The sequence below is a fragment of the Oryza glaberrima genome, chromosome 1 (genome assembly GCF_000147395.1).
Source record: "Oryza glaberrima chromosome 1, OglaRS2, whole genome shotgun sequence".
In the NCBI taxonomy this organism is placed as follows: domain Eukaryota; kingdom Viridiplantae; phylum Streptophyta; class Magnoliopsida; order Poales; family Poaceae; genus Oryza; species Oryza glaberrima.
In genome coordinates this window covers 7,979,982-8,091,859 of record NC_068326.1, presented here as the reverse complement: position 1 = coordinate 8,091,859, position 111,878 = coordinate 7,979,982, and the positions used below count along the sequence as shown (strand labels likewise).

At 40.9% G+C, this 111,878-nt stretch overlaps 10 protein-coding genes, 2 long non-coding RNA genes and 1 pseudogene across 17 annotated transcripts; 5 read left to right on the top strand and 8 right to left on the bottom strand.

Annotated features, from left to right (window-relative positions):
- Window positions 1–5,422: 5,422 nt before the first annotated feature.
- On the bottom strand, window positions 5,423–7,093 carry LOC127760651 (uncharacterized; annotated as a pseudogene).
- Window positions 7,094–10,042: 2,949 nt separating this feature from the next.
- On the bottom strand, window positions 10,043–15,697 carry LOC127760757 (protein CASPARIAN STRIP INTEGRITY FACTOR 1-like). The gene is made up of 4 exons (XM_052285056.1): window positions 15,562–15,697; window positions 12,566–12,836; window positions 12,271–12,314; window positions 10,043–10,408 (listed from the first exon to the last, which is right to left on the bottom strand). The coding sequence occupies exons 2-4, from the start codon at window positions 12,642–12,644 to the stop codon at window positions 10,247–10,249; spliced, it is 285 nt and encodes a 94-aa protein (XP_052141016.1). The 5' UTR covers window positions 12,645–12,836; window positions 15,562–15,697; the 3' UTR covers window positions 10,043–10,246.
- A 4,357-nt stretch (window positions 15,698–20,054) lies between these two features.
- On the bottom strand, window positions 20,055–24,159 carry LOC127754341 (transcription factor Pur-alpha 1). The gene is made up of 5 exons (XM_052279844.1): window positions 23,729–24,159; window positions 23,582–23,629; window positions 20,879–21,031; window positions 20,552–20,794; window positions 20,055–20,465 (listed from the first exon to the last, which is right to left on the bottom strand). Exons 1-5 carry the CDS (start codon window positions 24,056–24,058, stop codon window positions 20,313–20,315), a joined length of 927 nt encoding a protein of 308 aa, XP_052135804.1. The 5' UTR covers window positions 24,059–24,159; the 3' UTR covers window positions 20,055–20,312.
- A 3,781-nt stretch (window positions 24,160–27,940) lies between these two features.
- LOC127760386 (putative disease resistance protein RGA1) lies at window positions 27,941–32,300 on the bottom strand. The gene has a single exon (XM_052284636.1). It carries the CDS (start codon window positions 32,245–32,247, stop codon window positions 28,339–28,341), a length of 3,909 nt encoding a protein of 1,302 aa, XP_052140596.1. The 5' UTR covers window positions 32,248–32,300; the 3' UTR covers window positions 27,941–28,338.
- Window positions 32,301–36,017: 3,717 nt separating this feature from the next.
- Window positions 36,018–37,290, top strand: LOC127759935 (uncharacterized). The gene has a single exon (XM_052284148.1). It carries the CDS (start codon window positions 36,018–36,020, stop codon window positions 36,873–36,875), a length of 858 nt encoding a protein of 285 aa, XP_052140108.1. The 3' UTR covers window positions 36,876–37,290.
- Window positions 37,291–38,525: 1,235 nt separating this feature from the next.
- On the bottom strand, window positions 38,526–42,086 carry LOC127775870 (uncharacterized). 3 transcript variants are annotated; one of them, XR_008018054.1, is made up of 4 exons: window positions 41,985–42,086; window positions 41,599–41,824; window positions 39,715–41,493; window positions 38,526–39,599 (listed from the first exon to the last, which is right to left on the bottom strand). It is a non-coding gene; the product is annotated as an uncharacterized LOC127775870 (long non-coding RNA). The 3 variants fall into 3 exon arrangements; XR_008018055.1 differs by having other exon boundaries at window positions 38,526–40,406; window positions 40,554–41,493; XR_008018053.1 differs by having other exon boundaries at window positions 38,529–39,831; window positions 40,232–41,493.
- On the top strand, window positions 42,084–47,895 carry LOC127775839 (kinesin-like protein KIN-14B). Of its 3 annotated transcripts, none has more exons than XM_052302148.1 (11): window positions 42,084–42,317; window positions 42,397–42,480; window positions 42,599–42,763; window positions 42,882–42,988; window positions 43,122–43,300; window positions 44,268–44,429; window positions 44,651–44,866; window positions 44,973–45,010; window positions 45,124–45,251; window positions 45,591–46,668; window positions 47,543–47,895. In XM_052302148.1, the coding sequence occupies exons 1-11, from the start codon at window positions 42,098–42,100 to the stop codon at window positions 47,656–47,658; spliced, it is 2,493 nt and encodes an 830-aa protein (XP_052158108.1). In that variant the 5' UTR covers window positions 42,084–42,097; the 3' UTR covers window positions 47,659–47,895. The 3 variants fall into 3 exon arrangements, with proteins under 3 accessions (XP_052158108.1, XP_052158115.1, XP_052158123.1); XM_052302155.1 differs by having other exon boundaries at window positions 42,190–42,317; window positions 42,429–42,480; XM_052302163.1 differs by having other exon boundaries at window positions 42,204–42,317; window positions 42,432–42,480.
- Window positions 47,886–53,680, bottom strand: LOC127775859 (pentatricopeptide repeat-containing protein At5g56310-like). Its single transcript, XM_052302173.1, has 3 exons — window positions 53,318–53,680; window positions 48,222–52,651; window positions 47,886–48,030 (listed from the first exon to the last, which is right to left on the bottom strand). The coding sequence occupies exon 2, from the start codon at window positions 50,246–50,248 to the stop codon at window positions 48,737–48,739; it is 1,512 nt and encodes a 503-aa protein (XP_052158133.1). The 5' UTR covers window positions 50,249–52,651; window positions 53,318–53,680; the 3' UTR covers window positions 47,886–48,030; window positions 48,222–48,736.
- Window positions 53,681–61,260: 7,580 nt separating this feature from the next.
- Window positions 61,261–66,125, bottom strand: LOC127759807 (mediator-associated protein 2-like). Its single transcript, XM_052284033.1, has 6 exons — window positions 65,776–66,125; window positions 63,976–64,081; window positions 63,805–63,889; window positions 63,075–63,158; window positions 62,717–62,821; window positions 61,261–62,169 (listed from the first exon to the last, which is right to left on the bottom strand). The coding sequence occupies exons 1-6, from the start codon at window positions 65,781–65,783 to the stop codon at window positions 61,892–61,894; spliced, it is 666 nt and encodes a 221-aa protein (XP_052139993.1). The 5' UTR covers window positions 65,784–66,125; the 3' UTR covers window positions 61,261–61,891.
- A 7,085-nt stretch (window positions 66,126–73,210) lies between these two features.
- Window positions 73,211–80,571, top strand: LOC127761599 (uncharacterized). The gene is made up of 16 exons (XM_052285913.1): window positions 73,211–73,630; window positions 75,305–75,350; window positions 75,457–75,620; window positions 75,709–75,826; window positions 75,970–76,052; window positions 76,142–76,201; window positions 76,467–76,697; window positions 77,222–77,318; window positions 77,475–77,525; window positions 77,603–77,683; window positions 78,207–78,278; window positions 78,389–78,451; window positions 78,807–78,953; window positions 79,496–79,553; window positions 79,671–79,723; window positions 80,160–80,571. The coding sequence occupies exons 1-16, from the start codon at window positions 73,530–73,532 to the stop codon at window positions 80,241–80,243; spliced, it is 1,509 nt and encodes a 502-aa protein (XP_052141873.1). The 5' UTR covers window positions 73,211–73,529; the 3' UTR covers window positions 80,244–80,571.
- Window positions 80,572–81,250: 679 nt separating this feature from the next.
- LOC127761591 (serine/threonine-protein kinase RUNKEL) lies at window positions 81,251–89,371 on the top strand. The gene is made up of 10 exons (XM_052285904.1): window positions 81,251–81,591; window positions 81,732–81,821; window positions 82,634–82,686; window positions 82,877–82,952; window positions 83,551–83,612; window positions 83,691–83,769; window positions 83,847–83,906; window positions 84,000–85,583; window positions 86,560–87,429; window positions 87,641–89,371. The coding sequence occupies exons 1-10, from the start codon at window positions 81,544–81,546 to the stop codon at window positions 88,757–88,759; spliced, it is 4,041 nt and encodes a 1,346-aa protein (XP_052141864.1). The 5' UTR covers window positions 81,251–81,543; the 3' UTR covers window positions 88,760–89,371.
- Window positions 89,372–91,605: 2,234 nt separating this feature from the next.
- LOC127760069 (uncharacterized) lies at window positions 91,606–92,292 on the top strand. Its single transcript, XR_008015043.1, has 2 exons — window positions 91,606–91,942; window positions 92,094–92,292. It is a non-coding gene; the product is annotated as an uncharacterized LOC127760069 (long non-coding RNA).
- Window positions 92,293–93,778: 1,486 nt separating this feature from the next.
- On the bottom strand, window positions 93,779–98,342 carry LOC127784169 (probable serine/threonine-protein kinase PBL7). 2 transcript variants are annotated; one of them, XM_052311366.1, is made up of 5 exons: window positions 97,997–98,342; window positions 97,112–97,320; window positions 96,677–96,866; window positions 95,325–95,716; window positions 93,779–94,725 (listed from the first exon to the last, which is right to left on the bottom strand). In XM_052311366.1, the coding sequence occupies exons 1-5, from the start codon at window positions 98,082–98,084 to the stop codon at window positions 94,237–94,239; spliced, it is 1,368 nt and encodes a 455-aa protein (XP_052167326.1). In that variant the 5' UTR covers window positions 98,085–98,342; the 3' UTR covers window positions 93,779–94,236. The 2 variants fall into 2 exon arrangements, with proteins under 2 accessions (XP_052167326.1, XP_052167331.1); XM_052311371.1 differs by having other exon boundaries at window positions 97,112–97,389; window positions 97,997–98,341.
- Between the last annotated feature and the right edge of the window lie 13,536 nt (window positions 98,343–111,878).

The window sequence follows — 111,878 nt, the reverse complement described above, 5'->3', positions numbered from 1 at the left end:
GGAGTTACATAACATAACATTACATCAGCATACCTAAACATTACGTGTCGAAGTCCGACATTACATCAGCATACCTAAACACACTAGGTGCCTTAGTCTGACGTTACATCACGAGACCTAAAGACATCACATGCCGAAGTCTGACATTACACGACGAAACATAAACACATCGATAAGTTCGAAACAAATTACAAGCAAAGCCACATGCCAACATAGAACATAAGAACTACACCACGTAGCCAGACGTGGCACGACGACGCCTAGGATATGGTCGAGTGGAGGTAGTGCCTTCACCCGTAGGGCGAGCTCCATCTGCTGCTGATCCTGATAGTCCTGCCTCCGCCGCACTTGGTTTCTCCTTGTCTTTAGGACAATGCTTGTAGGTGTGCCCACGTTCATCGCATTTGCTGCAACGCTTCACCCTGCCAGCCTCCGACTCATCCATATCGTTGCGGATGCGACGAGTCCTCCTCCTTCCAGCCTTGCCTCGGAGCTTCGATGGGTCAGGAATATTGAGTACTTCATCGTTAGTCTCTGTGAACTCCCCAGCTATGCCGAACCCATAAATCTCGCCGCTCCATGTATGATATATTGCTTGCTTACTGAAGTACTGTGACACATATACTGCATCTGGTATGCCACACTCCGCTGCGGCAGCAATGACATGGGTGCATGGCCTGTGGAGCAGCTTCGGCTTTGCACAAGAGCAATGACATGTGCCATCGGCTTTGAGAACACACTCCTGCTTCACTCTCTTGCGGTAGATAACCCTGCCTGCCTTATCTTGACATAGTATCTCAAACCTGTGTTGTTGGGTACCTTGCACTAGAGCTCGATGTTTCATGGCCTTTTTACGCAACTCCTCTAGCTTTTTCTGCATGAAAGTTCCAAAGAAAATGCTGTTGTTCGGCATAGAGGGAAGAACTGCCTGGAACCGATCCCTAAAATACCTGCATGTCCCATGTAAAATGAACTCCACTATGCCAACTAGTGGCAGTCCACGAACACCGCGCATCACCCAATTGTAAACTTCTGCCAAATTTGTTGTCATTATTCCATATCTTGCACCACTTGTGTCATACGCCTTGGCCCATTTCTCTTTTGGTTCATGCAGAATCCACTGAGAAAATTTCCAAATCTCCAATCCAGTTCTTCTAACCAATGTTGGACTATCCATTGGGAGAGGTCCAAGAGCTTCAGGAGGGTCAGCAACGGCGGTCGATGGAGCCGCTGCACGCTGATCACTGCATTTGGCTGTCAACTCATCTAATCTCTTCCAAAGCTTATTGAATTTTTTCTCCTGGTTCTGATTGCATAGCCTCTTGAACATGTTCATGAGCTCCTTGTTCTTGAATTGCTTGAAGAAATTAGCTCCCATATGACGCATGCACCACCTACTCTGTACATCGTCCCAAACACCAGGGTATCCTCATTCCATACTCCTAAACTGCAACTCTTCTATCGCTCGCAGAATGCCAGCGTGCCTATCATGTATCAGGCACACATTTGGCCTCATACCAACAACTTTTGTTTTAACTAATTTCAGGAACCAGTACCAGCTGTCGGTATTCTCACTCTCAACAAAAGCAAATGCCAAGGGCAATACCTGATTGTTCCCATCTACCCCTATTGCTGTTAGTATCTGGCCCCGATACTTTCCTATCAAGAATGTCCCATCAATGCAGAGAACATGACGATAGTTCACGAATGCCATCTTGCATGCATGTAGAGCTAAGAACGCCCTTTGCAGCACACTCTTGCCAGGATGTTCAATTGAGGGGAATTTCTTCACTTCGTAAGAGCTCCTAGGGTTTCTTTCCTCGATAACACCAAGTAGGCGTGGCAAATTGTCATACGAGGCTTCGTAAGTTCCAAATCTCATCTCTATTATTTTCTGTTTGGCCCTCCAGGCCTTGGCATAGCTAATAGTATACTTGTATGTCTCTTCGATGTGTCGGATTATTGACCTTGGTTCATATGTGAGATTATCGATGACATGCGCATACATCTCAGATGCAACAAATGCACATGTAATGTTCTTGTGGTATTTCTAAACACCAGGTAGAAAACATGTATGCTTGGTAACGACTGACACTGTCCAATAATCCTTCCATTTCCCCTTATACGCGTGCACTCTCCAGGGACAACCATCTTTTTCCTTAACACACCGAACTTCATATTGTGACCGGTTGGACTTGGCAACCCAAAACTCTCTATGAAGTGACACTGCAAAATGTTTTACCGCTTTCTTCATATCTTCTGCTCTACTATAAATCGCTCCCTGAATAACCTCATTTTCTTTGTACTCCCATCTCACACTATCCTCTTCAGAGACAACCATCCCAGAAAAATCCTCACTAGCCCATTCTGCTGGATTAATATCCGTCTCATCATCTGACGAGTCACCTTCCTCTACACGCTCGTTGTCAGAATCCTCCCTCTCCATTTCATCCACAATGGCACCGACAGTCTCCCCCTCGTCGGCCACTCCACCTGGTTGAATGCCCACTGGAGCTACTACGCCCCCGTCCTCTCGTGCGTTGACCTCCTCCACAGAAGTCTCATTTACTTCAGCACTTGGTCCCTTGCCATCATCCATGTTCATCTGCACACCTGGATCCTTCGGGTGAACAAACGGAACCATAGCTAGAGGCCACCCACGTTGCAATGCATTTTCCACATACCATCTCCACACTCGAGAGTTTTGAACTGGCATTAGTTCCCAATAAAAACCCTCAGTTGCCCGACTTACTATAACATTGATTGTTATGTCACTTGTCTGTGGATCAACTCTCAAGCCCCTCATTAACCATCCTTTTATAGAAGGTACACTGCTCCAGCCGGTCTATCAATTCCCCTTTCTGATACAATAAAATCTGACAGATCTACCCCAGTTGGCCCGTAATGGATGTTTCCTGGTCCATGGTAAACTTGGAATATTTGTTTATTCGACATATCTGTCAACGAAATAACTAGATCATATTACTCTTTCATGCTGAAGCAATCTACAACGTAATATCTTCTTGTGTATGCCAATGCAACGGTAATGTATTGATTCCAAACTAGCAGATCTTCGTAGTTACCGATATCTACAATACGCACTTCTAGATTAGTACAACTAAAACCCTAAAAATATAATGCATTTATTCAAACAAAGTTTTAAAAAAATACACACTAGTTAACTCAATAGTCACATATAGGATCTATGAATATTACCTGAAATCGGCGTCTGAATCCGGCAGGGCTTCGCCCCTTCTTCTCTTCTCCTCCCCTTTCTTCTTTTTTTTTCACTGGATTTAAGGGGGAGGAATGAGGGCTGGGGCCTGGGCGGCAGGCCTTTTATAGGCAGCGAGGCCTACCGCCCGGCCAGAGGGCGGCAAGGGGCCGCCTGCAAAATGGCCGGCCCCGACTAGCTTTTTTGCATTCGGGCCCCTTGCCACCCCACCAGAGGGCGGCAAGGGCTTTCCTGCAAAAAAACCCTCCCTCCGTCACCGCCTGTCCCTCCCCCGTTTGCCACGTCAGCTTGCCGCCCCAGAGATGGGCGGCAGGGTCTATTTTTGTAATTTTTTTTTGGCCAATAGATTATTTCTGTAAATATTTTTTTAAAAAAATCTAAAAACGAAAAAAATTCTATGGGGGGATGTTGGTCGAGCCGTGGGCTTTGGGTTTGAGGCCCGTGGGCCACTGGCCCTCTCTTGGAGTGGACTCGTGGGCTTTGTGTTTGCGTATCGGCCCGTGTCTTCGTTGATGACAGGATGTGAGTCTATCAGTCGCTGAAATAATTGCGAGAACTACAACGTGTCGCATCATATAGTACGTTTGTTTTCTTATGGAACGGAAAAAGTATGTGAGCCCATGAGTTTAAATATATGATTTGAACCAGAATAAGCGATATTCATCTCAAAGAACCTAACTAACCGAGGTATTACGAGCACATGTGCTAAATATATTATGATTTAAAAACTGAATGGGTAGATTCTAATCACAAGGAAGCTACCTAAGGTATGCTTCTATTGTAAAATTTTGAAGGTAGATAGTGTATTTTACTCTCATAATCAACTTGACTAATCCAAAAGAATTGAACATAAAACATTTTTTTTTGGTGTAAAGACTCTATCGGGTTCCTTTGGCTTTCTCCTAGAAGCTAGGTACTACCTCCATATTTTAATGTATGACGCCGTTGACTTTTTGCTTAACGTTTGACCATTCGTCTTATTCAAAATTCTGTGTAATTATTATTTATTTTATTATGACTTGATTCGTCATCAAATATTTTTTAAGCATGACATAAATATTTTCATATTTGCAAAAAAAAATTGAATAAAACGAATTGTCAAACGTTGGTCGAAAAGTCAACGGCGTCATACATTAAAATACGGAGGGAGTAATATATTTGCCTGTTGTTAAAAAAACATTTTTTCCACGGAACAACACATTGGACGGCGCAAGTAATAAAAACCTAAAGCCAACACTAAGGGCCTCTTTGATTCATAGGATAGGAAAAACACAGGGATAGAAAAAACACAGGAATTGAAGTAGTAGGTTTCTCAAATACTACAGGAATTAGCAAACACAGGAAAGACAATAGGAGTCCTTTGATAGTGCCATGGGAAAAACAAAGGAAAGTTCACAAAGAGGTCACACCTCTTGCTATTTTTCCTATGAAATGTGAAGCATAGGAATACAATCCTATGGAAAGTTTCCTTTCTTTCCTATGAATCAAAGGGATATGTAGGAAAAAATCCATAGGAATTTGAATCCTATGAAAATCCTTTGCCAATCCTTTGAATCAAAGGGGCCCTAAAGGTGGTTGATAGCTCGTCACTGGATCAGAGCTGCATGTCCTTTACAACAGTTGTGCATAGCAACCAAAGCACTGCAACTTTAATCTGAAATATTTTTGAGCTATTTTCCCAATATAGTAATGTTCTGCAGCAAGGGCTATTTGATTCCGCAGTTTACAAATTATGTACGTGCTTATACTAGAAATTATAAATGAGAAAGCTATGATAATGATAAAGCATTGTTGGATTGTGCATGTCAGTCCGCCCTGGGATCTTCTTGAAGACTACTCACATCTGCTCGGTTTATGACATCGCCTGGTGAATTATGACCGAAATATTTCAACCACCGATGGCTACATGGTATAAGATTTTCTACTCTCCTAGATTTGTGATATCGCAATTGCATAAATGGATAACACAACGCTTACAATACAGTAGCTAGACAGTTGCATTGCATGCACATGTTCGATGATGCTGCAAGATTCTTGCTTAATACTCGCCAAATGATTATCTTAAGAAAAATGACACGTAAAAATGAAGCTATTTCCATGAGAAATAAATATGAAAAATCAACCAAAATTTGAATTTAAGTGGTAGAAAAATGGAAAGCTTCTCACCAGTTGATGGTGGATATAAGGCTATTCTTTCCACTGCCTTTTCCAAAATCCCTTTCTCCTTGTTGACCCACTCCTCAAAACTAATCTTGGTGGTTGAGAACCAATTAAAAAAATGCCTTTTCAAAAATGGTCTATGAATCCTTCATGCTAGCTAGAACTTGTGTCAAGTCTGGGTTCTCTCAAACTTTTATGACGGTGCTTAGAGCTCCTATCTACTACCTTTGTCCCATTATAAGTGCAACAATAATTTTCCGTGCCTAACTTTGATCGTCCGTCTTATTTGAAATTTTTTTATAATTAATATTTTTATTATTATGAGATGATAAAACATGAGTAGTACTTTATGCGTGACTAATGTTTTTAATTTTTTTTCAAAAAATTTTCAAATAAGACGAACGATGAAATTTGTGCATGGAAAATCACGGTTGCACTTAAAATGTGATGGAGGGAGTATATCAATATCTGTAATAACACTCTTGGACACCTTGTTCTTAATCTTTGAATCCTGCTTACCATATAGATTTGTGAAATATTTCTCACCATGGGTGCGTATAGGACACGGAGGATCATATTTCTCACTTTCTACAGATATTCCATCCAAACAGCTTGCATGGTAGGAATGACCACAGAATAAAACAGCAACAATTGCCAGCTCATGAGCATTCCATGTAGATTGCTCCTTTAATTGCTTTGAACATAGCTTGCATACCTCCTCCTGGCCAGGGGCAAGAGAAGTGGAATGTGGAGCATTTGATCTTGTTCTATTAGTGGTAACATGGCCAAGGAGATCATTGTCAACCGACCACCTCTCTCTTTAAGTTGAAGCCATTGATTCAGAAAATCCTCTGAGATGACTCACCATGTGATCCTCCTGCAATGATATCCTTGCTGTAGACAGAAGGCATGGAGCTCAATGGCCTTCCTTCTTCCAAATAACTCTCATTGAATGACTTGAAAGAGAGGACTTTATTGTCCAAATTTTGCCTACATAGTTGATGACCTGGTGATTGATGTGCTTTCGTCGTTGAATTTTCATCGACGTTAAGAGAACGACTTCTAGAGGATGAAGGATCTGCACTTGTTAGTAGGGGTGGTGTTGAAGGAAGGGACTCTGACATCTTTATGCCTGAAGCAACGATTACAACACTTGGTGATTTGAGAGAACTCGCCTATGAAAGATAATGATTAGTGAAGGAAAGGAAATGAAGTTTAGAAGAAACAGTATTGATTTTACATAGCATTTCAAATATAGATGCGCTAATTTGGAAGATTTAACCCAAAAAAAATGAATACTTTTTTTTTTCCTGAAACAACCAAAAATGAACACTGCATACCTCAATGGTCGAAGTACTTGATGTAGATTGAACTGCTGAAAACATGGAGAAGATATTAGTGGGAAAGTTGTTTGTCTCTTTAGGCTGTGTTCTTTGTTCAATGTTCCCAACCCCTCTCCCTCGTGTTCCGCGCGCACGCTTTTCAAACTACTAAATGGTGCGTTTTTTTTAAAAAGTTTATATATATACGAAAGTTGCTAAAAAAATCACATTAATTCATTTTTTTAAAAAAATTAACTAATACTTAATTAATCATGCGCTAATAGACCGATCCGTTTTACTTTAGTGAAGTAAGGATTCTAATATGCAACAGAAATACACAGGTTGCTACCCATGATAAACATGGAGAAGATATAAGTGTGAAAGTTGTTTTGTCTCTTTTGTGAAGTTATATGTGCACTTTAGTGCAAGGTACGTACATGAACTTTATGATTTTGCACACATCAAAACTAGGAAAAAAGAATGGTTGTCATATCAAGTTAAGAGAATTACTACAACAGACATAAATGAACAAATTAAAAATGGTGCCACTCCATTATTAAACTGTGCAAAAATTATAGAGTATAAATAATCACAAATATACATAAAAGTTAATCTGATGAAAGATACACGCGAAGGTTAAGTGTATCTTGTAGCCATGTTAAGATAAGTATGTCACCTTAAGTTCGTGTGTTAAAATTCACGAGGTTCTGAACATAAGGACACCTTCATGTTAAAGTTAAAGTAATTCATCTCCAAAGGCGTGTCAACTACTTTACCTATATACACAAACCACTGAAATTAAGACAGATAAAAAAGATGCTTGCATATTATTTACGTGGGAAAATAGTCTAACTGAAGTGGGGTAAACTATGTGCAGGAAGGCATTTCTAGGTCAAGATATTCCAAAGTATCACTCAAAAGAGAACTTATTCCTCACGCACAACACATGAGCATCTCATTATTTTTGACCCAAATCATTTGGGTCCCGCCTTTTCAAATATCTCCTTTTTTTTTCTTGACTGAAATGACATCTTAATGAAACGTAGACAACACGTCAACATAAAATACTATAGATCCATGTGCCATGTAGACGTAACATAGGATAAAACCACTTAGGGAGGTAAATTGATCTGGTTTTAGCAGTTGAGGAATGCTCCATATACGGATTTGTGGTTGAAGGACGTAAATTAAACTAGGCTTAATATTGAGGGGGGTGTAATATGAACTTTTTCCGCGGATGGTTCGTTCACGGTACTTCGGCCGTTTTGGGAGCAAATTGGCCCATAAAAACCGAAATCTCTGCATGAGGTTCTAGTGAATATTTGACCGGATGGAGTCGTGGAGTATATGTACAGTTTATACTAGCTCATTTAAAATTGTTTTAAATTACAGCTGTGTATTTTTTTTATAATTTTTGTTTTTCTCTTAAAGTAAAAAGTAGCGTTTTTCTCTAAATCGATAAATTACTTTGTAGGGGTGCAATTGTGATGCCCAACAAGGTCGGGTTCTCACGCCCATCGAGCGCTTACACCTAGCTGGGGAGTGAGTACAGTCTTACCCTCTTCACACCACAATAATTAGCCGATCGATCGAATATCGAATAACGTCATTACGATATGCTATGGTAATTTCTAGCCATCCAAAATGAGAGCAAAAGCAGTCCTTTTTTCAGCTTTACTACAATTAATAGTACAAAATAGATGTTGCGCCATGTGCAGAGGCGGAGCTAGAACGAAATGGAGGGGGCGCCACTTGTTTAATTTACTCTGCTTTATATCAAGTTTAAGCTAATGCGGGTGTCTAAATTTGTATCGAGGGGGTGCACATATGGTGAAAATAGGTTAGGTATAACTACAAATTTTTCTTAACCGGGTTTCTAGGTACCCCTCAATACTCTACCTCCGCCCCTGCCATGTGAAGCCCCGCAAATAATTAGCGAATAAAGAAAAAAGAAGAGAGAAAGAAAAAAGAGAAAAGCAGAGCAGCAGCAGCAGCAAACAGCAATGCAGCATGCAGCCCAGCCCAGCCCAGCTAGCCGGCGGCCCAGCAGAACAGTAGCACCAGCAGCCCAGCAGCAGGCAGAGCAATAGCAGGAGCAGCAGCCCTGCACAGTACCAGCGTGGTACTGTAGCATCGCGTTACTGTAGCAATTTAGTTCCTCACTAGTCAGCTAGAGCAGCACCAGCTTGTAAGGATAAAAGCGACGATGCAAAACGCAAGAGAGTTATAGATGCGGTCCAGCTGAATGAGATGGATCCAATATTGTTTTTTTTGGTCTGTGTGCTACACACCGCTTTAATTATAAATACATGTTGTAAATGGACATATGTCTTTTTGTCGACTTGTTATTTAAAAGATATGAGAGATTTTAGGGCTCTTAAGATGTACTTTTGTTTTTATGTATGAGGAGGTACCAAATTTACACTATATTTTTTTATCCCGATACATACCTCTTCCTTAAGGTCTGTAATATCACTTAAAAAGTAGTTAGTGTTTTACGAATACATGCACCCCTTTTACTTTGAAGGAGACTAGAAAACAATATACCGTTGCAACGGAATAGCTGACATCTACATGATATCATAGGTATCGGATTGGATACCTTCTATTCCAAACATGAAACCACGTTAATACCGTGCTAACATCATGATGATGTTAGCATTATACCGTAGGTATCGGATCTGTTACCTTCGGTACTAAACATATTACTCCGTAGGTATCAGAATTGGCATTTAGTTATCATGTGGACGTCAGCATGGTACCATAGGTATCAGATATGGTACCTCTAAGTACTGTGGACTTCAGCATGGTACCGTAGGTATGTACCGGAACTGGCATCTTATCATAAGTGTCAGATTTGGTACATCTCGTACCAGACATGATACCCCGTACGTACCAGATCTGGTGCTTAGGTACCATGATGATATCATCATGACACCAGTTATTCCATTGGAACGGTATTAGGTAATACCGTTTTGTAGTATTTCTATTTTACTTTCTACACACTAATTAAGTTCAGCCAAATCCAGCCAACAGCCAACGCCCAACAGTACCGATCATAGTAACATATATCTCCTAATTCCAACTTCCGAATAATCCCAAAACAAATAGCATGCACACATGATACTGATGTACCTCATACATACATACATACATACATACATACATACATATACATATATATATATATATATATATATATATATATATATATATATATATATATATATATATATATATATATATATATATATATATATCCACATGTACGTACAACTAATGAGATACACATATGAATAATAACATTCCATGACAAACCATGAAGTTTATTCGACAAAACATATGTATATATATGGCCGGCCCAAAGTAGTATATTATATGTAGCAAACTAATTAACATATCGAAATATATCTCGATGAAGAGGCAATTTAATGACCACATATATATATGCAAGACATATATATTGATCACATATTTGCATGCATGGATTATGGATATGAGATGCATGCATGCAGCTATATATATATAGTTAGTTAGGTATTTCCTTGGCGTGAGGCTTAGCCATGGTTGGGGGAGAGTCGTAGTTCCCGTAGTCGTTCGTCTTCACCTGCCTCAGAATTCTCTCGTGGACCATCGCCAGCATTTCGTCGTCTTCCTGCCCTTGATGCATGGATTCATCATCAGACGTCTCCTGCATTAATTTCCATGCATACATGCATGCACGCACACATTGAATTAGCTATCAAATATAGATTAAGACATTAACAGGACAGTAATTTAATTAATTTTCTTATAACTCATATATATATATTGATATTCTTCTTTCTATGTAAATGTAATTACTATTAGTTAGGGTTATATCAATTTAATTTATATGTATGGTAATGCAAAAATGCATTTGTGTGCATATGAAAGCATGTATATTTTGTTTTCCTTGACAATGCCTGTACTCACTGAACATTAATCATCATGCCAATCATGGGCACATGCAATTTGCCTATATTACGTTCATACAGATTTCTACAGCAACACGTGGGATATTAATTACTAAGTAGTTAATTAATTAATTTAACAGTAGGAATCATTTTATCCCAAGTTTAACATGTGTACCACTTTACAATAAATCATTTAAACATGGAAAATGGTAGGCCTTAAACTAAAAATTTGCATGATAGAGTGCATTGGAACATTATCTTAGAAAAAGTGCATTGGAACATTTTGCAAATAGTAGTACTACTCAGGTTGACACAGCAATATATATAACTGGTTCACTTTAATTAAGTGAGCTATTTCAGGGTGTATATATGTACTCCTAAAGTTCGAATTAATATGACCCCTAACTAGATATATCTATGAACGAACGGTTCGACCTAATTAATCCACATAACATATTGTATAGCTCTAATACCCACGCACTTCTTGGTCTAATCACCTTGAGCGATCCACATGCAAGTTTCTTTGATATCAGGCCTTATATATACTACGAACCAATGCAAAATGTTTGCCTATCTTGTTAGTGACAAACATAGTCAGTAATAACATCTATATTGAGATTATATGCACTCATCATATCTATCGACAGCTAGGCTATATATATTTTTCCAATAGCTGCTGGTAATTAAATGCATGTAAGGTTAATTTCCATAACATCTCTTTTTGAAGAAGTAATTTATATAGGCCATCAAGGGGATGTAAAGCCCTGTACTGAATTCACCGTGTATATGGTTGTACTTAAAAATAAGACTAGTAGTGTATAGGCACTTTGGTTTGCCGGGACCCAGCAGTATGTTCTTTTTACTTGATGCTTTAGACACATCGGCATATAGTATAAGTTTCCAAATGCACATATTTTATAATTACTTTCTTTAATTATATTTTTTTTCAAAATATAACTGGATGCATATGAAACTGTGTTTCCTTAATTTTCATAACAAATCTACTCATTTATCAATCATTTTCAGATATCGAACTATAATACACTTGTATCCTCTAAGGATTTACGAATTCATGGTTTGACTGCACGCATTTTAGAATGAGAACAAAGGGAGTAGTATATATTATATACATTTGTGGGGGTATATTTGTATGTGAATATTACCCTATATGGAAGTAGACCTAGCTGTATGACAATTGACATGACAGCAAAGACTTGTTTTGAATGAGGTGTAGTTTCTAACTTGTAAAACAAAACTAATTGTCCTATCAGGATTAATCCATCGCACATGAATATAATGGTCAAACAAAACCTGTACGTTCTCTCGGTTGGAAAAATAATGCATATTGTACTTAGTCAACGTGTGCTGCATGTTCTATAGCCGTATGCATGCATATGCTTCTGAAATCAAGGTCAGATAGGTTCTGAAGGCACGTAAGAATCAAAGCCTTAATGGTATATTCAGCAAATTTTCCGGTCGCTTCAGTGCAATGGAAGACTAACAATATACAACTTTGTTTCTTTAGATAATAACAATAAAACTTTGTTAGATTTATAGATCATGCATCGTAATTTTGTTAGATATATTAATTAATAGAAATATAAAGTCATAGACATACCATTGATTGCACTTGATGCTTGTTGATCAACATCTTCCTCCCTCCTGCGTCAAAAAAACCCCAGAAAATCACTAAAAGAAACTGAAATCGGCAAACACGCAAAATTTTTTTTTTTTGCAGTTTCTTCTTGCATATACTAACAATCAAAATAACATGAAAAGTAACAAGATCTGAACATATATTAACCTAGCTAGCCAGCTAGATGATCGGTGTTATATAGCTTCTGTTGAAGTAAAGGCCGGGTTATATATCCATTATCTTTAAAAAGAAAAAAAAAGCTAGATAGATGGTTAACCTGCTGCCATGGAGGTCAGGAGGAGCAAAGCGAAGACGACGACGAGGAGGAGGAAGCTAGACCTCTTGACGGCTCCCATGGCGTGGCCACCAGAGAGCAAGGTCACCTATAGGTTTCCTCCTCTTGAAGATCGAGAGATCTCAGGAGAAGGAGACGAAGCAGCAGCAGCAGCAGATGTGGCTGGAGATGAGGAGTAGGGAGAGAGAGAGAGAGACTGCCTTTCCTTTCCTTGGTTTGGACACAAAGGAACCAACCTGCAGATGTGAGTTGTCTGCAGCAACAACAAAGAAGCAGAGCCAGAGAATTGCTGCAAATTGTTAGTACTATTATTTAATTCTTCTTCCAATATTCTCTTCTTTCTATCTCTCCTTCTCTTGTTCAGAGATGGAATGATATGAGATGAGATGATATGATATGCATGATGGGGATGTGTGAATCTCAGTAGTGGAGTCCCTGCTTGCCTAGTGCAGGTTTGCCTGGTGTTTATTTATTTTTAATTATCAAAAGCTAGGCAGGATTAAAGGGAATGGTCAGTGCTTTGCATTGGCCTATGGAATTCTTTTTTTTCTTCTTCAGAGCTGGCCCTGTCATCATTAGGCTTGCTGGTGTGGTGCAGCATGTTTAGCTTAATTAGCTAGCCCCATAAGCCAAAGCAACTAATACTGTGGCTTGTACGGCTACATGCATGCATGCAGGTATAGTAGTCCCCCCCATAATTGAATAGTTAATCTAAGCTGATATACTAATCTGCTGTCTAGCTTGGAGTGTAATCATGGCATGCTGTATTTTAGAAAAAAGGGAAAATGCCCTGCAAGCAATGTAATTGTGGCTAGTGGTTGCTCATCACATCATATATTCTTGTCATATCATTCTTGTGTGTGCAGGTGGGTGCAAATTACAACAAGAGATTACGATTAATATAGTGAAATAAATCTGTTAGAAATTAAATAATTTTGTGTCTATGGTTGTAATATGGTTGGACAAGAGTGGCCATTGTTCAGAGATCTCTGTAAGGGTGTTTGATGGCCATATAGTACATGGGGCAGACATGCATGCAACATGGTGAGCATCAAAACTCAAAAGTTTACTTGACTGTTAGCTACCTTGAGGTAGAAACTATGATGAGCTATGAGGGGGGTTCGAAGTAAAGCCTGACTAATCACTTTTCAGGCATGCAAGGGCATGGAATTATGGTATCTCTAATTCAGTTACATTTTTTTTTCACAGCATACTTTTCCAGCTACTTTTAGTCATAGTTCAGCATAGTTTATTTTTGGAGTGCACACAATTATATGCAAATATGACAGTGTTAAGAAAAAAAAATTCAGCTATAGCTAGTTAGGGGTCAACATTATGGGCAATGAAATAAAGTATTTAAAACAAAAAGACGACTTTACATAAATTAAAACAAGGTGATCAAAGGAGGGTGGCCGCCTTGTTAGTGGGGAACTGCTTTTCCAGCTTGGGAATATTGTGTTTCTCTAGCTAAGTTAGGAATAGTGTTGAAAGGACAATTGGAGCTAACACTAGTGGAGAATAAAGACACCATGCATCATGGCTGAACCTTTCCTTTTTGAAGATGATAAAAGTATATACTAGTAGTAGTCTGTCTAGGTTTAATACACACATCTCTATCCTATCTCTGATCGAACTGCAGATGATATGATGCAGATGCAGGCCAATTTGCTTTAAAGCTGAATGTTGCTAACTTCCTCTCTGAATCTCTGATCAGTATGATATTTCAGAAAGCTTGCAATTGCTGTCACAGTTCTATACTTTTGGCATACTTAATTACCATGAGGATTGCTCATGATAAGTATAAAATTAATGTTGGTAATTTGTTGTAATATAATGTTGGTACAGATGCATTTCATTTGCGCAAGTGCTTGCTTGAGAAATGGGGAAACCAATCTGGCTAGTCTCACACATATGGTGTATATGTTTATTCAATTGATTGGTACTAAGTACGATTCAGATGATGAAAGGATTTGAAATTCAGTCGACTTGTGGATGATGACCTGTCAGGTTTCAGATAAATTACATTTTTCAGTATGGTTCGTTATGGACAAACAGAATAATAATGTTGTCGTTCTTTGGACGGCAAGGTTACCCATGCGCGTTTTTATCTTGTTAATTTTCTTCTCTTTCTTGGTTGCCTCCAACGAAATAGTCATAGCAGAACTTCTGCAGATTGGATTAATTTGAATCGTCGGTGTGGCTGACCCCTCTCTGAATCCAAATTAAACGAGCAAATTAAGGAAAAACCTGACAGAAAAAATCCAAGTGTTTGTTCTGACGGTGGGAAGGCCATGATGGAGCTATACACTAGTGGTGGCCAGTGGGCACTAGTGCTTGGTACATATGTTGGGACAAGGTGTGCCTGTACGCTACTACGAAAACAATTTTCGCAGGTGACCAAAACAAGTTTTCATAGATGGCCGGAAACTTAGGGACTGATTTAATATATGTATAAAAGAATTTAGGATGTGTTTTGGATAATGGGATATAAAGGGTGGGATTAGGAAATGGAAATGAATGGAAGATTGGGATGAAATGAGATGAGATGAATGTATGACTAAGGTTAAAAGTTATACTTTCGAGGGTGGGATAACATCTCCCTAACCCATTTTCCAAACATACCCATAGGTGAGTGATAAGGTTGACATTGTTGCAATATGAATAGAAAAACAACGAAAAAGGACTATGGGTCGGAACAAATGTTAAATATTCATGGTGTTGTACATATATAGACAAACATATTTTTCCATATATCGCCATTACCAACATTGAATATGGAAAAATGAACAAAAAAAAATGGTGTGGGGGGGGGGGGGGGGGGGCAGACATATATATGAGCAAGCATGCACCAGAAAACATGTATAATCCAAATACTTCTACAACAAAACAACATCAGGAAAAACTTTCAGGAAAATTAAAGAAAGCAGTTTCAGGAACAAGAAAATGCATACAGTAATAACGGTGAGAAGAATACATACATATGTATCGTCAGCTTGATCAGAACATCAGATCTTATTGATCTCCAGGCGGCGGCTGCTCAAGACGACATTAAGGCCTCTGACAGACACACTGAACTGCTCGATCTCGGCAAAATTTAGCAGTTATATATTAGAAGGATAATAAACTCGATCGATCAGACATGGTATATATATGGGCAGCACTAACATATATATCGCTGGGCATGCAGATAAGTACGCATATGGATCGTGAGAGCAAAAGTAGGGTTCGAAAACATTCGACATCATCGCAAAGAAAGGACGGCCACAGCAGCTGATCATAAACTGCACAAGAAACGGAGAGACGACGACACTTGTGCTGTTGTGCATGCACGCACTGTCGGACCATTTCCGCTAGGACGTGATTAATTTCATTTTTTTCCTTTTCTTTTTTTCATTTTTTTTGCATATATAGAAGACACATCTGCGAGTTTGTCTCTAACGCACGATTAAGGAAACGAAGTCAGTGACAAATCTTCGACCCCCCTGAATTTATGTTAAAAGCAAATTTGTTATTTGTTTGTACGTACGTAATGTTGATGTGGGTGGATATCAACATTTTAATTAACTTTAGGCAGATAAAGTCATCCATTCACGACTCTCTGTAAGACTCTTTTGGTTTATATCCTCCACACAATATTTCTCATATCTTTGGGAATTGGCTAGTGAGTAATGATAAAAGAAAAAAAAAACTTATTCTTGTAGGAGCATCCGCTATATATAGGGCTCTATGGTTGAGTAGAAATAATATGGTTTTGACAAATCTCCGTCTGTATCTTATATGCAGGTCCTTTTCAGGGTAATGTATTGGCTCCTATCTTGGGCTCAACTATAAAGGTGTGATGAGGACAGCAAGCTAATAAAATATGCATTTTGACTACTTGCGACAACGGTTATGTAGTTTTTTGCCAACTTTGGTTGAAAATTCACTAATAGGATTCAATAATCAATAGGTCTTTGTTTTGTGTGGATATTTATTAGCTTGTGTTTTCTTTAGCCTTCCTGGTGTGTTTTTTTAAGGCTTGTTTTTATGTGCTAGTTTGTGTGAATTTGTGTAATAATTGGTTGTAGCTCCTTGAGCAAAGGCTATGATTTCGTTCCATTATATAAAAAAGAAAATTCTTGTGAGCATCCGCATTGTGCTCCAAAACAAGGTAGTAACAACAAATGCAACCCTTACATTAGGTACTTTATATGTTTCACATTATAAGACGTTTTGATTTTTTTTCCTATTTAACTAAATATATAGAAAAATAATAATATTTACAACACAAAATTAGTTTCATTAAAACTAACATTTAATATATTTTGATAATATGTTTGTTTTGTGTCAAAAATATTGCAAATTTTTCTATAAACTAGGGAAAAAGTCAAAATGACTTGTAATATGAAAAAGAGGGAGTAGTAAACATCGTGGAAGTAATAAACAACTGCTACCCGGCAATAACACTATAACCTGATAGTAAGAAATTAAAAAACATTATTTTTCTCATCTATGTGTTCATTCTCTCCGAATTTCTGTCTCCATTGAACACTGTTAAATCTTTTATGTTCATGGGACCTACCTTATTATTAACTCATATATATTGTGAAAGTTTTGATAACAAAGACCTATTTTTACTAGGTCCAACCTTACTTACCAAGCACTAATTATACAAAGGACTAAATAAGCCATGTGAAATGTCTTTTTTTTTTCTTGACGAAATCACATCTCTTGTGCCGCATACTTTTTTTTACGAACGCAGTGATTCTACATTTCTACGTTGATTGGCTATGGGTGTCTGGGTTGAATTGTTTATTTCCATAGAATAGTTTGAAATTTGGCGTGCGCTATGCTATTCGTTGCTACCTATTGTTTTAAACATATTACCCATTAACTTTTTCTTAATTCGTTTCACTATTTTTTTAAAAAAAGAATCTGTGAAAACAGATAAACAAATATATAAGACACACTTAAAATATTTTTTAATTAACATATTTAGTGCTACTCTTTTCACTTTATTTAACTAACTAAATAAAGTTAGTGAAAGTTTTTTTCTTAAAAAATCAATGATGTCATATATTTATATTTAAATATGACATGAGTACGTTGTAATTTGCCCAACCAAAGACTACTTTCCACATAGAAACTTTGCATAATGGTATTACAAAAATAAATATTGAATAGTCTCATCTTTTATTAAAAAACAACATCTCAAACTACCATTCCAATTTCTCCTAGCCAAATTATCTTTTGTTAAAACAACCCCTTCAAGTAAGTACCACATAAAAACTTTAATCTTGAGAGGCATATTAAGTTTTCAAATGTTCTTATTCCTCTCAATGTAACCATTGTTAATTAAAGCTAAATACATAGAACAAACATAGAATTGACCATTTTGATGAAGATTCCATCGGAATATATCACTTTCCTTTGTCAAATGGATATGCACAATTGAAGCACACAAATTATGCTAATTAATCAGATTCTGACCTACTAAAACTCTCGTAAAAGAAACATTTAGTGGAACAGTACTCATGACATATGCAATCGAAAAGTTTCTCTTTCTAACTATTGAATACAAAGACGGATACCTATCCTTAAAGGAGTAATTTACTAGCCATTTATCCTCCCAAAATCTGACTTGCTCACCATTATTAACAGTCCAGGAACCCAGATTTAAAAAAGTATTCTTAACTTTTATGAGGCCTGACAAAAAAAGAAAATCCCATGTTTCTTCTGAACTTGATTTATTGTTTGATTATTAAGGTATTTTCTTTTTAATAAGTCTTGTCAAACGCCTTGCTCATTTATCAATTTAGACAACCATTTACTCAATAAACATTGGTTTTGGATTCTGAATTCCAAGTCCACCCTGATCTTTCAGTTGACAAATAATATCCCATATTGCAAGTCTATACTTTTTTTAATGATCACCGTCTTGTTAAAAGAAACAAGATCTATAATAATAATCAATTTTTTTAAAGAACTCTTTTTGGATCTCAAGAAAAATATGATTTCTCCAAGTATAGGCTAGTAAACTTGATCTAGAATAAAGCCTCAACCATGTTGTCCGAGTTTACACCACCTTTAACTAGCAAAAAGCGGTTAAAATACAACGATATTGGAAGGCGGTTGGTGTAGTGGATTGATGAGGAGACATCGTTTTGGATAGTGGAGGAGTGACATGGCGGAGGATCGATGTACTTCTAACAAACATACGTACATACGAACGTGGGTGGTAGAGGACGTCGGCCGACGGCCGTGGAATATTGGAACGGTGGAAGCATCATATACGATCGATGGCTTCCAGGTTGGTTGGTTGGTGAGGTCGCATCGCAACGCAACGCAACGATCGCCTGGGCCAGCGCTGGCGTTAGCCGGCCTGGCCGGAGACCCCACCAGATCATCGAACACCGGCCTCGTCGTCGGGTCGATCGGTTGGAACGTACGGTCCTTGAAGAAGCAGACGATCGATGGGGGATGGCGTACGGAGACCGTCGTCTTCCTCCTCGCTCCGTTCGCAGCGCCGAGGACGGGACAGCCTGTGTCCTTTGCGGCGGCGGCGGCGAGTCGGCGATGGCGTCCAGTCCAGCTTGCGCCCCTGAGGGCTGAGGCCCCGATCGACCTCAGCCTGTGCGCCATGGCGAGGGGGCGGAGCGCGAATTGCTAGCTGGGCCGCCACTCCCGCACACCCCGAGACGCTGCGACGCCTGTGGCAAGGCGTCGAGAAAGCCGTCGGCGTCACGGGCGACATTCTTGATCCTGTGGACGGACGGAGCCAGTCGACGCCGGCGCGCGACGCGGATGGTGGCGAACTCAGGCCCAATGGGCCTGAAGAGCACGCCCCAGGAGCCGAGGTTGGGCCCAGCAGCTGCCTCACGATGCTCGAGGCTAGCCCCCCTCAGTCATCGCTCGCTCGCTCTCGTCAATTTCTCGTGCATCACCAAATACTAATACACAAATAGAAAATTATGTTTATCGACTTAGCATTTGATTTGACACCATTATATTTGCTTAATGACCCGAAGACAAGTTACTGATGACATTATATAGCATCTGTTAACACTTGACAGGATAGTACAACGGAAATAAACAAAAGAAAAGAAACAAGTGCACATTTTTTCCTTTTTTGCTGTAAACAAAAGAAAAGAAACATGTGCACATTTTCCTGCTTTGCTTGCGTTACATGATAAGACCAAAATATTATTACCTCCGATTTGCCTGATCAGGCATAAATTATGAAAAATAAAAAAAGAAGAGGGTACTTTTAGATATGTCACAGATACAAAGAACCCTCAGGTAACCACAGCATGAAACTAAATATATCCTCTCTCATCAGCACACGACATTTTGTTCGTGCAGAAGGGGCATTGCATAAAAAAAAATTTACCCTCATTGAGTGATATGCAAGCCTAAGAGCAATAGTAATAGTAAGTTAGTAACAGTACTAAATGCAATGCAGAAATGGAGAGCTAGCTCAACCAGGAAGATATGATGCACGCTAACAACGCTAATCACCAGCTTATACCACCCCCACGAACAATATACTGCTTATTATTCCTCGACAAGAAAAGTCCCAAACAAATCAATCCTCACCACTGAATTCAGAAAAAAAAGAAAGAAAGAAAAAAGAGAAATAACATTATTATCCCCACCAATACTGCGTGATCTGCACAGCCACACACCACATAACAAACCTAGAGGAGGCATAACAGCAGTAACGGCCATGGTCGAGCACCTCAAAGCTAAATCATCTCTGACTGGACTCCACTGTGCGCACGTTCGCGCCCGTCATCCCTTCCAGCCTGTCCTTCATTATATCTACAAAGTGGCCAACCATTTCATGGAATTGCTTCAACCCGGAGAGTGGCAAGATTATCGACGAACGATCAGCTCCAGCAACCTGCAGTTTGACAGGTCGTAAGAACAAAGCCCTTGCGTTCTTACAGGTTTGAGATAGCACGAAGTTACGGACAAATAAGAGGATACCTCAGAAATCCTCAGGTAATGACCCCTGTTGTTGCTTCCAAGGTCAAAGAAGAACCTCTTTTGATCTGCCCTTATGACCTTAGACATGCCCATGCCACTAATTTCTTCCTGAGGAGGCAAATCAACCAGGCGTTCAACATCTACCTCTGGTCCAGAAGCAGATTGACTTCCATGTCCAGCTATAAATCCAGCACCAACATCATCAGAAAGTCCAGGAAGGCGCTCTGGAGGTTCCAAGTGTTGCTGCCAAATACAATGGCAAGAATTTAATGATGATGTCATCTGAGACTTCATGAATATGTCAAAAAAAGGTATAGTTTCTTGTACCTGATTAGGATGGTTTGGTAGAACATAAAGTCGGGAAGCCTCATTGTTTATTTCCAACAATACATTCCTGAATGCTTCCCAACCTTCTTCACCAGAACTACCAGCCGGAACAATGATTGTACTACGGTTTCTGTTGACAGATGCCTCTGATACCTGAAGAAAAAAGTTGGATGATAAAATATAAATAGTTATGTCAAGATTGATCAAAGTATGTGTAGTTTTCTGAAATTATTCTTAATTAAAATTCGCCTAGGTGACCCTTGACCATTGAATGTAGCAACCAACTTACCAACAGCACTTAGCATATACGTATTAATTTAGCACGCGATGCTTAATTGGGAATTGTTTAATCACAGCCATGACAGGTTTTTAATGCATGGAGTTTGATATATAAATAAAGAGTACATGGAAATTAATTGTGGATAAAGAAAGAAGAAACAAATTACAAAAACTAATGTCGTTTCCGACTACATTACAATAATTTTAATCTGGAGACTATAATATTTGCTCCTACAGAGTATCTCAACATGATATTTGCTTCCACATGATAACTTCCCAAACACAAAATGAGTAAGAGACCTACAATACATTTTATTGCACAACAATACAATCTGTCGGTTTAGGGCTACTTTCTGGAGGCAATGCATTATATACACACATAATCTTCTAATTAAGAGTTTATCCATGTAAAATGTTTAGATTTTTAAATCAGAAACAATTCAGATTGAGATTTCAAGACCCATGATGGCATGATATTTATGTGCAAATTATTTTCCCCTTTTTTCTGCGAAGATAATATCCTTTTTTCCTACTGATTGCACCCTTTGGAGTCATTTATCTGATTTCATATTTTTAGTCCAATTTTACATTATTAGACCATAAAAAGGATACATTCAGTTCCTCAAATATATTGCTCAAATTAGCCATCATGATTAAGACTATAACTGACAATACAGGAATTTGAAAATTTCCATACAAGGAAAAACATCATCCTGAGTAACTAGAAACAAATCGACAACCTAATCATGCAATTCACATACAACATAGAGTTGCTGTAATATATTCAGATTAAACAGTCAAACCAACAGAATAGCACGTAGCTCAGTTGGCAAAGAGCTGATGAGCGATCCTGCCAACCTGTGTTCGAGCCCTGCTTGGCGCAGGTGCCCACCACCTCCTCAAAATTAATTTCCAGGGAGGAATTTGTTGCTTCTTTCTTAACCCTTGGTACGAACACAGTCAAAGCAATATGAACATTGATCAATCATGTTTTTATTTCTCCCACTTTTGAACCACAAGTGCCAACCTGGATAATTATAATGACTAGTTCAACACTCTAAAGATGTCAACGTCATATGAAAGCCATAGCTCATTAATTACAGGACACTGACTGTCATCAACAAAAGATCAGGCAATCAATGAAATTTGAAAAGTGTTAAATGCAGAATGTTCAAGGGAATGCAACTGCAGTTTGTCAACATAACCACAAAAACAAAAACTAATCTGCAGCTGCTTGCATTTCTATCTAGTCCAGACCAATTATATATACTACTATCTCCTGTCAAAAAGTACTTGACTTTTGACTTTTCTCGCAGTTTTCAAGGTGTGAATTTAACCACAATTTTATATAAAAAAACAACGTTTTGAAAAGCAGTAAGCAGTTTCGTGCGGTTACCCCACCTTATAGCACTTATGCAGCATAACCAGCCGCTTATGCAGTATAATCGGCTGCTTATGCGGATGAAGTGGTACAAGGTTAGAGTACCTGTTCCTTGTAAGCAGCCTTGTAGACATTTTTTTCAAAAACATTGTACAAAACGTTTATACAGTCTAATAGTTTTATGTGATTATCATTATGAATATAACATTTTAATGTTTTTTTCCAAATAAATATTTTAAAAGCCATTGATAGTCAAAGCTTTAAAAGTTTGACCAAATCTTGTCCAAAATGTCAAGTTTTGCTGGCCTAGCAAAGAAATGTCATTTTTTTTATGACTGGAGTGGAGGGAGTAGTCATTAGTGAGGACATGAACTATTTATGACCAGAGGGAGTAGTCATTAATGGAAAAGAGCAAAACCCATAACACCATATTCGCAATTACTACTACCAAGCAAAAATTGGTTCTTTTAAAGAACAGAATCCTCTACACGATGGAATGATGACATGACAAGCAAGCATGATATGCTATTTTCACCCAGTTGGCACTAGCTTCATCAGTGGCTGGCGGTAACAACCAGATAAAAGTGAGACTGCCAGATCAGGGAAAATAGAACTCTGAGCAAGACAGAATTACTAAAGTGGAAAGTCCCATTTTGGTTCTCCATCTTCGCACTCTGTTCCTCCCTAAAAAAACCTTATTCAAAACCCCAAGCACCTCCCAAGGTGACACTACCATGTGGGTCTAGCCATCTAGGCTCCGCATATCAATGACAGAGAAAATCGAGAGGCTTGTACCAATTCTTACTGAGCGTGCCTTTTTAGGACATTGAAACAGAGGACCCTTTTCTGATCATACAAAAAAGCTGGAGCCAAACTTTTCCCTTGCTAAATTCACACGCCTAATTTCCTATTCTAGGTAGTCAGTTCCACTTCTCAACCTCGCAACACAAATTCGGCAATTTTTTCCTCATTAAACGCAAACAAATTCAGGAATTTCACTGGTATAAAAACACACAAGAGACAATGTTCCGTCAGTCACCTACCTTGAGGAAGCGGCCTCTCTTGTTCTCCCCAATATCGAAGTAGAACACCTGCGCGCGAGCGTGCCGCGACCAAAATCAGCAAACATAGACAGCGCCAAAAAAAAAAAAGAAAGAAAAAAATCAGCGGGCGGCGGAATCAATCGCGACCTTGGTGTCGAGGCGGAGCTCCTTGCTGAAGGCGTCGCGCTCGTCGGTGCGGATGTAGTAGTCGAAGAGGTCGAGGAACCAGGCGACGCCGGCGACGGGGACGATGATGGTGGAGCGCGTGGCGGACGTCTTCTCGGAGATCTTCAGGTACCTCCCCCTCGGGTTCTCCTTCAGATCGAAGTAGAACAGCTTGTGCTCGAACTGCAGCGTCTTGCTGACGAGCTCCACGTCGCCCCCAACGCCGCCTCCCCCTCCTCCTCCTCCCCCTCCCGCGACACCGGGCCCCGCCATGACGCCCCCGCCTCCTCCTCCTCCCCCGCCGCCGTCCATCGCCGCCGCCGCCGCCGCCGCGAGCTAGGGTTTTGAGCTAGGGTTTGGGTTTAAACTCGCTCTCAAACTCGAGTCGTCGAGTCGAGGAGAGGTGGGGATGTGAGGTTGGGAATTGGGATTAGATCTCGCGAGGTGGAGAGGGGGTGTGGGGGTTTACCCTTTTGGGGATTCCTCCACGTCACTGACGGGTGGGGCCGGGGTCAGGTGGGGCCCGGGGTTCGGTGGGCGGGGGTAGGGAATCGGTGGGCGGGGGGAAGGGGGGGTGCTGACCGTGTGCGGGGGGTGGTGGCGTGGCGGGATGTGATTGGTGGGGCGAAGGACGCTGATATGACCGGAAAGGGTAAGGTTTTTGTACTGGTACGTGTGCTGCTACAGTTGCGGTTTGGGGGTAGAAATTGTTTGGACAATGACAATCGTGCTATTACTGGAGTATAGTCCCTTTGTAAATTTCAGTTTACGTAGGATACGAGTAAATGGTTTGGACAATAACTGTCGTGTTGTTACCAAGCATACTCCCTTAGCAAATTATAATTTGTGTAGACTATAAGTAAATGATTTGAACAATAAATGTTATGTCGTTACTAAGGTACTCCCTCCGTTTCATAATATAAGGGATTTTGGAGGGATATGAGTATACGACACATCCTATGACAACGAATCTAGATAAACTCCTAACCAGATTCGTCGTCTTAGAATATGTCACATCCCTCCAAAATTCCTTATATTATGGGACGGGGGGAGTATACTATTCCGTCCCCCAAGAAATAAACCTAAGAAATAGATTTTTTTTTAACGACTCGCACCAGACAGTGCGAAGTTTATATTGATAAGTAGGAAAAAATTATAAGATTACAACACTGGGAGGTCGTAATTAGGAAAACAAAGAAAATTATACCACCACCCACGCACCAACAGCACCAACACACAGACCCTGGAGAAGACTAGCACCGAACCGGCCGCCACTAAGCCAACAAAGGATGTGCAACCGAGATTGTCCAAAACTCAACCCTAACAACTAACACAGAAGCCTACTCTATCCATGTCTTTGGGATTGAGTGGGAGAGGGTGAGAGAGAAGAATGGAACTGCTCTCCCCCCTAGGCCCTCCAACATGGCCAACTTGCATAAGCTAAGGCGCCAATATAAGAGAACAAGAATCTAGAGCAAGTTTGCAACGATTGTTTGGGAGGTTTCGACAAGGGAGCTGCTTAGACGATGTCTCTAGGGAGATAATGACAAAAGCACCGCTGCCGCCGTCCGTCAAGGTCTTCAAAGAGAACAGTGACTAGGTTTTCACCCGGTAGCCCCACAAGAGAGGATGGGATAGCACGACAACACCCTCAAGAGGGAGTGACGCTCTGAACGCAATCGTTGCCAGCTCGACCAAGGCCGGACTAGGTTTTCGCCCACCGTCTGCCGCTTGCCAATCCACCGCTGACACATCAATGCTCCACTGTTGTCTAACCTCCGCGGACATGTGGGCACCGCTGCACCGACGCCCCACGCCGGCTATCCTCCGCGTGTCGCCACCCTCGTCGCGTCGTGCTGGCCTTCGCTACAGACTGCACCTCGCACCGCGCTGACCTTTGCTGCCGGCCGCGCCTCCTCGCCGTTGTCGGCCGCACATCCCACCCGACTGCAGCTGTTGTCGTTGTCGCCGTTGTCCGTCGTTGTCGCGAGCTCTGCCGCTGCCGCTGGGGCCAACTATGCGCAGCACCTCTTCGCGTCGGCCGCGCCACCCAGTCACAGTTGTGCCTCTCGTCGGCCAGCCACCGCCGCCACGAGGTCCGCCATGGCCACCTCCTCCACTAGCCACCTCACACCTTCGCCGGCCGATGCCGACACGCCTCCTCGCGTGTGCCTCCATTGGCCATCGGTCCTCTTCGCCCGCCAGCCGCAGCCTTCGGCCCGTCGCGCCTCCCGCCTCCACCGGGCTGCTGTTGCAGCGAGCACCACCGCTGTCGGGGTCGACCATTCCTGCCACCAGGGGTGGGGGAGGGGGCGCAGATCCACGCCCTAGGGGGAGCGGATCCGCATTTTGCGTGGACGTATCCGTCGCCCCGCCCCGTCAACCGCCACGGCCACCGCCTCTCAACCGGCGCGCCCCGCTTCGCCTCCCACACCAAGGAGGAGCTCCACCGTCGGCTTGCTCTCCCCGCCGCCGCCTTCTCGGCCGGTTGCGCGGTTTTCGGCGGTGAGCTCCAGCGGTGGCTAGGCGGCTAGTGGGGAGGGAAGGTGGCGGCGCGAGCAGCTAGGGTTTTGCCCCCCGAGCCGCTTGCGTGAGAGCGGCACGAGGACGAGTTTGGTTGTTGTCCTCCCTAAGACTGGATATGATATATTATAATACAATGAATTTAGATAGGAGCCTGTCTAAATACGTTGTACTATGATATATCACATCCAGTGTTAAGTTTGTTTTTTTTTTGGACGGAGGGAGTACTCCCTTAGCAAATTCTAGCTTGTGTAAAGTACGAGTAAATGGTTTGGATAATGATTGCCGTACCGTTACTAGAGTATACTCCCTTAGCAATTTCTTATTATTCCATTGTCATAATAAACCTTATTATTAGTTATTAATAAAGTGAAAGATCGGCAATGTCAAAAATGTCAAATTTTAATAATGTCAAAAATGTAAATGTAGTGTTTGGTTTGATTTCTTACCCATTGCTGGTGTGTTTTGTTAGTGGAAGATTCCGAAATTACCAAATTTTGGTAGAGTTTGGTAAGATCACAATGGTAAAATCTTGTTTAATTTGTTAACGTACTAAAATTTGATATTGCCAAAAATCGACAAGGTTTGTTTTGGCATTGAAGTGAACAAGCTCTCAATATAGTATATAAAATATATTCTCCTGTTCTAAAATATAGTAAATTTCTAAAACATTCTAAATTTAGCCTAAAACGTAGTAGTAACAGCTTCGCTACATATTTTCTTATCTCAACGAGTATAGATTCTTTAGAGCAAGTTTAATATCATCTACTCATCATCACAAAGTTCGTGTGTTTCATTCCACTCCAAGCTCCTGAGAGTACTAGATTTGCGCGAAAGCCAAATTACGGAGCTCCCTCAATCGGTTGGTAAAAATGAAACATTTGATATTTCTACAAACGCTAAGGGTACAATTGTATAAAGAAAACATATCCTATCCACACACAAGCCTTCGCATACACATACCGTGCACACCAACTAACAAATATCAAAAAAATATAGAAAATTTTTATATATATACTTTGGTAGTATTATATTTCTATGTAAAGTTTTACCTTCAAATTCATTATACATATGAAGAAAAAAACAAAATTCTGATAGATTTATACTCTTAAAACTATCAGAATTTTTATACTTTTTACAGCTAAAATATAATAAATTTGAGGATAAGACTTTATATATAAAATATGAAAAGTAAATATATAAATTTTTTTTCTATTTTTTTAATATTTATTAGTTGGCATGTATACGAAAAGCTTGTATGTATAGAGTATGTTCCCCTTAATAAAATGTGAAATGGTTGAAAGTCCGCCATTCGCTTGTAGGGCTGGAAATCGACCAGAGACGAGGCTGTGTATCATAACCCAGGCACAAAAAAAAAAATCATGTCTGACTAAGCTCCAGGCTGTGTTAGGCGGTAAGGGATGGGGGCTAATTCCTCCCAAACGAAAAACGGAGCGGTCCATTAGCGCATGATTAATTAAGTATTAGATTTTTTTTTTGAAAAATCGATCAATATGTTTTTTTAAGCAACTTTTGTATAGATTTTTTTTTTCAAAAAAACATACCATTTAACAGTTTGAAAAGCGTGTGTGTAGAAAAAGAATAATGTGGGTCGCAACTTTAGGTGCCGAAGGCAGACTTAGTGCCTGAATTTTGTACACAACTTGTCCATTCTCTCAAGGCGGCCGACTCCAGTTACATTGTTAAGGGTCAAGTGATGGCCAGTTACATACTTACATATTGTCAATTGTGCACTCATTGAACCACCACAAAAAAAATTGCACACTAATTACATTTCCAATCTTTCCCTGCATATTTTTTTACTATAGTTCTCACTCCTACAGAGCTACAGACACTGACAATCAACTCCTGTCTATATAGACATAAAAATTAGAATAAAATATCTGTTCATTGACTATAATCTCCGACTCACTAGATAAACCATTCAAGGACAATGCATGATGGGAACAAATTGAGTAGAGGATAACTTCAGCATAATCAGATGAACTTGCAACTCACCAGGACTTTTTTTTTGTTTAATTGATCAACAGAAGTTGCATAGTTATCTGTCACGAGATTACGATGTTTGGGATATGACAGATCTTGAACCAATCCTTGCCTGTATCTTTCCTGCAGTTTTCGTTCAACTCAGAGCTACAGGCAGTGACAGTTAACTCCTCCAGAGCAGTCAAATGTTGCAAACCTTTTGGGATCGAGACCAACTTTGGGCAGCAACTTATTTGAAGAGATTCAAGTGCTACAAGATCACCAATCCATTCTGGAAGCGCGTCCAATTCAGTGCAATTGCTGATCTTCAGCTTTCGCAGAGTGGTAAGGTACCTGATGGGTTCTGCAAGAACACGTAGCATTTCGCAGTATTCGATGGTTAGTTCCTCAAGTTTTGGCCTGTGCTGCAACAATTTCCACTCACTGGATGATACATCGGACTTTCTGATCCACAATCTCCTCAGAAGTGATGCGGATGTGGAAGATGATGATCCAAACATCTTCCTGACTGACAATATCTCGCTGCTGTCGGAGATTGACAAATCTGTTATAGCATCTGGAAGGCATGGTTTCGGCCTGAGCTTTGGGCATCCTGTTGCGGTTACAGTTTTAAGAACAGGAAACATGGATCCTTCTGGCTGAGTAGCTCTGTCATCTGTCGCTGCTGAAGTTGGCCAGGTCTCTAGGTTAGGCATGTCTTCAAAATGGAGTTCCTTCAGTGATTGGTACAGCACACATTTCTGTCTTTTCACAAGAATTTCAGAGCTCATGCTATGGACACCGGCCATGTATCGGAGATGAAGCGATTGGAGATAAGGGATGTGTCCGAGGGGTGGTAGGCAGCTACAGTTAGGAATGTTGCTTAAATCTAATGAGACAAGATTTGGGAGCCATGATTCCATGCTCTTCATCATCCAACTGGGAAATCTAGTGCCCATGTAACCATCTATTTCAAGGACCTCAAGATTTTCGGGTGGCACAAGAACTTCAAGAAATGTTTCAACATTTTCAAAATCATCCACAGAACAAGGAATGGTCCACAACAAGGTCAACTTGCTTAGTTTTTTCTTATTTCTCCAGTTTGCTCTTTTGGCAGCTGTTGTCAGATCCATCTTGTGTGACCAACATTCAATCCTGAGCTCACCAGTTAGATTGTTTAGATCTTTCAGCTCCGTGATACTGCTATGCTTGTCACCTATCATGAGTAAGGACAATGTTTCAAGTTTAGTCCATCGCCCAAATCCATTAGGTAGTTGTTTTAAAGATCGACATTGGTCATTTCTTAAATGTTTCAGATTGGTGATCCTTGTCATGCCATCAGGTAACTTAGCTAGGTTTTCACAGCCAACAAAGTTCAAACTCTCTAACATCATGAGGTTGGTTATAGACTCAGGCAGCTTACGTAGACTCCAGCACTGGAACAAGATCAGGGTCTTCAAACTATGAAGATTGCCAATTGATTCAGGCAATTCCTCTAGACCAAGATTCCATGAGAGATCTAAAGTCTGCAAGTTTGGGAGATGACTAGTTGATACAGGCAATGCCAAACTGCTTGCATGGTGTGATAAAATGAGTATCTGAAGTTCATGAAGACCACCAATGGATCCTGGTAACTCTGACAGACTACTACAGTGAGACAGATCCAGAATATGCAAGCTCTTAATGCGACCTATTGAGGTTGGGATTGATTCAAGATCAGTGCATTGTGATAAATTCAGGTGCAACAAATTTGAAAGGTTACCAATATTTTTGGGCAGTGCTTGGAGAACACCACATCGTGAAAGGTTCAAGAAATGTAAATTTTGCAGGCTGCATATAGTGTCAGGTAGAATTTCAAGGTTGCCACATCCTTTCAAGTTCAGCAAATGCAAACTTTGGAGTGTACCAATAGAGCTAGGTAATGTCACAAGGAAACTGCAAAGGGACAAGTTAAGATCTTGTAGGTTTTGAAGATGTCCTATAGAATCTGGCAAGCTATGGAAGTTGCAAGCTGAAAGATTCAAGATTTCTAGGTTCTCAAGGGCACATACTGACATGGGCAGCACATTGAGATTTATGCAATTGTATAAATGAAGAGTTTGCAAATTGTGGAGACTACTGATGCAATTGGGCAGAGTACTGATAAGGGATGAAGAAAGGTCCAAGTATCTCAAATGCTTCAATTTACCAACCGATTGAGGGAGCTCCATAATTTGGCTGCCGCGCAAATCTAGTACTCTCAAGAACCCGGAGTGAAGAAATAAATTAATGTCAAGACTACGGCCCCAGGAATGAAACGCACGGACTTTGCGAAGCATGCTCCAAAGAACATCGGTCGACCCCATATCATCATGCAATGATGCATAGCGGCAAGCTTCTGTCCTCCCATTGACTCGCTTAGCACTTATGATCTGAACTTCATCCCCCGCAACAGACTGAGCAAGGTCATGCACCAAGTCGTGAATTTTGTACTTAACTCTTCCATCAACCTCTAATCCTTTCTTTGACAAATCCTGTTGGTCTACCTCTTGAAGGAATGACATCCACAACAAGTGCTCAAAACAGTCGTCCGCTTTATCAGAAACCGGCTGGCAACCATACTTTGAGGGTTCAACAAAGCCAAGAGCAACCCATTGCTGAATAAGCTTACCCTTGTCAATCTCATGGTTTCGAGGAAACACCGAGCAATACGCGAAGCATTGCTTCAGAACGGGTGGCATTTGATCATAGCTGAGTTTGAGAGATGGCAAGATGGTCTCCTCCTTATCCAGCTGCCAAATCTCACTGTCCCTGACAGCAATCCATGATTCCTCATTCCTCTTGAACCTCAGCATGCTCCCAAGGGCCTTCGCCGCCAGCGGCACGCCGCCGCATTTGGGGACAATCTCCTTCCCTATCCTGACCAATTTTGGGTACAATTCCTCATCTGCTTCCTCAAAGGCCTTCCTCTTGAACAGCTCCCAGCAATCCTCATCAGAGAGGCTCTTGAGCATCAATGGCGGCACGGTGCCCACCATCATGCCGATCCTCCGGCTCCGCGTCGTCACGATGATCTTGCTGCCCCGCTTGCCGCCCCTGAGGAGCAGCCTCAGCCGCTCCCACTCGTCGTGGCTCTCGCTCCACACGTCGTCGAGGACCAGCAGGTACTTGTTCCCCGTGAACGCCATGGACAAGAAGCGCGCGATGGCCTCCAGGTTGGTGGTGGTGGTGGTGGCGAGGTCGCACCACTCGCTGGGCGCGGCGACGATGGGGTGCACGGCCTGGACCAGCGTGGCGAGGCTGAAGCCGGCGGACATGGAGACCCAGATCCGGGGGTCGAACACCTCGTCGTTGGCCCTCCGGTCGTTGAACGCCAGCTGCGCCAGCGTCGTCTTGCCGAGGCCGCCGATGCCGACGATGGGGATGACGGAGACGCCGTCGTCGTCGTCGTCGTCGTCGTCGCCCGCCGCGTCGAGGACCAGCCTCATGAGCCTCTCCTTGTCCGCGCTCCTCCCCACCGTCTTGGCCTCGTCGACCATGGAGATGGTCTCGCGCATGGGTGGGACGGAGGGGAGCTGCCGCGACGCGGGCGGGCGGGCGTCGGGGCTCAGGGAGAACCTGTCCTTGGATGCGGCGACGGCGCCCAGCTCGCGCCTGAGGGACCTCAGCCTGTGCGCCATGGCGAACGAGCGCGGCGTGAGGCCGCCGCACACGGAGCAGTCGCCCCCGCCCTCGCCGCGGCGGAGGTCGGTGTGGCAGGCGTCGAGGAAGTCGTCGATGTCGTGGGCGACGTCCCTGAGCCTGCGGAGCCAGTCGCGGACGGCGGCGTCGCCGCCGGCGCCGCCGCGCGCCTCGGCGTCGGCGAGCACGGCGCGGATGGTGGCGAACTGGGCCTCCATGGCCGCGAGGTCCGCCCTGAAGGTACAGAGGAGCGCGAGCTCGTCCCAGACGGAGGAGCCGAACTTGGTCAGCACCTGCCTCACGATGGTCGAGGCGAGAGCACCCTCCGCCATGGCTGCGCGCTAGAGTGTCTCTCTCTCACAACTCGCTCAAATCACAATGCATTGGAAAGTCAAATTGGGTGGACGAAGCTAACGCTGTGGAGTAGCTAATAATCATGAGATATTTAACTATTCATTGCGGGAATGGCTGCCTAATTCCATCTCTCTAAATAATACTCCTACTCTTTTTCTTCCTAAACTTCCCTGGAAATAATATAATACCTCCGTCCCATCCCTTTGAGTTTTTCTTAATGTTTGATTATTTGTCTTATTAAAAAAATAGAACAATTATTTATTTTGTTTGTGATTTGCTTTATTATCAAACATACTTTAAGTATAACTTATCATGTTTTATATTTGCACTAATTTTTCAAGCAAAACGAATGGTTAAACGTTGCAAACAAAAAAAATCAAAACATCTATTATAGGATGGAGGTAGTACTCGATAACTCGTTTTGAATTTTTTTCCATGTCTTAGTACCTTTTAAATTTAACTAACTTTATATGAAAAAGTAGCAATGTTTTTTTAACATAAGACAAACATAACATCAAAATATATCTAATGGTACATTTAGTGAGGTTAATTTGGTGATGCATATGTTGTTATATTTTTTTCATAAACTTAATAAAACTTAAAGAATTTAACGACTTATAATATAACGAAACGAGGAGAGAGTACTGCTCCTACTCTACATACAAAATAGGAAGTGCTTTTATAAATATATACATCGTTTTTTTTCTTAAGAAATGCATTGGTTTTTAATTATATGGAAGATTCGATGGAGATGGAGACCGGCCACAAATGATTTGGCTCACTAAACTGCTATTGAAAGATAACTAATTATATGGAAGACTCGACGGAGATGGAGACCGGCCATAACTCATTTGGCTCACTAAACTGCTATTGAAAGATAACTCACGGCCGGGCGAGCAATGATTCATTGTGTCGACGTTTGATGTCTCGACTACGGTATTTGAATAGTATGGGGATCGTTGGTGCTAGGATATACGCGAGACTGAGGTTAAAAAAATGGAGACAGGGATTTTTATATAGGTTCGGGCCCCTGAGTTATCAGGTAATAACTCTATATCCTGTTGGCCGAAGCCGGTATTGCTCTTATTCACCATAATCACACCAGTACAATATGTGGGTAGCCTATTTAACTGTTGTTGACATGTCGGTCTGAAGGTCTGACTCGTAGTCGACAACAGGGTAGTCTTCCTCCTCGAATCCGTGCTCGGCGAGATCAGAGATAGCGCTTTCGTATCTCCTGACGGTATCCGGAGACACCGTAGGGGAATAGCCATGCTTATCCCTGAAATCGATATCCGGCGGCGTGTCTTGGCGTATGTAGGCTTGTATGTTGTGGCTTCTGGTGGGCGTGTGTTGATTGTCATGGGTGTCTTCCATGGTCGTTCTCCCCTCTCCTCCTAGGGGGTCTTGTATTTATACCCATAGGTGTCCTCTTGTCCAAGTAGAACTAGAGAAACCAATATGGATACAATCCGAGTAGTCCTTGTCGTTTCCATGTAGAACTCTGGTTGTCTTTCCTTATTCGGAACTCCCTTCTATATCCGTAGGTTGTTTCCGTATAGGACATAGTATGTGGTGGGTCCTACCGAGATTTAGTCAACTACTATTAGGTATGTGGTATCCATAACCATGACACATTGGTATACCACATCACCGGAGCTTTCGCTTATTGGTTCCAATTTTTTAAGTGTAGTCAACTACTCCTTAAGTATGTAATAATGCAACTAACGTGACAGTACAGTCATCCAAAAAATAATGAAAAAAATAGTGGGATTCATCTGTCGGTTCCCTTTCTTTATTTCTTTCTTTCTTAAACCTCATTTCCCTTCCATCTCTCTTTCTCTACCCCTAAGGCCCCAACAGGAGAGGGAGGAGGTGGCAGGCGGCCAACTAACTAGAGGAGAAAGAGGGCGGTGGTGGACCTCGGGCGTGAAAGGCGTAGTACGACCTCCGAACAGATGTGGCGGAGGCACCGCGGCCATCTCCTGGCCTTCAGCTCTAAGCTCTTCGATCGGGCAACCACCTCTCAAACGGCGGCACGACCAACAAGCGAGGGCGAGTAAGGGAACAACGACGACGATGGGGAGCTAGATGCCAAGAGGCATTCTGCGAGCCCATTCACCATCAAATGCATTCTTCGTCGATGTGGCATTGGTATGTTTTCCTTGTGGTCAATGGTCGATCTTGCTGAGAAGATGTCCATTGGCTCAACATATGTTGGAATGATCTTAAACATGTCCGTCATGGTCAGGAACGCGACCACAGCTTGGTTGCTGCCACCATTGACGTTGAGTGCAGCCATCAAACACTTGGCGTGCGTCTCTTTGGAACAGTCCGTGGTATCGATGCAGGGTGTGCGGGCCTTGTCCTCACCATATCCCAGCTCCAAGGTGACCGTAGGAATAGGTACCTTATTGGTGTGGCTTGAGCTCGCTGCCATGCGTGCACAACCATCATTGAAGCTTGCCGTCGAGCACTTGGTTGGCATCATAGGCAGCGATGTCTTGGGTGTTGGAGGATGCCGCCTTAAGGTCAGTGGTGGCTGCCTTGGTGGCATCCGCTGTCTCCTAGGAAAGCCTTCCCCCTTAGAGCTTCGATATCTTCAAACTTCTCTAATGCCCGATCAAGCTTATCCTCCATCTTGCACCTGGCATCTATCCATTCCTCAAGAAACAGCCTTAGTGCTTCATCCCTGAATATTTTCTCCTCTTTCATCACAGGCATAACATCTTCCTTGTACACTTCGAACGGGCATGACATTCAATCAAACATGTGGTGAGCGCTGCTCTGAAGAACAGTACTACTCCCCATGCCTAATCCTTTCTCCCTCGCACTGTTCTTCCATGCTAAGACACCACGAATCCAACAGCCAGATTATTAGCAACCTTCTTCACTCAAAACAAGCAGTAGCAACTAGCAAGACATACAAGCTTCTGATTGTAGAAAGTATAAACCCTCTTCACTCAACAAGTAGCAGCAAAGAGACACAAGCTCCTGTTTGGTACCGAGAAAATTAAGGAAGACGAAGGAGTGGCTCAAAGTGTACTAAACTTGGTAGGAAGAAGGGGAAGGAGAGAGAGAGATCGACAAGGGTCCATTGCCGGTTCGGTCGACCTGTTCGATTACCTGGAAGTGCAACATGTTTTTTTTTTTCTTTTGTCTCTCTCCCTTCAGCTTGCTTGGGCTGATATTTAGGTGAGCTATTGAATTGGCCCCATAGTGCAGCTTACTTGGGCCCTAACATGTATATGATGTCACAACTCGAATTGAGATCATACACACCTGTGAACGACGGGTGGATGATTTTTTTTCCAGAGAAGGGTTTTTCTTTTTATCATGCCTCTACATCCAACCAAATATATATAGTATTTTTAAATCATGAACTTAGCTTTCAAACAACCCAATCTAAAATTCGCTTTTATAAAGATTTGAATTCAGTAGCTTGGGTGCTAACGACCGGTGGATGACATTCGACCGAATATATCATACGTAGGCACATGAGACGTACGTTCCTCTCATGTGATCCCAATTGCTGCGCCACCTCCACCTCCACATCACATTCACTCGACTCATGCGTCGACGCCGCACGATCCCCATCCCGTTTTAAACCCTATCACGAGCGCCCGCGCCAACCTCCTCCGATCCACGTACACGCGTACACGCCTAATTAAGCTTATATACTTTTCTCCAACCAAACCTGACATGGCGTCGATCGATCCCCTCTTCTATCTCGATTAGTGTCTACACCATGCGGCGCCGCAGCGGCATACGCAGCTTCTGCCACGGCGTCGACTCCACGTCGACCACGATGCAGCGCCGGCTGGTCGGCGCCGACGCGGCGTCGTCGTCTTTCCTCACCGTGCCGACGTCGACGGCGTCGTCCGTGGGCGTCGCCGAGAGCGAGGCGGCGGCGGCGGTGACGCTGGAGCAGATGATCCTGCAGCTTGACCTCGAGGAGGCGGCGGCGAGGAAGGCCCAGCAGCAGCAGCAGCCGCGGCGCGCGTCGTGCGTGAACAGCTCGGACGGGCGCGTGCTCCGGTCGGCGAGGGACGCGCTCAGCCAGTACCCGCGCTTCTCCCTCGACGGCGGCCGCGACGCCATGTACCGCGCCTCCTTCAGCGACCACCACCACTACTACTACCACGACGCCGCCCTCGCCTCCTCCTCCTCCGGCCACCGGAGATCGCCGCCGCCGTGCCGCGGGATGCCGCCGACGGTGGCCGGCGAGAGCGTGGTGTGGTGCAAGCCCGGCGTGGTGGCCAAGCTCATGGGCCTGGACGCTGTGCCGGTGCCGGTCAGGGGAGGAGGGCAACGGAGGGGCGGCGCCGCCGCCACCGCCGGCGGGAGGAGGAAGGCGAGCGGGGCACCGCCGCTGGCCTCGGTGATCGCCGGCGGCGGCGGAAGGAAGCGGAGGGGGAGGAGGACGGGGAGAGAGGAGGAGGAGGAGGAGCTCGAGAAGGAGAGGCTCTTCATGGCGCTGCATGGCTATGACGTGGCAGTGGCCCGCGCGTGCCACGCTGGCGCCCTTCACCCCAGCGTGGCCCCCAACGTCAGTGGGATGGGCAGGGGTGCGGAAGATGGCTGGGGATTTCGACTTCCTCACTGAAATTAATTTGATAATGATAATAATAATAAAATAATGGTTATTATTTTTATGTAGTATATATATATATATAGCAAGTTGTTATAGACACATATTTCCTACAGTATATCCTAATTCTCACATGAATTTTCATGTAAAATCGTCAACATTACTAGCGAATAGCTCTATATTTTCAAAAGAGCTAAAACGATGGTATGTACTGCTGGGTTTTGCTTCTCAGTTTATGGTCTGTTTTTTTTAGGAAAAAAATATATTTATAACTTAGCTTACGTATCTGTAAACTTATGAGTTGTTACTCTGTTTATAAATGTTTGATTCCCCTGCATGTCTTGTTCACATTGTGTTCGTGCAGCTAAACTAGCTAATTTTTCTAGATGTTTTAGTGATATTTGTTAATTGGTGTACATGAATACATGGTGTATACCCATAAGTAGGGGTGGATGTCGAGCTAGCTCGGCTCGGCTCGGTATGGCTCGTTAGCGGCTCGTTATCCAACCTAGCTCGGCTCGGCTCGTCAACAAGCTCGAGCCAGCTCGTTAAGCTCGCGAGCTAGGGGCAAGAGACGTAGCCGGCGAGCACGGGGAGGAGGGGAGGAGCTTGACGGTGGAGGAAAAGAGCTCGAGCTCGCCGCTGACCATAGGGAGGAGCTCGACGGTGGAGGGGATGAACTCGACACAACTCCGCCGGCACTTGGAGGAGACGAGCTCGAGCTCGCCGGCGGCGTCGGGCGCTAGGGGCAGGCGCCGGCAGCAGCGGGCGCTGGATCGCTGGGGGAGAGGTGGAGATCGGCGGCGGTGGGCGCTCGATCTCCCGGCGGCGGCGGGCGTTGGGGGATAGGCGGAGACCGGCGGCGGCGGGCGCTCGATCTCCCATCGGCGGCGGGCGCTGGCGGGGGAGAGGAGGAGACCGGCGACGGCGGGCGCTGGTGGGGGAGAGGCAGAGACCGCCGGCGGCGGGCATTCGATCTCCCGGCGGCGGCAGCGGCGGCTGGGAGAGAGGCGGAGCGGCGGCGGCTGGGGGAGAGGCAGAGCGGCGGCGGCGGCTGAGGAGAGTGGGGAATTGAGTGAAGAGTGAGGACTAGGGTTTGCAGTGTCTTGGGCTTGGGCCTTTTTGTTGTATTGGGCTTTTGGGCTATGATGGAGTCCTAGCTCGTTAAGGCTCGCGAGCCAGCTCGAGCTGGCTCGTTATCTCTAACCAGCTCGGCTCGTTAGAAAATTCAAACGAGCCGAGCCGAGCCGAGCGAGCTAACGAGTCACGAGCTTTCTGGCCACCCCTACCCGTGACGGCTTATGTGTCCAAGTTAACTAGCTCATATATGTTTGCGGTTTGCACTAATATGCAGTCATTGATATAGCTGACAAGCTAAAAGTCCAAGATTAACTTGCCCTGCCATTTTTTATTAGACGACCCTGTTCCTCTATTAGTACCAACATTTAACGAGGTTAAAGTGCATAATTACTCCTTTTATGGCTAAGAGTCCAGATGAATATTTTTCACCTGGCAGTCCAGATGCATAACCATTTCTTCTTGAGCAATGAACGTGCTAAAACTTCATTATCTTCGTCACCTAAACTGCATCGCTTAATTCATTCCGTCATTAACTTTACCCAAAAGTGTCAATAATCAATTAATGGATCAAGACAGAATAATCTTAAACTTTATGAATCAATAATCAATTGTTGCTGACATGAAGGCTCTCAACAGCATATGTTGTTTATTCTAGTGCCGGTGCCTGTAACTCTCAACATATATGCGTGCACCTACCTTTGGCCCGTCGTCGTTGGCTTAAATATTCCTATTAAGATGAGATATAGATCCTGCAGATACACTGGTGATTAATGAAGTTAACTAATTAAGGTGGTTGACAGAAAGATGAAAGCTTGTCAGCTAGCTAGCATATATAGATGAAACTTTCTAATCGCTAATCACCTTGTCGGTGAGAAAACAGAGATATACTCTTTAGGCCTTCTAGAATCTAGAGGCTGGGACTGGGATATATTCATAAGGGTCTAGCCCATTTTTGCGGTTGGGATAAAGGGAGTAAATTTCTTTTTAGAAAAAAAAGGAATTTTTTATTGGTCTCGGACAATAATATTAAGTGATAGAACTATACTGACAAAACTCCTGGATAAAGGGTGTAAATACATTTCAATGCGGATTGATCAGTCCTTGCAGCTTCCGTGGCTGGCTGTTTGTTTGAACCTATTTGTTCTCATCTTGTTGGCCTCTATATATTCTCATCAAAGTTCTAAAAATGTGGGTCGTGCTACATTCATGAAGCAGTTATTACTTGTTGGTTAGGCTGTTTTGCATACTCCTGTGGGTCTCTTATCATGCATTATACTCCCATCTTATCATTCATGAAGTATTACATTATTGTCAAGTGGCCACTGGCTAGTGTAACTAATGTCTTGATCCCATCTCATCTTTTGAGTAGTACTTCCTCTAACTACGATAATCTATTACATCTCCTAATTCTTGAATCAAACGGGAAATTTCTATTACTACTGCTGTATTACATTTTGACCTTCCTTTAATGATTTTACAGTTTGTGATTCTAATTGAAAAGGTGTAGTGCTTCTATACCACATTGACATTGACTATTTCCTTTTCTTCTACCAGTACTTGCTTTGCTCTCTGTAACTTTGTTTCTAATATTTTTCTAACTTACCTTCCACTCCTGAAATGGCCATCAACTGATGAACATCTCCACGCCTTCTCCTTTTGCTTAAAAGGAAGAAAAAAAGGAGAAGAAATATGTTACTCTTAGGCTTTACTCACCTGAGCTCAAAAGATGCTTTGCCAGCGAGAGAAAATGCAAGCAGGGAGATTGCAGCTATACATAGGGGGAGCAGTGTGTACTCATGATCATCCAATTCTTATGGCCCATAGGCAATAGCTCCTCCATATCTTATCTGCCCAGATCAATAAAAAGATCCTCTTATCATCTTTCTGTGCTCTGGAAAGAGGGAATTTGATCAGGCATATCACTGAGAAATCTTCACATATATAAACAATACAAATGTATCAAATGCATACTCTTTAACAGCTGAGATTTTTATAACGAATAGAGCTAATCTTTTTCTATAAGGTAAATATAAATTTCAAATACAGTGGCCTTTGTTGTCAAACGAAAAGAAGAGAATATTCAGTGTTCCTTGTTGGATTTGAACGCCTATAGTTTTTTCCGTTCAAAAAAAAATAGACATTCACTTCTCCTTTTCATTGGACAGCAAAGAGTACAGCAAGATCCATTACTTGCTAACTAAAATAGGGACAGGCAATATCCCTACAAAAGGCCAATTGGTCCCTGGTTTTATTAGTCCACAGTTTGTCACTGCCTCACTGGTGAAACTTACCTGTTGAGACCCACTTATCAATACAATCATGTACCCCCTTGCTTGAATGCCACACTGGACTGTCTTGTGAATAACAAATGCATTTCTGGAATAAATTTTATTTTATCCGCAGGCTTCTAATTACACATAAAAATGTTGTAGCTTGTAAGATAACCTTAGCAACTTCAGTTCTACCCTACAACCATTGAAGTCACTGTTAAATGCACAAATGGTTGCACTGTCGAAAGTAAAAGAGTCCACTTGAGATGTATGTGTACCACACCGAATAAAAAAGGATCAGGCAACAGATACAGACTTTAACATACATTTATCATGAAAATACCTGGATATCTGCAAAGATTGAAGGGATCATCTCATGAACGAATCAGTACAACAGAATGTACAAGCACTACTTGCCCTGCTGACCTCACCATGCTCAGATAAAGAAATATTACGAGCCCAAAATTGACGGGGAACAGTGTCCGTCAGTAAGAAACCACTGAAAAAATAGCAAGGCATTTTGTTTTGAGCGATGATCACAAGATTGATTAGAATCCAGCATTTTTCAGGCTACAGTCCCACCTGTTGCTTCACTGAAAAGCTCAGCATGGCACATGGTAGGTGAGCCTTTTCTTATGACAGCAGAACGAGAATGGTTTTCATTAGCCAAGCACCGCATCCACCCATTAAACGTTGTCGCCATGTGCCACGGAATATAATCTATCATTAGCTCTGCCATTCAATAATCCATACTTAATTACCATCACCACTCCCACCCTGCTTCACTCTGTGTCCCTGTGACAGACAAAAAAAAAAAACACTGAGGGAGTTACAGCTGTTGTGGTTCTGACTGATCTCGAGCTCCCTTGACCAAAGAATCCCAAGCAATGGAGAAGCATATGCTGCTTTGCTTTGTCAGCTTCCTTGGGTATGTACATATGGCACAGCTGAAACAGCAAGCTCCATTCCATAGCTAGGTGTCCCAAGGTCTATTTGATCTGCAGTTATAAGGACAGTTTTGGAGGTAGCAGCTACGGCAGATTGTACTGTCAAGATTCCAAATGATGAAACAAACAGGAGGTACTTGCATATTCTGATCTAGAATCTCTCTCACTGGGTGTGTCGGTTGGGCACTCTTCACCCTTGATGGTGACATGCTGATGGATATATGGAGCAGAAAAACTGCCTTGAAGGTGAAAAGAAGAGCTAGCTGAGGACTCTGAGGTATCGCAAAGTTTCTTCTCTTCCAATGCTCTCAAGCCTTATTTCACACTTCAATTACCCTGCAAGAACAAGCAACGATTATTTCCTTTATCTTGTTTCATGATCGTTTCTGTTTTATCTAACCTAGGAAATGCAGTGGTTGGAGGCCTTGAAGTAGAACTGACCTTTTCTTGAGAGGTGATAGAGACCTTGGAACCCCAAGAAGGATTTAAGCAATGTATGCGTTCTCAAGAGGCAGCTCCCACACCCAGCATTCTCCTTGCTCTTGCAGTCCGTAGACATTTGACCGAGTATGGAAGTGAAACCTGTGCAGGTACGAGCTGCAAATATCTCCTTATCCTTATAGATATAGTCTTCATGTTGTTCTTTCTATATCCTTCTCAAGTCTAACTGCCACAAAAACACTTCGTCAGGTATTGATTAGAAAACCGTAGCAAAAGCCTTGGTTGTCAACTACATGTGGTCAGAATAGGCATGCTGAAATCGCCCAGTCTGCTGATTCATGCCTGACTTCAACAAAACACCATTTTATTTTATTTTTCTGACTGACCTTATAATCTCATTCCGCAATGGCAGGTGGAATCACCAGCAGAGAAGCAAATAGGATCAGTAGGATAGAGATCAGCGGCACTGGTTCTTGGCAACAACTGGTGTACTATATACATGGATGTGCAACCCGCAAGAACCATGCGGAATCTCCCAGATACACTGTCATCCCTCATGGGGTTCAACAAGCACCTCACGCCTAGTTGGATTGAATCAGTGTCTCACATCATTGATGGGTTGTCACCTACCAAGCCACAAATGAAAGTAATGGTTGAGAAGGATGAAAATATCAGTGATGACAATACAGAATCAGAGGCTAAAGTTCAAAAAATTCAAGGTATGCACTTCTAATCTTGCCCTCAAAAGCTCTAAACGCTTCTGGGAATTTCTCAACTTTTGTTTGCTTATTACTACAGATGAACTGGTTTCACTGAATGCTCAACTAAAGCAGATAACACTGCAGAGGAGAGAGGCACTAAATAACTACTTGGATTTGAAAGGTTTGAGCTTTGTTCCTGAATTTTCTGTCTGCGAAAATTCGTTTATCTTTGGTTTTGTAAGCTTCAACAAAGACAACAGATGCCACTACATGTTGATTGACATGTCTTTATCCCACAGGAAATATAAGGGTGTTTTGCCGTATAAGGCCTTTTCATCATGAAGAAAGTTACAGTTCAAGAAATCTGTTCACTCTGGATGAGAGCAATGTTTTTCTGAAAGTTGCTGAAACCAAGAGAAAACAATACAAGTTTGATAAGGTTTTCAATCAATTCTCAACACAAGGTATTGAATCATACCAATACTTAATAAAAGTGGAACAAATTATTTGAATGCATATCAAGTTACAATGGTATTTTCCGAAGTTGGACCAGTGAACAAATTATTTGGTATGTTTTTCCAGGTGATGTATTTTCCGAAGTTGAACCAGTGATAAAATCTGCTTTAGATGGCTACAATGTTTGCATATTTGCCTACGGTCAAACAGGTAGTGGAAAAACTTATACAATGGTAAGATTTTCCCTATTGATCACTTTTATTCCCATCATCCCCTCCATGCACAAAAGGATAAATGAAAAGTATAAACACACCAAACCGACTGAATTCAAATGTTTTACTTACAGTCCATTACCATATGAATTAGGAAGGCAAGCCTACAAATTTGGGTGTCATACCACGTGGGATTCAAACACTGTTCAACCAAGCTTCAGAATGCAACAATAGGTTTCTGTTCACTTTCAGTATGCTTGAGATATATATGGGGAACATACGAGATCTACTAGCCCCAAGAAGCAAGACTAATGGGCTTAAGAATGTACCAAGGTAATTTTCTAAATTTGTTCAGAGAAAAATACTTTTTGCAAAACAAATAATGATAAAGATAGAAAAAGAAAAGGAAATTAAAGTATCTCAGGTATGTCAGTTCTGAATAAAATGAAAATTGGAGCCAGTTCCTGACTATGATGCAGTCATGCAGCCACAGCAATGAACCACGAACAAGTGTCAATTACGTGTCTCTTGAAAAATGTTGAATCCCAAGACACTAAAAATGTATTCCGGATATGGTCCAATATAGTTCATGAATGAGCTAACAAACAAGATTCTAATATAGTTTGATGCATTATTTGACTTAGTTGTGCTCTTGTTTTACACCTAATGTTACCAAAGCTTGTACTATTAACTTGACAATATTTTGCAATTTCGGATTTCCTTGTGCCTGCCATTGATATGACTTATGAGGCTGTCAGGGTCACTGTTCATATGTAAGCAGGGTATGCCACAATGTTCATATGCAAGCATCCATTCCTAATTACAAAGAGGAAAAGGAGGAAAAAGAAAAAGGTGTACCATATTATTGACTTCAAGTAACAGGGTTTCCTGTACTTCATCAGGATATATCTCATAAGTCATATCAGCTGAAAATGTTGAAAATAATAGTTTTTTCCTGTAAATATGGATAGTCTGGGAAAATGCCACAATCATGCAGTATAATTTTTGTCCCTATACTGCATATAGGTGTGACACAAACAACAAACGAAATGAATATGGTCTATCATTTTGTAGAACCCAATATTGAAGGTTTACCCCTTTCAAGGATCTAAATTAAAAGATAGCCCTTTAATCTCAAAAAAAGGGAAAGAAGATCCAGCAATCATTAACTTGTGAATTGCTTGTGTTGTCCCTGAACTTTAGAATAATACAGGTTTAATTCGCTTTTATATATCCGTGCACATTTATAAACTTTGCATTTATTGAATTAAACTATTATTTATTGTTTATGTGCATCCAGCCTCTCCATTAAATCAGACCCTGATGGTGGCATTGAGATTGAAGATCTGGTGGCAGTTACTGTGAATAGTTTTCAAGAAGTGAAAAGATTGTATGAAATGGGGACCCGTCTTAGATCAACAGCTTCCACTATGGCAAATTCTACTTCAAGCAGATCTCACTGGTAAATTTTTATTTTATTGAAGAAAAGATTTCTTATATATATCTATACAATTAGAATATCAACTATGATTGCACCTGACTGAAAGAGGATTCAATCAAAAGTTAGAGAGCAAATGTTCACAGAAACATCTTGAGTGAATAAAATGGTTGTTTTTAAATTGAGAACCATGGAATAATCACTTTCCTGAAACTCTGTACTTTATTTGTTCATTTATGCAACAGTTTGATTCGCATCTCATTGACTTCCTTGAATGCAACTGAGAGAAGAAAAGCAACAAGTAAATTGTGGATGATTGATCTAGGTGGGAGTGAAAGACTTGTAAAGACAAAAGCAACTGGGAAAAGGCTCAAGGAAGGGAAAGCCATAAATTTGTCGTTGTCAGCCCTAGGCGATGTGATTGACGCACTACAGACTAAAAAACCCCATGTCCCTTACAGGTAAATGAAACTCATAATGCACAAGTGTATGGAAATTGGTACATGGCTGCCATTTCATCAGAAAAATATGACAAAACACTAACATGTCGCCCTTCCAAATTTGCAGAAATAGTAAGCTTACACAAGTACTGAGAGATTCTCTAGGTAAAGTAGTTCATCAGTAACTATTTCAAAAGGGATAACAACATATGTAGTTGAATTATTTTACACATATTTTTACAGCTTACCTTGACATATTCATGTTTAATTGTTGACAGGATGTGAATCCAAAACATTGATGCTTGTCCATATCAGCCCAGATGAGGGTGATTTGTGTGAGACAATTTGCACCTTGGGTTTTGCAACAAGAGTGAGAAGTATTCGCCTGGAAAGTGAAGAACCACCAGTAAGATTTTGCTCTTACCATTATGATGAGTGTATATGCAATAACTACCAGATGGCTATTTTATTCATTTATTCATTAAAAATAGCATAAACCAAACATTAATTAAGGTAATAAGACAGTTAATGCTCTCACATTTCAATTTGCAAAGGGACAACTTCAAAAACAAGATCATTTTTATGAAAAAGTTGAGCTCTGTGTGATCAGCCAAAATTAAAGAATGCTCGGTTTGTATTTTTACAAAACATGATATTTGCATTCATGCACACATAAAAATAAACTTTTATGTGAATTTTTATTAAGTCGACTAATGACTACACAACATGTTTTGATCTCAAACAGGAGATGAAAGCAAGGAAGGAAACATTATTAATAGATTTTGGACAGAAGGTCAATGATTTGGAACATGAATGTGAAGATATTAGAAGAAAAATTAAGAATCTCGAGGAGAGTATGGAGCACTTGACAGGACCTCAGCCAACTATTTACTCTAATTTTGACATGTCACATCTATCCAGTGAAGAACTGAAAACAGATGTATCAAGTAATGTGAGGAATTCAAAGAATCGCAGAGAAGCCTCTTCCAGGTTACCAAGGTTCATGAAGCCAACTGCTTCTAGCCAGCACAGGATAGGCTTAAATAATCGCACTCCCATTATTAACAGGCTAAAACCACCAGTACCACCAAGGAGGCGGCCTTCCTCAGTTTATGCTGAGTCTGTAATGGTCCCAGTAAATGCTGCCCCTTGGCAATCAGAATGCAGCTCCGAATGCAGTATGTCCTTAACAAGTGACATGAATTGGACACCAAGCATACGAGATGGAACTGAATGTAGCCAGGATGCATCAGAATACGAGATTAAACAGGTGATTTTCTCAGAACATGAGAAATCATCGCATGATCAAGTGACCTGCTACACAGATTATCCACTTGCGGAATCTAGAGATATACAGATTAAAATCGAAGAGAAGGGAATTGTAGACATTGACAATTGGCTCCACCAACAAATCGTTGAGAAGACTAGCACATTTCGAAGCAAAATGGTGCTTGATATTCCCGGAGTAACTGAAGCTGAAATCCATGTTTCTAGTATTCCTTCACCAACTACTATGGCATGCACTAAAGAAGATAGCCAGGTAAAGGATGAAGTAATGGGCCTAACCCTTCAATCCTCAACAGACTATGTCGAGGATATAAAGCAAAGCAAGACTGATAATCAATTCACAGCAAAAGAATTATGCACTCCACCATTTAAAGAATTTTGCAGCAACAATGAAGTGAAGGGACATAAAAACGAACATCCTGTGTACCATGGGAGACCCAGAAGGTCACTACAGGAAGAACTGGAAAATTGCACGCTAGAGAAGCCAAACATGGACTCAAAATCTCACAGGTCACATGATGATAAACACAAAACAGGTAATGTGCTGTCTTACACCGGAGAATGAGCATCTACGAGAATTTAAATTTTCCTGGAAAAAAGCCACTATGCATCCCAGTATCATCTGGATTTATTGAAGTTGCTCCTAAATTTGAAGCCACGGTAAGAGAATGCTTAGCAACAAAACATTTTAGAATATGCATATATAGATGCAGAAAAGTTCATGACACCAGAATTGCACATGGAACAACATGAATAAATTGTATCCACATAAATCTAGTTTACTTGGCAAACAACCACAAATGATCCAAATACTTAGAATCACATTTTTGCAATATCTAAGACAGAAAACTCCATCATGGTGTTCAGCCTTTCTGAAAAGTTACTCTTTGGTGTATATTAGACCCAAAAAAACTCCACAAATCAGCCATGTAGCAGACATTGTGAAACAGCATGTTTATGCATGAAAGAGAACCTTAAAATGTAGGTAGACCTTGCAATTTACTGTAATTGTTGTTAGATATAGGTAGTAAATGTAAAATCTACAGGAAATCTTTCCAAAAAAATAATTAAATAACGATTTTTCTGTAGAATTTATTCCTAGAGCGAAAATAGAATAAATATTGAAAGTAAACTTCAGTAGATAAATTTTTGAGAGAAAAAACTTCATTACATAGAAACTGAAGTTTCTAAATTGACTTCCACAATGACATGAATATCTGTAATTTTTAGCTAAATATCTCAGTAAAGCATGTCATGCAAAATTTCTCTGTTTTGGTACTATCATTTTGAACAGAATGCACAACTAGCATACAAATACTATCATTTATCCACTTGGGATTTCCGCCTGTCTACAATCTACACATAGTTCTTGTTCAATAAGCTATATTACCGGTTTATCCTTCACTGCAGGGAAGTTCACAAAGTTCTTTCAAGCTCTTCAAACAGCATGGATTGGTGCTCTTCTAGCACTGGGAACTGTAAGCATTGGATTAGAGCATGGCTTCTTTCAGAGTTTGACACTCTAAAGTACCTAGAATCTCATCACTTTGAGATATAGTATTGAATTTTAAGAGAAACTACTACAGGAAGTAATGCTCTCGGTGTATATTGTACCATGAGCACACAATGAAATATGTCCAGCCAGTACCACAATTGCAGGTGAACTGTTGATTGATGCTAAAAGAGCTCCTTTGATTTCTGATGAATTCTTTCAGAAAGCCGAAAAAATTGGGGTATTTGAGTAAGAATGAAGGAATGATCATACAAGAAAATTGGCATCATTCAATCATACAGTAACTGTTAGTTTGTTACAGTAATTAGTATTGCACTGCCCTAACTCTGACAAAGAATTGTTTTATAGTTCTAAAGCATTTCAGCTTATTTGCCTCTGTACACACCTAAAATAAGTTAAGTGTCTCAGTAAAGCAGCAACTTAAATCAGAATGCTAGAGTATTTGTTTGAGATAAGTTGAAAAGGGAATGGCCTATCTATTCTACATACATTGCTAAAGGAGAAGTCTGATGAAACAACCGGTCGGTCAATATCAAGAAAAGAAAAAAAAAACTTCTGTTTAGATGTTGCCCGTACCTTTAACTGAAGAAGAAAGGCTTGGCCAACTTTTATCCTATAAGAAGACTAAATCTCACATCAAACAACTAGTCAATCAAGAATCTACTCTTGAGTTTCAACCTTGTGCTGTTGTGCATGCGATGAGTTGGCGAAAAACTACTCCTTTAAAACATTCTCTAAATTATCAGCTATGTTCACTTATCACACAAGGCAAATATGTTTCTTTCTGAGTGTACCAAAGTATGTTGTCCTCCTTCAATACAAACAAGTGCTTCGTAGAATATGAGCATAATCATTGGAATCTGTTTTACCATCAAGGCATTAAGGCATAGTGATCACTTTTGTTTTGCTGGAAACAATGATTCAGTATGAAGCATTGCATCAGGTATCTTCTGTATCAGTCTGAGTCTGACTGGAAGGATGGGGTTTAACCTCTAGGAGAACTTGTAAACCATGCCATCAATCTTTACAAAACTTCAATTGTGCACACTTGGCATGTGATGGAACAATGCTCACACTAGATGATGTTCATCTCACCCTTCTTCAACATCATGCAAACTTTCAGGGAGCAGCGCAATATGACCGACGGATTTTATGTTACTGTTAATTGCACATAGAACTTCACGTATCTTATGCAAGGAAGGATGAGAGCCATCTCTGGAAGTGAACTCATGAACCATGCCATCAACATCAATAGAACTTGCCCCTGGCACATTTCTTAATCCTCTATCTCTCATTGATATTCGAAGTTCTCTCACAGCATCCCACCTCTCCTGTTCTGCGTATATATTAGATAGGAGAATATAATTCCCACTGTTGTGAGGTTCGAGCTCAATTAGATGCAACAAGGCTTGTTCTCCAAGCTCCGTATCACCGTGAGTACGAGCAGCAGCAAGAAGAGCTCCCCATATTGCTGCATTTGCCTTGAAAGGCATATCCTGAACTAAACCACGAGCTTCCATCAAACAACCTGCACGGCCAAGTAGATCAATCATGCACCCGTAGTGCTCAACTCGTGGCTTAATCTTGTACTGAGACACCATAGTTTTGAAGTACCAGCGGCCCAAATCAGTCAGTCCAACATGGCTACATACCGATAGGACTGCAAGAAAAGTGATATCATTTGGTGACACATTCTCTTTCTCCATCCGGCGAAATAACTCCACAGCTTCCGAACCAAGGCCGTGCAATGCAAATCCAGCAATCATCGTTGTCCAAGTGACAATACTCTTCTGCTCCATGCCCTCAAACACTTCCAACGCTTTCTTAACACTCCCACATTTGACGTACATGTCGATGATCGCATTCATCAGCGGTATCTCCTGGCATAAACCCCGTCGCAGCACAAACCTGTGCACCCACTCTCCCAAATCAACCACACCAAGATCTCCACACGCCGAGAGCACCGACAGCAACGCCACCCCATCCGGTTCGATCCCCTCCACCTGCATCCTCCGAAACACCTCGATCGCCTCCTCCGGTTGCTTCATCTGCGCGTAGGCCCCGATCACCATCGTCCACGACACCACGTTCCTCCCCGGCATAACATCGAACATCTCGCGCGCACGGGCCAGGTCCCCGGACTTCACGTATCCATCGATCATGACGTTCCATGAAACGACGTCCGCGGAGGCGGCCGTCTCGTCGAACACCCTCCGCGCGGAGGCGACGCTCCCGCAGGAGCAGTACGCCTGGACGAGGCTGGCCGAGGCGTGCGGGTCGGCGGCGTGGCCCGCGCGGACGAGCAGGGAATGCAGCTGCGCGGCGAGCCCTCCCCCGCCCCGGCCGCGGAGCCGCGCGGCGGCCCTGAGGGACACGGAGGGGTGGACGCGGCGGACGAGCGCGGCCGCGTGGTCGCGGAGCGGGAGGCGGAGGGAGGCGAGGAGGAGCGCGGAGGCGACGCGCGCGTGGCGGTGGCCGCCGCGGGGGAGGAGGTAGGCGTGGGCCTGGAGGAGGTGGCGCGGGGAGGCGAGGCGCGGGAGCAGGGAGAGCACCCGGTGGAGATCCGGGGACAGAGATGGCGGCGGCGGCGACGGCGGCGGCATGCGCGCCGCGGTGGCCGGCGGCGGTGGGCGGTTGGGTTCGATGGAGCTCGTGCGATCGTGGGGGCGCGCGGTTTCACGCGCTTCCCTTTCTTCTCGCTGTTTGGGCCTATGGGCTTCAGAAAGATCAACGCGGTATTGGGCTGTAAGCCTGTTGTGAGTACAGTGTTGGGCTGAATGGTTGATGTGCCGAGATCTGTTTCGGCACGGGCTCGTACATAGATTAGGCCCAATTGGGAGGTAGGAGTAGTTTTTTTTTTCAGAAAATGATTTAATTCGTTTAGTACGGTACCGCCTCCTTTTCAAAATGTATGATGCCGTTGACTTTTTTCACAATGTTTGGCTATTCGCCTTATTCAAAAGTTTAATGTAAATATTGAAAAGTATAAGTTAAGGTTATATTTTATTCGATGATAAAACAAGTCATCACAAAATAAATGATATTTATATAAATTTTTTGAATAAGACGAATGCTTAAACGTTATGTGAAAAGTCAACGGCGTCATACATTTTAAAATTGAGTGGTATTTTTTAATATAATATAATAGCACTCAGTAATTCTCTTACATGGAAAATGAAGGAATAGTTTTAATTTAATTATAAACAATGGTTTCAACCGATACCTTTGATATTTGCCAGAATTTTTTTTTTATTTACAGTGGACTCTCCTGTAGCAGAAATAATTTGCTCCCTCCATTCTAAAATCAATCAATTTTTATTTATTTCATGTATAAAAGTAGATTTATTTTGGGGCGAGAGAGTATATGTTTTATTTGAAGTGATCGTAACTACAATTGTGCAATATAACTTTTTTTTGTATTGTCATTTTCTAGGTTTTTTTTATAATGGAACCAACCTGCTTATGTTCAAGTGGTAGACTTGGGCTAATTATTAGTGATAAGCATTGAATTCGTCGATAGCTAGATGTATGTGATCTTCCCAAGGTGTTTAAAATATGTCTGTCTAGTTTTCTTGTAGGTGTGTATGCACGCGCTTGTTTACAGAGGATGTCTAGTTTTGTTATAGGTATGTGTGCGCGCTTGTTTATAGAGGATGAGTGTGCCGTGTACGCGTGTGCGAGCGCCTCTGTTTTACTATATTTCTTGAGGAAAAAAAAAGGGAAATTGCAATATCCGAAAAATGCTATGGGCTTGGCTGCTCGATGAATCGGTGTGCCAATGCCCAAAGACTCCAATGCCGAAGAGCCAATGCAGCGCACCGTTTGTTCCATAGGGTTCAGGAGGCTGCTGCTCATGGATATCGCTGAAGTGTACGGCGCCAATTTACGCCACTCGTATCGTACACCGTCGTATACCGGTATATATACGATCGATCGTACGTACGTGCGCATCGCCGTCTGTGGCCGTACGATCGACGTCGGCGGCGGCGAACGAAAGCGACCGAACAAATTAAGAGAGAAGATAGATATGAATATGCATGAGTAGTGGTTTTGCAGAGAGAAATAAAGGGAAAAAAAAAGGAAATGAAAGAATCAAAAGAGATGAGATAGAGGTCGCAAGAGTTGTTGCCGGCCTTTGCTGGAAACGGCCCAGTTGATCAAAAGAGCTTTTTTTTTAAGAGAGTACAAACACATGCGCTTCTAAGGTTGGGTTGATATATCTTGACACTGATAAAGTCACAACCCATCGTCAGCGGATATGTCATACTGAAACAATAATTAGTCATAAAAACGAGCATTAATTTAAACCCAAGTATACTAGTTTCACCACAATAAGTTGTGTTATGTGTGCATGACTCTTATCATGCCTCCCTATCCTAAAAAAAACCAACTCCTTTTATAAATTTAGACATAGGTTATGTTTAGATTTATGTTACAAATTTTTTTAAAAAAAAAAGAGTAGAGTTTAAATTACATTGTCCACCAATATTGCTTATAAGCGTGTTTCAATGCAACTTTAATTTCAGAAAAAAAATGGAAATTTTCATTATCATTTTGTTACAAAAAGGATTGTACTCCGGATTTCATATTAACATATATGAACATTTCAAGAATCTCTTCCAATGCATGCATACATCTAAAAACGGTTTTCTAGCCTCGAGCCAGCGACGGACACACCATAGGATTTTTCGGCTTTTTGCAAAACACCCAAATAGTTTTGCAAAACACCCATCATATCACAGTGTGTATATATTTAATTTATTTGGGTAAAAAGGAAGATGGACATAAAAGAAGGAATATCTAGGCACAAATCTTATTTATTGTAGAAAAAATCTTAATTAATTAAGATCACATTCCATTAATATCCTACTAGTATTTAAGTTTGTACCCTTTATGCAAAAATTTTCTGCATCCGCCACTGTGGCTGAGCATGATTTTGTATCACAATCTCGATGGCCTATGATCCAGGCAGTGCGCGCAAACCGCGGCATAGTGCAATTTGCAACCTGCAACTTGCAAATTAATTTCATGATCAACGTGTATACTGAATACATACACAGGATAAGTGATCAGCTGTCAGTTTCAGAGAAGCAAATGGTTCTAGGAGCTACTACTGTAACCTCATCATCAAGGACTGGACGTATACGTGCTCGATCGCCGCGCACAGATCGATCGATTGTTCAGATAAGATCGACGAGAGAGACACAAACACAACGTACGTCACACGTAGCATCGCGCGTATCTTATCTTTGAATTGACCTGAATTGAATTTGGAAGGCCCTGAGCCGGCAGACTAAAGATACATATCTCCAAATTAATACTACAAAAGACAAAGCCAAGCCAGCCAAGCAGAGATGTACTACGACTAGCTACAGATGGTTAATTAATTGGTTCGTCAATGTTCATCTATACGCTAACTAATCGCTGCATATACTGTTCCCTCTGTCTCTAGAAGTCCAATGCTAAAGGTAAATATGAACGCACATACATCCAGATTCATTTCTAGAATAGATTAGACTTTTTTATAGAGGAGGTAGTACTTATCAAATTGAAGTTAAATTATAGAAGAACATGATTACTAATTAACATGATACAGTACGCTCGATCTGAAATACGCATGAATGGCAGCAAATTATAACTAATTAAGCTAACTGATCATCAAATTAACTTACACTGCGATTAGGCTTGCAAAATTGCATTGGATTTGGCCAAGAACAAGAGCTAATTAACAAAGCTGAAGCGCTCGCCTTCGATCGTCGTCGTCGTCGTCGCCACAGGCCGGCCTTACATGAGGAGCAGGGGCCAAGATGTAGCCAAGAACAACTTGCCAATTGATGGATGGATCCATGGCCAGCTAGCTTAGCTTCATAGATAGATCGATCGATCGGCAAGTCATCCTTGGCTGCACCATGGCCTCCGATCCCAATGTCAGGCCGCCGGCGATTCCCGGCTAGCTGCTTAATTTCATCTTTGGCAATTAACCATAGCTGGCACAGCGAATAATGAGAGGAGGAAGAAGAAGAAGGAGAAGGAGAATAATGATGAGTTCAGATAGCAATACAGCACGCACTGATGGCCCTTATATAGACTAGACTACGCGTGCTCTGATCCTTCCTTCTGATTCTTAAATGGGATTAATTAAAACGAGCAATTTAATTAACACGATAATTAAGGTGTGCAGTGAGGTTGGTGCCGAATTTTGAGCAGGGACAGGTCCTGGAATGATCTGGGCTTGTGTGGGGGCCAATGGAGAACATAGTTCGCAATGATCGATCGATCGATCAGCACATGCAGATGCAGTGCATGCAGGATCTTCTGCTATAAAAGGTACAACTGAGCCTACTGTGCATCGTCAGCGAATCACTGCGTGCTTTGATTTTTCAGGGTTTCGGGTCTAGTAACTCGGGGATTACACATGTATATCCAGCTGGCACCCCTCCATGCTGTTTCTTTCTCTCTCTTTTTCGGTTTTTTCCACCTTTTTTTCAGATTTTTTTTTAATTCTTTAGCACACATGTTTTCAAATCTCGAGTCGAAAGTTTTTCAAATCTGATTGAAAGTTTTCAAATCTGAGTTGAAAATTTTCAAATTTTGTCTTACAAATTTAAATTTCAAGTTAAAAATTTTCAAAGTTTGAGTTGAAAATTCTCAAAATTTGACTTCGAATATTAAATCTTGAGTCGAAAGTTTTAAAATTTAACTTGAAAGTTCAAATTTTGAGTTGAAAATTTTAATAAAATGAGTTTAGAGTTTTAAATTTTGAGTTGAAAGTTTTAAATTTTATGTATGGCTTTTAGTTTTTTGATAGAAAGTTTTATATTTGAAATGAAAGTTTCTTTCATATATAGATTTCTTTTCAATCTGTTATAAAAAATATCCCAAAAAAGAAAAATATTTTCTTAATTACTGTCATTATCTTTAACTAACAGAGTTAGTTAGGTTAACTTCGGAAACGCGCGCCAGCTAGCTTTTCCGCAATAACTCAACCATGTTCAAAGAAATTCTAACAAAAAATTAATGTTTCGATGAATTTTATCCAATTTTGCTGGTTTTGCCATGATAACAGGGCTTACCACATGAATCGCAACTCTCCCTAAATTGTAAGGGCAATTCATTGGTTTACGATTTCGGCCGAACATTCATAAATAGGGGTTCTTCTAAACACGTGTTTGTGATCATCAGGACATATTCTAGAGTAGAAGTTTGGTATATTCTTTTGGGTTGCGTTATTTAAGGTTGGACTGGGAGCTACTTTCTCGTTTACCGTGAACAAACTTCCTAAGATTAATAGTATAGCCCACTACTAGCTCTAATTCATCTATAACCAATCCAATAGCCAATTCATACCATAGTTACTTACTATAGTACTAATATATGGTCCCACCTATCATACACATATTGTGTTTTAGAGTCCACGCTGCAACTGGCTACAGATCTGTAGCCTTCTGCTATTCGCTCTTATCTTTTTATGTTATTAAAATATGTTTACAGCTAGCTAATAGCCTACTAATGTACAATAGCAGGCTATTAGCCAGCTATAAATATATTTTAATGAGATAAAGTATGAGAGAGGAGCAGCGGGCTACATATCTGTAGCCAACTGCAGCACGGACTCCAACATGCAATGTGTATGACAGGTGGGACCATATATTAATAGTATAGTAAGCAACTATTGTATGAATTGGCTATTAGATTGATTATAGGTGAGGCTATACTATTGAACTTGCTCTAACGAAACCATCTTTGATCGGTTGCCCAAAATCCACAATAATCCCGGTTTGAATAGGAACCGGGACTAAAGAATATCTTTAGTCCCGGTTAAAAGACCTGACGCCACTTTTTGTTACCAACCGGGACTAAAAATGATCTTTAGTCTCAGTTTAAAAGAAGGCAGGCTATGTCAGACCCCTCCACTATCCTTAGTCCTGGTTGGTGTTACCAACCGAGACTAAAGATCTATTGGTAAACAACCAGGACAAAAAATCAGCGAAACTGCCCGTGCGCATGCCCCGCCTCATCCTTCCTGCTCCCAACCTTATCTCTTCTCTCTTCTCCTCCTTCTCACCCCTCATTCCTTTTATCTCTTCTCCTCCTTCCCCATCTCCTCCTCCTCCTCCTCTCCTCTCACTCCTCTCCTCCCCCTCATTCTCTCCCTCCCCTCCGGCTCCCCTCTGGCGGGCCGCGGCTTATGGCATGCGGCAGGAGGCGACGGCGGTCACCCCTCCACCGGATCCAGGAGGGGAGACGGCCGGGCGGCGGCGGTGGAGGCCAGCGCAGAGGGCTGTCCCTGGCGGCGGCAAGCACGAAGGGCGGCGGCCGACTGCAAGGCGGCGGTGGCCCGATGCAAGACGGCGCTCGACCGAGTGGCGGCCGGGCGGAAGCGACCGGCGAGTGTGATTTTTTTAAAAATTTTGTGAATTATTTGTAGTGAATGATTTGTATATTTTGTTTGAGATTTTTTTTTTTGATTTGGGGATGATTTTGTGATTGATTTGTGGATTGTGAATGTGTATGTATTGTGGATGATTTGTGTGGATTTAGGTGGGGGAATAGATACAAGCATAAAAAAACAATAAAAGAAAAGAAAAAAAACCGGGACGTGGCCCATATCTATCTTAAGTCGATGTATTTTTAGTCCCGGTTATTTTATCCGGTACTAAAGATACCCATCTTTAGTCCTGGATTCGTACTCTCGGTTACAAAACCGGAAGTACATGGGGTTACAAACTAGGGGTAAAGACCATTTCTCCACTAGTGTAAATTGCTCGTGTAAAAACTTTGTATACATAAGTTTTTTGTAAATAAAATTATATTAACTTTAAGTTTAAATTAATTAATATATATGGTAATAACTCATCTCGTTTCACTGAGCAGATTTGCCTAAACACCACTTAGAACTCAGTCTTATACATTATACTCTACTCCAACAGTCGAGACATAGCTTTAATACACTAAAAAAAGTTTAAGCACCAATGTTTTCTTATTTCTCTTCTCCTTTGTGTCTGCAAATTTACCTTCTTATACCCGGAAAAATTCACTACTACCTCCATCCCATATTACTTGTCGCTTCAAGTTTTTTTAATGTTTGATCATTCGTCTTAATTAAAAAATTATTATTTATTTTATTTGTAACTTGTTTTATTATCAAATATACTTTAAGTACTTATCTTTTTTATATTTACATTAATTTTGTGAATAAAACCGAATGGTTAAATATTGTAAGAAAAAGTTGAAGCGACGAGTAACATGAAACGGAGGCATTAGTAGTGATTGTACATGCACTCAAGAATGGCCTCATATAGACTGCCTCTGATGGATTATTGCCTTTTCTGGTTTAGACAAATCTGGCCGAAACCAAAAGGAGCACGGATGTGACTGCAATCATGCAAGCCATCTCGATCGGTGGTCGTGCCATGTTCTCAACTCAATCATGTGCTTACACCGTACTCCCTCTCTCTTATAAAATATAAAAGATTTTAACTCTACGAGATACTCCATCCGTCTTAAAATATAATTATATTTAGTTATAAATCTAGGTAACTGTGTGTCTATATTTATAGCTAAAAGTTACTATATTTTATGACGAAGGTAATATATTTTAGGACTGTGAATTTGAATATGCTCTCTATTCATATTAGTAATACTACTCCCTCCATCCTATAATATAAGGGATTTTGATTTTTTTTTCTTGCACTGTTTGACCATTCGTCTTACTAAAAAAAATTAAAATTATTATTTTATTTTGTTTGTGACTTACTTTATTATCCAAAGTATTTTAAGCACAACTTTTTATTTTTATATTTGCACAAATTTTTTAAATAAGATAAGTGGACAAACAGTGCAAGCAAAAAAGTCAAAATCCCTTATATTATGAAACGGAGGAAGTATAAAATATCACATCCAATTAAAAATACCTTTAAATACCACTACAAATCAAATTTTGTAACAATTATATAACAAATCGTGCTCCAATGAACGAACCAACCGGATAGCCAAGCTATCCAGCTAGCAAAAAACCCACAAATTTTAAACAATCATTGGAGTTTATCACCGCATCATCGTCCTAGCTCGGCCTTGTCCCAGGCCGAGCCAAGGATTTCAGTCCCCCATCATTGCCCCCGTCACCAGCTTAGAGGTGGGAGGGCGGCGGCAGTGATGGCAAGGGGGAAGATGGAGAGAGCCGGAGATAGCCGAGAGGTGTTGCCATATAGGGCCAAGGAAATTTGGAAGATAGAGAGGGAGGTTAAGCACATGATAAATATAGGCCTTATTTAGATTCAAAAATTTTCGGCCAAAAACGACACATCAAATGTTTAGACACATGCATGGAGTATTAAATGTGGGAAAAAATCAATTCAACAATTTGCATGTAAATTGCGAGACGAATCTTTTGAGCATAATTACACCATGATTTGACAATATGATACTACAATAAACATTTGTTAATACCGGATTAATTAGGCTTAATAAATTCGTCTCGCAATTCACAGGCGGAATCTGTAATTTGTTTTGTTATTAGTCTACATTTAATACTTTAAATGTGTGTCCGTATACTTCAAAAACTTTACACCCAAAAAACTAAACGGAATCTTTTTAATAGCTCACCAAATGTAAATAGCAGAGAGTAAGACTGTTAGAGATGTTTTAATGTTACTACCTCCGTCCCAAAATATAGTAAATTTTAGCTATGAATCTAGGCACACAGATGTCTATATTTATAGCTAAAAATACTTACATTTTAGGACGGAGGGAGTACATGTTCAACTCAGATATTCTCATACCTCTTGGTCTTGTTTTGAACTGATACACTCAACAACACCTCAACTTATAAATACTCGTCTTATAAAATGACAATAGCTCAACATATTGATCCAGAAAAGCAAAAAGGGTAATTAAGTACTACATACGGTTCGAGACCACTGTACTAAAACCGGAAGCCGGAACTGCTGTTGGCCCTCTGCACAAATGGATGTTTTATGGAGAAGTGGAGAAGAGTTGCCCAAACTGAATGAGAGAGTTTGTGACTGAGTTTTTGTTGTTTCGTTGCTGACTTTCAGTGATGCTGGCCATATTTCCGTTCCTGACCTGAGCACTGCTTTCCACTTATTTAGCTGAAAGCTGTCTGAAAGCTGTGGTACGATCGAAGTAGGTTTCAGGCGAGTTTAGTTCCAAACTTTTTCTTCAAACTTTTTACTTTTTATTTTCCTACACACAAACTTCTAATTTTTCCGTCACGTCGTTTCAATTTCAACCAAACTCAATTTTAGCGTGAACTAAACACACCAGTTTCTTTCAAATCAAATTTAGTCCAATATGATACAAGCTCTTTTAGTTCATATTTTTTTATTTAAACTTTCAACTTTTCCATTACATCAAAACTTTCCTACACACAAACTTCTAACTTTTTTCTTCAAACTTTCAATTTTAGTCGAACTTTCCTACACACAAACTTCTAACTTTTTTCTTCAAACTTTCAATTTTAGTCGAACTTCTAATTTTAACGTGTAACTAAACACACCCCAATATAAGACACCCCAATATAAGGAATTTGGACAAATTGTTATCTTTGACGTCATGTTTTTCAATGTTTCACTGGTTTTTGTGAAGGATCAGAGTTTTTCAATGTTTCACTGGTTTTTGTCAAGGATCAGAGTTTTTCAATGTTTCACTGGTTTTTGTCAAGGATCAGACCACAACGAAAGTCACATGGTTAAAATCTTCGCGTCGTCACTACGTCATACTAATATTTACTCTCCAGTTTGTTCCCTGAGAGCCTGAGTGACATCATACTTGCCTCTTTTTTTGGTTGCATCTGGATAATTTTTCGGACAACTGTCAAAACTCATTAAATTCCATGAGCCCTGTTTGTCAACAGCAAAATAATAATAATAATAATAATAATAATAATAATAATAATAATAAAAATAAATTTTAAAGAAAAACTGCCGCTGAATCGACTACGCCAAGAGGATCTCGAAACGAAATAAACAAAGAAGGCAAAAAGAAAAAACGGAGGTGAAATAAAAAAAATTCGAAAATGTGCGGCGAATCACGCGAGAAGCGAGCAGGGCGAAGAAGCGCCCGCCTGCTGGTAGGAAGCGTGGATAGCCGGCGGAGGTTTAGCTCTCGCACACCAAGGTTAGGCACCCGGGTATTCAGGATCAAGAACCCGGGGACTCTTTACATGTGCGTTGTTGTAAAAAAAAAATTCAAATTCAAATCCAAATTCATAGCGCAACCATTGCTCGGTTCAGAGAAGAAAAACGGGAAACAGTTGAATCGAGACGACGCAAGAAAGCAGCAAGCAACGCATCAAGTCAAATGAAAATATATTGGATTAAACACTTATGGTTGGGAAGAACACCTATCAGGATCACAGACCGAATCCAAATCCGGAGGAGGAGGGGCCTTGAGCGCCGCAACGAAAAGCGAAGGTGAAGACGGCATGAAAGGTGAGAGCTATTGGTAGGGTTTGGGTGGGGATTTATAGAGGGAGGAATCAACGACAGCCGTCCGATCGAGTTCTTGGGCTGTTTTACGGCGATCGTACGGTGTCCGTCTCTTCCACGGGCGGTCCAGCTGTTGCGAGGGTTTCGCAAGGGCCCAAAGCCCAAGCCCATGGGAATCGCATTTGGTCCCTTATCTAAGATAAGTTTAAATCGTACCCTCTCTTAACCTTAGTTTGTTCACTTTGCTATCATTTTCAAACTTACCAAGTTTTGGTATTGCCAAATTTTGATAAGATTGCTAAGGGCCTGTTCACTTTGATGCAAAAAAAACCTTACCAAATTTTGGCAGAATTTCTTATATAGTTACCAAAATTTAGCTGCAAACTAAATGTAGCCACTTTTTTAGCAACTTTACTAAAACTTGATAAGGTTGAAAATGGCATCAAAGTGAACAGGCCTTAAAATTTTGGCAAGGTTGCCAAATTTTGGCAAGATTTTATATGTACTTACTAAAATTTGGCAACAAACTAAATATAGCCACTTTTTTTTGGTAACTTTGCCCAAAAAAGATAATATTGAAAATGGTAGCAAAGTGAACAAACCCTTGAAACCTGTTACAATGCAATATCTCATCTCTAAAAGGCTAAAACCAGTTCCAGGACGGTTTGGATTTCCAAAATCCAAATGCCTCACATTCTCACTTGGTAAGGTTGAAAATGGCATCAAAGTGAACATGCCCTAAAATTTTGGTAAGGTTGCCAAATTTTGGCAAGATTTTATATGTACTTACTAAAATTTAGCAACAAACTAAATATAGCCACTTTTTTGGGTAACTTTACCCAAAAAAGATAATATTGAAAATGGTAGCAAAGTGAACAAACCCTTGAAACCTGTTACAATGCAATATCTCATCTCCTAAAAGGCTAAAACCAGTTCCAGGACGGTTTGGATTTCCAAAATCCAAATGCCTCACATTCTCTGGAGAGACGCATGCACAGTTTCACACACACCTTATTAGGCATACCTCTAAGCTCTGAAACCGGTATCTTTCGGTGCTATAAAACCAAAAACGTTAACTTTCAATGCTATATAACCAATTTTCCCAAATTTATAAGCCTGAAAATTTGCATTGGTTTAAAACTTCAAGTTTTATGAAAAGAAACAAAATAATTCATCTAAATGCCATCATAGCTCTCTAGCTTCAATAAATCTTGGATTTTAAATTGTGCCATGACCTTGGTCCTTGGTTTTGGTCACCCATACGGTATCTCAAATGCACTACAATTATATAATGCTTATACGACATACTGAAACTACAATTATATACGAAAATGCACTTTTGAATATTGGTCTACACGTACAAATTACGATTGGACCAACAAAATGGCCCAATCCTCAGCTCGTGTGATTGCACAGTTTCTTCTTTCTACGCACATTTTCTTAGCTGAGCTAGGACCAAAGATACTACTCCCTCCGTTTCATAATGTAAGTCATTCTAGCATTACCACATTTATATTGATGTTAATGAATCTATCAATAAATAGATTCATTAACATCAATATGAATGTGAGTAATGCTAAAATGACTAACATTGTGAAACGGATGGAGTAGTAAAATAGCGTCGTTTCAGCATTTCTTCAAAAAAAAAAAAAAAGGTGCTATGGCACTCGAGCCTCATCGCAAAAATGCAACTGAGCCAAACAAAATGCGCCTTTCTTGCAAAGCTCCGGGGGGTGCTGACAGTTCAGGGAAAATTAACCTCTCTTCTCCTGACCCCCTGAGCTACGATGATACTGCTTACTCGGCGATCCTAACCTTCTTGTTCTTCTTCTTGGATTTCTCCACAGGCGTCTGAGGAACCTCCGAGGTCGTGCCGCTGTCGCCACCACGAACCTGGGATCCTTCGGCCGACTTGCCCGATACATTCGAGTGCCCCAAACTGCTCTCATCCTCTCTCTTCTGATTGTGCTTGTGCGCGGGCTCGGCACTCTGTTGGCCCAGCGATTGCGCTGAGCCTTGGCTGCTGCGGTTCTTCGACCCGCTAGTGAACCGAGACCTCGTCTTCTTTGAAGAACCTGGAAGACCGGACAAATTCAGATCAGTGAGAGCAACTACTGTTTACCAAAGTGTTCTGTTTATGATAGAAAAAGAGAAAACACTTCAGCTGTTGGCTGGAAACCTTTATTAATTGAAAGTGCATACCTTAACCAACAGAAATAGAAACTACAGAGATGAGCTTAGTATTTCTCTCTCAGAACAGTTCTTCCATCTTATAATACAAGAGCATGCATTGCATCATTGGCATGAGTCTTCAATAATATATATCAGGAATTTGGCTAATGTCAACTTTCAATGGTGCCCAAAAATCTTAAGACAAATAGTATGTTCATCACCTCATTACTGTCAATGTGAAAAGATTGAACAGTAATATGCACTTACAAAGTTAAATCTGGTGATACTGGATTTCTAGTTAAAACAGGAGGCTAAACCTACACAAGTCTAAGTTATTGACTAGTTCAACTGGAATGGCATATCATGCTTGTCAAGTCTATATAATACATTCACCATAGACAGCAGAAGAGTGGCATCATTATAAAAAGATGCCTGAGAAAATGTACTCACCTGCAGATTTCTTACTGCTAGGAGTGAGACTCCCCAAACCTGGCTTCTCCAGTTCTTCAGGGTCAGGATAACGAACTAAGCTAACTCGACGTGCAATCTTCCCAACTGGAATTTTTTTAGGATTAAAAGAACAATATGCATACAGTAAGTTAAAAGAACAATATTAGCTGCCTCTCAGGAAAGGAAGAAATGTTAGATGTGTTCTACCGATTGTGCTATCAAGCACGACCAAAATCACAAAATCAAATAGGTCAACAAACAGCTCAATTTAACAAGACCGATAACAAGTAAAAACAACATCCATGCAAAATAGTAAAATACTGCAGAAATAAACTGCAAAGTTGGTATTTCAGCATACCAGCTTTTGCTTCTGGTCCGGATGGAAGGAAAACAGTTGCATCTGGTTGCTGAGCAGCAAAGCTGACAAGATCATAAGACTTCCCTGCCAAATTAAGTATAACAAGTACAGCTCAAACTTTTGGGAGAACTTTAAAATTTAAATTGTTATTGCCACAATAATTTAAAAGCGACGAACTGACGATCTTAACCAATAAAAAGAAGTTAGAAAACCTAGTAGCCTACTGCTAGTAGTCTTACTGATGAATGTTATCATTCTAGCTTCAAATCACGGATTATTATACGAGGAAGCTGAGAGCAGATTTCACTTCACCAATCAAACTTCTGAACATACACTAAACATAAAAACTTCTATATGTAAACTAAATTATAGCACCTTAATTCCATTTCTATTGAAAAATAATAATAAGTATAAGTTTGTTCATTTGTTGCCTAAAGATCTGCAAAACACTACTAGCCATCAATGAACCAGCATTGACTTCATCTTCATACAAAAATGAGAGGCAAGCTTGACCATAGAAATGGAAGCAGTTCCATTGATAGGATTAACATTGTTTGGGATTAGTAATGAGAAGTCTAGGTGCCCACTTTGGGAAAAACTAATCAATAAGGTCAAAGTGTGATTGCATGAGCAAATACAGGTTGCATCCAATCCGACTGTACAGAAAGCTGAAAAACCTTCAAAAGACATAATCGATCAGGTGCAACATAGTTCATCGAATATATCTTACCCGAGGAACTCTCCAAACTGCTCAATTTTCCATCACGGTGCAACTTAAGAGTAAGTTCTTGACCATGAAAATCAGACGCATCTAACTGCATGCAACACAGAAAAACGTTAAATTCGAGATCCCTTGTGCAGCATGCCACCTGGCACATAATGAAAATAATATCCGCATAACCTGATTTAGAGGCCACTGTATTAGCCAAAGTTCCGTTGACTCTGTTTGTGATATGTCAAGCATAGCCTCTTCGCTGTTCTCCTCAAATGCTGGTCCAGGCTCATAGCTACAATGGTTGGTTGCAGCAAAGTTAAAAATAAATTACAGACAATGCAAAAACTTACCAACAAGTGTATAATTGAAACAAAATGAGCTACTGAATTCAATCCAAAAAACCACAACTATAATTTTCCAACCTCTCTTATCTCATATTTGAGGCATAACTGTTAATCTGTTGTTCAGAGAGGAATCAGAACTACCAAATCCACAAATTCGATATACCATTAAAAGTTGCAAATCCACCTAATAAGTTTCGTTCTGAACAGACATTGCATAGCTTTACTGTAGATAAATGCAATGCTCAAACAAAAGCATTCCTGCTTATAAAATTGTTGTTCAGATGTGGCTTTGACTATCACCCTGCCGGGCATTTAGTCCAAAGGCAACTATTTTGATTCCTCTAAATGAATGGCCTAGTTTATCCCCAAATATCCACATCCTACAGGAAATCAAGGTAATCGACTATCTATATTGGGAGGAAATGAAGGCCTTTGGCTCCTAAGATGAACCAACAACAAGGAATGGTCGAGGTTGATTATACTGGACCATGCGATGATCCGTTCACCATCTCCACCACCAAACGAAGCCCCATCAGCTTCTCCAGCGATCCAAGTGCCCAACGTGCTAACAAGAAGAGCAATTGCTACCACCACCTCACACACACCAATAAACAGTGGAGCAAGGTGATGCTACAAGGGTGGCTGCGGATCTCAGGCGAGGGAGGAGGAGGAGGAGGCTACTTCGACGCAGCAGCGGCGCGAGTCGTAACCCTAAAACCTTTGAATATTATTTCATTTTATTCCTTATTCTTTTGGGCTGCCTCTGTTGCTTCATGGGCCACAGTTTCTAATGAGGCTGTACGGAGCCACAAGTGACAAATCTCATAAGACCAAAACACTGGTCTCATGAGAAACTGGGTGTCTTAACTGTTCATTCGGCTTACAATCTGGCAAAATCAGCAGTCTTCTTTGCTGCCAGAGTGCCAGTGAGAGAGGCCCCCCTTCAGGAATGGATGAGAGTAGGAAGACGTGGAAAGTCCTATGGAAAATCAATTCCCCTGGGAAGATGAAGATCAATCTATGGAGGGCCATGCACGACTGCCTGCCAACAAGTTTTCAACTCCACGTTCGATATATTCCGGCAACAGATGGACATGTCTTCTGCAACAGAGACGACCCAATCAAACACGTTCTCCTGTTGTGCCCCTTCGCAACTGCTGTGTGGGACGAAGTGAGATCGACTTTCCCGATTAGTTAATGCAGGGACAAACTAACAAGTATGAGACAATGGATTTCAGATTTCATGAAGAGGAGATAGTGCCTCCAAAACACAGTGTTAGCAGTCACCCTTTGGCACATTTGGGAGGCGAGGAGCGAGTCAAGAACAAGTCCTCCTCCTTGAATCCGCGTAGAGTGGAACAGAAGACAGTGGCATATGTCAACATGATTGTGCAGCACTGCTACAAGGTGACGATCTGTCCGAAAAGACTAACCGCTAAATGTCTTAGCCCGCTATTTAAAACACTGCTGCCCAGGCAATTTTCCTCATCAATGTCATTCGAGATGTAATTCTTGGAGTGTATCCGGGATGTCCTCTGTACAGATGCTACTTACTTAATCAATGAAGTGCCATGGTTCATCTCAAAATAAGCACGATACTGCTACACCGCGTCAGAAAATGAGAAAAAAAAAACGAACAAACCTCCTCATCGTGGTCGGCGAGGCGACGTTTTTCTTTTTCTGAGGAGCGGTGTCGCCGGAGAGCCGGAGAAGGATCAGAGGTGGAGAGGCGAGGCGACTCGAAGCCGAGTCGGCGAGGGCACCGGGCACCGGCCACCGCCCGCGCCGCGCCGCTGCGCCGAGAGCAACAGCGAGCCCGCGAAGATGAGCTGGCGACGGCGAGCAGCGGCTGGACTCCGGAATCCGGGTCAGGGAGGCGTGCGGCGGCGAAGGCCACGAGGTGGCGTGGCGCCGGCGTGCAGCGGTGACGGCGACGGCCAACGGCGCGCTTGTGTGTGGTGGCGGCTGGGGATTGGGAGAGAGGGAGTGAGAAGGTAGCAACGTGGGGACTTAGGTTTTCTTAAGTGGGCCAAGCCCATCGCAACTTGCAAATGGGCTAGGCAGCTTACGTAGGTGGGAAAAAGTACACTGAAGGTCCCTCAACTTGTCATCGGGATAAAAAAAATCCTCGAATCGCAAAGCCAGATATACAAAACCGGTCACCCGAGCTCCTTTGGTGTTTACGACCAAGGTTTTGGTCTACGTGGTGGCTGAGTCAACGTGAGACCCATGTGGACCCCACATGTCAGTTGGTCACGTCATCACCCTCTCCCCTCCTCTCCCTTTCTCCTCCCTCTCTCTCTCTCACTCTTCTATTATCTTCTCTGGGCGACTGGGCGAGCACGGCTGCGGAGAGGCGGCGCCGACGAGTCCGCATCGCTCAGCCTTGTCGGCGGCGGCGGCTCCGGGCACGAGAGAGGAGGACGCGGGCCTCGTCGTCGGCATTGTCGGCGAGGGTGGCCTCTCCGGCGGCGGCAGTGGCGGGTAGGGGGGCTCCTCCTGCTGCGACGGCGTGGGAGAGGCCGGCGCGAGGGCGCGGAGGGAGGAGGCGGATAGGCCAGCGGCGAGGGCGTATGAGGAGGAAGGCGCCATCCGCGGTTTGCTGTTGCTTCCTCTTCACCGTTGTCGAGCTCGTCGTCCTCGCGGTCGTCTGCGTCCCTGCCGCGCTCTGCCGCCGCACCGTCCGAGGTGGCCGCCGCCATCGCATCTGCTCCGCGAAGCAGAAGGAGATGGGCGAGTTCCTCGCCCTGGACGTCGCCTCCCCGAGGTCGCTGGCCGCTGCGGCCGCCAAGGCCAGGAAGGTGGAGGTCGAGTTCCCGGTCACGCCCATGGCCGAACACCTCGGGGAGGAGGAGGCGGCGCGACGGAAGTTGGGACTACAGGCGGCGCTGCACTGGGTGGCACGCTTGCTCTCCGGCGTCGGGGAAGACGCCCGGCCCGCCACCGATCTCCGCGTGCTGTTCTTCGTCCTCGCTTGCCCACTCTCCCCCGTGCCCATCCTCCCCCGCTTTCCTCGCCATGTACGTTCTTGATCATGTTCTCTGCCTCGTAAACTCTCCTCAATTCTTTCCATCCCATTCCAACGAAGGGGGAAGAAATCAAGATAGCCGGAAACACACAACTGAGGGGAACAAAATCAAAGAAAGAAAGGGTCAAAACTTTTATCCCGAAAGCGACGAGACGACTCGCCTCCGCCCTCTCAGTCGAGGAATCTGGTGCGGCGCAGAACGGCGTTGCAGACGCGGCGGAGGTTGCGGCCCTTGAGCATCTTCCCGGCGCCCTCCAGCACTGAGCTGTGCGCCGCGGCGCGCCGCGCGACGACCTCGTGCGGCGAGACGACCATGGCGGCGTCCCCGTCCTCGCCGCCGACGGAGGACTGTGCCGCCCACCTCTCCCTCCTCCTCGTCGTCGCCGCCGCCGCCTTCCGAAGGTATCCTCACGTGCGGTTGGCGATGCTACATGAGCTCGCCATCGGTGACAACCTCACCATTCCGCTTCGCTGCGCCTGCCCCTCGCTGCCGCAAGTCGCCGTGGTGGTGGCCGCGGCGCTCGACATGGCCTGCCCAAGAGGAGAGAAGTGAGAGAGGGAGAGAGAGAAGGAAGGGAGAGAGATGACGTGGACACCTGACATGTGGGGTCCACGTGGGTCCCATGCTGACTCAACCGCCACGTAGACCAAAACCGAAGTCAAAACCACCAAAGAACCTTAGGTGACCGGTTTTGTATAGTTAAAGGACCCTGCATATCTGGTCTTGCGGTTCGAGGATGTTTTTTATCCCCATAACAAGTTGAGGACCCTTCGGTATACTTTTTCCACGTAGGTGTGTAATGGGTCAGGGCCCATAGAACGTTTTTCACAACTTATCTCAGCTCTTAAATGTTTGGAAAACGTACACTAGAGATCCTTTAACTACAAAAACAGATATAATCCACCCCCAACTTATAAAACCAGTGCAAACAAGGTCTCTCGGCAGCATTGTTCCTGGTTTTGATTGGCATAGCATCTATGTGGCTCCTTTGACTATGTCTTTATCTCATGTGTTATTAATGTGGCGCGTACATGGTAATTTGATAAAAAAAAATTGTGAGACGCATGTGTTAGTTATACTAGAAAATGATTAAAAAAATGATGGCCCCATGTGAGACTCACATGTCATCTTCATTCTCTCCTCCCTCCTCTCTCCTTCCTCTCTTCTCGTCACACAACATCGGCACGCTCGTCGTCGGCTTATTCCACGATTAAGCCAAACGATGTGGCCGTAAATGTCCAAACCGCCTTTACATTCATAACGACATGCATATTAGGGAAAGACCTAATATCAAATAACTAGAAGGGGTGAAGCTTCGAACTCAGATCATTTAGCCCACCACATTGTGGAGCTAGCCGAAAACCCCCTGGACGTTTCTCCGCCTTTACATTTATCATTAAAAATATAAAGAAAGACAAAAGGATCGACCCAACCCCAACGTTATTGTATCCGTGCTGTCTTTATTTTTTTTTCATTTGTTTTATTTTTCTTTATTTTCTTCTTTGTTCTTTTATTTTAAAAAATAATGGTATATCTAAGGGTAGATTGGACATTTAACGGCTTGCTGATGTGGCTTGCTAATGTATTGTTTCCTGTGGGTTCAAGGACTAGCCGTGTGACAATTTTTTAAAAATGTTATGGACTAGATTGGCCTCAAAACAGGGACTGTTTGGACTATTCTCCTTTGCAAATTATACTTTCCATTGTCCATTGTGCAGGTTCGAGGAAATTGCTTTCAGCTTCAACGGTGGCAAAGATTCAACTGTAAACACCTTTACATTTCCTTCTACCTATTGTTTCAATTATTTAGCATATATAGTTAGTTCCAAATTCCAACCAACAAGATGACAACGTTTTGGTGAGAATCACCTTACCGTTTGGGGAGATTAAAATTTTAAGAAGCAACCAGTAAGAATCCAGCTAGTGAGAATTTGGAAAAGTTAGGTTTTTCAGTTTTTGGCTTGTCATTTTCTAGAATAGGAATCTAAGTGAGAATATGAACTGTTTAAAAGAGCTTAAGATTTTGAGAGAAGTCGTGGAGGTTAAAAGTTCCTCAAATATGGCCATAGAAGCCTTCCCAAAGAAGAAGCCTACCAAAGCAATTTTTAGGCACTAGAAACGGCGATCCGAATGCGGTGAGTCCCTTGATTGATTCTTTTGCAGTAGTGCAATTTGAGGTTGGTCAAGAACAATTCCCCTGTCTGTCCTTCTCTCATGAGGGTGAATCCATTCCTGAATTGGTCTTACAGGATTGTCTCCTGATCATGCGAGTCAATCGGACTTCCATTCTCTTTTCAGAGGAGCCAATTCTAATGCTTTGCTGTGACAATGATGTACTGCACGGTCAAGTACTGCAGCCTTTTATGATTTTCAATAGTCACACCTTTTTGGTAGATGTTAGGTTTCTTGTCTCCTGTGGGACATAGGGCTGTGTTTAGTTCACATCAAAATTGGAAGTTTGGTTGAAATTGGAACGATGTGACGGAAAAGTTAAAAGTTTGTGTGTAGGAAAGTTTTGATGTGATAGAAAAATTGGAAGTTTGAAGAATTATTTTGGAACTAAACATATCGATAGTGTAATTTATCACATAAAATTAATAAGTACGAGTAGTAGTAACCTAACAAGATTCTACTCCTAGCTGTTCCCTTCTGACCTTCAGCTCATTTTTCTACTCTTTCATGTAAACCTTCAAATGGATGATGCATTTCATTTGCCCTTGATATGATTCCAGGTACACTTCTATTTGGCAGCGTACTCCCTCCGTTCCAAAAGAATATAATCTATCCCCTCCCGTGTCTAGATTCGTTGTACTAGAAGGGGTCACATCCCCTCTTAAATTACCTTTTTTTGGGACGGAGGGAGTACGTCCCAAATGCACAGCTAAGTGATAGACCAGGCATGTTTATAGGTCAGGTCTCATGTGACGGCGACTAAAAAATTTCAGCAATATTCACTTAGAGGGTGTTTAGATTCAGGGGTATAAAGTTTTGGCGTGTCACATCAGGTATTATATAGAGTGTCGCACAGGGTGTTCGGGTACTAATAAAAAAACTAATTACAAAATCCATCAGTAAACCGCGAGACAAATTTATTAAGCCTAATTAATCTATCATTAGCAAATGTTTACTGTAGCACCATATTATCAACTCATGGAGCAATTAGGCTTAAAAGATTCGTCTCGCAAATTAGTCGCAAACTGTGCAATTAGTTATTTTTTAGCACATATTTAATACTTCATGCAGGTGTTCAAACGTTCGATGTGACATGGTGAAATTTTTTTTGGGTGGGATCTAAACAGGGCCTTAGCGCTTAAGTGTGGCTGGGATTTTGATCGTTTCATCTTTTGGCAAGCTTGAAAAAAATATATGGCAAATCTAGACAACCTTATTAGTACATAGCTAAACAACCCCTTAAACTGGCATACATGCTACTCCCTCTATCCTAAAATATAAGAACCTAAGATTAGATGTGATATTTCCTAATACTACGAATCTAGACACTGGTCTTAGGTTTTTTATATTTTGAGACAGAGGGAGTATCTCAAATGGAACGCATTAAAGGGCTAGCAGAGCAAAGAAAGTTAACAGAAAAGAGGAAGGTAATATACTGCAAACAATTAATCAGCAGTACTACCTCCGTCCCACAAAAAATAGTTTAGGATTGGATGTGACATATTCTAATACGGTATATACACATTCGTAGTACTAGATTGTGTCACATATAGTACTATGTTAGTTTTTTATGGGATGGAGAGAGTACTGATGAACCACGACAGCAATAGATGAGTCGATGAAGTTTACTCTAGTACAGTACATTTCAACTGGGAGATTTAGGGCCCCTTTAAATCAAAGGATTTATGTAGAAATTTCATAGGATTCAAATCCTAATGGAAAATTTCCTATTTAGCCATTTGATCCAAAGGATTGAAACTTTCCAAATCCTATGAAATTCCTATGGAATGACACATTGTATGTGGATTTCGGAGGAAACTTAGCAAAAGGTTTAACCTCTTGAAAAAATTCCTTTGAGTTTATCTCTCATCCGATTCCTGTGTTTTTCCTGTGGTCCAATCAAACGATCATTCCTGTATTTTTCCTGTATTTTGCAATCCTCTGTTTTATACTTCAATTTATGTTAGAATCCTGTGTTTTTCCTATTCCTCTATTTTTTCAGCCCTGCGATTCAAAAGGGCCATTAAGGGGGGAAATTGCGGCCAAAGTGTTCTTGCGTCAAATTCATATTTGACACAAAATTGACAGTACATATATTCATTCACCGATACTTCTCTATGAGTATCAATGCTCACATAATCTTGTCGAGAACTTGTACCTGTATAGTTGTAAAAGATGAGAATATGCTTTCTTTCAGAAAAATATTGTCGAGTAATTGTTCCTATATCATTGTAAAAGATGAGAATATGCTTTTTTAAGAAAAATCTTGTCGAGAACTTGCACCTATATAATTGTAAAAGATGAGAATATGCAATTTTTTTCAGAAAGAAGAACAATATTTGGAGGGAGAGCCTTCGCTCCAAACATTTTTTAAGAAGAAATATGAATATGTTAAAGATTAAACATGAGATCTCAGAGTTAAAACCACACACCTTATACGACTGCACTGTCAAACACATCTCAATTTGTTTTTTTCCTTTACTTAGTATGAACCGATGTGAGATTGTTTGGGTAGCATCTCTTTCAACTTTGGCTTGCGTTCTCCAAGACGATATTTTAATTCCAAATAAAATCCAGTATACTACTGCATTAACGAATGGTATGGTCACTAAAGTCGAGTAACGAACTCTCTCTCACGCTTGTGTTCAATTCAGCCACGCCACAGCACAACGCTGGTCCATTTGTACATTGCGAGAATCGCTTGTTTATTTGTGGACGTTGTTGCTCGTTGGCTAGCTACATGGGTCGCCATTGCGAATGTGCATGCCCATCCAAAAATCCATCCAACATCTACCTAATCTGCAGACTGGTAAGGAGTACGTGTAAAAGCAGTAACCTACCCAAGGCTAGTTCAAACCGTCGTCCTTTTATACGCCAATTTAAAGAAATGGCATGCACTCGATTGTATATATCCCTCTATCCCATAAAAAAAACCAATCCTAACAGTAAATATGGATATATGTATATTCAAATTCATAGGTAGAATTTATTTTTTTTGGACGGTATAATGAATACATCAAGTTTTTTTTTATGTATATATAAATTCAGGATTTCCCCCGAAAAAAGGGGCGATAGAAATCCATTTGTCGAAAAGACCTTGATTAAACCATACAAGCGTGGTTGATTCTACTTTCTCAATGCTCGTTATTATTTATGCTACATATTTGTCATCGATGACTATTCTATCAACAATTAAGTCTTTAGTAGATATGTAATAGTATAAACAACTATATATGAGCCTCACTTATTTGAATAAAAATAGTAAACAGATGGATAAGAGAAGGTTCAGATGGAAAGAGACCCTCCAACGTGAAATAGAGAGATGTGGTCATGGATATTGAAGCTTTCTGTTTCATAAAAAACCACTTACATACAGGGGCGGATCAAATTGGGGGTACTCAATTACACAATTACACAGTTTTTTCAACCTCCAGCCATCTAGTAACCTTTAGTTTATTATTTATGGTGAAAAAATTGAAGGGGTGCTTCGGGGGTATCCATGGGTCTTTTGGGAAGGGGGGACTCCCCCTGCACCCACGTTGGATCCGCCCCTGCTTACATGTATTATATCCGTCCCATAAAAACTAAGATGTAATATATTCTAATACTATAAATACATATATATCTACTCTGTCTCGAAAAAAGAAAATCCAGTTACGAAATCTGAAGAATTTTTTTTATAGAGGAAGTACGATAGAATGATCCTATATCTTGTACAGAGAGAGTAGTTACCAGAGGATTTCCAGTGCAGAGTTGCAGACCACCACGTCAGCAGCGTGCCGGGTCCACTTACCCGAACGCGCGCGAGATGAGAAGAACATCGGAAGAGTGGGAGAAGGAGAAGAGAACGATAGAAAAGAGGAGTTGAGGAACGAAGGAGTATTATCATCATCGAAACGAAAGCGAAGCGGAAAAAAGATCCCAACGCAGAAACAGCATCCGCAAACGTGCCCCCGTCTATCCACTCCCCTTCCCTTCCCTTCCCTTTGTGGAGGCCAAGCCAAGCCTCCCCTCTCCCTCCCCTCCTCCGCTCCTCCTACGCAGCGCCGCGGCGGCGGCGGTAGAAGGCGGCGGAGCTCTCCACCCTCCCCCTCCGCCGCGGCGGCGGCCGCGTTCCTCTGCGGTGGAGAGGCCCCCCTGGTCCTCTCCGGCGGCGGGCTGATCTCTCCGGAGGAGGGAGGAGTAAGGTGTGGGGATGGAGATCGACCGGGCGGTGCGGGGGAGCAGCGACCGCCGCCTGCGGACCAAGTACGACAACGCCGTCTACGTCGTGCAGCGAGCCTTCGCGCTCTACCCGTACGCGCCCCCCCCCTCCTCCCCTCCCCTCTCACTAGATTCGTGTGGTAGCGGTGATGGTGGTGGTGGTGGTGTCTTAGCTCGATGATGATCAACGCGAGATTTGTTGGGTTGCTGCTTTCCGCGATCGGGTCGGGTTTGGTTTGGCGCGTGCCCTGTAACGAGTGGGTTGGTTTGGCTGGTTCATCCAGCTCGGATGGATTTGGGGATACATGTGGTAATCACAGATTGGAGAGAGGAATATCGACTTGGGGGTTTAGATCCCAAACTGCAGGTCGCTGCAGCTGTTTAATCCCGATATGCATTCTATATTTGTGTGTCCTTACCAACAGAAAATTCATCCCTATTTGCCTGTTCGATTTCTTAATCCCCTTTGTGCAATGGTGTATGCTGTTATAGTTTCTGAACATCAATTAGTAGCAATTTTTTAGGACGGTCTAGACTATTTGGATTGGCTGCCGCAACAATCGTCTAGTCTCGATCGATTGGATTTCGGCTGGATTCCTCTGTCGAACTGTATTTTCAGTTGATTCGGACCACGGATTAAAGTACCTGTGTCTTGAATGCTGTCCTGACACAACGGGAGTAGGTACATTGTTTTCGTTGTTGGCTAGTCAGGTTGTATCGGCTGTTCTTATGCCAGTTCTGATGAGCTAAATATTTATACATCCATTTTGTGAGTTGTACACTGTTTCCTTTTTTAGTCAACACTTAACTTAAAATCGAGTTTCTTTGGATGAGAAAGGAGATTCTAAATCAAACTACATCCATACAGGGAATGAAAATCCATGATGCTTGTTTGTCACGTCATCTTAAACCAGGGAAAGGTCCATCCAGTGTTTCCACGTTTCCTTTGCAGAGGAATACATCTGCAAATTTTGAGCTAAATAATCTGAGTCTGTGATGAAAGTATGTGCCTACATGCTTTAAAGTAGCTTCCAAAATTACATGCATCGATTCATAAACTTTAAATTTTAGTTTCAGTTTCTATATCTCAAGCGGCTCAGAATATGTAATTCGAGTGAAAATGCAACACTGCCTACCAATTTCTTGAGGATGTCGAGTGTTTGAAATCACATAGTTGGAGTCAAATTTTTACCTTTTCTCCTAACTATAATATTAGGCACATTTATCATGCCAACTGGGTTGTGTGACTGCTATGTTTTTAGCTTGTAAGTATGATGGTGTACATGTTCTGATCCAAATCTTCATGCTGTTCCAATGCAGAGTATATTTTGGTGAGGTCATAATGACATTTCTGTAGGACACTAAAGATTTTTTCAGTGAATGATGAATTATAATTCTAATCATGCAAACTTCTTGAATAACTGGAATGTGGGATGTCCAGTTGTGTTGAACATGATATAAGTAATGGCTGGTGGGGAGTTTAAATATCATTGCAGTGCACGGGGACTTAGTCTTCTTTGAAAACTTCAACCAGTTATACCTGGATTATGTGAATAAGGCACAAGGCAGATGTTCCCAAAATGCATATTGACAGTTCTTTTTGGCACCCTATCCTTTAATTTCCCTATTTAGTTTTTTTAAATGGTTCTGCACTTGTCCAGGATGGATATTCAATAGAGGGTGGGGTTGGTTTGAATGCTCTCATTTTATATATACATTGAATACAGGAACATCCTAAATCTCATTCTCAGAAATTTCATTTTCCAGGTTTGAGGAAGTTGCCTTCAGCTTTAATGGTGGGAAGGATTCAACAGTAATATCTTTATAATCTCTCTTGCTTGTCATTTTTCTTCTGTATGTTAAGTGACGGTTTTTTCTATTAGCAAGTTTAACAAGATATGAATATTATATATCAATAGGTTCTGTTGCATTTACTTCGGGCTGGCTACTACCTCCACAAATCAAGCTCTGATGGTGAAGTCGAAATGAATACTATCCAAAACTGTCCTGTGCGCACCATCTATTTTGAGAGCCCTTGTGCTTTCCCTGAAATCAACTCATTCACTTATGAAACTGTCTCGACGTAAGAAATCACTAAGATTCGTTGTCTTTGTTTATTTGCTAACCTTGAGAAGTTAAATGAAATATTCTTTGTCCTCCGTTCTCCGCAGTTATGGTTTGCCACTGGAAACTATCCACTCGGATTTTAAGTCTGGCCTAGAAGGCCTATTGAAAGAGAGGCCTACTAAAGCAATTTTTATTGGTACTAGAATTGGCGATCCAAATGCAGTAATTTTCTTGTTCCCTTGTTTAGTTGCTCTTCAAATCTCGATAGACTTGTTATGTCCAATCCTCATGCCCATAGACCTTTCACTTATTGATGTCCCTAGACTCCCGATAAACCTATTACTTACTACAGTTTGGGATTATAGGTTGGTCAAGAGCAGTTCTCGCCTAGTTCACCTGGCTGGCCTCCTTTCATGAGGGTCAATCCTATATTGGACTGGTCATACAGGTTTTCCTCCTGATCATGTAAATCAATCAAAAGGTGCCTCCTAGTCTGCTAATATTCATGTGCTAAGGAACACTATACTTCTGCCTCAGGGATGTTTGGTCTTTCCTGTTGACCTGTAAGGTGAAATACTGCAGCCTCTATGATCAAGGGTAGGTTTCCTTTTCATGTTCATAATCCAAAATTTTAATGGTCTGTATGCATAACTTCTGTTGAATGTTTAGTGTATCAATACCAATGGGGTCAAAAAATGTCGTTTATCATGTTGTTTCTTTAAATAAATTTATAGAAAATGGCTTGTGGAACATCAGCTATGTAAAGTTACCTTGTAATTTAAGCCACTTGAGAGTACTATATAGATTTCCATATAAACTTTCTAGTTTATCTTACAATGTCATGTACTTGTGTTGTTTCTAGGTATACTTCCATTGGAAGCATATATGATACTGTTCCCAATGCGCTTCTTAGTGATTCAACAACTGGGAAAAGTTTTAGGCCAGCATACATGTTATCAGATGGAAGGCTTGAAAGAGCTGGCAGAACAAAGAAGAATATTAGTTCTGTTTCAAGCAATGGTACAAACAGTACTGAGGTGGAACAGACGATCTCACGCTCAGCGTCGATCATTGTAGTTGGTGACGAAATATTGTGAGTAATCTTTCCAATTTGCCTCTACAGATATAATTCTGTCATTCCAAGGTTCTTGCAGTTCCAACAGCCTTTTCTTTGGCAGTACTGGCACACTGGCCTCTCTCTCTCTCTCTCTCTGAAATTTATGGTACATTTACACTAATTTAGTTTATTTTTTGGCATTGCCTTTTGGATAAATGCAACAAGTATATTTTATCAGTAGTTTGGACACTGAAGAGCAAATGCGATCAGCTGTATTTATACCTCTCCCGCTATTTGATACAGTAGAAACATCTTCATTTCTAGGGGGGAAAATGATAGTGGAATGAGTTTCATTGACTCATTTGTCTGTGTTCAGAATCATTAAAAGTCAATTCAAAGTGCAACCAGGCATTCCAAAGCTCAAAATATAAGGATTTTTCTTTACTACTGTTGGAGAATTTGGTGTTGCCGTGCTGATACTCTGGTTTATTGTTTTTTGTGTAAATGATTCATTGACAGTTGTTTTATACAATTATTGATACACGTGCGTGGTATTTCAGGTTCGGCACAGTTGAGGATAAGCTAGGTGCAGGCTTGTGCAAGAAGCTTCATGCAATTGGCTGGCGAGTTTCTCATGTAGCAGTTGTTTCCAATGAAGTAAGATAAGTTAAATGAATCGAAATAGTTGTATGTCCTATAGGCTCCATGTGGGAGCTTGCAGCCTACTTGCAACTGCAGTGAACTATGCAATCTACTTGCCAACTTTGCCAGTTTTCTGGCACATAATATCTAACAGAAATTATTGTTATGCAGATTGATTCTGTTGCTGAAGAAGTTGAACGTTGCAAATCTACAGATGACATGGTTAGCTTATCGACCTTTTCATTTTATGAAGTTTTTGGATTAATAATGTGTGTGATGATATTCACATTGTATTTCAGGTGTTTCTTGTTGGAGGACTTGGGCCTTTACATTCAGACATTTCGCTGGCTGGCGTTGCAAAAGCATTTGGAGTTCGTCTGGTGCGTTCATTGAAACTTTTCGCTGTAGGATTTGTTATAGTAGGTTCCCAGCCTAATTGTTAGTCATGATCACCTTTATCCTTCTGCTCTAGTTCTGCTGTGCCTCTACTTTGTGCTGAGCTTCTGCTCTTCAGTGTTCCTTTATTCTAAAATCATCTTGCTTCTAGTGATACAAGTAATTCAGCAATGTCTTATTAGAGTGGTCATTCATGTTTGTCTTTGTATAAAATCATTGTTCCTAGTATTGTTTTGTGCATTTGCTGCATTTCTTATTTCAGATGACAAATAGAAAGCTTGTTGCTCTATTGGTTGCAGTTTCACATGAAAATATTCTTATGACAGCCCTTTGAAATATAGAAAGTCCTCAGTGTGCATAGCTTTCAGCTCTCTTGCTGGTTCTGTTGGAAAAATGTGCATAGCCTTGAACTGTTGTCATACACTAAATGGTTGCTTCATGAATTTGACTGAACAAATCACAAATGCCATTTACTGTTATCAACATGTTTAATTTGAATTTTCATAGGCTCCTGATGAAGAGTTTGAAGAATACCTTAGTCAACTGATAGGAGACAATTACACTGGTGATCGAAATGAGGTAATCTGGTTCGCATATACAATTAAATTCTTGAATATCTAGTGCTGTGCATGTTTATTCTAGCATAGTGCAAGCTGCAGTATTATCATTTAACTCCACATCTCTTTCAGATGGCTTTGTTGCCAGAAGGTATTACGGAATTATTGCATCACAAAATGCTACCGTTGCCGTTGGTACGTTATGTTGTTTTAATGCATTTCTTTGAATTACTTCTGAAATACATATTTGGTGAACATATTTTTGGCTTTACAAGGGGTGTAATTTCTCCAAAGTTAGCATGTGCCAATGATATAATCTGATGTAGTAACAAGGTCCATGCACATTTATTAAGTCGCATACCAAAATCCCTTATATTTCGGGACAGAGGTATTAACATATATCCAAAGTTTAGTAAGTATGCCTGAATGAAAAGTCTGACATCCAATTAGGAAGTGATGGAAATGCCTACTGTAAACTATGAAAAGAGAGTTGGAAATTGCTTCCTTTTTTTTTTTCATTTGTCTTATAGATAACTCGTTTCTTATGCAGATCAAATGCAAAAATGTGGTCATTCTCGCTGCAACTAATGTGGATGAGCTTGAAACGGAGTGGGGTTGTCTTCTAGACACACAAGAGAGCGGCTTAGTGATGGCTAAATCTTTTGTGTCAAAGCATCTCTGCACGTCGCTATTAGATGTATGTCTCTTCGACTCAGTCAGAATTTGCTTTGTTTTTATTCTATTTGTGTTATCAGAATCAGTTCCTTCATATTTTATCCCTGTCAGTTCCAAAATAGATCATTATAGTATGTTTGGTCTTAAATAATTTCACTTATCAATCATTAAAATAGAACAATGTAAATGACCTCTATTGATGTACTATCTCAATAATCTTGATTTTGACCAAACGCTATGCCTCGCGATTGTTTCTTTGTGTAGCTGTTTTATATTTCACTATTTGTCTTTACCTTCCTTCAATCCTAGATGTTACTTTCCTGGCAACTATTGGATAAATATTGCACACTTGTTAATTCCATTTTTACGTTTAGTATCCACCTTATCCATTAATTCTCAAAAAGAAAAAAAAATACTTCTTGGAAAATCCTGTAGGGAATTTTCTCACTTCTTGGAGAAAAATTTCTCCAATTAACTAGCAAGTTAATTGGAACTTTTACTTTTGGAGAAGTACTTCATTATGTATCTCAGTATCTGATAAACTTTTACTGTGTTCTTTTTCAGGTTAAAATTGCCCCAGTGGTTGCAAAACTATGCATAGATTTTTCTGATGTATACATAGGTATGATTTGATGCTCCCAATATTTTTCTTTGTGGGAAATGATTTTACAAAATTTCTGGTGCTTTATATATTCTTTCCGACTAATCTGATCTGGTGGTTAATGTTTTTGACGTGCAGGTTGTTATCGGATCTCAAGATCTGGGCCTTTGGTTGTGAGTTTTCTTGGGAAGGTATGTGCTCGATCTCTTTGTAGCAGACTCCATTTATTCCGCAGAACAGCATACTAGCATGTAAAACTTTTGTCTTTACGAGTTCTTTGGAAATAACATAAGAGAAGTTATGTACTTTTTAGCACCCTTGTTTTAATCAAAGCAAAGACAATTGTTAACCACCAACAACTAATTTGCATATAGATGTAAGCTTGTCCTGTTTGTGCACTAATGGGACAACTTAGTTTCTAGCTAATCTATGCTATGATGTGACACTACTTAGTACAACGAATCCGGATATGCTCTTGTCCAGATTCATTGTACTAGGTAATGTTACATCCTGCCTTAGGTTGATTTATTTTGGGATGGAGGGAGTATGCATTTCCAGTATGTAGTACTACATCTAATTCCCCAGAGCAGTAGTTTTACAGAGTTCATTTATTTACCTTAATTTCAGGACAATCAGAGGGTAGAAGCAGCTGCCGAGAAGCTGACGAATAGCTTTGAAGGGCAATTCTCCCAAGTTGACAGTTGCAAATAAGCTTTCTGAGTACACACTTCGATAGTCTTCCCGTGTTCTTCCTGCTGGAAGTTCTGAAATTGTGCAGGGCTAATGACGCGATACGGTGCTCGGATGGCTTGATCCAATGGCCGGAATCTGGACTCTGGAGCTCCACATATTATTTAGGAAAGGAAACATAGAAATTTTGTCCTAGAAATTTAGAAGTGAATTACTGAATCAACAGCAGAGGTGCTCTAGCATGAAGCTGATATAGAATGGCGGCTTTCCACGCCCGATATTTTGACCGGGCTAAGGGCTCGTAATATTCTTTTGGAATTAAATTCAAATTAGATTATAATTTATAGCCTCCAGTCCTCCATAGTTCAATAATTTAATCATGGTTTTTTTTACGATAAGCACGTTCAAATCAGGGAAGATGTGGAAGATTTTGGGCTTGTTTGGCTTAGTACCGTACCAAAATTTAAGCAAATTTTGATACTACTAATGTTTTGGTAGGGTAGTATTAAAGGTGAATGTGTTTGCATTGATGTTAATTGGGAGACAATTTATATATTACTGTGAATAGAGGTCTAGAATTATACCAATTTAAGCATGGGCATTACTAATCATTTGGCTTTAAATCAAACTAACACATTTACTATTTAAGCTACATATGGGCACATTTTGACATTAATCCAAACAGGCCCTTATAGTATCAACAATAGATTACGTATAATCTCTCCTTTAAATTATACCTTTAAAATTTGTTTTTGGTTTAATAAGCTGAAAATAGGGAATAAAAAAACTAATCTATCCAAGAGAGCTTAAATTTTATCTTAAAAAACTATAAATGGGTACATCTGTCACATTAGGTTTAGACCAAATCCACATAATTGTCACATAATCATAACCATATGGGACTATTCTTTTGCTAAAAAAACACTTTCTTGGTAGATGGTTCCATCGCTGTTGCGTTCAAAAAAGGCAAAGAAATCTTGTAGCCGTTGCACTCTACTATACTTGTCCACCGAGTCGCAAGACGGGGACTTCGTATTAATATGGAGAAAAGCGAAGGATCCATCCCAAAAAAAAGCACAACCCGAAGACGAAAAAAAAAAAGTTTGAAAAAACTACGCCGAAACGGAACGCCCCAAAACTCCAAAACTAGCCGATCGAGCGCCAATCTCAAATCTAAATCCCGCTCTCTCTCTCTCTCTCTCCCCCCATTCCTCCGCCTCAAATCGCAAACCCTAGCCGTCGCCGTCGACGAGAGGTCGACGAGAAGAGGAGGAGGAGAAGCTGCTGCTAGTGCTGGTGGTGGTGGTGGTGGTGCTCCGCCATGAACAACTTCCACGTCTACGAGGCCATCGGCCGCGGCAAGCACTCGGTAACCCCCCTCTCCGCCTTCCTCTCCTCGTCTTCCCTGTGTACCCCGCGCCTCGGATCCGCTCGGATTGGGTGCAGATGGGTGAGATTTCTGAATTGTTTTTGGTGTTTTTTTTTTTTTTGGGTGCGGTGGTCCGGAAGACGGTGTACAAGGGGCGGAAGAAGAAGAGCATCGAGTACTTCGCCGTCAAGAGCGTCGACAAGTCGCAGCGGTCCAAGGTCCTCAATGAGGTGAGCGCGGCGCCGTCGTCTCCCTGCTCTTTCATCAGTAGTAGCTGGTAGGCATGCGCCGCCGCGATTTTTTGGGGGGGATATTTTGAATCGGAGGGCTTGGCTCCTGGCGGGCCTGGTTAATTTGGTCCGTGAAATGGTTCTTGTAGTGATTTGATTTGCGCGCGCCAATGGATTTCCCGGAAGCAAATCGTGATATGATATCCAAGATTGATTTGATAGTTTCGGTGACTGTTTTAGACTGTGTGGATGCCGTGGTTTTCGTTAACAGCTGTTTTCTGGGCATGCATTCCTGCTTCTGCAGAGTGCAGAGTTTCCTTGTAAGCTGATGTTGTTTCAATGGGCAGAATGTATACATTGTTCGTTATATAGTAATCTTGGTGTACTAGTGGATTGCTTTTTATTTCATGGGAAAAAGCACTTTACATGCTTAAGCTGGGATGCTGTTTAGATTTTGATTTCCTGATAATTGTGCGAAACAGTCTTTCTTATAGCCATTTCTAGAGAAGATGAAATGAGGCAAGACAAGTTACATTTGGTGCGCTGTCAAATGTTGTGTTATTTGGTCAGGAATGTACCTTTTTTTTTGTTTACGTACGTGTGTACTTATTGGATGTCTCTTTGAGCAAAGTGCTTAAGAGAAGATCAGTAGTTTAGGTAATATTTTTCTGGATAGAAGATGAGCACATGTTCTAGTCTTCGATTAAAAAAAAAATCTTTTAGCTAGCATGGTAAGAAAAATAGTTAATGAGCCTGAGGAATGATGATGTCTGCTTACTCCACTAATAGTACTTTTGAACTTTTCTTTGCAGGTCCGAATGCTTCATTCCTTAGATCATCCGAATGTTCTGAAATTTTACTCATGGTACGTTTCTAGGGGACTATTGTTGACCTATTTATTCATGTTGGCAGATCTTGCGGTGCAATAATGGCAAGCAGTTCACTTTTTAGAACAATAATGACATGTATAGTCTGGCAGTTTGGTTGCAATCATCGTTATTGTTCCCTTAACATTCTACTACAAACCATACTTATGCCTGTACCTGTTGTACCAGGTACGAAACCTCAGCTCATTTTTGGTTAATACTGGAGTACTGCGTTGGTGGAGACCTAAAGGGCTTGCTTGAGCAGGTATCTTGCTTGTCAGTTTAAGCAGCATTCCATTTTCTAGTTCAAAGCATTCTGTCTGCTGTTTACTTGTATAATAGCACACGTTTGTATTTGATTTGCATTTGCTTCATTTACAAGTATTTCTCTCTCTCTCTCTCTGCATGCTGAGATGTCTTTTGTTTGCTCCTTAAGAAATAAAAAAAGAAAACCATATGTTCATTATTTTTTAGCTTATAGCTGGTACTCCTTCCATCCCAAAATATAACAACTTCTTCACCTACACTCTCTTCTTAACCAATCACAACCTTCCCCATTTAATTTCTCTATTTACTTTCTCTTCTCATTTCTCAACCAATCACAACATCCCCTCCCCCCACCCCCCAATCTTCATTTGGGTTTAACCCTAAAACTTCTTATATTTTGGGATGGAGGTAGTAGAATGGAAGGAAAATTCATTGTCAAACTGACAGGTTAAAAACTTTTGCTTTGGCTGTCTATTTATGTACATGTTGTCACATTTAAGTATGCTCTAATATTTAGTATTTTGTATCCAAATTTTTAGTATTTTGTGTTAGTATATTTGCATATGAACATTTTACATTTCTTCAATGACCTGCAGGATAAGAAGCTGCCTGAAAATTCTATACATGACCTGGCTTATGATCTCGTGAAAGCTCTTCAGTAAAGTTTCTTTCCTTGTTTATTATTTCTACTGTATGATGTGTGAAATCTTATTTGTCAAAACAATTTGGACTTTAGGTTCTTGCATTCACAAGGAATTATATACTGTGATCTGAAACCATCAAATGTTTTACTTGATGAATCTGGGTGCATGAAGGTACTTACTGGATCAAATAATTCATACAGTGAGGCAATAGCTTGTAACTAACGATATACATTTCTTTAATTTTCTAGCTGTGCGATTTTGGATTAGCAAGGCGTTTGAAAGACATAGAGAAGACCAATCCTGGAGATGTGAGCTTCCATTTTCCTTTTGTATCTCATTTCATTTCCTTGTGTTTCCATCTACATTTGATTATTTTCCCAGCTTAATTTCTCCTTGTGTAGGTGCCGCAACCTTTGAAGGGGACTCCATGTTATATGGCTCCTGAGTTGTTCCAAGAGGGAGGAGTGCATTCATACGCTTCAGATTTCTGGGCACTTGGTTGTGTATTGTATGAATGCTATTCAGGAAGGCCCCCTTTTGTGGCTAATGAATTTACCCAGCTAGTCAAATCTATAATTTCAGATCCTACACCACCTTTGCCTGATAACCCATCAAGATCCTTTCAAAATCTGATCAATTGCTTACTCATGAAAGATCCTGCTGAAAGATTACAGTGGTCTGAACTATGCGAGCATCACTTTTGGAGGAGCAGAATGTCAATTATTCCTTTACCTCCTCAGCCTGCCTTTGACAACATGGTTGACCTTTCTGCTACACCATATTTAGTTGAGAGAAATGGTGATAAACCTTCTAGACAGTCCACACCACCCAAGCCCCGTGATGGCCTACGGAAGAAGGACGAAAATTCTGCTAAGGTGTTCACCCCTGTTAAGAATGTGCTAAGTGGTAAGAAAAACAATGCAAAACCTTCCTGTAAGGCTGATGGGTTGAAGGGTGTAAATATCCTCAGGATGTCTCGTGTAGCTAAGAGGAATTTGCAGAGAGAGAAAGACAAGGAGAACTACAGGCGACACCCTACAGAAGCTTCTGAGAATGATACTGAAGTTAAGATTGAAAACAATGATATGGAACTTGATTTTGGTGAAAATCCAGAAGGTGATGCGCCTGATGACAATGATGGATCAGACAATCCTGGATCCGCAGAAGATGAAAAACTTTCCACTCAAGGCACTGATGGTAATGAAGAGAACTGCATGAGTAATCAGATGGATATGCTCACAGATGAAGGCCCAGTTAAGGCTGAAACCATGATAAAAACTGAGCAGAATTGTTCAGAAAATCTTGATGTGGTGGCCACTCCACCAAGTATTTGTATGAGGAAAGCACAACGAGCAAAGACAACTTCAGGTGCCGCAGCTGGTTCTGAGCCATCCGACATCTCTGCAGCATTCTGGCATCCAACAGATCTTGCTGTTAAACCAGTTATGCCTGGTAGGAAAGGAGATAAAGCTGTAGAGACAGTCCCTATGCTTCCGTTTGAAGCTCTTCCTGCTGTTGATTATATTAAGTTGCCACGGGAACAAATGAATGCATTCAATAGTCAGATACTTCAGAGTTTAAGTGGTACTTTTCAGGTTTCTGAGAAACAGAATATCATCAAATACCTGGAGATGTTAAGCATCAATTCTGATGCTGCAAATATAATCACAAATGGTCCAATTATGCTGTTGCTTATAAAAATGCTCCGTCTGTCAAAAACTTCAGTATTGCGTGTCCAAATTGCTTCACTTATGGGATTGTTGATACGCTACTCCACTATCCTTGATATAGAGCTGGCAAGTTCAGGGATTTTTAATGCACTATCAGATGGTCTAAGGGACAAGCATGATAAGCTCCGGAGATTCTGTATGGCAACACTAGGAGAATTACTGTTCTACATTTCTACTCAATCTGATCAAGATACCAAAGAAATCAATGCCCAAGAATCCCCTTTGAAGGATAACAGGGCCACAGCTTCTTGGCAGGTCAGAAACTCAAAATGATGAGTATGTTATGTCTGCATGCTTAGTAATTTATCTGCATGTTGTTGGGTCATATGCTTAGGCTATCTTATATAGTAACCTGCAGTTAGAAGATCAATGGCAAGTTACTGGTGCTAGAAATATCTAAGAGCTTTTACTGATTCAATCTGATTCCTGCATGGAACGTAGGTGCCTTGCTCACTTATGTGTGACGCTTGTTGGGAAGTGTTCTTGGTGGGAAGGGTCATTTGACCCTTTCTTTGTAAATATTTCTCTCTTCTCAATGGAATGACGCTTAGTTCTGCGTTTTAGAAAAAAAAAAAGAATTGGAAGCTTCTTTCAGTTGAAAGTATATAGTGCATTATTGAATTTTCACATAACCACATAATCACACTGCCCACCTTCATAACTATTACTATAATATATGGACTAAATTATGTTTATATACATGCTCTTTTCTTTGATTTTGTGTCTATGCACATGTTTATTGTTAGTCAAACCTGTATGATTTTACAGAAAACCACATACCAATCCTGTTCAATGGCTAACCTAATCAGGAGTGATTCAAATTACATCTATCCTTTAGTTTTAGTGATTGTATGTCCATGAATTGAGGGTGGATCTCTTTGTCAATTTCTGTTTCTGCAACTTGATAACCTTGCTCTCGCATATAGGTTGAACTTTCCTCTCCAAATGGCCTGATCAACTTAAGGGACATAATTCCATACCAATTTTCTTTCAAGTGTTTTAACCTGCTTTCCTTTTAATGGCTATATTCTTGTATTTGTGGAACCATATATAGGTGAGCTATGTAATAGTGTTAATGAATTAATGAGACCTTTACTTTCATATCTTACTGGTCAAGTAGTATATATATCATATATATGTACATACATGTGAGGAATCCTTTTCTCTTGATTCACAACTATGACATTAATTTTTGTGTTTTATTAATGATTTTACTTTGCAAGTTGTGCAGGTTCCAAGTTCTGTAATTGCTCTGGTGTCATCAATCTTGCGTAAAGGTGAAGATGATCTAGCCCAGCTTTATGCTTTACGAACCATTGATAACATCTGTAGCCAAGGGACAGATTGGACTTCACGTTTCGCTTCCCAAGATGTAATCAGTCACCTGTGCTACATCTATAGAGCAACTGGTAAGCAGGAGAATACAAGACTTATCGCAGGATCTTGTTTGGCACGCTTAGCTCGCTTCAGCTCATCTTGTATTCATTTAATACTGGAGAGGCTGGCCTTCAAGGATATCGCATGCACACTCATTAAAGGCAATTCACGTGAGCAGCAGATCAGTTTGAATCTTCTGAATTCAGCACTAGTTAACAGCCAAATCATACCAACCATGAACCGCTACATTCAGTCGTTAACAGAAGAGAAGCAGTTGGTTCCTGGACTCATCTCTCTTATTGAACAGGGAACTGATGTTCTGCGTGGCAAAACTCTTCTATTTGTTGCTCTTCTTTGCAAGAACAGTCGAAGATGGCTTCCTCATTTCTTTTGCAATGCAAAACTACTATCAGCAGTTGATAGATTGGGAAAGGAGAAGGAAGGCTTCATTCATCAATGCACAGAAGCATTTGTGCAGTTGGTTGCTTCATTGGTCCCAGGCGTCCTTGACACTGTCTCTAGTGATATACAACAGGTTATGGGAGGCAAGCGTCATGGAGCTGCTACTGCTTTAACTGGACGAGCTCATCCAAAGAGCATAATTCATTTGTTTCCTGTTATCCTTCATCTTCTTGGGAGTGTTTCATTCAATCACAGAGTTGTGACGAGCCATGTATTGCTTCAGTTGGCAAATCTTATGAAAATTTTGGAAGCACCATTTCAGGTATGATCTAAGAACTTCACGCACGGTTATGCCATGATGAAAAAACATGACGACCACATTCATTTTGTAACTGCACTTAAGTGTCAAATCAATCCCATCCTTTGTTTTGATGCTGCGCTGTAGCTCTTGCCTTAACAGTTTTGCATTACTACTGTATTTTTTAACATATCTTGACCTTATCTGATTATTTACGTGTATCTTATACATCCAGGCTCGGGATGATTTTCAAATGACACTATTGAGGGTTCTGGAGGCAGCCACGGAGGAGCCTTCTGTTATACTTAATGAGCACAAAATATTCACAAGTCGAATCCTTCCAAGCTTATCCGTCTTGTACAAGGGCAATAAAGATGGTGATGCCAGATTCCTATGTTTAAAGATACTGTCCGATGTGATGATTGTGATCTTCAGTGACTCTTCATTGACGTCTAATGAGCAAACAGTATCTGACCTGGAAAAGATCTCTCAGAAGTATTTTCTCCCCATGTATCCATCATTTGCAGAGGATGAAGATCCAATACCTATATATGCCCAGAAACTTCTGGTAATGCTGATGGAGCATGATTATGTTAAGGTTTCTGATATTCTCAATGAAGCAACAGTATCCCGGTGCTTTGAATTTTTGCTAGGAGATTTGTCTAATGCAAATGTAAGTAATGTCAAGCTTTGCTTTGCACTGGCATCTGCTCCCGATATGGACACCGACATTCTTTCTCAGCTTCAAGTTGTCAGAAGAATAGGGAACCTGCTGGAGTTTGTGACTGCAAAAGATATGGATGATTTTCTTGAACCAACCTTGGAACTTTGCAGAGCATTCATTATCCGTGGCATCGGCAGCGACAAATTTGTGGCCCTTTCCAAAGAGCCTGCACTCCTTGTTGATAGTGCCTTCAGCATGAGCATTGCTGTCGATCAACAATCATGCGTCATGGATATATGCGACTTTGGTGGCAACATGGGCATTTTCCTTGACCTAGTTGGAAGTTCAGATCCACATATAAGCGATTTGGCATCAGACTGCTTGGTGCTGTTACTCAAAGCAGCACCTCGGGAGGCTACGGTGGGCTTGCTGACCAATCTTCCTAAACTGAGTGTTGTTCTGGACCTGCTGAAGCATGGCACCTGCCTAAGGCTGACTCGCCTGCTGTATTGCCTGGCCTTCTCCTGCAGGCAATATCTAGCGCACGGAATGATCGTGTCGATATCTTTGTCAGCCTTGATGCGAGTAGAAGCACTCGTGTCGACATTCAAGGGTTCACATGATGGCCGCCTTGCTGACGCCGCCTCATATTTGGGCGCTGAACTGCAGCGTTTACCTCGCTGTGGTTGAGCCGAAGTTTGGTCAGGTGCTGGCTTGGTTGGCATTGTGCAAGTGATGTTCATAGCGATCATAAGAGAGGGCTTTTGGCCTTGTGTTTCTTCACCGTTTCTTGCACCAAGCTATGATCATGGGTTCTCACCATCCGATGCCCCCTTACATGCCACGAAGTGATGACTGATGAACCATCCGATTGGCTGTGTGATCATTTATCTATATGCAACGTGGAGCTACTGTTCTTTCAGTATACCATTTCTGGCCAAATCTGGAGAGGCAGCTGGTGGCCAAAACCCTTCCTGTATTTCCCCTGTGCCAATATTGGTTGGCGTTTCATCGGTTTTCAGTTTTTCACCATGTAATGCTGTAGAGTTTCATAGCCCTTAAAATCATGTATATTTGTACACTCCCTTTTACTTTACCAAGCAACGGGGTGGAAATTTATTGTTATGAATGCCTGTAAAGCTCTTTGATTCTGTGAACCAACAGGACTATATTGGAGCCTGGCGCTATCAACCTAGCTGCCACTGTCTAATGGTCCCTTTTGGAGTACTAGATAATTCCAGTGTTCTCGGTTAGGAAAATCTACGGTGATTATATGATCATTACTGGCCAACTTTTCTCTTGTGAGTTTTGATCATACCATTTTTTCAGATATGCTATTTGACGTACATGATTCCTCTTTCTATAACACGACAATAATAATGTTCTAAGAACATAGCTAATGCATTTTTCCCGTCATCTCCCTTATCACGTTTGTGTAAAAGTTACGAATAACAAAGTTAAGACAACAAAGATCAGACAAGAAGTTGGCTTTCATGTTTGAACCCTGTCCACCTCTTTTTGCCGTTCTGCATACGTGTGGTGTGTGGAGCAGCAGAAGACGGCGACTCTGAAATCTGACCATATAATGCATCTTCCAGGTCTTTATTATATATGTGTCCTATATATCTCAAGATCAAAGATGACGAGAGTACAGTTGAATTGATCTCGTCTCCATCCCCAGAATATAACTTTTTGACATAGGCAGGTCTTTTCTCCCTCATTTGCACTGCATCTTCCACACATTTGTTTGTTTCCACAATTCGACTGATTTTTTTTCTTCTTCACAAAACTGGTCCTTGAGAATGACCTGACCTGTGGTTACAAGAGTTGAATAGAATCAACTGAGAGCGACTTGTGGTAGAAAATATTTGTATTTTTAGTTGATTTAGTTTGAACTGGAGTGACAAATGGCCATTAAGAAAGATGAATAAAATCTAGGGAGAGCTTCTTTGTCCACGGTAGTTCAGTAACCGTGCCTAGTGAAATTTCGTCCACAATTTGACTCATAAATTAAGCCAGTGAAGTCCAGGCCGTGTATTTGGTATACAAACGTTGAGCCTTAATTTGGACTGATCACTTGACCAATCGTCCATTAACCACAGATTCTTATTGTATTATATCAGCAAAAGCTTCCAACTTTACGCAGCGCGGGCGTTGGATCACGCATGTCCATTAAATTAGTTTGTTAATCACGATTAATTAGCTATTTTTTTCACGAACGCGCAAAATGATTGCGCGTCTATATATTAGAATAAAAAGAGTTTTAGTTACACACCACAATCAACCAGACTGACTTATGCTAGAGGAAGGAAGAAAAAGCAAAAGAAGAAAAAACTGAAGCTTAGAGAAACTACGACGGCTAAAAACAGACTCCAAGCAACGCGAAGGGGCTAAGCCACGCTAGACTCCCAACAAATCCCCAAAAATGGCGACGCCAGCTAAAGACCACATATGGCCCTCCGCATGGACGGACTTCAGAACCACTAGGACCGAAGAGAGAACCACTGGGACGATTAATTAGCTATGGTAGGGATCGATCAAGATCAAACGCAGGGTATATGTTTGTTCAAGCGTGCTTTGCACCATATATTTTTGTAATTACAACTCGATCTCATGTCATCTTTTTTTAGATGATTTTTCTTTTTTACATTTTTTATGATGTCAACGGTGTGACATAATGAGGATTGTATACGCACATGCCACCGGATTTAATTTCTTCAAGCCGTTGTTGCAACTTGCCTATGTGCTATGAAATTTGTGATAATAATAATCGTACCACACCAACCTTTTTCTCCATAATAATACATGATAATTAATTAGCTACGTCCTTGTCAAATTGCTAGGGGAGTGATTTTTCTTGGCGATTTCATGTGATCCATGAATACAAAAGAACAGTTATTTAGACAGGTGTAAATAAATAAAAGAGACGTGTGGTCCATGAGACTGACAAGTTACAAGTGGAAAGATCCACAAGAAATTTATTTTCTCCATTTCTCTAAATTTAATAAACACCTGGAAAGATTTCCTCTCCAATTTTTTTTTTTTTAAAAACAGCTGGAAGTATGTTTAGATTTGTCTCGAATCAAACACCAATCAACTTTTTTTTCTTGATGACTATACTTGTACTTGTTATGTTCGGTGAACTGGCCTCTATCAAGAGTGATTTTGTCCATACACACACTAAAAAAAAACTCTTTCAAAGTATAAACTACCAACTACATATAATCTCCAATGAAATCTTCCCACTATCTAGGTTTGATATGTCAATGAACAGTTCCCACAATTCAGCCCGGAATTGAAATACCACCAAACTCGAGCAAAAACCAACCAAAACGCCGTACCATTTCGTCACACGGTTAGACCACAACCACTACGTGATCACACACCATAAAATACACTAACCACGCATCACCTAACTGCAAAAAACGTGTTTTACTTTTGCTAATCACATAATTTTATTGCTAATCGAGATTACCAATTTAGTTAAAACTAACTGGACTTGGTTCTGGAAGTTGACCCAGAAAGAGAGACAGAAAGCATCCATTCTCTCACACACACCTCGATAAGTCGATATAAATAGAGTAAGATGATTAGTGTAGAGAGAGATCATTATTAGCATTCGATCTGCTTCTTCGCCATCGAAGTAATTAATCAAATCGGAGGAGATCATTAGCAAATTATCAGCTTGGCTTCATGGGGAAGGTGTGCCTTCTCGTCATCGACGAGAACCTCTTCAATGGCATCCTCCTCGTCGCCATCGTCGTCATCATGTTCATGCTGCTCGCCGGCGGCGGCGCGCCGCCGCCGCGCCGCCGCGGCTTCTGCGTGTACTGACTGACCGGCCGGCGAGTGAAACCATGAACAACACTGCAGGTGCAGGTCGAGCTTGATTTCTAAGCTTTTAGTTCTTGTGTTTTTTTTTCTCCTTTTTTTTTCTTTTTCTTTTGTCCGTGCGATGAAGCTAGCTCGTGATTTCTTCTTCTTCATGTTTTCGGGAGTAATTAATTAACGTGTTCTTGTGTAGAAATATATGTGAAGGATTTTCTGTTTGATCAGGGCATGTCTTGGAGGACTTTGCAGTTCATAAAAGTTGAGTTGTTGGTGGCAAGTGGCAACGGTGGTCTCTCTGTAGAATTGTTGTGTAATTTGTATCAATATATATTGTATATAGTAACAACGGATATTTATTTGAGATTCATTGCATCTTACAGGCTTATGGGTTAGTTACTTTGTATTGATTTCTTTGAATAATAGTGGTTTATGTGACCCAACTGTTAACGATAAAATTTGATTTTTTACATCAACACCAACATAAACCACTTCTCCTTCTGTACCAAAATATAAACAATTTTAAATGAATGTGACACATCTACTGTGAATCTGGATAAATTTTATATCTATATCCGTAGTACTAGAATATGTCACATTTATCCGAAATCTTTTATAATTTGGGATGGATGGAGTATTATTGAATAACAGTTGTTTGTGTGATCTCCTAGAAGTAATACACGGTTCATGTGTTATTTTTTATGAGCGGTTTTCTCTTGGTGCATAACGGTATAATGCATTTTGATGTGTTCCATAGAGCTGCTAGCTCTACAATGATCGTTTGGTGAAAAAGGTTTTGTCATTTGATGAGTTTATAGCAAGTTTTCGTTCAAAAGAAAAAGAGAAGTTTCATAGCTAAGTCCGACCACAGATTTCCACGTCGTTTTCACGAGCGAGCAATTGATTAAATTAATTAATGGGAAAATTTGAACCATGCCACATAAATTTTGTAAAATTTGATTAATTCGTGTAGTTTGACACTACCTCCATTTCTAAATATTTGATACCATTAACTTTTTAACACATGTTTGACTGCTCATCTTATTTTATTTTTTTTATAAAATATGTAAAACTATATGTATGCATATAAGTATATTTAACAATAAATCAAATGATAGGAAAATAATTAATAATTACTTAAATTTTTTGAATAAGACAAACGGTCAAACATATTTAAAAAAGTCAACGGCGTCAAATACTCCCTCCGTATTTTAATGTATGACGCCATTGACTTTTCAACCAACGTTTAACCATTCGTTTTATTTAAAATTTTTGTGCAAATATAAAAATATTTATGTCGTGCTTAAAGAATATTTGATAACGAATCAAGTCACAATAAAATAAATGATAATTACATAAATTTTTTGAATAAGACGAACGGTCAAACGTTAGAAAAAAAGTCAACGGCGTCATTAGAATATAGAGTATAATGTAATGACAGATTAAGCAAATTAAGAATCGTCCACTGCTCCGTCGTCAATCCACATGCGAAAAACCAGTGTTTTTACAGCGATTCCCTGACTGATTCACAGCCTCTGCTGGTTACACCTACCTTTTTTTTTCCTTTACTTTAATAGCTAAATGGTTTTGTGATAATTATTGGAGGCTACAAACAAATTCATTGACTATTATAAAGTTGAAAAAAATGATTTAAAACAGTTTGTAAAGGAATTTGTTTATAGAAAGTTTTTGCATGACAAGGATGAATAGCAACAGCTCTGAAACAAACACTGCAGAGGAACAGATCTCCTTCCACACTGCATGCCTGTTATGCAAAGCATCACCATTCAGCATCTCTCCTCATCTCTTTGTTTTTTTTTCACAAATCTATCACACATTTACCTGTGCTGCATGATGAGAACAGAGAATTGCAAGGGAGAGTTAACACCAAGAATCATCTGAAAAATGTATAAGCTGTAGCACTTATGGTACCAGCTCATGTACATGGATTCACAAGAGACATCCAACTACAGAAAAGAAATATATGTATGCTCTGCATCTGCCACTTCTGTTATGAGGGGGTTATTTACATGTACATATCCCCTCCTGCGACTTTAACCTATAGAAGCTAAATTATCTATATGATGAGAAATAAGAATCCATGTATGTAGTGAAACAAGTCTGGATGTAAATTTAGTAGACTTCACCGGTGAAATCTCCCAAGCGCTCACTCTGGTGTAGGTCCACAGAAGAACTCACTGATCATTATTATTCGCTATCGTCTTCTAACAGTTATTATTCGGTCCGCGGTTTCTTCAAAACGTATGCAATCTGTGGCATACCTTGTCAATTCTGTTCCTATGATCAAATGAAGCTAGCAGCGAGAAGCTTTTCGTTGATTACCGCATTTTGCTCGTCTTCTCTTGACGTCTCCAAGCCTCGACCCATACATTTGCCTCTGCAAGCGCACGCTCTCTATCAGCGCCGTTCGGGGTAACTCTGCCCCTTCCCAGTCGATGCGAACTGCTCCGGCAATTCTCCTTGACTTCTTGTACCATGTGATCCGTCCCGGCAAGCGGTGGCATATGAACTCCATGTTGACTGGGCAAGGAAGTGTCTTGGTTAATCTGATTATCCAGCACTCTTGGTACAGAAGGGCCAGGCAGGGTATGGCGAGCAGCAGTGTTCTGACTTTCATGTGTTTGTGATGCTAAATAAGAGAGAGCAACAGCAACCTCCCTAATGGAAGGGCGGTTCTTCGCTTTCTCCTGCAGACACATTGCTGCAATAGCCAAAGCCTGGAACAGACCCCTTTTCGGGAAGTGGCCGTGTAATGAGGGGTCCGCCATCTTTGGAAATTTCCTTTGGTCTTTGAACAATGGACGAGCCTGCAGACAAATAGAACATTTAACATTAAAAACATAATAGTATTCAAGGGATCAAATGATGAAAAAGGGACAGATCCAATTTAGTAGGACACCCAATAAGTTAGATGAACGGTCATTTAACTGCTACTGAGAGGGTATGTTAAGAAACAGATAAGATTCATTTCCTAGAACGAGGAAACTCCTGGACACACAAGATTGAGACATTTACTTCCTGTTCCATAGGCATTAGGATGCATACAGGGAGGTTAATTAATAATATAATTTACTTTGTTCTCAGAACATAGCTCACACTATATATTTGAAAAGGTGTACATAGCACCAGTACCCCCACCCTTGCACCGTTAATTAAATGTTACTAACTTCGACCAAATACCATTTTTGATCCTTATCCACACAGCACAATGTTGTTAATGATAGCTGTAGTATAAAAATTAATCACAGAAGAAAATGTATTGTAGCATTTTCTATAATTCCAGTACGCCATTATTGTTTCAATGTTGCCCTTTAAACAATACATCTTTTATCCTCATTTTGTTTTTCTTTGTGAAAATATGATCATTGTGACCTTTCGTAACATTCTGGTATTGATAGAAACATACCCATGCAACCAAGTCTTGTTCATCAGGTGGCCGATTGCTGTCAAGCGCTCTTCGTCCAGTAATTAGCTCAAGAAAGACCACACCAAAACTATAAATGTCAGATTTGATCGTAAGCTTTCCAGTAGAGAGGTACTCAGGAGCACAATAACCATGTGTCCCCATGACACGAGTTGTCACATGAGTCTTATCACCAACAGGACCAAGTTTAGCAAGTCCAAAGTCAGACAACTTTGCATTATACCCTTCGCCAAGAAGAATGTTTGACGGTTTAATATCCCGGTAAATAACTGCTGGAATGGCCTCATCATGCAGATACTCCAAACCAGCAGCTGCATCAGCAGCAATCTTCATCCGTGTTGTCCAATCTAGTGGTTCTTGGCCGGGTCTGAGATCTGTAAAAAGCATCGGCAGCAAATTTTTAACAGGGTATCCAGTAATAATACTTAAGGAAATTAAGTAGCTTACTGGAATGTAAAGAACAATTTTAATTCTTTTTGAACCATGTGGTCTAGTGGTAGAAACGGACATGAAGGGTGATAAACAGCGACATGCTGAATCTATCTCTTTATTATTGAATATACACTGCAGGGTCCTCTCGTCAAACCAAAAAAAAGAAGTGGTTATGGATGGTTATGAAAAGTTATGCCCTCGAATCCTCACTGAATTCTAGACAGATCTGCCTAAAGTTGAACATTCCATGCTAGCTTTAGCTTTTGATCAGATGCATAAGACAATGGAAACAAAACTAATCTGGATCCTAGACAGGTCTACCAAAATACTGGATAATAATTTTCAATGCCAAAAACAATAGCACCTTCATCATACATAATAAAAAGGTCAAATGATGTTTTAGCAAGGCATAGTAATAGCCATTTGAAGGTAAAAGGTTGAGATGTTTATCATTTAAAGGAATTACTTCAAGCCATCTTCAGATACAACAGATTATAATAGAAATTCAAATTTAGAAAATATGATGGATGGAACATTGAAGAAAACCAATTGTTTTCTTTGCCAAGATAGAATGCAGAAAACACACTTCGAATTCAGGGAAATCCAAAAGTACAGAAGTTGTGAACTCTTTCTATATTGAAGTTATTATGTACTATCAGCTACTGATCTTTAAAATGCTGAAAGAGGTGCCAAATTATCAGCTCTTTATTTTTTTTATTTCTTCTCACCTAGAAGACAGTTCTTTTCACCATGTTCAAGTGGTTAGATGTGCTTTAAATCACGATGATGTAACAATGAAAAATATAAAATGTTTTCTAACACAACTACAGATTCTTAGGGAACTTTCAGGTTTTTCTAGGAGCTAACAGAGGATATTATACAATTTCCAATAAAATACTAACCGTGAAGGCGGTCTTCTAGTGATCCCAATGGCATATATTCATAAATAAGCAGGCGCTGATCTCCATCCACACAGTAACCAAACAACTTGACTAAATTAGGATGATGCAAGAGACTGAGCATGAGAACCTCCACAAGGAATTCTCTGTTTCCCTGAAGCCCATTTAGATCAAGCTGTTTAACTGCAACAACCTGTGATGCAGCAAATGCTGGAACCAAATTAGAAATTTATACAAAGGGTATATAGCATAACAATACTTTCTGTTAACATCAATAGTCTAAGCATTCCCATCAATTTTGACCAAAGGAACAGTTTCTTTTATCAATATCACAAAGTATTCAAAGTAGTGTTGTTGAAAAAGCTTGTTTCATGCTCGCGGCATAGCTTGGGACTCGAAGTGCATAAGGAGTTGAGTGCTTGAGTAGAAAATACAAACCTGTCTATCATTGAGAAATGCTTTATACACACTGCCGAATCCTCCTCGGCCCAAAAGGCACTCCGTGCTGAAGTTGTTGGTAGCATCAGCAAGCTCGCGCAAAGTGAAGATCGTTGCTTCACCATGCCCCTTATTTTGCCGAATTCCAACCATATCTATCGACCCTTCAGTCTTCAGTGGGCAACTCTCTGACGACTTTGAATATTCCACTGTTATTGAGAAATTTCAAGGGAAGAAAAGAACACGTCCACTGTTAATGAAGATAGACTCGATACATCCTGAAAGAGAAACAGAATTGGAAATCGAAAACAAGAATAGTAGAAAATTAGCGATTTTCTTCGAGTCCACCCAGACTGTTTCCTTTTCTACCACAGTGTTCGTCTTCTTCATAATTTTAATTCCGCTTAAACTAATTCATGTTCTTTCTATCCTCTTCTCCCGGTGAAATTACGCACTCCAAAGTCCAAACTTACAAACAAACTTCTAATTTTGGATCCTCTCGTGTGACTTCAGATGAATTGCACAAATAATTGCTCCCACCACAAACCAAAAGGGGAAATGAGCAAACAATTGAAAAATCCTGATGGTTGACTACAATAAGTCTAGTATCTAAATAAAAAATTAAATTAATGTACAACCCCAGCCTGAATCATCCCGAACCCAACAGCACAATCATTAAGATCAATAGATCACAAATAACTCGATTCTTTTCTCCTTCCACTGCATGAAAGAAAAGCCCCTCTTATACCTGAGAGCATATTTAGCTCCACAAGAACTGCTACAAGTGACACTAACCAATCAGCACCAAACATTTCTACTCCAATTTTTAAGCAAGATTGCAAGAACATAAGAACGAATTCCAACAAAAAGAATAATTAAATCCACCTGAGCTGACTCTCTGGCCGCTTCTTGGTTCCTCATCCTCATCTCTCACCTCTTGAGGACATGGGAACAAGCACGCCAAGAAGCCCATCGCATAAATCAGGCTCAAAAAGCTCCACTAAAGACGGATCAAAAAGACAGAAAATCTCCGACTTTTAGCCGCCCCAGCAGGAGATTTCACTCCGCATAGGGGCATCGAAGGTCGCAGCAACCATCAAGAGGAGAACAAAAAATCGATTTTTTTGTTAGGACAGTCAAGGAGGAGGAGGAGAACAAAGAAGAAGCTGAAGGAGGATGGATAGGAATGGGGTGGTGGATTGCGGCCAAACCAAAAAGTCTCCACCCGCAATAGAATTGAAAAAAGAAATCAAAGAGTGGCCAAAAGGAAAAGAAAAAACAGTGGGGATCAGACAAAGTCAGGATCGATGGGGATGTTGGGAGAAAATTATTAGTACAGTACCTGGTTAATTGAGAATTAAATTAGGGGTCTAATTTAATTCAGGTGAGAATTGCATTCACATCCCTGGATAAACTGGTTATTTCTAATTTTGACTGAACCTCTTGGAGGCCACTCTTGATCTTACAAACTTGACTAGCTAACAACCTGTTTTGGTTGGGCCTGTGCCTATGTGTGGTTTATGGACATGACAAAAAAGTAGGGTGAGGCAGAAATAAAGCCACATGGCTTAATCACTTAAAAAGCAATGAAGCGTCCACATTTTGAATCAATTGATAAAGTATTGGTGAAGCTAGAGAAATCTCGCATGCTAGCGATAGGTTGTTTGTCTTCTACAAACTGGTAGAAAGGAAAGTGTTTCTCCGATCTAAGATGTACGATAATACATCGAGACAAAAACACGCAACATCTATGTATGAGCGGATAAACGTTGATATATCGAAAAATATATGTATATTTCATAAAATTTGAGAATCATCTCACTTTACAATTTCGTCATTTTATCCCATATAAACTAAAGACCCCTTTCGCCATCATTGGTCTATCTGAATTCATTTGGATGTGTACCCTTTCGTCTATTTTAAAGATGCAGATATCACTGAACTTACTTTCCAGGGGCAAACCGGAATTTAAGAGTTTCTCGTGTGCATAAATGTGCGGTCGTTCCCATCAGTGCCGTAATTACCATTTTCTAGAACGATTTCACATCACGCATGGTCTCAAAAGCTTATTTGGTCAAAGTGTATGATTTGTTTTTCTAATCAGAGATGAAGAAAAAAGAGAGGGTGATTTGTCCGATAGACGACTAAATTTACCAATGACGCTGACACGTCAAGGTGATAACAAAGTAACATGATGGAGATTAAGGGATAATCTGAGACTGAGCAATCCATCTCAATATACGATTGACCAAACAAAGTAACAAACCATCATGAGTTCATGACCTACTTTTTTTCTAATATAACTAACTACTCTCTCCGTCCTCTAATATAAGGGATTTTAACATTTTACTTACTCTGTTTGACCATTCATCTTATTTAAAAAAAATTAAAATTATTATTTATTTTATTTGTGACTTATTTTGTTATCCAAAGTACTTTAAGCACAACTTTTCGTTTTTTATATTTGCACAAATTTTTTGAATAAGATGGGTGGTCAAACGTTATAAGAAAATAGTGAATGTCCCTTATATTAGGGGACGGAGGTAGTATTTAACTGGAGACTAATATCACCTAATACAATATGAACGGATAGTTGTAATTTTGTTACAAAGATAATAGAAAATATATTATAATACTGTCTAAAATAAATTAAAATTCATGTTGTGCAATGTGTTATCAATCCTCTTGCACAACATGAATTTGCTTGTTTTATACGTAGCTATGTAATTAGCTTGTTTTCTAATGATAAAAAGTTCAACTAAGTTTTAAGATTAACAAGAGGTGGGGTGACAAATTCACTAATACCTTCTCTTTTAATGAGTATAGATTGTGCCGGAATGTTTCCTTTACTAGACAAACACTGGTAAACCATTTTGAAATTAGTTAAGCTCTATTCTACTGCCAAGGTAAAATTAGAATATATTGGCCGCCCGGTTTGAAGTATCGAAGTTTTTGTCTCGGTCATACGAGATTGTACTGTCTTTAACGAGGTTTATGTTGGGCGAAAAAATATGTCTCAAGTAAGATAAATTCCCAAATTAAACGAATTTAACACTCCCGTATATGAAAAGATATAAAGTAATTTGATATGGTAAAATTATCCAAATTACACACTTTGGAAGACAATATAATAAAGAGTAAATTACACATTACACCACTAAAGTGTATCTTATTTCACTTTGCACCAGGTTTAATATATACTCACTTTACACCAGAGTATATTGAAATAACTCTCACTTTGCACTTTACACTAGGTGTTGTATCATAAATCTTGTAAAATATGATTAAAAATTATTAAATAAACTTTTTAATTTAGACTATGTTTGATGAGGATTCATTGAAAAAATTTATGAAATGTCATGAAAATCCTATATATTTGATGATGTAGTTAAGTGAAACCTAAATCAGTGAACCCTGGTGTAAAGTAAAAATATGTGTTAAACTTAGTGCAAAGTGAAACAATGTACACTTTATCATGCGTAAAGCGCAATTTTTATTTACTTTCCACTTTGACCACCTTTTAATATGGAATAGATATAAATAAACTCTTATAAAATCTTAAAATTTATCGTACGAATCTGATGTAAAGAAAGGGAATCGAAATTTTTTTTTTCTTACAAGTCACGACCGTGCCAACGGAGCCGTTAATCAATAAGATCCGTGACGATGAGTCGATGAAGCACGAACAACAACAACAAGTTGCTGTGTCCCTTAGAACAATATCATACTACCTCCGCTTCAAAATATTCGACACCGTTAACTTTTTAGCACATCTTTAACCGTTCGTCTTTTAAAAAAATTTGTGAAATATGTAAAACTATATGTGTACATGAAAATATATTTAACAATAAATCAAATGATATGAAAAGAATAAATAATTACTTAAATTTTTTTTAATAAGACGAATGATCAGCCAAATATTTTGAAATGGAGGGAGTACTCCATACCACTGATGATCATCACGTCTCGATTCACCGAGGCACGACGATAGCCAACGATATCCATTTGCTCTCGACGAGAGTGAGCATCTAGCTCGCTAGCAGCCGGCAAAATCAACGGCGGCGGCGGCGGCGGCGGCGGCGGCGGCGGAGCTAGCAGACGACGAGCATAAGCAGCTGCGGCTGCGGCTGCGGAAGAGGGTGGCATATGGTGTGGCTTCTGCTCTCTCCACCGTCGCCAATGCAAACCACCAACATGAGGAGGAGGATGAACAGAAGGGGGGATTTTATAAGGGTTTTGATTGATGGCGGGAGTCTCAGATCGAACCAATCATTCATCGAAATCTATCTCGATCCCCAACAAACTCGCGAATAATCCTACCGACCTCCGCGGAATTAACCCCTTTTAATTTGCGCGCGGCCGCGGCGTCTTAAACTTAGCCCATTACAAACTCCAATTCATCTAATAGCCAATTTATACAATAGTTGCTTACTATACTATTAATATATGGTCCCACATGTTATACACACACTGTGTCTTAGAGTCCGTGCTGCAACTGGCTACAGATCTGTAACCCGCTGCTCCTCTCTCATCTTTTATCTTATTAAAATATATTTATAGCTGGCTAATAGCCTGCTATTGTACCTGCTCTTATCCCTTGCATGGATGACGGACGAGCAGTCAATCACCCTTCATGCGAAAAAGCTAATCGTTCCCCCTCACTCCGGGGGTGTCTCCCCGGTCATCTCCGGAAGGGAGGGGGCGGCGCCTCGGATCAGAATCCTCTACACTTGAAGAAGTCAAGTGACTTTATTATTAACATGTGGTCCCAAAGACACCATGCATTTGATTGCAGAGGATCTCAATCTGTTGCCTCCTTGCAGATAGCTTTTTTTCATTTCTAGTTTATTTTTGGTTTCTTTTTCTTTTTTTTTAATATGTGCATCACTATCTCTATCTCTATCTCTATCTCTACTACTTAAAAAATTAAAAAGGTTTCCGAGGTTTCCGTCGTCAATCTAAATTTATTTTAAAAAAGAGCGAAAAAAAGAAGCATGATTGTATGGTAAAAAGGGAAGAAAAAAACGAAAAAAAAAGTCTGATTCCCTCCCCGAGTAGTGCGCACGATTTTTTTTTTTCCAATTCCTCCCAGATCGCTCCACAATTTCCAATCCTCTTCCTAGATTAGTTTAGGCCCATATCACGTTTAGCCCCACTACGCTCAGATCAAGCTCACTCAGCTCAGATCTTAATCCGAACATCACAAGAACACTGAACACCCCATATTACATCCAAGCCGAACACCACAAGAACGTTACATACATTCTATCATATATATATATATATATATATATATACACACACACACACACACACACACACACACACACACACACACACACAACCAAAATATGTAGTCAGCGGCGTGCATCGTCTTTCCTGAGAACGTCTCCATCGATCCCGGTTATGTTGAGGACCACCTGCTCATCGTTCTCACTGGCGGCGGCGGTACCTCGCCACATACCGCTCTAAGTTACTGGTGGCAAGGTCGACGGCGTCGAACCGCACCTCCCGGACCTTGCGGTGGAGGCGGGAGCGGACACCATCACCCGTGCGGTACTGCTTGGGAGGTCTAGGCAGCTGCGCCACGCTGGCGCCCACGACGATCGCCTCCTCGTCGTGCTCTTCTACGTCTACCACCTCCTCCATGCATGACTGCTGTCGCCGCTGTTGCAATTGCCGCGCGCGCCTCTTGAGGAGGAGCAGCTGCAGAGAGATAGTAGTACTACCTCGTACTGGTACGACACTTGATAAGGTAGCAGTAAATTAGCGTGAACTACATGATGGGGGGATTTTTTTTTTTTTTTGAGAATTATACAATACAACGCAGACACTCACAACATATGCGCACTCACCCCTATGAATGCACGCACGCAAACGCTACCCCTATGAGCATCTTTGAATACTGGGTCGGCAAATCCATCCTGGAGATTAACGAAGTCACCATAGGCGCCTCGCTGTCGACGAGTACATCGCCTACCACTGAAAGCACAAAGCCGTTAAATCCTGAAAAATTTGCTCCCATGTGAAGTTGAACCCAAGACCTATGGTGTTACTGAGACTCTTGTAACCACCAGGCTATAGGCCCTTTCGCACGTGATAGGGGGATTTAGTCCAAGCATCTGTGGTGGGGTCTATTTAAGATTTGAGGAGCGGATGTCGTTAGTCTGTATTTTTTATAAATCATTTAGCAGTTTAAAAAAGTATGTAAACGAAAACTGAGATAAAATTTGTCTTAATTAGATTAGAAAAGAACGAGACGTTAATTGATGCATTGCATATAAACTTCAACCTTAACCTAACCTTATCTCTCCTGTACACAGTACACTAGTTCGTCCGTTTCACGGATGTTTTGCCCTGTATGCTTCACTCCACATCACTCTCGCTACAAAAGACCATTCCGGGGGAGCTTGTGTCAGCTGCAGCTTTTCCCAAAAGCTGCTTCTGTTAGAAGCTGCTCCAAACAGTCTACAGCTTTTGAGAATCTGTAGTTACATATTCTGAAGAATGAACTAAGAAGCCAGAAACTGGAAAAGCTGGGTTTCAGAGTTTTTCCATATTCTCAGAAACTGGCTACCAAATAACTGCTTCTTAGAATCTAAAACTAGATCAAACAAGCCCTCCATATCTCGCGGCTTGACAAGAAGCATGCCAACTGATCAGCCATGTGTACTACTCGATGCCTTTGCTTCCCAAGCTCTCTTTGTCGCGTCGTCCATCAGAGTTTTGTGATCGAGTCTGGAGATATAAGGTGAGCTGATTTGTTTTAATTTGGACATCAGGGTTATTTTTTTTCTCTCGAAGCAACATTTATGGACTTCAAGATTAATAGTAAAAGAGTGAAAATGTTGTATAGAAGATTAGAAGTATTTTCCTTGACAAACCAACGGTGTAATCCACGGATGCCATCAGTATGTATTAGTAGTCAAAGTATTTGAATTAGTATACTTTGTTACGAGATATGTATATGTTTAAATAATGTAAAAATGACGTAGAGATAATGATTTGATATTACTTGCATATTGAGTTCTAGAAATACAATAAAATTGTAAATGATATATTATGTTTACATGATATTTAAAATATTGTAGATAATAATTGCTAGTGGGTTTATGTGGTACACTTGCATGTTAAACTTTAAGAGTCAATAAATATCAACTTTATAGTATTATATGATTCATGCAACTAGCTTGGGGCTATATGAAGAGTATAGTCAGCGAGGAACATTATCGGCCTTATAAATCGACCACCTGGAAACCACTTGATAAAATTAATTAAGCTCATACTCTCTCTGTTCTACGAGATAAAATATTTTACTCTTCTATTTTATCCTAAAATATAAGATATTTTATTCCTCAATTTCTAACTTTTCTACTATTTATTCCCTATCTACTAACTTTTGTAGTTATATTCCTATAACTATCACTTTTGTATCACGACTTTGCTACTTAATTTTGGAAAAAGAAAAGGTTTAATCCCTTGTGTTGTTATGGGATGGATGAAGTAAATTCAATTGTTTGATAAATTTTGATCAAATTTGATTGGCAGCCAGTTAGTTATGGAGGTTATGGATGAAACTGCTAGGCAACAATGGGTCATTTTGGATCAATGCTAAAACGTGTCATACCAATTGTTTTGGTAGTTTGAGCAGTAAATACGATGGTTTGGTTTGAAGCCAAATGATGGGTAATGCACATGCTCAGTTTGAAACAATTCTAGAACTTTCTTTGCTATTATATAAATTTTGGCTTCCAATTAATATCAATTCGAACAAATTCATTTATAATACTCTAGAGTTATTTTGGTGGGCTACTAAACCAAACAAACTTTATATATATAGGGAATAATTAACTATTTGCCGCTCTTACAAGTGATAATTAAGGATTTGCCACTAGGCACACATGTCATAGATTGCGAGTGGTAAATCCTTAATTGCCACATTTCAAAGTGGCAAAAAGTTAAATACCCCGATATATAGCGTTGTGTTGATTTTTAAGACTCTACTGAGGATCAATGAGGCTTCCCTTGAAGCATATGATTTTTTGGAAAAACTTAGGAGGAGCTAAAATATTTCCTGCCAAAATCTTATAAGATTCATGCGTTCCAAGGAGCCCTAAATTTGGCCATGGAAACACATGAATTATCAAACAAAAAAAGGTAACAGTATTTGCTCAAGAGAAAGATATAACACATATTGGCGTGAAGTGAGTATAACTTAATTGGTTAGTTTCTTCGTGGTGGAATCTATCCACCCGGGTTTTTATAGGGATAGGTGACTTCGTGAATCTTAAGATATACTGATACAATCTTCAAAGGTGCTCAAAGGGATAGAGTGATTGCGTGCACATTTATATGAGCATCTGTTGTTTTAAAAAAATGCAACACCACCTAGTCAACCCTTTGCTAAGGTGTGGCCAAGATCTATTGTTCACACCTTAGGCAAGGTAAGGGGAAAAAATAAATATGGCGAGTAGAGTCTGTGGCTAGGTAAGAAGAAAAAATATAAGGTGGTGTTTAGATACAGGGACTTAATTTTAGTCTCTATATTTAGACACTAATTTAAAGTATTAAATATAGACTACTTACAAAACTAATTACATAAATGAAAGCTAATTTGCAAGACAAATTTTTTAAGCCTAATTAATCCATAATTAGAAAATGTTTACTGTAGCATCACATAGGCTAATCATGGATTAATTAGGCTCAATAGATTTGTCTCGCGAATTAGTCTAAGATTATGTATGAGTTTTTATTAATAGTCTACGTTTAATATTTATAATTAGTGTCTAAACATCCGATGTGATAGGGACTTGAAAGTTTTAGTCCCATCTAAATAGGGTCAAATGTGATGAGCGTAGTCTGTGACTAAAAACCAATTGACTATGTTTGGGTAAAATGTGGCATTTTTTGGTTTTCTTTTAGGTGTTTAATGTAGCTTTGGGGAATGATTTTGAGGTGTTTTTAGTGTTTGTAATATTATGGTGTTTAAAGTGAGAACTTTTTCTTGGGTCATGTGTATCTCTTGCCTTTGTTTAGAAAAAAATGTGGCACTTAATTAAGAAAACAACCCTGTAAACAGATGGCCTGGCACGTTAAAGCGCTGAGCTGTTCAGCGTGCAGTGGCCGTGGCCCATGGCAGCTCAGCTTGATTATATTCCAATTAGGCCCAAAACTGTGGCATTTGGGCTACTACAGGAAGTACACTACAGTGCTCCAGTACCTGGTACTACCCTAGCCTTTAGCCCTGTTTAGATCCTCCAAAATAGCAAAAATTTTGCTATTTTAAAGTATCTTTTGTCATTTTGGATCTAAACACTAGTATTAAAACTTGGCAATTTGGCATTTGTCATTTGCTAGTCCATAGTAGTAAATTGTGCCAAAAAATGCTTTGGGACCACTCCCTCTCTCTTTCTCTCTCTCACTTTAGTGCTGGCAAAATTTTAAAATACATCTAAACACCAACTAGTATTTTTGCAATACTAAAACTTTTACCATTTACCATTTGCCATTTCAAATGGATCTAAACATGCCCTTTACTGCCTTTGCTGCAAACTGCACTACTGCAGTGCAGGCTGTGGCTGTGCACTGTGCAGTGCCCTGCTCTCTCTCTCTCTCCCTTTTCTGTTGGTCCTCTTGTCCTTTTGCCTTTTTTTCCAGGGGGAGGACAATGTGGCGTAGTACGGCCTCTCGCCACCTGCCCAATCAATTCTGTCTGAACCGGATCTAGCGTGCAATCAAGGGAAAAAGAAATGGATTTACATTTATAAATGATACTACCGCAGTTTTTCTTATATACAACACCGTTAACTTTTCACATAATTGTTTAAATATTCGTCTTACTCGTCTTATTAAAACTTCAGTATAAATATGAAAAATATATGTTAAGGTTATAGTATAAAATAAGTTAACAATAAGTAAATAATATTTTATATTTTTAATAAGATGAATAGATAAATGTCACATCAAAAATTGACGACATCAATATTACAAAACCGATAAGCATTCAGTGAAACTATGGTCCTATACTCCTGTCGTGTCTTTAAGACAAAATACAGTATGTTTTTTCCGTTTTCCATCACGCCCGGTACTCCATATTTAGCCGTACTCTGCGAGATAATAACGGTTGTTAGTTTAATATTTCAAAAGATACCATATATATCCATATTTCGTTTTTTCCCCAATGTGAACTTGTGAAGACTACCACGCTTCTAGAAGGTTTGCCTGTATATTATGAGAAAAAAATTATGTTGTCCAGATACTTAGACATTGAAGAATTTTTCAGTTTAAAGTCAAGCTTGTTTGAATTTAACTAACTTTATATAAAAAAATTGCAATACGTAGAACACCGAATTGATTTCACTAAATATATTTTTTAGTATATTCATTTTATGTTGAAATGCTGCTACATTTTCATAAAAACTTGGACAAACGTGGATAAATTAAACTTATGATAGATAAATCAAATAGAATCTTATAATATAAAATGGAGGGAGAGGTAATTCTTCCACTTCTTACTTAGGGCCTCTTTGAATCGCGGGATTGAAAAAAACGTAGGATTTTGATATGAATGTAAGTGTAAAACAGAGAATTGCAAAACGCAGGAAAAACACAGGAATGACTGTTTGATTGAACCGCAGGAAAAACACAGGAATTGGATAAGAGAGATAGACTCAAAGGAAAGTTACCAAGAGGTTGAAGCTCTTGCTAAATTTCCTCCAAAATCTCTATAGGATTGTCCATTCCATAAGAATTTCAAAGAATTAGATATGATTTAATCCTTTGTTTCAAAGGGCTTTATAGAAAATTTTCCTATATGATTGAAATCCTCCAAAATTCCTATGTTTTTCCTCCAATTCAAAGGGGTTCACTCCAATCGCACACCCCCATTTAATTAAGCTGCATTCGCTACTACGGATTTGGAACCCTCACTTCAGCACGTAAAACGGAACAATAAATTAGCGTATAATTAATTAAATATTAGCTTAAAAAACTTTGGAAATGGATCAAATATAATTTAGGAAACGTACGTGTAAAAACGGAAGATAAAAGTTAGCTAAGGAAATGTTCGAAAGAAGACAAACTTACTCTCTATACTCTTCCATGCAGGCTTAGGGCATGTACAATGGTCTTTATTAGCGGTCTCTCTTTATTGTCATGCAATCATATTTGGTGACGTGGAAGAGAGAGGGAGAAGGAAAAAGAAAGATGGTTGCTACGCATGACAACAACATAGAGTCAACTCTTAGTATTTATTAGGAAATTTTTCGTTGCATTGAGTCTAATAAAGGAAAGATCACTAGTAAGAAATTATTTTAGTGCATTAATGTTAGAGACAGTATTGTCTTGACTACTGTAACAATTAACATAGAGATCATACCAGTCTCTACCTTTGTACTTGTCCTTAGATGGTGCTACCACTAACCTGTTGTCTCATTAACTGTTCACTGTTGGCCACGCGACCGTTCCATCTATGTAGCCCTCTCCCCCTCGAAACAGTCCTTCCACAATCTATGGTTCTATCCCAATATATAATTTGTTATACCATTCATTCGATTTTTCTAAATCGAACAAAAAAGAAGTCCGAAGAAACCCCGGAGATCAATGACCGTAACAAAAGAAACAAATATCACTCACCGGCCTAAATAACACTCCAATGCAAGTCACTTTAGATCAAATCGAAGCTAATACTACTAGAAAAAACATTTTTCCTGATATGAGAGTCTTTTTTTCACAGGCGAACATGACCCCTACAAAAATATAAATCGGGGTGAAGTTCGCTGTTTTCACAGACGGAGCACTTAAGCGGCACCTGCGAAAATCATTTTCGCAAACGAACCACCTATTTTCACAGGCGAACCTTACGTGGTCCGCCTGAAAAAATGGTACCTACCAAAAAAAACTTTGATACTTATCTACTCCTCCAACCCCTCCCCACCACTCATTTCCCTCAACACTAATCTTCTCAACTCTCTCTCTCTCCCTCTACCGGCTTCTCAGCTCTCTCCCCCTCCCCTCCCATCCCCTCCATCCCTCCACCGGTGGCGCGGACACGGTGGCGGCGTGGACGGCGACGTCGGCGGCTCCCGTTGCGGCGGCGACGTTGGCGGCTCCCGCTGTAGCGGCGACGGCTCCCCTCCCCTCCCCTCCCAGATCCGGCCGGAGGGAGGCCGGGGGAGGGCGGCGGCGGTGTGGACGGCGACGTTGGCAGCTCCCCTCCCCTCTCCTCCCAGATCCGGCCAGAGGGAGGCTGGGAGAGGGCGGCTGCGACGAGGCACGCGCGTGGGCGGCGACGTCGGCGGCTCCCCTCTCCTCCCCTCCCAGATCCGGCCGGAGGGAGGCCAGGGGAGGGCGGCGGCGACGAGGCCATTTTTTTTTGTTTTTTCATTGGATTTTCGCAGGCGGGCCATTGCCCCGGCTGCGAAAATCGTGTCGTTGGTCTGCAGGCGGTCCTCTCCTCCGTCTGGAAAAATTGCTTTTGGCCGCCTAAAAAATGCTTTTTCTAGTAGTGCAAACAAGATTAGCATTTAGTAGTTTAAAAAATATTCTAACAAAAAATCAGTAAAATACGTATCTTATTTAGGTTCAAACGGGGCTAAACATATTAGATTTCTATTGTTCTCCGTGCATACGTTTCCGAATTGTTAAACGATGTGCCTTTTTTTCTAAAAAAAGAAAAAGTACAAATTACCCCCGAACTATCACGGTCGACCGAATTACCCTTCTAAACTCGAAAACCAGACATCGTTCACCTTGAACTTGTAATACCGGGCAAATTACCCCCCTCGATCCAATCCAGAACAGTTTTGTCCTACATGGTGTACGCGTGGCAGTTCCGTCAGTATTTTATTTTTAAAAAATGTGGGACCCACCTGTCATACTCCTCTTGCACTCTTCCTCTCTCTCTCACTCTTCCTTTCTCTCTCTCACGGGTCGGCGGCAGGCGGGGTACGAGGAGGCGGCGGCAGTTGACGCGGGACACAGAGGAGGGAGCGGTGAACTCCCTCCGGCGCAGGAGGGTCTCCGCGCACTGTGCATGCTGCCTCCGTGTCCGCCGTCCACGCTCGCCCACCGCCCGCCCCTGCCTCCGTCCATCCCCGCACCAAGGCGACAGCTGCTCATCGTGGCCGCAGCCGCCGCCGCCGCCGCCTCCTCGTCCCCCGCCGCCGCCGCTCCGTGTCCCCCACCTGCCGCCGACCCACGAGAAAGAGAGGAAGAGTGGAAGAGGAGTATGACAGGTGAGTCCCGCTTTTATACAAATAGAATTCTAACTGGACTGCCACGGGTACGCCACGTAGGACAAAACTGTTCTGGATTGGGTCGAGGGGGTGAACGTTGTCTGATTTTCGGGTTTTAGGGGATAATTCGGTCGACCGCAATAGTTCGGGGGGTAATTTGTACTTTTCCAAAATAAATTATAGGAAAGTTGTTTTAAAAAATAATATTAATCCATTTTTAAGTTTTAAATAACTAATACTAAATAATGATATGCTAATGACCCATCTCGTTTTACGTATTATATCAACCTTTTTTTTTTCTCCTTCTCTCAAACACTGTTAAGGATTTATTAGCTTAAGATTGATTTTGAGAAGCAGCTGGTTGGTACTCAGCTTTTGAGAATATGAAGAAACAGCTTCAGGTTTCTAGTTCATTTTTCTAAATTTTACAAATAGAACTTCTCATAGTATAAAAAAAAAGTTATACTGTTTGAGAAATTTTTAATTCTGAGAGAAGCTGCAACTACCCGAAACTCTCATAAACAGGCTCTAAGTCTTCACGGAGGAGAAAGTACTACCACCACCTCAACAACGTATCGACTAACCAACGGCATGCACATGCGCTCCTCTATACAACATCCAAATTGGCCCTATTTGGAAGATTAGCCCAGGACTAATTTTGAGAGCTAATGTTTAGTCTTGAATCGGTAGGCTAAACATTAGCTTAGAGTGACATGTTTGGAACCATAGGCTAATTCAGGACTAAAATGTGGCGAGAGATTAGAGAGATAGGAGAGAGATGACTGCTTTTTTATAGTCCCTATAGAAAATTAGCCCATTAGCACCTCTTGGATGGGCTAATGAATTAGCCCACCTGTTTGGATCAGCCCATGAAACCAAATAAGATAATAAGCTACTCCCTCTGTCCCTTAATATAAGGGATTTTGACATTTCGTTTGCACTGTTTGATCACTTATCTTATTTTAAAAATTTGTGTAAGTATAAAACCCGAAAAGTTAAGCTTAAAGTACATTAGATAATAAAGTAAGTCATAAATAAAATAAATAATAATTTTAATTTTTTTTAAATAAGACGAATGATCAAAACAATTCGCTTTTAAGGGACTAGGGAGTAATTAATTAAAGAATTAGTTAACGAGGACAAACCCGCACGCCTGGCTCGATGAAAATTCGGGCATAGGATGCGGCCGCCCACGGGCCCCCGTAGGAGTACTTGGGGTACTATACGTGTCAATCATCAACAAAATAAACAAATAAATAAAATGCCCCCACGCCCCCCGTGCACGTGCGCCTCGCTGAAAAACTGAAAAGCGCCACATCTCCCTCTCCCTCCCCCTCTCTCTCTCTCTCACACACACACACACAAACTATCGTAACGGTACATACCCCGTTTGCTTCCTTGCTTCTCACGTCACGCTCCTTTTCTTGACGGATTCTTTTCTTTCTTTCTTTTCGGCGGTTGGTTGGTGCGTTGAGGTAGAGTAGAGTAGGTGATGCTGGCCGGGGCTTAGTGAGGGGTTTAGATGTAACGGT

Bases quoted from the DNA above. Each gene is read 5' to 3' on its own strand.
- LOC127760757 (XM_052285056.1), bottom strand. From the start codon at position 12,644: ATGGGAGCCGTCAAGAGGTCTAGCTTCCTCCTCCTCGTCGTCGTCTTC. The intron at 12,315-12,565 runs GTTAACCATCTA...TTTTTGACGCAG, and splicing joins CCTGACCTCCATGGCAGCAG to GAGGGAGGAAGATGTTGATC. The intron at 10,409-12,270 runs GTATGTCTATGA...AAATTAATGCAG, and splicing joins AGCATCAAGTGCAATCAATG to GAGACGTCTGATGATGAATC.
- LOC127759935 (XM_052284148.1), top strand. From the start codon at position 36,018: ATGCGGCGCCGCAGCGGCATACGCAGCTTCTGCCACGGCGTCGACTCC.
- LOC127761599 (XM_052285913.1), top strand. From the start codon at position 73,530: ATGGAGATCGACCGGGCGGTGCGGGGGAGCAGCGACCGCCGCCTGCGG. The intron at 76,698-77,221 runs GTGAGTAATCTT...GTGGTATTTCAG, and splicing joins GTAGTTGGTGACGAAATATT to GTTCGGCACAGTTGAGGATA. The intron at 77,319-77,474 runs GTAAGATAAGTT...ATTGTTATGCAG, and splicing joins TAGCAGTTGTTTCCAATGAA to ATTGATTCTGTTGCTGAAGA.
- LOC127761591 (XM_052285904.1), top strand. From the start codon at position 81,544: ATGAACAACTTCCACGTCTACGAGGCCATCGGCCGCGGCAAGCACTCG. The intron at 81,822-82,633 runs GTGAGCGCGGCG...TTTTCTTTGCAG, and splicing joins GGTCCAAGGTCCTCAATGAG to GTCCGAATGCTTCATTCCTT. The intron at 82,953-83,550 runs GTATCTTGCTTG...AATGACCTGCAG, and splicing joins TAAAGGGCTTGCTTGAGCAG to GATAAGAAGCTGCCTGAAAA.
- LOC127775839 (XM_052302148.1), top strand. From the start codon at position 42,098: ATGGATGTGCAACCCGCAAGAACCATGCGGAATCTCCCAGATACACTG. The intron at 42,318-42,396 runs GTATGCACTTCT...TTATTACTACAG, and splicing joins TAAAGTTCAAAAAATTCAAG to ATGAACTGGTTTCACTGAAT. The intron at 45,011-45,123 runs GTAAAGTAGTTC...AATTGTTGACAG, and splicing joins AGTACTGAGAGATTCTCTAG to GATGTGAATCCAAAACATTG.
- LOC127754341 (XM_052279844.1), bottom strand. From the start codon at position 24,058: ATGGACGGCGGCGGGGGAGGAGGAGGAGGCGGGGGCGTCATGGCGGGG. The intron at 21,032-23,581 runs GTAGGTGACTGA...TTTTTTCTTCAG, and splicing joins AGAGAGGCCGCTTCCTCAAG to GTATCAGAGGCATCTGTCAA. The intron at 20,466-20,551 runs GTATCCTCTTAT...GTCAAACTGCAG, and splicing joins ATTACCTGAGGATTTCTGAG to GTTGCTGGAGCTGATCGTTC.
- LOC127760386 (XM_052284636.1), bottom strand. From the start codon at position 32,247: ATGGCGGAGGGTGCTCTCGCCTCGACCATCGTGAGGCAGGTGCTGACC.
- LOC127775859 (XM_052302173.1), bottom strand. From the start codon at position 50,248: ATGCCGCCGCCGTCGCCGCCGCCGCCATCTCTGTCCCCGGATCTCCAC.
- LOC127759807 (XM_052284033.1), bottom strand. The intron at 62,822-63,074 runs GTATGCTGAAAT...AAAAAATTCCAG, and splicing joins CGGACCAGAAGCAAAAGCTG to TTGGGAAGATTGCACGTCGA. The intron at 62,170-62,716 runs GTGAGTACATTT...CCGGTCTTCCAG, and splicing joins TAGCAGTAAGAAATCTGCAG to GTTCTTCAAAGAAGACGAGG.
- LOC127784169 (XM_052311366.1), bottom strand. From the start codon at position 98,084: ATGGGCTTCTTGGCGTGCTTGTTCCCATGTCCTCAAGAGGTGAGAGAT. The intron at 97,321-97,996 runs GTGGATTTAATT...TCTCAATAACAG, and splicing joins CGGCCAGAGAGTCAGCTCAG to TGGAATATTCAAAGTCGTCA. The intron at 96,867-97,111 runs GTTTGTATTTTC...GCTGCATCACAG, and splicing joins CATTTCTCAATGATAGACAG to GTTGTTGCAGTTAAACAGCT.